The 141248-nt window shown below is 45.5% G+C and overlaps 11 protein-coding genes and 1 pseudogene across 15 annotated transcripts; 8 read left to right on the forward strand and 4 right to left on the reverse strand.

The window, feature by feature from the left end:
- Positions 1 to 584: 584 nt before the first annotated feature.
- LOC6729174 (MAM domain-containing glycosylphosphatidylinositol anchor protein 1) lies at positions 585 to 62814 on the forward strand. Its single transcript, XM_016177314.3, has 11 exons — positions 585 to 934; positions 16219 to 16891; positions 49843 to 49995; positions 54133 to 54333; positions 54477 to 54598; positions 56872 to 57022; positions 57722 to 57819; positions 58409 to 58530; positions 59421 to 59601; positions 60631 to 60804; positions 60985 to 62814. Exons 2-11 carry the CDS (start codon positions 16669 to 16671, stop codon positions 61189 to 61191), a joined length of 1632 nt encoding a protein of 543 aa, XP_016035824.1. The 5' UTR covers positions 585 to 934; positions 16219 to 16668; the 3' UTR covers positions 61192 to 62814.
- Positions 24537 to 25703, forward strand: LOC6729172 (elongation of very long chain fatty acids protein F). The gene is made up of 2 exons (XM_002104457.4): positions 24537 to 25036; positions 25097 to 25703. The coding sequence occupies exons 1-2, from the start codon at positions 24638 to 24640 to the stop codon at positions 25526 to 25528; spliced, it is 831 nt and encodes a 276-aa protein (XP_002104493.2). The 5' UTR covers positions 24537 to 24637; the 3' UTR covers positions 25529 to 25703.
- Positions 62815 to 67320: 4506 nt separating the features above from the next.
- Positions 67321 to 68931, forward strand: LOC6729175. The gene is made up of 2 exons (XM_002104460.2): positions 67321 to 67637; positions 67704 to 68931. The coding sequence occupies exons 1-2, from the start codon at positions 67464 to 67466 to the stop codon at positions 68031 to 68033; spliced, it is 504 nt and encodes a 167-aa protein (XP_002104496.1). The 5' UTR covers positions 67321 to 67463; the 3' UTR covers positions 68034 to 68931.
- Positions 68932 to 78276: 9345 nt separating this feature from the next.
- On the forward strand, positions 78277 to 78929 carry LOC6729176. The gene has a single exon (XM_002104461.4). It carries the CDS (start codon positions 78331 to 78333, stop codon positions 78799 to 78801), a length of 471 nt encoding a protein of 156 aa, XP_002104497.1. The 5' UTR covers positions 78277 to 78330; the 3' UTR covers positions 78802 to 78929.
- Positions 78930 to 82451: 3522 nt separating this feature from the next.
- LOC6729170 (sodium/hydrogen exchanger 9B2) lies at positions 82452 to 99515 on the reverse strand. Of its 2 annotated transcripts, XM_016174908.3 has the most exons (11): positions 99093 to 99515; positions 98428 to 98688; positions 92023 to 92434; positions 87715 to 88002; positions 87474 to 87656; positions 87221 to 87396; positions 87024 to 87130; positions 84843 to 85031; positions 84005 to 84148; positions 83566 to 83667; positions 82452 to 82831 (listed from the first exon to the last, which is right to left on the reverse strand). In XM_016174908.3, exons 1-11 carry the CDS (start codon positions 99106 to 99108, stop codon positions 82577 to 82579), a joined length of 2133 nt encoding a protein of 710 aa, XP_016035825.1. In that variant the 5' UTR covers positions 99109 to 99515; the 3' UTR covers positions 82452 to 82576. The 2 variants fall into 2 exon arrangements, with proteins under 2 accessions (XP_016035825.1, XP_039150841.1); XM_039294907.2 differs by lacking the exons at positions 98428 to 98688; positions 99093 to 99515 and adding an exon at positions 94359 to 94558.
- LOC6729177 (odorant receptor 94a) lies at positions 87999 to 89472 on the forward strand. Its single transcript, XM_002104462.4, has 2 exons — positions 87999 to 88939; positions 88999 to 89472. The coding sequence occupies exons 1-2, from the start codon at positions 88197 to 88199 to the stop codon at positions 89417 to 89419; spliced, it is 1164 nt and encodes a 387-aa protein (XP_002104498.2). The 5' UTR covers positions 87999 to 88196; the 3' UTR covers positions 89420 to 89472.
- On the forward strand, positions 89934 to 91679 carry LOC6729178 (odorant receptor 94b). Its single transcript, XM_002104463.3, has 2 exons — positions 89934 to 91297; positions 91413 to 91679. The coding sequence occupies exons 1-2, from the start codon at positions 90200 to 90202 to the stop codon at positions 91464 to 91466; spliced, it is 1152 nt and encodes a 383-aa protein (XP_002104499.2). The 5' UTR covers positions 89934 to 90199; the 3' UTR covers positions 91467 to 91679.
- On the forward strand, positions 97113 to 97893 carry LOC27207556 (annotated as a pseudogene).
- A 1651-nt stretch (positions 99516 to 101166) lies between the features above and the next one.
- On the reverse strand, positions 101167 to 111431 carry LOC6729181. Of its 4 annotated transcripts, none has more exons than XM_039294946.1 (5): positions 111233 to 111431; positions 108913 to 109232; positions 107493 to 107579; positions 103741 to 103912; positions 101167 to 102502 (listed from the first exon to the last, which is right to left on the reverse strand). In XM_039294946.1, exons 2-5 carry the CDS (start codon positions 109225 to 109227, stop codon positions 101343 to 101345), a joined length of 1734 nt encoding a protein of 577 aa, XP_039150880.1. In that variant the 5' UTR covers positions 109228 to 109232; positions 111233 to 111431; the 3' UTR covers positions 101167 to 101342. The 4 variants fall into 4 exon arrangements, with proteins under 4 accessions (XP_039150880.1, XP_016035827.1, XP_016035828.1 ...); XM_016174906.3 differs by having other exon boundaries at positions 107493 to 107582; positions 111233 to 111429; XM_016174907.3 differs by lacking the exon at positions 111233 to 111431 and adding an exon at positions 110474 to 110527 and having other exon boundaries at positions 107493 to 107582.
- A 1419-nt stretch (positions 111432 to 112850) lies between these two features.
- Positions 112851 to 115993, forward strand: LOC6729182. Its single transcript, XM_016177315.3, has 4 exons — positions 112851 to 113446; positions 113516 to 113584; positions 114697 to 114819; positions 114938 to 115993. The coding sequence occupies exons 1-4, from the start codon at positions 113288 to 113290 to the stop codon at positions 115859 to 115861; spliced, it is 1275 nt and encodes a 424-aa protein (XP_016035829.1). The 5' UTR covers positions 112851 to 113287; the 3' UTR covers positions 115862 to 115993.
- Positions 115994 to 122104: 6111 nt separating this feature from the next.
- LOC6729183 lies at positions 122105 to 127578 on the reverse strand. The gene is made up of 3 exons (XM_016174904.3): positions 125728 to 127578; positions 124577 to 124738; positions 122105 to 123343 (listed from the first exon to the last, which is right to left on the reverse strand). Exons 1-3 carry the CDS (start codon positions 127222 to 127224, stop codon positions 122444 to 122446), a joined length of 2559 nt encoding a protein of 852 aa, XP_016035831.1. The 5' UTR covers positions 127225 to 127578; the 3' UTR covers positions 122105 to 122443.
- A 6429-nt stretch (positions 127579 to 134007) lies between these two features.
- LOC6729184 (estradiol 17-beta-dehydrogenase 11) lies at positions 134008 to 136287 on the reverse strand. Its single transcript, XM_002104469.4, has 5 exons — positions 136048 to 136287; positions 134987 to 135142; positions 134674 to 134850; positions 134526 to 134598; positions 134008 to 134455 (listed from the first exon to the last, which is right to left on the reverse strand). Exons 1-5 carry the CDS (start codon positions 136213 to 136215, stop codon positions 134064 to 134066), a joined length of 966 nt encoding a protein of 321 aa, XP_002104505.1. The 5' UTR covers positions 136216 to 136287; the 3' UTR covers positions 134008 to 134063.
- Between the last annotated feature and the right edge of the window lie 4961 nt (positions 136288 to 141248).

The raw sequence follows: 141248 nt of genomic DNA on the forward strand, positions 1-141248 counted from the left end.
ACTGCTGAGCTCAAATAGCTTCAAGCGACAGGTGAACAACATGATATGACAGCTTTACATGATCAATTTATTATATGTGGCTTGTGCTGAGAAAAGTGGCTAAAAGTTATTTTAAGCCCGAAAGCGAAATATTGGAATATAAAAATGAAAAAGTGCAAGTAAATTATACCTATCGTTCGATTTTTAACGTGCCTTCAAAATAAGATAATATATAAATTAGTTTTTTAAGTGCCAGTTTCAAAGAAAAGAGTGTGAGTGCACGAACTTAAGTACAAAGAAAGAACAATCGAAACAAACGCCATTTGTATTTATTTTGTTATTGTCTTTTGTAAACAAAACTGTTAATTATGTTTTATGGCCAAAGCCAGGGCAGCGCAGCCTAGTGTCTAACAACTTGAGTTGTTGGTAATGCCCAATTCGCCGTGGCACAGTTGTCCTGCGGCGAACTGGGAGAGAGCCAGCCACTTTTCGCTCTCTGAGCAGTGTCCGCTCTCTCCGCCGCTCGGGTGGCCTCGTGAGCGTTGCCGAAGGGAGCCGAAGCTGCCCGAAGTGTTGACCCGAACCCGAATGCAGGGCGCTGAGAAACGACGGCGAACGGCCAGCAGTGTTTCAGTTGAAAGTGAACCCTTCGACGCAGTTGACACGAATCGCGCGCGACTCGCTCTAAGTGTTTTCCAGCAGGAGCAGAAATCCTGAAGCTGAAGCCAAAAGCCCCAGCAGGACATCAGCTGAGCCAGCAAAAAGGATTCTAGCTGCAGTATAGTGGTTATTTGTGCAGTGTGCTAACCTAAAAGCAAGCAGTTCTCAGACTGCAACTAACTAAAACGAGACAAGTGTATAAACTAAGCTAATAAGATATAAGAGTGCAAAACTTGAAGGATAATAAAACCGGAAACGATCGCTCGTCACATGAATTCCAGTGGCGCTGGCCCAGGTAATAATTTGCAGCATATTAGTGAATTCTTGTGGGAGCTGTTCGCACTGAAATATTCAAATTGGCAGCGAATGTCGCTTAGAATATAAACGTGTACGTGCTGCAAGGACTCGACTTGAGCCAGTGTTTACATTTTGGATTTTATGCGATAATACTCAACGCCATCAGCGGCAGAAGTGGGAGCTTCGCTATATGGGTGGCTGGGTTATTCGGTGGCTAGGAGCCCAGGTGGGCGGGTTGGTTGGCTTTGTGGCTGCCTTACCCCCGCCAGCTGCCAAATAAATAAAGCAACAATAACAGGGCGGGCAATAAAAGCCACCGCCAAGGGCTCAAACGCCGAACGGTCTTAGCCAAGAAGAGAGTCTGCGAAAGTAAGCAAAGTAACAAAACCAATTTTCATTGTTTTGCGGTGGCTTCCAAGTCGCACTTTCCTCTTGTTTTTTTTTTCGGCTTCTTGCCTTCAGAAACCAGAAGTATAACAAAATTTCCCTCAGCACACACACACACACGCACACCCAGTGGGAAAAATAAGGAAAATGTGCAAATGCCAACATGAAATGAAGTAGAACTTGGCATGTGGCGTCCTTAGTTGTATATATGTGTGTGTGTGTGGGTGTGCTGGTGGGAAAATGTTTGTGAAAATGAGAAATGAAATAAACACATGCAATGGCGAAAAGCGAAGAAACGCGAGAGCTTCATAAAAATCCGCTGAATTTAAATACTTAAGAGCATTCGCCGAAAGGCATTCCTGCCGACTTCTCTCATTTGGCCAAAAGTTTTTGCGGGCCTGAAAGAAGAGGTAAATACCCAGAAGCTGTGTAAATTAGGATCCAGATCCAGGCAGACTTAATCCCGGAGAAGCAAACGATAATAGGGATATCATACGATGGCGCTGTGGAATAGGGGCTTCGAGTTCTTTGTGGCATAAATAAGTCGTTTGCAGCTGTTCGTCGGCATTTATTTGGCTGCCTGTTCGGGCCAACACAATTGTTTCTGGCATTTGGTTAGCCTGCAAGTATTCCGCATTCGAGACGTGTACACCAATTTCGTATGCTAAAATGTTCGCAAAATCGGAAAGGGAAGCCCGAATCCTAACCACACAGGCATTGGCAGCCCCAAAGGGGCGAAGACACGCGCTGGCTGCCATTTAATGCAATTGATTTGTGTTGCCTAATTCGGTTAGACGCGCTTCTACAATACCAATGTGCGAGCGATTCGAAGCACTGAGAGAAAATATGGCAGTTAGCATGATTCAGGACACCATCGGTGGTCTATCAACACTGTTTTGTCAGGGAAATCCCTATAAAAGCACTAACACTTTGCACAAATTTAAAAGAGATTTAAAAAGCCAGACTTTCTGGGTACTTCTCAATTCTTGGCAATTAGCAGATGAGCAGGAACTCGTTTGAAATATACTTTATGAATGCCAGAGTAATCCGATTATGGTTTTTTCCTGTGCAGCAGCCATAACACTTGCAAGACAAGACAGCCTATCAAGCAATTTGCTCCGAAATTGCCAGTTTTAATTCCATTATGGAAGGGGGCGGGTGGCAGGGGGGCAAGGCCACTTCACTTGGCTCGTGCCCACACACCCACAAACAAATCCACACCCACACCCACTTGAATGGCTCCTTTGTTTCAGCTCCTTTTTTGCCAACGCACACGCACGCCCCAAAAGTTGATTGATATTCAATTGGTAGGCTTTCCCAGTGCTTGCCCGCTTTTCCGCTTTCCCACCGCCAGTTTTCCTCGATTTCCTCCGCCTTTGTTGGCCGCTTGCGGTTTGGATTTGCTGCTACACGATACGCTTTAATCTGCTCAGCAGCCAAGATGGCCAGGGCAATAGGAAAATCGGCGAACATATTGCCGGGATTGGCTTCCCTCGAAGTTCGAAGCCTCGGTCACGCCACAAGTTGTTGGCCCCCAACCCGCCCCCTTTAGACGGGTTTTCTTTTCTCCGGCCTTAAGCGCTTTAAGTAATTTATAAACGCCTTTCGACCAGCCGAAACAAAAGCAATAACAACTTTATTGGATTTGCTTCTCTGCCATGCACTTTGGACTTGGTCTTATTCTTACGAGCGTTTCTCCAGTTCAGCATTGTCTTGCCTTTGGCAAGAAGTTGCGTTCAAGCCCAGTTCTTTTTTTGTCTCGGCTTTCTCTGTGCTGTGTGCTGTGTGTTGTGTGTTAATTGAATGCGATTAGGCGGCCAGAGGAGCTTTGTGCTGAGTGCTGATGGCTGTGGTTGTGGGTCGCCAATTGCAGGAGATAAATTGTAGCTAAGCCGCCTAACGAGCTCTTCCATGGTGGTTGTCAAGGTGACAACGCAGCACCCCGGGCCATCTAAGCCGCCAGAGCCACCCAAAATCGAGCCAACCACCAACCGCGTGGGTCGCCGCTATTCATTGGAAATTCAATGCGGTGGCCATATCATTTACGACATCGCCCATTAAAAGCCAGAAAGCGGAGGCTTCCGAAGATTCCGTGACCACATTTTTAACATTTTAATTATGGCTGAGCGTAACGTGATATCTGTGCGTACTCATATTCCGCGGGCCATCGCGATAAAGCTGAAAAATCAATAGCAATTTCACGAGAGCGATGGCGAACTTTAAGAGGAATATTGCTTAGATATATTCAAAGTTTCCTGATGCCATCGCTGTCACATGGCACATCTCATCCCACATCCTACCTCAATTCACTTGGCATTGCGGTCGAAGGGCACTTTGCACAGTTTTTCCTGCCAATTTGCTCAATTTGTATTTCAAATCATGCCGGCAATTTAAATGCCTCGAGAAAGCTTCAAGCGACTCGAAGTCCCGGAGGGGCGGGTATGTACCATGTACCATCTACACACCCACAATTTCGGAATCGAGGATACCCTACGAAACTATGCCACCTTCTTCCTGTTTTTCCTTGTATTTTTTCCGGCAGGCTCTCAATGTGATATATATTACAAAGACGTGGTTTAAGTTCGGCACAAAGTGGCTGGAATTTCATGAATTTCATTTGAATTCGTAATTGGTTTTCCTTTTGCCGCATCGGAATCGTGAAGAAGCTGCTGCCTTGGCATCGCTATTTTCAGCCATTTTATTTATTTAAATTTCAGCCGCTGCCTGTTTTTTATCTGGCTTAGAATTTTTATTTGGCCCAGCCTTTGCTCAATATTCTGGGCCAATTTAACTAACTCCAAGTTCATAGTTCGTTCGTTGGCATAGAAATCAAGTGGAGTGGTTACAGGGAAAGAAAAATGTTCGCTAATAAATGCGGAAGCAAGTTCACGTAGTGACGAAACGCACCTGAGGGTGGTATTAAAAGCAATAATTTTAGGTAATAATTTAATTCATTTCATCTAAAATCCTTATTGTTTTTTCTTTATGCTGAAGTGCTTATTAGACTGTAGAGTATTTAATCTTTTAAGTATATAAAATATCCTTTTAAGCATTTTTTATTAGGCTCAAACCCAATTTAAATAATAATAGAATATGTTTCCTCATTTTTTCCCGTGCCCATTTGGGACTGCCCCAACTTGCGACTGGCAATTCGGATTGCCGTAGCGCAAGGATACAAAATTCGCCGGCAAGTCAGTCGTCTTTGGGCTGTTTTCCTCACGTTTTCCGCTGGCGCTGCATTATGTTGGTTCATTTTCGAAGGCGGCGCACGCCCCATCGTTGTAGTTGTTGCAAAGTTTTTAATTAAATTTTATGTTGACTTTTGTGTGCTGGTGTGTATGTATGTATGTATGTCTGTATCTGTGTCTGTGTCCCGCTCCAATCCGTAGTTGAAGCTCCCATTCCGTAGGTTCGTGCGCCCCGTTTCCTTTCCCTAATGTATGCCGCCTTGTGCTCCAGTTTACACACACACTCTGCGCCATGGATGCGCCCGCCCCAATCCCTGCCACGCCCACTCGGAGCCTCGACTGTCATTATTGCAATCTTTGTGAATGTTCAACGACTTTACACAAAATATTTAGTAGCCTGGCAGAAATTTGTGTACCAAAATATTTGCGTACAAATTTGTTTATTGAAAGCAGCTGCTTTCTAGGCGGACGTCGATGAATCTTGGATACTTGGATCATGGGATGCCTGAAATGTTTGTCCAGGCTCCCCGACTTCTCTGGGGCGGATTAAGTTTTGGCGAAACTTTGCCTCAATTTCGGGGATCCATTAAAAAGTTGGCGTTTCACAGAGACAAGGCTGAGATTGCCTGAATACACGCCGCCGATAAGTTTCATTAATTTGTCCTTAAAGTTTTCTGCGCTGAATGCATAGCACACATTAAAACTCTAATTATCTGCATTAGTAATGGCTTACGAGTGCCGTGCCAAAAAAAAAAACAAAATTAGAACATGATCTTGATAGAACGCAACGCTAATGAAACCAGGAGTGTTTAATGTGACTTTTGGGCAATTTTCCTAGGCATCAGCCCAGAAAAAGAAGGGGTTAACCCTACAGCTACGTTGGCAGCCATTTTCACGCCCAATTTCCAGCAATTTTTCATTGCCATAGCCAAGGTTTTCACTAATTACTTCAAGCTTCAAGCTCCCCTGGTAACTGGAAAAACTTTGCTTGTAATTTAACAAATCATTGCAAGGGTTACACATTTCACTCATTTCGGATGCGGGGGCAAAAAAGTCCCACGGAAGCATCCTTTTCGCCATCTTGGCTGCGCAAAAAAAGGGTTCTTTCTTCGGGGCGGACTTTCTCCGCCGGCTTTTCAGACTTTTCCCGCTGTTTGCATTTCTAAATGTGCAAATAAATGTATTCAAAATGTGTGCCATTGCTTGCTGTTTATTTTCGCTCTCCTTTCAGTTGCATACTTTTTTTGCGCTCTGAATTTCTTTCCTTTCTGCTCCGTCAGTTGTGTTTCCCCTTTTTTTTTGTTTTGTTTAAGCCATTGTTGTGACATGAAAATAGTTTTATTTGCATTTAGATTATTTGCCGTATTTTCGGGCCTGATCTACGAATGCCCCACCATTAGCACTTGTGCGGGTTGCCAGGTGAAGGTGCCTTTCCTTTGATTTCCGCCATGGCTTTTGTTGGATTTCCACTACCCGGTTGTTTCTTTTTATTTCCTTCGAACAAAAATAAGTTTATCTTGGGCGAAAAAGGGTTGGCCATTGTACTGTGGAAAAAGATCAAGCGCTGATAACAATTTTCACTTTGTGGCAAAACATCTTTTTTCGTCGTCGGTCGCACACAAAGGGAAGCCCAAATTAATCAAAATATTAAAAATAGCCAGTAGGGCAGTTGCAAATTTCATGAATTGTGGCCACAAAGACATTTTGCACCAGCTCCTCTTTAAATGCTCGCCAGGATTCTTTTCCTCGGCCGCAGCTAAGCAGCTGCGAATTGAAGAAAAGGTCTGCCGGAAAACCTCAATCACGCAGAAACAATTTCTCGGGTAGAGAAAAAGGCGAGAGGCAGGCCCCAAGGAGCCCAACGAATGGAAAACAAAGGGCTGTGAAAAGCATTTTCCCCAAACAATGGCTGGCCACCAGGCGGTCGGGTATTTCGGTGGGTCTACCATTTCCCGGGCCTACTCATCTGGAGCGGCAGCGGCGGCTTTTAACGCGCCTTTTGAGCTTCTGGGTGCGGGTGCGCGGGGAGTGCGGAAAACCCGGAAAGGTCCTAGCTGGAGATTTTCTTTTTTTTCTGTATCGGCCCCTGAAAAGTGCTAACTGGTCTGGCTTTCGGTCTGGTGTGAAATTGATTTAATGAGTTTTTTCCATCAGGAGAAACGTCGTGTTGTGCTTAAATTAAAGTTGCAAAGCTCCTCAGCTGGCGAGGCGTTGGTGTGTAATGAATCTGTGGACTGGACAGGGAGAATGCCACAGGCCAAGTTTGACTTTGACATGCTCTTTGATATTTCACATATTCGGGGAGAAAATAGGATAGATTTTACTACTAATGCACTGGAGAAAATTGGAGTATAACTATAACTGAAAGGTAGGCCCATATGGTTATGGAAAGTAACTTAACGTTAGGCTCAAATTGGTATCACCTAAGTAGCTGAAATTTCAAGGACATGTCTGTCATGATATCTTCTTGTCACACACACATGTATTTTGCCAGTGCAGAAGGCAAACACAAGTTGATTTGCGGGCCAAAGCCAAAGTTAATGGGCCGTCGGTAAATGGGTTGTGGCCTGGCTAATTGATAGCGCATAATTGAAAAGCCATCAAAACGTAACAAAATGAGCCGAGAGCCCATAAACTGGAAAACTGAAAACTGAAAACAGTTAAACGGGAAAACAGGAAAACAGGTGACGAGCGGTGCGAAGCTGTCACTTTGTTTGCGTACCTGACACAGCTAGTTAGCTGCCATTTGCATACCGAGCGGTAATTACTGCAGCCTCCGGCGAAAGAGCCTTCATTTCGGATGACTGGATGGCAGGATGGCAGGAGATTCCTGCTGCCGGCGAGCATTTAACCTGCTCCTCTTCCTGTCGCCAGAAGAGTCCTTGCCGCCACTGTATCCATGCTGCTCCTATGTGTTTTGTGCTGCGAAATAATTGATATTATAATTTAGCAGCGCGGCGACTTTTATGTCTGCAACGTGTGCCGTCGAAATAAAATACTCCACCGAGACGAGGTGCCGAGAAATTCTCCAACACCCCGACCCACACATCCATCCGCCGGATTGAGTGGGGCTCTGAATGGGAATGGGGATGTGGTGGAGCGGAGTGGTGGGACATGTGCGAGCTGAATTGAAATTAATTTGAACTACTTAAATGGCTGTGGAGTAGACGACTCCTGCTACTGTTTTATTTATTGCCTTTGTGTGTGCCAGCTGCAGATCGCAGCACATTCCGCTTCAGTTTCAGTTTCGGTGTCAGTTTGCGTCTCAGTTGCAGGACGAGTCGGTGCCTTTCAGCTAGACATCCTTTGTGGCCTTCTCGTCATGGCGTGCACGGTAGTGCCAGTCCTAGTCCTGTAGTTGTAGTCCTGTCTCGGTTATTAATATGCGAAATTAGCGCTTCACGGTTCTTTAATTAAAATTCTGTCAGCGACGCTGACTTTATAAGCATTCATTAGTTTATTGAGTTGCTGTCACACGACAGAGTGTGTTTTTGTGTGTGTGGCGTCAGGCATTTCCCTGATGAAGCCATCGTGGGGTTCAAATTGCACTCGAGCTTAATACGTACAGAGAGAGAAAGGGTTCTAGTATCAGTTCGCCAGGTAAAGCTCTTATCATAATATTACATATATTACCTACAATATTTTTCTCTGTGTACCTATACGCCCCTTGACAAACGAGCAGTGCCATTAGCAACAGTTAATTGCCAGTGGAGCGGGTCAAAAAAGTCAATAAGCGCAATTTATTTCATCGACTCAATTCGATTTGATTCCGACGGGCTAGCCATCACACTTGGGCGTCATACATTAGGACTTCCGTTGTCCAACATTCACGAAACAAAATCAAAAGCAATCTAAACACTAAACACATTTGCTGAAAGAATTTGTAAGCACTTAGACATCATTAAAGCCAGTCGCAGTGGGTCACATAAATTGGCAGCACAAACGCACACACCGAGATGGCCCGAATATCGGCAAAACTTTTCCAATAGTCCACCGCAAACGGCAGAGGACACGCAAGGATATTGTACATGGGGCACAGGGAAAAAACTTATAATTGAATATTAAGACACTTTGTCGTTTAATGTGGTAATTAGAGTTAATAACGCCAAAAGCAGAGCAACGGCTTGGAAGAGGCAAACAAAAAAATGTATCACTAAGTCGGCCCATAAAGGTCCCTCAAAAGGACCCCGAAGGAAACGGGCCGAAGCTATTTCAGTTTCAAAAGGAAAACTTTCTGCCCTTCGGCAAGTCTGGCGGAAAGGCCAGCGTCTAAGCAGAAAAGCTGGAAATCAAGCAACAGCTTTTGTGTCCACTCACACACACTCGCACTCACCCACAAACACACACACACATATATAAACACAAAAAGGCGGCACGCATATTCATAAAGCAAATGAAAACTAGCAGGCGAAAGCAAGCTGGCAAAGCGTTTTGCTGGCCACCAACGAGAGCGACGCCCAGGAAGTCGGCCTAACCGCCAGAAGGAAGCCAACTTAAACCAGTTGGCCAGGACTACACTTAGAAAATATGTTAGTTCTCAGAGTTCGGACCAAAATTCCCGATTTTCTTAGCTCTCGAACTTTGCAAGTTTTTAAGACAATATTGAAGTTTCCTTAAAAGAAATGTATCTTTCAGTTTGCACTTTTAGCATAGTTCATTTTTCACCTATAAAGTTAATTATTTTTCACCGTGTTGCAAGTTTAGAACTGAGAACCTGAACTATATAACTCGCTGCAGGCTAGACGCGCAGGCCGCAGTTGAAATTCCAAGAAAGCAGTTTTTAATTGCCATGGCCGAGTCTTTAGGGTGACTCCCTTGACTTCCACTTTCCGCCCCTGGAAACTCTCGGAATTCTCCAGCCCGCGAAGGTCGTTGTCATTTATGGGACCGACAAAACCATTCACTGCCCCGCCTGTCAGCGTATCTCGAGCGTTTCTGCTGTCCCCTTGGGCAGGGCAAACAATTAAAGAGCACAAACAGTAAATTAGATGTTTACTCTCGGAACCAGCGTGAAATGGATCCCGGCCAGCTGGAGAACTGGAGAGCCGGGAGAATAAGGCGAAACGTGTCACTGAGCCAATATGCCTAAGCTTTTGGCCCCAGCGCCAATTTCTTTGGCCATTTTTTTGTATCTTCCGATCCCAGCTCGCTATGTTCAACCACTTGCACTTCCATTTACATAAACAATTTGTCAAACTGTCAGTATTTTGTGTGCTTTTTTCTCGACTCGAGCTGTCAGCGCAGACAGCTGGCAAAGGTGGTGGCTAAAATGGCGAGGTAGCTTCTTGGCCCGCCAACTTGGTCAATTTGCGTTGTCAACGGTGATGGAGTCGGTCAGTGACCCAACGCCTTCGGCGGGAAATTGCAAACGAAATGAACTTGTTCGCACACACACACACACACCACACCACGTCGCGCAAATTAATGAGCGTGACAAAGGCCTAGAGCCCGGAGGGGTTCCGGGTATCCAGGGGTCAAAGGGCGGCACTGTCCATCAGGCAGTTGGCCAACTCGGCAGCCAGACAGCCAAACAAGCTGAGCAGAAGGAGGACGGGTGGCAGCAGGAGTGTCCTGGGGGCAGCGTCTTCGTCAACATGCGTTGACATTCTAATGACACTTACTTGACATGCTGTTTGTTAATGGTAATCAATAAATTATCTGCCACGTTGTTTAAGGCCATGTTTTTGTGTGTGCTCGGCTATAATTGATTTGGCCCCGTCGTGGGAGTGGATAAGCCGGTGATTTATTGAGTCGCGTCTTCGCTCTTTATTTAGCCGAAGGTATTTCAATTTGTTTATTAATCACAGCTGGTCTTTGGCCTGGGCTTGGCTTGGCTAGGCTTTGGCCTTCCTGTTGACAGAAGCATTGCATGTCATCAGATATCCTGGGGCAGGAGAAACTCCGCTGCCAGTTGAGTGTGCTTTTTCGGGACTGAAAGTGGAATTTCGTGGGGCAGAAATGCGAAAGTCATTTGGGCGTTAAACAAAGAACACCTGCTGCTGGCTTTGGTTTTGGTTTTACCTCCGTTTATCAGTGCGTGCCCGTCATAATGCCGTCATGCGAATTTCCTGGCCAGGGAAACAGGGAAATCCTAGCACGCTTCTGGGATGGAATCTTCCTAAGACGAGCAATCAATATTCCCAATAACGTATTATTATTGCCATTCCTGCCAGCGGCATTTTCTCACTGCTCGGCAGCTCCACTCCACTTGGCATTCTCTCGATTCGGATTGGGATTTTGGCTTTGGCTTTGGCTTCCATCTCGACTACCGACTTGGGCACCATCCTGGCCAGCTGACGCCACAGGAGAAGTGACAGGCGAAGGGAAATATAACTAATACGCCCCGGATTCGTATTCGTATTTGCAATCCTTTTGCTGCGATGTTCTCCCATTTGTTGTCTGTGTGTGTGCAATTTTGTCTGTTTTCGCATGTTGCGTATTATTTTTTATGTCATACGAGGATTTTCATTCAATCTCGTTGTCTTTTACATTACTGTCTTTGTTTCTGCTTCTGTATCTGTAGCTGTTCTGCTGCTCCTGCAACTCTGGCTGTCGCTTTATGGCATAGTCAACAATTTTATTCGTTACTCATCCGCCCCGTTGCCGCTTCCAGCCTCCCAAAAACGCCCTCTGTTAGCAACAAGCGTGTTCTACCAGCTTTCCCTGTTTGCTCACCCAGTTTAGTCCGCCTTTTTTGGTGTTTGTTTTTTTCGTGTTTGGGTGTTTGCTCTGGCGCTGTTTTCAATATTTACTTGGCCATTTATTTATTTGTAGGTGTCGAAAAGGTTAACTTCCATTGCATATCGCTGCCGCTTTTGTTCTTTTATTATTATTATTGCTATTATTATTATTATTGTTGCCTTGGTTGTGTTCTAACTGCTGATTGCCATTCAAAATGCGGTTGCGGATTTCATTCGACTCCGCATTGTTCGTGCTCCGAAAATGGCAAAAATGGCAAAACTGGCAGAACTGGCGACATTTTGCCTCTCTGCTGTCGATTTTTTGACTCCAAAATAATGGTTTGGCCTGCGGTTTTTTGTGTTGGCAATTTTTCATGCTGTCATTTTATTGATTTGATTTATGGATTTCGTGTGCATCGAATTTGTTACAAATGTCGCCGTGTGCCAGAGGCCAGCCATGTCCGGTTCGAACAATGCGTCCCGAGGAATTTGCATTTAAACGGCTTCGGAGCCCTACCATTAAATGCCATTTCAAAGGATTATTTTTGCTTAATTCAATTGCGTACACAGGATGTTTCCCTGCCGGGCGTTTTACCCTTTAAACGGTGCAACAGCCACTGGATTAGATACACGGTGCGATGGTGGGGCACGCAGATGCCCAAGCCGTAGGCCTTGTTGCCACAGAGTTCTTCCATGCAAATATTTTCCATCGGGAGCGACGACGACGACACAAGTGCTTCGGAAAATTTGCAGCACGGATGGTGGGGCAGAAAGAAAAAATGTTGACGGCACAAAATAGCAGCACAAGCAGAAATTGCATCCCCGGGCACTGCAAGGGATAATCCATTTCGGCATAATAAATAAAGCAGTAATTGCCAAGTGAATACAGCGGCAGTCAGGATCTATGAACTCCAGCTGAAAAGCCCCATGCCAAGCCATGTCCTATCCCCACTCCCATCCCCATTGGATCACATGTGTGTGTGCCTGTGTGTGTGTGTGTTCGTCCTGTTCTGTGGCAGCCTGCATAATAGACGAATTATGTTTGCCTCAGCAAAAATGCAAAGTATCAAGGGCCCGGCCCAGGAGCTAGGAGATGCCTCCTTTTGCCGGCTGGCTGCATATTAAAGCAGCCGTCAAATGCCTTAATATATGCGGAGATTACTTTCATATTTCATGTACGGGCATTCATGGTGCTACCTCCGCTGTCCAGTGAGCCCAGAATTTAATTTGCACTGCTTGCGCAGAGATAACGTCGAATTTAAAGCCCCTACAGTTGTGGTCACCTGGTTAGCAGCCAGCTAACACATGTTGTAAACATGGTGGTGCCATAAATGGGTTAAAAACATCTCGAAATTTATAAAATAAAATGTGATTATGTGCCCCCCAATTTGGTGGAGAAACCATTTCCCTGACCCCATCTGTGCATGGGAAATTCGCATGCGAGTCGAGTACTGGATGGGTGCTTGACTTTTGCTTGTGGAAAATGTCTGTCAACTTTGTAGACCCGCGCACACGTGAACTGAGGGGCCGTCAAGTGAGTGAGTTTCCACCGCTTTTCCGAGCGTAAGATTCCCGGCTTGTGTGCGTATGAGTGTGTGTTGCAGATAACCTTTTGAACCTTTGACAAACTGCTGCAGTGAACTTTTGCCATTCGTTTGGAAAATTTTAATAATCTTTTATCGAGCCGGCTGGATCTACATCTTCTTCTCTACTACTTCTAGTCTCCTGTCGTTCGTCTTCTCTATGTAGACATTTTTTCTCCTTTTTTTCATTAAAACTTGTCAACTGCATATTAGGTTGGGGATCTGAATATCCGTGCGTGAGGGGCTATGGCTACCATCTACCATCTACCATCTTGCCACATTGTTGCCGTGTCAATCCGCCGGAGTTTGTGGCAAGTGTTCGGCTTGGACTTTCCACGCAACGGGCTTTTGTGTGTGTGAAGAGCTTTGGGGCTATACCCACTTTTTTTATTTTTTTGCTCCAATACCAACCGCCTTTGTGCTCCAAGTTGGCAACTTTGTGGCCCGCCTTGTTAATCATTCCGATGACAATGTGGCGCCCATGGTCGCTGTCAGCTTCATTCTCGCAGAATTGCAAATAATTCACTGCCACAGGCCGCTGGATGAAAATTCCCAGGGAAAAGGGTTGCCGCATGTGCGTTTCTATTAGATATTTTAGCCATATTCCCCTCTTTGATTACACGCCTCGCAGGCTGCTGCAATATGGAAAGAGTTTTGCCGGCTTTGTTTTCTGCCAAGCTTACTGACTCTTCCAACTGACTAATTATACCCTGCATATCTACTTGTAGATGGGGAGTATTCATGTTATAAAGCAGCATGCTCACACTTTTAAGATACATCTATAGGTATTCTTTTTAAAGCAACAAAAATGGCATTTCCTTGAGGACAGCGACTTTTAATCGCCGTATAACTTTGATGAAACAGATACCAGATGCCAGGTAACTCGATGTCGATGCCCAAGAACTTATCCCGGGCAAACTTGTTTTAATGATGCACTCGTCGGTGGTTGCCAAGCGCAACTTGCAAAGAATGAGAAACTTAGCAGGAGGGTGAAATTGCAGATTTATAAATAAGCCAAAGCTCAAATCGAATCTGCAGTTGCAAGCTGGTTGGCGCTCGTTGGTGTTTTTGCCGCTTGTGCTGTCTTATTGCCCTCTTGTGCCACTTGTTTGCCATTTGTTTGTTTAGTTTACAATGCAATTAACCCATTTTAAAGTTCCGCCAGTCAACCACAGGGTGGAGAGAGAGGGATGGCCGGAGGATGGTGGTGGCTAAAACCCCCGGCTGACAAAAGACGCAGCTATTTCTTTGCCCTCGGATTCAGTTCCTCCAGCCGCCACCCCTTTTTCTGCCGCCCGTCAAGCGAAAATCAGTTTCACAGCAAACCAGCAAAAACTAATTACGACTTGCTCTGGCAAACTTGCAGCTGGAAATTGTACCGCAAAGTGCAATTTAGACGAAAGTCGACTCAAGTTGCCTTGCGACAGCGAAACAGAGCGCGTAAAAATTAAAAACCGTCGGCGTTCGGACGTGGCAATGTTGTTTTTAAATAATTAAATCCGCTTTATTAGAATATTAAACTTTTATGGTCATGGCTCTGGTTTTGGCTAACAGGCGACCGCAGTCACCGCAGCGGCAAAAGGCTCGACAAGAGCCCGATAAAAACATTGTTAAAACATTTAGCCAGAGCTCTCTGACCAACCGAAACACGGAGATCAAATTGCAGGACTTCAGAAATTTGTAGCCTGTGTAGTATCCTGCGATGCTGGGATGGCTGCCTCATAAATAAAGGCAGCGGTGCACAGCATGTGGCACACATATAAAAATCTGTAGGCCAAAGCCCCATAAAACCGATAACCTTGGTCCTCCACCAACAGTGGATGACAACAGGAGATGCACAGGGAAAAAAGGATACTACACTAATAGGCTCAATAGCAATTTCACTAAACTTTCTAGGATATTAATCTAGTAAATCTAAAAACAGACTTAAATACTAATCTACTTACTGCCATAACTTATTGATCTAAATGTGCTTCTGTCGCTCTTAAAACTTGTTTTGGATGTAACTGTTTGAAGTCCCTGGTTTTTCTAAAAGTGCCCATGTCCTCCGGTTAATGCTCCTCCATTGGTGGCGATGACAACGGCGGCGACCTGGGCTCATCCTGGCGCGTCTTTTGTTGCCGTTTTATGCGCCGTCCTGTTTATTTACGGCTATTTACCGCCTACATGATAAAAGCCTTTTGCTGGCATCATCGCGCATAAAAACCGGAGCCATCCCGGCTATCCTACGCGAGGAATCTCCAAGGCCGCCTCCGCATCCCGGCGAGCGAGGTAACTTTTTGAGTAATTATATGCCCGGCGCAGATTTGTAGCTCCGCCACCTACGCGACCTACTTAGAGCCTTGGACCGGGATAGATACAAATATTTTATTGCTCCTCCAGGACATGAGCGGCACATAAGCGCGCCACGTAGCGTATACTTGATATCCGGCGCCACTGGATGCCCAGGGTAATAATGAAAGCGATAGATAATTATGGGATTGGGCACGACTGTGCCCGGCTGGCTTGTGACTTTTAATGGACTTTTCAGGCCCCGTATCCAAAGTGAGAGCGAAAGTGAGTCGCCGCCATCGGCTGCATGGGGTTAATCTAAATTTATAACTTCATTTTTTCACCCAGCCGTCGCGACCCATTCCACTGACCACGACATCCTGCTGCCGGGCCGCAGTTTGTTTTTATGGGTTTTTCGAGCACATTTCCGCTTCTTTGCTGCTCGGCGTTTTTTTTTTCGTAGTTTGCCCTGCACGGAAGCGATAATGAAATAATTTGAACTTTTCAGTTTGCTGATTTTTCTTCGGCTTACCCGAGCTCATGTGGCCAGGATAACGCAGCAAACTCATGAAATTATGCAAAACTTTGTCATTAAATATGGCACAAGGGGGTGGGGTGGTGGCACGACGGTGTGGGCTTGCACCGCCCTAGGAACAATTTGTTATTTGGCTTTGGACTTTGCTCTTGAAGTGTTGTTTACCCGGCCATTCACCATTCACCCTCCTTTTGTCCAAAATTTCCATGTGTGTGTGGGCGAAGGATCAACGCTGAGGGAAAAGGTTAAAAAACGGAACTTTTATAATTTAACTTGTGTGCTAATTGCACTTTGTGGGGTAATTTTGCGTGTCAGTGAAGTTTCGCAGACGCATTTCGGTGCATGTGTGTGGGTTTATGGAGCGCATGTGAGTGCCACACGCACACACACGCATTGAGATATCCTGTGCTTTAATGTGCGCTTTGAGCACCAAAAACATTCCTGAGCACTGCACTTGAGAGTTTTGTGGCCCAAAGTGGGAACGGAGTTTAGCTTAAAGATCGCATAAAGCCAAGTGGAGTTTGCATTTTTTGCTTTTTTGGGGTTTGGCAGCGAAGGAGAAACTTTCACCTCTGCATGTGCCATGTTGCAACCGAAAAATAATAATAATTTATTTGTTTTCCACATTTCCGTTGCAGATATTCGGCAAAAATAAATTTGCACTTGGACAGGCGGCAGACAAACAATGATAATTAGTTTGTTCGGTCCGGCAACAAATAGCTGTGCAATAGAAATTAATTAGAAAATATTTCGCGTTACACAGCCGCAATTTGTCAAGGGAAAGCGCACAAAAGTGCGCTACACATTTGGTGCTTGCGGTCCTTCGCTCGATTTCTAATTAGAGAGCTCGAAAATAAACTGGAAAACTGGAAATTAAACAAAGCGGCAAAGCGACTATGCAAAGTATGTTGGCGCTTAACCAAATGAAAACTTAAACGGGCAAAAGTAAAACAAAAAAACAAACAAAAAACGGAACAGCACTTTGCAACAGCTCTACAGCTCCAGTAAATTTAATAACAAAGCCGGCGAAAATAGAGGAGAACTCCGGAACCTAGAAACTCCACATCATACGCGCCGGGCGCGGAACAATGAAAATAATTTCGCGCAGCATACGTACAGGCGCCTTGGCCCCGCCCACCACTGCCCACGCCCACGCCAACGCCAGCGGGCTCAGGAAAAGCAGCCAGCGACGCAACCGCGCTCCGCTCCAAATGAATTGCCCCATTCTGATTGTAATTAGCCTCGGATGGCTGCTGCACGCGCACGCCGGAAGCGGCGGGTTCGCCGTCGAGGCCGCCATTTCAAATCGAGGTAAGTGATTCGGATACGCAGTTCCTCCCTCCTCCACCTAGTTGCGTTCTATACCTCACATATATATGGAGTACGCTCCCCTGGTTCGAGTCACATCTGAACAATGGCGCCGTGGAATGGGAAAGCTGAGCGCAGCTTTTTCTAGTGCACTGAGAGAAATGTGGAAGTTGGATCTGCAATGCTGCATTAGTAGTACTTTTAAAATCCCTCCTTATAAACTAAGCATTGCTACCTCTTTACTTCGATATACTTCCATTAAAATTGAAAAACAAACCAGGAGTTGCCTCATTTTTGTCCAAATCCCAAGCAACTTGTTTATATTTTGCTGTGCACCTATTTCTGCATCGCTTCGCAGTCATCGCATTTTATTTCGCACAGCACTCAACGCAAGTTGCATTTATGTTTTTACATAATAGAGAGTGCGATGCGGGGGCAATAAGCGCGTGGGGCAAAAAGCGCTGGCGGGCATAGAAAAAAATAATGTAAAAATATAATAAAATACGAAAGCTGGCCCGCAGTGCTCTCTCGTAATCCCTTTTTGCTATTTTAATGCCAATGTAACGCTGCATAAATCCAGGCGCCGAGGTCCTCGAGCACGTTGTGGTGTTTAATGCCGAAGCCGCTGGCGAGGAGCGCGAAAGGACTAGAGTAGAAGCTTACCGCGAGATAGAGAATGCCGGCATACCGAGGTCATTTGCGGAGCGGTCAGCTGAGCCACCCACTAAGCCCCAAAAACCCCAGCCACAATTAATAACTCGTTATGACGGCGGAAACTTAAGCAGTTGCCTCTCTTTTTCCGAATTTAAGCGCCAAACTTTCAATTGCAAAGTTGCTCTGTCCTCCAAAAACAAAAAAGGAAAAAAAAAGGGGTAAAGTGGGTGAAACCGACGAACATTCTGCACAAATAGTTGGCTTATCTCGGCACAAGATTATCTGGGTCTACATAGTCCATTGTCTGGCACTTTGCTTTTCTTCTATTAGGCCATGGAAAACATCATATAAATTGAAAACTCAGGTGCGCCGCCAGCCAACTTTAAGGCTAAGCGAAAATGGCGAACACGGGGCGTATACGCAACGCAGCTCGGCTCAACGAATGAACAAACAAGCGGGCGCGCCCATAAAAACAAATTCGCCATCCAGGGCTATATTTTCCTTTTGGTAACTTTTGCCAACCAATCGATAAATTTAAGAGCACAACATTTGTCTCCATTATCGCAAAAATCCGAAGGCAAACACTGTGCAAAAAATGCGGCGGCAGAGGGTCGCAAAAAAAAAAAATGAGGGAAAATCAACGGAAAACGAAAAACTGCGGAGCACCATAAAAGAGCCATCGATGCGTGGCACTGCTTTCGGACTTTTCCAAGGTGGGCGGGGCTTAGAGCGGGCCCGGGTGCTTTGTCCAGAGATGTTGAGCCACCCAAGGCCACCCACAGAGCCACAAAAGGGCGGGCACAATAAAACAGAACAAACCAAAGACAGACCTGTTCTTATCCCAGCTACATCGGCCATATAGAGTGGAAAAAGGGGCTCAGGCCGTAAAGCTATATCAAAGGTGAGAATGTGCTTTTGTCACTGATCATAAATTTCCTCGTGCGCCAGTTACCTTTGGCGTTAGCCCGTCCTTTATGTATGTGTTTGTACAGGCGCAGAAATATGAGTTCAATCTGCAATAATAGTGTGTAATAAATGTAAGGAATGCAAGGGAAGTTAATCCAAGACAGTAGTTAATAAATACCAAGCATTTCACGGAGGATTCGTATTTAACATAGTTCATTTTTGGCCAAACTCATAATTAAAACCAGAATTAAATAACTAAAATCACATGCCAATCGAATGGAATGTAATTAATTTGAAATTTTTCATATAGGAGCTAGTCAGTTTGAATTTCCCAATTGATTGACCACCCCCGCTTTTTCCCGCCGTGTATTCAATGCAAAGAAAGAGGCAATAAAACGTTACAATTGACACTGGAACGCTGTGAAAAGGGAGCCGAGCTGGCAAAGGAAAAGCGAAAGGAAAATGCGATGCTGCTGGCTCCGATAGCAGCAAATTGGTGGGACATCGGGGTGGGGTGGTGGGCTGGGTGCGAAGGTTGCATCGCCTTGACAAATGTTTATTGAGTAACACGAGCCATAAACTGCAAGCGAAAAGCGATCCACCTCCGTCCGCCGGACAAACTTTCAGCTCTGACCCATTTTCATGAGCCATGGGCCATCCAGACCCCCATTTTCTGGCATCAGTTGCCTGTTTGAGAATCTGGTGCACGTGATGCACTTGAAGGATGCGCACTGGCTCACATCTAGCTACCATTTTATAAACTGACAACAATTTTTCATAAGACTGCAGGAGCGGAAGAAGCGGCACGAGCGGCAGATGAGCATCATCAGCAGACAGCAGCAGCAGTAGCAGCAGGAGCAGCAAACACAAACAACAGCTGTTTTCCGCCTCGAGGGCTTTTCCACCGCCCACCACCCACTGGCACTCCTACTAACGCTGCATTTTTGCATATCTTGCTGTTTTGTTTGGCATTTTTAGTGATTTCACTTAAATTTTCATAACAAAATATGCACAGTGCGTGCTTGCAGCTCACTTTTGGCTCAACACAGCAGCTTTGTTTGGCGGGTGGTGAATGGAGGGGGTGGTTGGATGAGGGTGGGGTAAAGGACGCGGGGCGGTAAAATGCTGGCAACATGTTCTAGCTGTCATATATTTTTTCAACAGATTTTTCGTACCCGCTCCCTTTGCAGATTTCCTCTCAGCGGCTAAAACCGCATTTTGTATGTTTTTGCAGATGCTTTTGGGAAATTGTTCATAGGGTTAGTTTTTCCCGCCCGCCAATTCGCTGGCTCCTCGCCGCAGACTCTGAGCCATGTTAGCTCAACGGTGGGTCGAAGCTGGGAGGGATCAGGCTCGGGGCTGGCAAACGGCCTGACATGGAGTACGTGTTTGTATGTAGTCCTCGCCTCCATTTACTGATCCAGCACTGAGCGAAAAACCGCACTTATAAGTGGAATGCTAAGTTCCCAGTTATTATTTGCTTTTCAAGGTAAAATGCAAAATATTATAAATAATATTCCTTGATATGAAATCCAAATTAATCCAATAGTTTGCCGCATATATCAAGCTAGCTATTTTCTCAGTGGATCGTTGCCACTGCTCCATCGCTCCGACTATAGTATTATATTTGTGAATCCCTTTGGGTATGTTGCCAGCAATAAATTTCCATCAGACGCCGTAGTCGCTGTCGTTTGTGCCAGGCGTCCAGGATTTTTCCAGCCTCTCGCCGACCGCGCCTCCATTTCCATTAACTCACAGTGGTGCCTTTGGCCACCCATCGCCTCCATCCCAACCGGGCCAGCCAGAGCCATCTAGACCCATCCCTTCGGTTACTGGTTACTGGGGAAACAAATCTCTGGCTCAGCTGGCGCATTTGTTGGTTTGTGTTGCGGTTTTTCCGAATTCGTTTTGATTGTTTGTCATATTTCCGTGCATACAATTCATTTTCTATTGCCCAGAAATCGACTCAACTCCGTCGGACTCGTCTCGGCCAGCCGGTTGGACCCCGTGGTGTAGGGCTCAATTACGTGACCAGGACGACCCGTGGCAGCTCTTCTCTCTTCTCGCCGGTTTGACAATATTCCAGCTAGGCCCAGATGTATATCCTGCTGAATATATGTACCCTGTCATGTTTCCGCCACCAGCTCCACTGAAACGGCGTATCAATGAAATATGTTCGGATGGGTCGAGCAGGCGAAAAAAAGTACTGAACGATTCCCCTGGAGAGACTTGGAGAGGGCGCATAACTTAAAACAAATACGAAACTGCAAAATATACGAGCGGGCAAATGGAAATTGAAAATATCCTATTACCAGGGGATTGACGCCGACAGCGCCACACCGACGACTGTAATTGAAGGCTTCACTTAGCGGGGATTTGGCAGGATCATATACATACATAGGAGCTCCCCTATGCAGATTTCCATCCGTACGTCTAACCCATATAAATTCGTATATTAGCATACACAGCAGACACATTTGCACGCCGCGTCCCCTGGGCGATTGCCATGCGATAATTATGGCAGGCGAATCCCGAAAAGCACGCAGCGAGAAATCCCCAAGAAATTTATTAATTAGCACTGGAGCTGAAGAACCGGGGAGTCCATGTTCTGTGGCCCAGGCTCCCTCCGTTTATTTTACCAATTAAAGCCAATTCTGCCATGTTCCTTCAGATGGGCGGTCGCATTCAAATGTGTTTTCCGTCCTCCGGCTGGGATACATGCTGGTTCTTGGCTTTGAATAGGAAGTTGGGGAGCCCGCCCAGGAGCTGGTTGGGTAGTCGTTGGATCGTTGGATCGGAATGGGTCTGTAGCATCCACTAATCGCATTATTAACGCGCCGTTAACATTTTGCGACATTGACTTGAACTTTGGAAGTGACTTTCATGGCTAAAACATGGGGCAAATGTGGCAAAGAGTGGAGTGGCATGCAGTGGAGTGGCGCGCGATGTGGATTTGCTTGGCATTCAAAATATGCTTACAAGACATGGCCAGGGCCAACATTTATATAATACCCTTGAAGTTTTCGGCATTTGCCAAATTCCGCTTGAACGAGCCGCTGCCAAAATAAGAAAGCAAGGCGAAATGGGGAGCATTTCTGTCATGGCAATAACAGCTCCCACGCCAGAGTCGAGTGTCTTCGGACCGGCCATAATCATAATAATTAATACCCATTTACCTACTTTTGCCGAGCTGAAAATCAAGCCATTATCGCCCCCATTCACTTGCCGGGGTGATAATTATAGACGCCCGTGCACAGATTGTCGGCTGTCCCGAAAATTATGCACTATTTACTAATGACAGTTCTCGGAGGTGCAATGTTTTGGCCAGTTGGGCGTACAATAAGTGCACATGAACTTTTATTGCTATTCCCGCGCGGAGTGCAGAGCGTGCCAAACAGGTGAGCCTGTGCCAGGTGCACCGAAAAAAAATGTATACACCCACGTAAGCCTCAATTCGTTTGTAGGTATTTGATATCATTAAAACGAGCTTAATGGCGGAATACTTTTTAAACCTACGTTAGAATATTCATTTACTTAACAATCATTTTTTGTCGTTGAATACCTTTAAAAGGAATGAATTAAAAATGTTATGCCTTTATTTTGCATTTTAAAAAATAGATAGGTATTTTTTAAGATTTTTTTTCTCAAGTACTTTTTCACTAGATGAATATCAACGAAAATTTATACAATTTTTTTCGCAGTGCGAGTGCGTGCCAAGCAACAATGCCATTGACACAGTGCAGGCCAGCAACTGGCGGAAAAAAATCGTAGAAAAGCGTAGAGCAGTTTCCCATCCAATGAAAAGCTCTATATATTTTTCAACGCTTTTAAATAAAATTCCCGAGGAAGTTGGTTGGAAAAAAATATCTGGCCAAATGACTGTAATTTGCATTGGCAACTCACACAAAGAGACGCCGCGCAGTTTAACACCTGCATGAGTGTTGGTCGGCTTGTGTTTGTGTTGGGCCTTTCAATTTAAATACAAACACCCACTCACACACACACACACGCATTAACAGTCGCCGAGTGTGTTTGCACGGACTGTTTGCGGCACGTCACAAAAGTTTCCTGTTGAATTTCCCTTCATTTCCTGGCCAAAGAGATTATTATTTTCATTTCATGCCACGGCCAGCGACGACGGCGCACAATATACTATGTTTTAAGCAGAGACATAAGGGGGCGTGGCCAGGACTCATTTTCATATTTATGCTGTCGCCCCAAAAACTGTTTACTTACTCGCCTTCATTAACGCTTCATTCGCGGCGGACTTTTAATTTTCAGGGCGACCTGTTAAGGCCAGGGTTTTTCCTTTTCCTTTGGCCGGGGCATCGCCAAAGAGCCTTATAGCCGTGAATCCGCACATGCCCGTATATACGGATATACGGATATCCGCACATCCGCACATTCTACGTCTTGGTCCTTCGAGCCGTATATTTGCATACTTCCGGTGCGCGCAAAATGATTATCATTATTATTTCTGTTGTTTGCCGTTGTCGTTACCGCGGCCATTACCGTTATTGCAGCGGCTCCTCGCTCCTGAAGTCCTGGCGTCCTTTCGTCCTGTAGCTCCGAAAATGGCCGCCAATCGGAGGGGAACGTGCGACGGTTATGGCTTATTTGTGCAAATGAGCTGACGTCCATTACATTGTCCGTGGGGAGGTGAAATGCAAATGATTGTTTTGGCGCTGGCTGGCTCAATGTCTGCCGCACAACAAGGTCACCACAGGAGCCCCAAGGACACTCTTACTCACATGTGAGTGTGTGTGAGTGCTGTACACATATCGCATCACTTGCGGCTTAAGGACACGCAAGTGAAAGTAAGTGAAATGGCCTCGCCCAACATAGTTCACATGGCCTTGTTTAATGGCCAATAAGGTAAACTTTTCGTACAGACCCTTGATTGATTCTGCTCTATAAATTGGCACATTTACTTATCGAAATAAACTGAAGCCCCTTAACTGCAAACTTTCGACCACAAAATGCTAGCCAAGTTTGCACGTTGCGCAAACAAATTGCACCTGCTTCAGGTTGATTGGCCACCTGCAGCCCACCTCCTTTGCTCCTTTGCTACTTTGCTCCTTTGCATGGCCCTCGGTTTGCGCTTCAAGCCAGGTCGTAAAACACTTTTGCCTATTTCGCTGAGTTGGCTCGACTGCGATCTCCAGCTCCTCCTCCAGTTCATCCAGCTCCTGCAGCTCCCGCTGCTCCTGCTGTTGTTTTTAAGAGCCATTTGTCCGATGCCCGCGGCTATTTACAGCCATTGTACAGACTTGGCGAATTTATCAAGCATGGCGGAGTCGCTCAGTGGGTCACTGGATGGTGGATGTTGGTGGACTGGATTCGGGATGCCGGATACTAGATGCTGCAGCTGACGTTACCGCCCCTTTTTCCGCTTTTCCTTCGCTTCGCTTTTGGCTTAATTTCAAAACAGTTGCGCTTATATTGGCAGTTATGCTGCAAATTTATTGGCATGCTTTGTAAACTGGGTTAGTTGCATATATCTCGCAGCCGCAAGCTGCGAGCCAAACGATTAACGTTGAGTAACCCAAATTGATGTCACCACCCATCGACCGCAGCGAACAGCCCACCGCCCACCACCCACCATCCACCATCACCCACATTTGCCCGCTGGAGCATCATTTTTTCCCACTCAGCAAAGTTTCCGTAGCGGCTGGTTATAGCCCATAAATTCTCATACATTGTCAAGTAATAGCTAAACCCTGTTTACCCCCTGACAGGCAAAAGTTCATAGAGATAAAGAAAAAATGTTGCACAATTTAGCCACAACTTTTGTAGAAAAGAGATAACCAATTTCTTTTCATTGTAAGATAGCTTATGTTTTTGAAAAAATTTTGACACTGGAAGAGATGATCTGCAGTTGATCTTGAAAGTAGGGGTTTATGCCCCATTTTCCTTCAGTGTCTTTTGAGCGTAAAAGCAAAGCAGTTCCAGGTTTATAACCCATCGACAAAGAACGAGAATCTCTCTGGCAGTGCAACGCCTGACTCGGGTTAATCCGGTGTGCGTGGTGCTTCTCATTTAACGGTCATTAACATAGCCAGCCGGAATGCCCGGATAGCCCGTGGTTTCGAGCAGTTCCGTTCAGAAGACTGAAGACCCTCGTGTCTCGTGGACTGCAAGTCGCTATCCGGCAGTTCGGCAGGGAGTATTATTGAATCAAGATCCAGGATGCGGCACAACATGGTGGCTTACCTGTACTGCCTGGTCAGGGATATGTACGCCGAGCACGGAGATCCCCGAGTGGCGCACTTGCCCCTGCTGGGCAATCTGTGGATCGTGCTGGGCATTGTGGCGCTGTATGTGGCCTTTGTGCTCCACTACGGACCGCGTTGGATGGAGCACCGTGCTCCCTTCGAGCTGAAACGGGTGATGCAGGTGTACAATGTGGTGCAGGTGCTGGCCAATGCCACGATATTCGTCATTGGCCTGAGCAACACGTACCTCCAGCCGGGATACAGTTGGACCTGCCAGCCAGTGGATCACACGGACAGATCGCCGGCCATGATGAAGACATTGTACGCATCGTATGCCTACTATATGCTCAAGTATCTGGATCTGCTCGACACGGTTTGTTGGGGGTTATATACCTATATATAGTTCTATACCAATATACAAATGCATTCCCAGGTATTCATAGTGCTGCGCAAGAAGAACTCGCAGGTGAGCTTCCTGCACGTGTACCACCATGGCGGCATGGTCTTCGGCGTGTCCATCTTCATGACCTTCCTGGGCGGATCGCACTGCACCATGCTGGGGGTAATCAATCTCCTGGTGCACACGGTGATGTATGCCTACTACTATGCCGCCTCATTAGGCGCGGTGAAGAATCTTTTGTGGTGGAAGCAGCGGATTACACAGCTGCAGCTGATGCAGTTTGGCTACCTCACCTTTCATTTCCTGATGGTTATTGTCCGGAATCCGTGCCAGTTTCCCGTGTTCATCGCCTTCATCGGCTTCATCCAGAACATCTTTATGTTCTCGATGTTCTTCGACTTCTACTACAAGACCTACATACGCAAACAGCGCAAATCGGCGGAGCCCAAGCTGAAAGCCAGCTGAGCTGTACTGCCGTTGAAAATGAGGTTCAAGTTCGCGCCGCGTCATTTCCATATTAAATTGTGTAATAAGCTGGTCGGTCGCTTATGCAAATGGGCACCGATCGAACCCAAAATGCCTGGTATAAATAAACATTTCGGATTGTTTCCCAACCCCTCCGTTTCATCGCCACAAAATACATATCGCTCAATTGTTTTGCTTTGGTAATCAATTTCAATTTGCCAGCGGCTAAATTCGGAGGCTCCTTAAACTTTTCTCGAAAACTTCCTAACCGCCTGGGAAAATCGAAGTGGAGCACGAAGAGCGGCAGCGGCGACAAGTTATGAAGTAAGTTAGCCGGGCATATCTTTTATTAAAGGGTTAAATGAAATATCGATGAAGTCGGCACCAGTTATGGCCGCCACGTGTTCCCGACCCACATTTCTCTATATGTTCCGGCCATGTGTCGCATGGGCCCCTGGGCCACCTTTTAACTTTCTGGCCAGCGTTGTTTTTTCTGGCCCTCTTTTCAAAGCCAAAGAGTGGAAAAACCAGCCAGCACACCCACAGTGTTACCCCATGTTGAACACATTTGCCTAGAAGGCTGCCTCATGTACGGCTTATTCATATTTTTTCCCCACTTATTTTTTTTTTTTTTTTTGTTTTTGCCATGGCATTTTTTCTTTGCCAGAAGTTTTACATCTGCTTTCGCCCCAAAAAAAAAATGGAAAACCAAGGGGCGAAATGAGGGAAACCGCTTTAAAAATGCTTGTAAGCAGGCAGCAAGTGGAAAGCCGCAGGGCAGCGTTTGTGCCTCGTTTAGGCCCGCCCGCACAATATTTTTTCAGTTATGTAAATTTTTGGCCCAGTCCGGTGATGACGTCTCTCAGGCGGCGGCATCATCAAACTTTGCTGCTCACTCGGCCGAGAGCCTTCGATGGCAAATTAAAAGCCAACAGTCCGAAGGTCGCCTTACTTTTGCGGCTGGCGCAAATGGAGCTTATTAAGTGGCAACAGCAGATCATTGCCAGTCGTTTGTCAGGCTCATATTTGTGGCTGACCAGGGGAATCTCTGAATAGCCCCAACTCCGGATCACATAATGCCAAAAGCCTTGCAAGGGTGCACTCAAAAAAATGAGATTACAACAAAATCATTACTTTAACAATAAAGGAAACTTAAATCATACCAGATGTTCATGAATGCAAACTATCTTTCTTGTAAACTTACAAAGCTTAAACACCTCTCCTAAAAATCTATCTATTATGATATTATAGAATCCAAGATTCCGCAGTCCCAGATACTTTTCCCCAAACTAAATTGGACTGCCTTATTTTTTAGAGTGTGTCTGTTGTTGTTGTGCGTTTGGGAGCCACATTAAAACTTTTCTAATAACGAACTTCTGCGACTGAAGCCGAGCGTAAACATTCGAGACGGAAGCTGGTCGGCGGATGTTGTGTATGTTCTGCTCGGAACTTATGTCCGGGTTCGAATTCATGTATGCATGGCATACAATGTAGCATCCCGAATCGTCATCATTAACATCAGTACGACGAGCAGCATCAGCGATCATTGCCAAAAAGGGTTCAATGACCGCGCCGCACTTCCTGCAAGGATATCAATTGGGCCAAAAAGATTGCTGGCCAAGCATGGCGTACATGGCATACATGGCGTATGCTCGATATCTGCCCGCCATTTATGACTCGCATGGCATTTAAGTGCTGGCCGTAAAACCGTTATGTAAACTACGAGTGCGAGTGCGATTGCGAATGCGATTCTTTACGGCCACTCGCAGCAATGCTTCTGCAGTGGCCATGGCCATTACTCAGCATAAAACTTGGCCAGGACCAAAGGACGAAACTCCTTGATTGTGGTGTGCCCATGTGTGTGCACTGCACAGAATATCGACTGGGCTGTGACCCACACGCGCCATTCGAGTCCTGCGACAATGTTGTAGCCGAGTGTAAATAATAATAAGCATCGGCACATTCGTTACCATTTACTCATGCTGTACAGTGAGCACCCGCTTGTGCGACACGTGTTCCAATCAATTCCCCTTGGGCTAAACAACTTTCTATGTGTGTTCTTACACTCACGAGTGAAGGAGCAAGTAACTCGGCCCCTGGCAATTATCCACAAATGTAGGCTAATCCTGTTTACCTTTTCGAATTATCAAGCGCAAATCAATTTTCTATTGATGTCGGGGCCCTGGAACATTTAGCCCCGGGACCAAAAGCTCTTTATAATCCAATGAAAATGAACCCGAATATTAAGCGACCCAAATCTGGAATCTCTTTCATGTGTGCAGGTAATCAAGCCGGCATAAAAGGCCACATTTTGATGCTCCTTTCACCTGTTGCCGTAATGAAGAAATCTAAATTCCATTAAGTTTATGTCCGCATTCTTCCGCAGTTCACTGCTCAATGAAGAGCACTTACATTGACCTTTTCCACCCGCCCAAATCCCACGTACTTTCCACGCACCACGCCCCCAGATAAGAGGAGCAACAACAATAACACCGGACCCAGAAATGGGTCACAACATTTTCGGTGAGCTCAACGTATTTGCCTAATGGAGATTAGCCGGCATTTGGCTTTATTTGAATTCTGGTTGGCAATTTATTGCCGATGCTTATCGATCCTTATCGATGTCCCATGTCTATGCTCCTCGGGCAGTTACTTCTTCCTTGGCGAACGACGTCGCACTTAAGCACTTTGTAGCACTTTTTATCGCTGTAATTTTTGGTCTAACAAAACAATAAATTTAGTGCTTTGGTCTCGAGTGGCAGGTGAATTGCTCACTGAAATTTGTAATAAATTTTAGGCCGAGTGGGTGGACCTACTTATCTGGGCGCTGGGCAATTTTGTTAATTTGTAAGTACACGGCGCCGTAATTAAGCGCGATTTGAAATATGTGACAGGCGAACCACGCACCTACATATGTACATAAATATGTGTGACTCTCGAATAAATCAAAGTAATTAACTGTACGAGCGTACATGCAACAGGTCACGGGGTCACGCGGCACTCTCATAGTTAATGTGAAAAGTTATCAATATCTGGGTTAACAGCGGTGTGAGTCAGCACTTGAGAAAACAAATATCCTTTTGGGGTGAAATCACAGTGGTATTAAAGTTATTAAGCCTTAAAAGAGTTTTCTATTTCTCAAAGCTTAGCAAGTGGCAATGGTTTTTTAGGCATAAAAACTTATTGACATTTCTCTGAGTGCAAGTGCCATTCGATTGCGGACCGGAAAGCCTTTTCGTGTTCATCCGTTCAATCAACTCAATTAATATTGATGGAGCGGTAAGCGAAAAACAAAAGAGGTGGAAAATGTGTGGCTGTCGGAGGAGCAAGTGTAAAAATCAATGCCCAGCTGGTCATTAATAATGCACTGGCCACTAATGCACTGCTAATATCTGAGCCATTGGCATTTTCCCCGGCCAGCGGGAAACTTTGTGTGTTTGACTTTGACAAACTTTGTGACGCAACTTGGGCGCACTTGTGTGGCGGCGAGCAACTTATGACTTATCAATGACCGAACTCCAGCCACAGCCAACACAGTTCACTTGATTGAACTTCTCGAGCTGGCCACAGTCCTTACAGTCCTACACTCAGTCGCATGATTCAGGACCAACTTTCCGAAGGCAGGAGTGGTGGAGGCACTGCCTCCACCTTGGGCTGTCCTTTCCATCGCTCAGTTGCAGCCATAAATCAATACATTTCGATTCCTCTCAGCCGGATGCATTCGACTCGAACTCAAGTCGAGTGCTCCTGCAGAGTAAATAACCGACAAGGACTTTGCCAAGGACTCGAGCAATCCCGGGCATAAATAAGCATTTGTGTTGCGAAGAGACACTACACTCACTTCCCCTTCCAGGAATTATCTCGTAATGGTAATGGAGAAGGAGTCGCGCAGGCAGCGAACTCTAATGAGCTGGAAACAAACGCCCTTTCAGATGCATCCACAGTCAATGGGTAGCTGGAAGATGGGGATCCATCGGGATGCTGAGGAGTGACAAAGATCCTGGTATCCGAGCAAATCACGTAGCACTTGCACTCATTAGCCGGCGGAGTGGTGCCAACATTCCGATGCCGAGTGGGAAAGCACTTTGGCACTGCCAAATGGCTGCCAAGATGGAACCGGCGAAATAAATGTCGAAATAATATGCTTTATTGTATCGCCAGGCGTTGCCATGAATTTTGTTTCGCTTTTATATGGCTATTTATTTTTATTAGGCCCCGTCAGGTGGCTGGCTGGCTGGCTGAGGCATCGGCTGGTGGGCATGACCAGGTGGTGCTGGCGTGCCAGGACACGGCTCTGCCAAAATGTGCCTCCAACTCCGGGGCCCAACTCTCGGATTCACCCCCCAGCAGGTCGAGTGTGTTTACAGAGGCGCCGACAAAGGCAATATCTATCGACTACCAACATGGGAAATTGCCCGAAACGAGCTGTGGACAAACAGATACACAATTGGGTAAACTTGGCCAAAATAAATACGGAAGAACATTAGTGCAAATAAAATAAAATGCTAATACTCGTACAACCAGCAACCGCAAATATTTTGCCACAAAGTGCAACAATAATAAATTCTACGCAGGCGGCCGGAAGTGGAGCTGCAAGAAAAATAAGTTATCAGAAGTTTATGTTTGAATACAACATATTAGAAAAGTACAATATTTGTGGGAAAAATACAGTGACCCACTAAAACGAAAATATTGCTTTTCATACACGATGTGTACGAAAACATGAAATGCAATTAGATACAAAGCACTGAAATCATAGATACATTTTTATTAGTTGCAAATACTAATCTTATAAGATAGTTGTGTTGGCTTTTTCCAGCCGTATTAGTTATATAAAGTGGAGTAGTGCCCAGATCTATTTCTCTATCCGTCCAATCTGCTTACCAAATTGTCATCCAAACATGGATCGCGCTGGAGAATGACAACAATGGACGAGATGGTGGCCCAAAAAATAGTTGCCGCACGCTTGCACTCCAAGTGCAGTAAACATGGAGAACAAGTGCAGATGCCACGCCCACAACAACAGCAACAGAACGCCCATCGACCGAGCACAGTTGGTGCTAATAACTTAGTTTTCTCCTCGGTTTTCCCCACTTTTGCTTTGTTTTCCCTGCTTATTTTTTGCCTTTTGTATTATTGCAGCCCTGGCAGCGACGGGGGGCCAAGTTCAAAACTTTGTGTGCCCCAAAATCCGTCGCACTTTTCGCCCCATGAGTCGTGCACTGTGCTCTGTTTATTTGCCCCCACCCCGTGTTGGCCATTCATCGGCCATGCGGCTCACGTAGCCACGAATATAAACCAAAACCCAAAACCAAAAACTAAAACTAAATAACAACAAAACCAAGCCGAACCGAAACAAACCAAACCAAAAACGAAGCGAACCAAGAAGTTTTTCTCGAAGGATGAAAGGTGCCCGGCGGCAGTGGCAAGCAATTGTACTATTTAATTAAAACTACATTTCGGGTCTCGAGGAGCAGAAGACCCCCACTTGATGCGCTCGAATTTGGGAGGAGAAATCATTCGGGCCGGATGGCTGTGTTATAGTCGTAAAAATCATGGAACGTGGGAGGTAACCCCCTGGCAAAGCTGTTTAATTTGCCCTTTTCACATAATTTACTCCTTCAATAATTCACACGCCACCAACGCGGCAGCACGCGTAAATTGCGGCCAAAACATGGCCAAGAAATTAAAAATACAACACGGTTTGGCCGAAAGGAGAAAGCGGCGAAAGGATTGCTCTGACAGCTTTACTAATTGGTTTGTTTTACTCGTGACTCTAATTAAAAAATTTACTTTACGACTCTGGAACGCCGCGGCAAAAGGAGCGGACGTAATGACGGTACAACGCCAGCGTGCTGAATTATTTTTTGGTGGGCCAGGCCAAAACAAACAGAGCGGCGAAAAAAAGCAGGAAAATAAATAAAAAATTAAATGAAGAAGGACGCGGGACGCAGGACGAAGGACCGGAAAAGGAAAAGACAAGATGCTGCAGTGGCCGGAAGTGGTCAGCGAAATGTATGAAAAACTTCAATAATGGCGGCGCAAATTGGCAGCTGAAAGCGTTGGCCAACCTTCTGACCCCTGACCACTGACCCCCGGCCCCTAGCCTTCATCTTAGCCCCATGGCATTGACATCATCTGTTCGGCGGGAACATGTTCCATTTGGCCATATCGCTGGCCACAAATCTGTGGCCAGAAGATGGGCTTGGTTCCAAAATGCGCCACCTAATGCCACACATTTAATTAGGAAGAAACTGGGAAATCGGGGAGAAAGAACCCAAACCACAATTTTCGAGCATAATTTTTTGCCATCATTTAGATGGAGATTATCTGGGCGCGAAAAAATCGCTGGGAGAAAGAAGTGGCCAAGAAAAAAGGGATAATTGCGAGAGAATCGCTGTTTGTATTTTAATTAAACGCCGGACCCAAAGAAAATGTATATAGATGTGGCAACTGTCATCATGGAACTTTCTGCCCGGAATTAAAATATCCATCTTCGGGGCAAAAAGTACTTGCTGCACCGCAACAACCGTAGTCGCATTAAATCGAATTAAATGCAATCAAAGCAAAGACTAACCACCAACCAATCCTTCGGGCCATGGAACTCTAAAGAGCTAATTTATCGGGAATAGTTGAGTCCTCTTTTTTCTTTTTTTTTTGCTGCCCCCGACAAGTTGAAGTTTCCGGATCGGAGGTTGGCTGGAAAATAACATGGCAAAGAGAAAGGAAGGATAATTCTGTTCAATGATTGCAATTTCAAGCTGCGCGTACTCTCGAGAAATCAGGCAAACATTTCGAGTATTTCGGTTCGATTAGTTTTTTCCGGCTTTTCCACGAGGCCGCCGAGGTCGGAGCTTGGAGGTCAGCGGAGGTGGTGTGGATGTCTGGCCAGGTGCACTGTCCATGTTTTCCCATGTCTGGACTCCAACTGGAGGTAGAGATAGAGTTAGAGCTAATGTCCGTGTCTGCGTCTCTGTTTATCTATCCTTTTTCGGTGCACAAATTGGAAAAGTTCCGCGCGGCACTCACAAAACAAATCCGTCGGAGCGGAAGAAAAAAACTAACTCCATTTTCCATTTCCCCATCTATATTAATTTTCAGCTCGATTCGCTTGTGCTTAAATTCCGAACGGTCTGAAAGGTTCTTTAATTTCTCCTAAATTAGTGGCCAATTTGTCAGAGAAGCGAGTGGAAAGCGGCTTTTTGAATCGATAATTGTGTGTGCGCTGGGAAAACTCACTTTTCTTCTGCAGCATGTGCTCCTGTTTGGGACATAATGTGCGCCATAATCATCTCAAAGGACACACAGGATTTGCATATTAAATACATTTTCCAGGAACATCGCATTTTGGGTTTTTCTTTATTTTGTTGTTGTTTTTTTTTTTTAGCTCCCCAAGGAGACAATTTCACTTTGTTTCCTTTAAACAGACAGTTTTGTTAAAATCAAGTACAAAGTGGTGTTCGTGGCGCGTCGCATGTGTACGCCTCCCGGAAAATGTCGTCATCAAAACGACAAATAAACAACCCACATGTGTGCGAGTATATTTTTCAGCTGTATGAATAAGTGAGAAGGCTGAAGGAAATGAGAATCCTGCGAGATTCCCCCCACCCACAGCTGATATTAAAATCTGAATTTAGCCGAAATTCATTTACCTATTGACATAATTTAGCATTGCATGCTCCTGGGGGCGACACTTGCCGCTGCCGATAAGACATTCGTGTCCTGGCAGGGGACAAAAGGACGAGGAAAACAAGGAGAAATCAAAGCTGGAAGTTGTCACACCCCTGGGACCTTGGCGGTGGTATTTTTATTATCGGCCCACAGATAGCAACAGAGCCACCCGACCAAAACCGAATTGAGATGCTAAGCACTGCGCCGAGATTTTCCATTTGCTGGAGCAGGGCGCTCCGAATTGTGCCCCAGGAATGTCGCCAAAGACCACAGGACCAGAAACCAGAACGCAGAATCCAGAACCCAGAAAACGGGTGACATTGAGACGCCGGCGGTAGACAAAAGCTGTAGATAAATTACGAGCAGCAACAATGGTGGACCTCTTCGCCGGGGTAAATGAATGACTGCAGGAGGATGAGGTTTCCCCGGTGTCGTTCTACTTCCATTTGGAATCCACCCTCATCCCACCTTCTACCTTCACCGCAAAAACCAAGAAACGGTTGCGTGAAAAGAAATAATGAAGACCACCCCAACGGAGCTCAATCACCCAACCACCCGGTTATCAGTGAAGAGAAGGGTACTCTTTCAGCACAAGTATCTAGTATCTACTTAGAATAGCATAGAATTATGAAGATGTTTCGAGAGGAGAAACTTTAAATACAAGTCCAAGATATCCTTCCTATTTACCAACATTTGCAATTGTACCTTCAGTCGTGAGTGTACCCAAGTACAACCAGCAGAATCCTTCACATCTCTAACAGCCATATTTTCCCATCGAGCGGAATGGAAGTGCCAGGTGAGATGGGAGCGACTGCCGCTGCTGCCAAGATTGAGATAAGGCGCGAATTTGTCGCGCTGGCAGATTTGAAGCAGCGACATTGATAAGCCGGCGAACCAAACGGGCGCCAAAGTTGCCATTGTGATATGACGCTGATGCCAGAAGTCCCGGGATGCCAATCACAATATCGCAACAAGGCCACTGGGACAGTTTCGCGCCCGTCGGCAATCGGTTACAGAAAATGCCAGGCGATAAGTCAGGAAGATGCCGCCAAGGAGGATGACGGATCCATTAGCCTGTGCCGTCAGTGCTTTGCATACTAAGAGCCAACACGTTTTTTAATTAATTTTTAATTTATTTGTGCTTTATCCCTTATATATATATGTACATTTCATTAAAGCTAATGGTATAATTAGGTATTTACAGTGTTTAGCTAAGGCTCTCATCTGAAATATTTATTAATTATGTCTAGTTGACCTGTTTTTAGTTTTTTGTATAACAATATTTATTATTTATTAAGGAAAACAAGGGAGAAGAAAAACCTTAATTGAAAAGCCAACACGTTTTGGCCAAATGAGAAATGGAACGTCAACTGTGTGGGCTTATTGATTTAAGCGCTTTTAATTGCAGACAACAGACAACCATAGTCATTCCATCTGAGCAGACAGGCCACTCGAATGGATGGATGGTGGATGGATTGGATGGAGGTCCTGGCTACGTGATCGTGCCTCTTAATATGCAGGCGCATAAATTAGAATATTTAAATTGAGTTCTTTGACACCGCGTGGCTGGGCGAACGCAACGAAATTATAGAAGCTTATGCTTTCAATTAAGCAGTTTTTGCACATCAGGTGCGTTTTATGCCACTCAGACGGTCAAACGGGGCTGGCTGCGTTGTTATCCTGTCGGATTTGGGCGGCTGGGGGCAGGAGGCAAGGACCTAATGACAAGGACAACTGAGCGCGCGCCGTCGTTAAGCTTTTTAATGTACAATTTCTGCCGCCAGACGGCGAGAATACCAGCTGCTGTCAGCGGAGACAATGAGAAAAGCTGGCGAGGCACTGGGAATCGAGAGCAGTGAGCATTTTCCACAGAACAGGGATATATATTAAAACGGACAAGCCAGAAGTGCCAAAATTGAAATGAGAAATCGAGACCCGTTTCCCAAGATGGCGCTAAGCATTTTCGCCTCACAGGACGAACACAGTGCGAAAAGCCATAGAAGAAATTGTAAAAATAATCCTTGAACTTGACATGTTGTATCTTTAAAATACACTCAACCTACAGCCACTTAAAGATACATTTATGAATGTTTCAAGTCGAAAAGAAAGTGACTGAACATATCAAACGATAATATATTGATTATTTTTGAAAAGGTTATGATTCTATCCCTACTTAAAGCTGTATATATATTTTAATATAACTAGCCTGCAAGGAAATAGTTTTTTTTTAAATGACATACTCCATTAGGTAATAAGCTGCCCTTTAGTTTCAGCGAAACTGTTACCTTCCTACTTTATTGACTTGCGAAGCAATTTCCCCAAGTGCAATGACTCCCACTCAGCAGCAGGTGCTGTCGGAGATGCCCGGCAATATGGCCATAAATGTCTGCAGCTCGATGGAGCAGCAATGGGTCGGGGGCGGGGGCGTTGGCATCCACGTGGGCGTGGCTGTCAACCCGGCATCATCAAGTGCAAACAATGAGCGCTTCAAGTGGCTGCCGGAGGGGAAAAGTCGGGGGCATGAGGGGGCTTGTTTAATGAAAGGACACAGAGTGGCAGCAGGCGAAAGGAAAACATATGAGCAAAGGACTGTTTAATGAATAGCCCCGGGTTAATATTTGTCTTGCCTTCTTTCTAGCTCGCTTTTTGTTTGGTGCCTGGGCAGAAGGGACAATATTGAAGTTTCTCGTTAGGAAGAAATAAAAAACGCCACCCAAACAGCTCAGCCCAAGGTTGGCAAACGGCAAACAAAGCGGCTTTTGTTTTCAGCACAGTCTGAGATGCCGCAGGTGTAAACTTCAAACGGAGCTGAGGGCAGAGGCCGAAAGGAGCCACAGGGGGGATGATGGCGATAATGAGACAGACGACGGATCGGGGAGGGCAATCTTAATACGATTTATGTCCATAACAATGGGCACATAATGCATAAATCACTTATCCGGCGATCTCTTCCTCCAGCCCGGAGTTGTAGTCATTTAGCCGCAGAAGAAGGCTTATCAAATGCCAGCCAAAGTCCATTTCGATGCCCCGACTCTGCCCCCCTGGAATCTCTATCTGAATCTAATGCTGATTCTCTGCCAAGCAGCAGACATGCCACCCCGTCCAAGTGAAAAGAAAAACAAATATCTGGCGAGGAATAGCAAGTTAATAGCAAAATGCTGTCAAAATACATCCGAGACACACACGCTCATTGGCAGCATCATTCATCTCTGCATGCGGATTGTAAATACGTACGATATGCCAGAGGAAAATATGGATGGCAGTGGGTTGGCACTGGGATAGATGGATATCCAGGACACGCAGGACAGAAAGGAGACACTTGTTTTTGCCTTATCTGGCTGGCAGCTTGTTGATTTGCATCTGTTTTTCTACCGCTCACAAAATAAAGAAGAGCAATAACCGAGAGCAGCAAGAATCCAGCACACTCATTTCCATACGGGCCACAGAATGGGGCGGGTGAAAAGAAAAGGAATGCGTAGCCACAGGACCTCCAACTCACCCACCCGCAGATGGAAATTGAATGGATTTTGATTTCATATTTTTGCTTTTGGCATGTTTTAAAATTTGATTTACTTGCCACACGCTCAAACGAAAGCGAAATGCAAACTCCTTTGGGTCGCTGGGCGAAATAATCTGTAATACTGTCACACTTTAAGAATTATGTAAATTCGCATATTGGCTCAGACGTGGCATGTTTATGAACTTGCTGTCGTAATAAATACAATTTAAGAGTTTATACGCTTGAATCAGATTGTTTCTCAATCGCTTGCTTTCCATTTGCTGGGCACATCAAGAAATCGTTAAGATTCATAGACAAGACAGTACTACAAAATGATGATCCTTGTCCAAAAAGGTTAAGTTATTCGGCGGGGGTCATCTTGGCTTCTTGGGCAGCTATTAGCGCCGCCCTGGAACTACATAGCTAAACGTCCCCAAAGGACTCACGCAATTGCAGGGGGGAAGTCCTTCGCAGGGTCTTAGGCTTATCCTAGATCGGTTGGCTGGCTGCTTTGCATAATCGTTGACTGTGACATGGCCTTTTAATGTACAACACACGCAGTGGCATTCCGTCCACTCCCGCCTCCGTTGCCACGCCCCCCAAAACTCACCCAACCCCCTCAGGGTGGGCGGCAGCCTTGTACGCCCCGTACAGTTTTATTAATCGACGCGTGTCACTTATTAGCCGCAGGATTTTTCATGTGCTGTACACGCACATGGCAGGGGGTAAGTGGGTGGTGGGGCAGAAGGACGTTCCTCAACCCTTTGACGGCAAACAAGAGCGGCATTTTGCGCTTTGATAAATGAGGCACACACATTAACCCAGCTGCAGCGAAAAAAAACACTGAGCAATCGCATAGTGGAATCAGCGAAAAGCGGCTACGACAACAATATATTATAATTTTTCCTTTCTCCAAATTAGATGTGCATGTTCAGCACTCATATTTTATCAGATAAGTCGCAGACTAAAATTACCAGTCACTGGCACGTTGTAAGTTCCTGGAAAATGGAAAAGCCCCCAACGAAGAGTGTGCACTTTAAATACCGCAGAATATTTGTACGGTTTACTTATCTTGTTAGTGCTGCAACAGCGCACAATATTTAATTAATTACTTATTTAAAAACAATGCCGAACCCTTTCTGATTCATTTTGTATTTTATTTATTTGCAGGTGAGTTCCAACTGCACTGAATACTGGACGCATTCATGAAAGAAAAAAAGAAAACAATGGGTAAACATAAATTGCAGAAAAAGAGCAAAACAAATAGTGCCAGTTGTTGTTATTTATTAATGGGGCGTTTATTGTTTAACCTTGTGTTGTGTAAGCTGCATTTAAAAACACGGAATAAAATGGGACACGCCCTCTCGATGGCAACCAACCAACCGACCAAACCAAAAACGAACCAAACCAAGCCGACTGATTAAAAATGCAATAAATTCAAACAGGGCTACACTCGCATGTCTGTTCGAGATCAGTGTGTGTGACAGGCTATGCATGAAAAATGCAGTACTACCATGCCGCCGGGGTGAAAACTCGTTTTCCAACTATTTCCAAGCAAATTGCTGAGGACAATCCGCCCGGCAAACTAATCACAAATGCATCCCCCACATGGGCACACAGACATATCCACAGATTTCCATCCAAATCCACTCAATGCAGCGGCACAAACTCAGATTGGCATTTCTAATTCAATTATAATTGCTATCTCATCGCCCCGAAAATTCCACAACCAGTTTCAGTCCCAGCCCGACCGCAAAATTAAAGTCTTAAAAATGCATTAAAGCCGCAACTCGGAGCGCCTGCAGCCTCCAGTCCAAAAGTGAAAATCAATAAAATTTATTACATGTCACTTCTGCAGAGAGGCATCCTCGGCTTTGGTTTCCAGCTGCATCGTCAGACGTGCACCGGAAAATATAAAAGCGGATTAAAAGTAGATGGAACAGAAGTATAAAAAAATATAAAACTAAATTGGAGGAATTGCATAGGATAGAAGAATACTTTGTGGTTACTAACAAATATAATTAAGTATATAATACAATTCCTCCTTTGAACTTTAAGCTGCAAAAATGAAAGTTATGCATTCTTTAAAGCCATATTTTATTCGCAGTGCCACGAAGTAAGTTTGTCGATTTGAGCACGCCAAAGTGTTGGCTTGTGTCTGTGCTGTGTGCACACATTTGGCACAGTTTTCAATTTCATTTTCCATGCTGAATTAAAAGCAAACTACACTCGAATGCATGGCACATGTAAGTTGCTGAAGTAGGAGAAGGAGGAGCAAAGGAGCCCAAGTCCTTCCGCGCCGGCGAAACGAAATATCGAGTCAACTAAGCAGCATTCCGTCTGCTGCCGCAGGATTATTCCTTGCTGGCTTTTTTCCTTCTGTTCGCCCCATTTGCTGCAACGACTTGCTGACTAACTGTGCCACACAGCCAACGACAATCTCTGGCTCCCAGGATCTGTGTGGCTGAAAAGCTGCCTTGCCTTGCCTGGCCTGGCCTGGCTGGCTTACTTCCTTTTGGCCGCCTCCACTCGTGTGCACTGCTTGTTTCCGTTTCCGGTGCAGACAACATTTGCTTGGCCCCCACTTGGCCGCCGATAACTTTCAAGTTGGCAAACTCGCAGCTGTTCGACCCAGTTGCAATGACTTTGATTCGGCATTCCCATTGAATTGCAGCCCATTATCGAGCGCACTCGTCCTGTGGCTCTAAATTAAAGTAATTAGTAGACAGCAGCCCTGCTGCCCATGTCACTTAGTGGGGGAATCTCTCAAGAAATACAGTGGCACATATCAAAATCCAATGGGGCTCCATCCATAATTGATTGGCAAATATGCAGGCTGGAGATTGGACAAAGATCCCAGACAAAGCAAAAGGCACTGGGATATAAATTCATGCATACATAAGCAGAGATTTGACTGGCCTCGTCTCACTCGTGCTGTCCAGTCGACTTGGACATGGCCATTAAATTTGGCTTAAATATGAAATAACTTCGGGTCAAAGAGACGCACAAGTCTGGCGAGTGTTTATCTTTAAAATTGTAGACGACCTAAGCGCTCTGCGGGGGTGACAGATTGTCCGGTGGAGGAGCAGGAGGGTCCTGCTGCAATTTCTGCTTGATTTATGCCCAGCAAATGAAACCACAAGCAACCAGGACAGCCCAGGACGACCCTTTACTCCTTCACTCCGCCGGGAAAAGTCAAGGGATCTGAACTGAAAAACTGTTGCCCAATTTGTCTGGCTGCGTGCGGATGTGTGTAGATGTGGATGTGAATGTGGATATGCATTTTCATTTTGCCTTCGAGTACGACGACTCCAGCCTCACGTTTGCTGGTATTTAAACAATCTAAATGATGCTCTTGGTCCTGCCAGCAAATTGAAATTTACTGCCCCTCTTGCTTGACATTGCTAAATGCTTGTTCGGTTCTCCGGGCTTTATCTTTTGCAGTGTCACCATGTCGGTCAGTTCGGTGGAGGGTTGGTCGAATGGAAATCACCTTTATGAGGGAATACTCGGAGCGGGGCAAGACCCACAACCGACCTCATTAACATTTTGCTAACAAACGCACCACAAATTATCCCGTTTAATTTATTTTCAAACTCCACCCTACCCGCCGCCTCCACCCGCAACTCTAAAAAGAAAATCTCGGAAAAGCGGAAAAACACTCGACCACTCGGCAAACAAGGGACGGGAAACAGCAATCACAGACAGAGGAAACACTTTTAAATAAATGAGCAGAAATAAGCGCAATGCAAAGTAACAGACAAACATTAGTTAGCTGAAAATTGGCCAATGGCACACAAACTCACATGCGGAAAATGGCGCAAATGGGGAAAATGGGGAAAAATTGGCATGGGGCTTTGGTTTTTCTAAGCCGCATTCCCGTTGTGATTAAATGCACGTAATTATACCGACTAATAGTGAAAATGCGGCCACGCCAAAAGCTCTTTAAAGGGATGCTGTCGGCTTATCAACTTCAATCCGATTAGGCGCCTTAAATTATACAACAATTCGGCATCATGATTTTCCGTGGAGGGGGGAAATGTATTTATTATATGACTGGCGAAAGTTATCCGAAGATATCAGAATGTTTACGGCCACAAAGGCCGCCATGCGAACAATTTTTGGGTGGAAAAAGGAAAGGAGGCGGCGACGGCCTTTGTTTGCTCTTCATATTAACAATATTGCGCCCGACGACACTCGGCTGACCCTCATAATAAAATAATAGGATTTGCGAGGCGGCCAAACATTTGCATTTTGGCCTCAAAGAACACACTCGCATAGCCAAACAGTTAACGCAAATATGAGGCGGGCCAAAAGACAAAGGTCGTTCGCCCACATGGCCAGCTCCTTCTCCCTTGGCCACGTTTATGCGGAGATAAAAACATGAAAATTTTGAACCCTTTCCAACAATACTTGGAAGTACAATTCAATAAAGAATTGATGGCATTTCATACATTTTAAACAGAGACTGAGAAAATATTTGGTTCAGCTCTAGTAGAGAGATGATTTTTAAACCATTTAGATTATTTTTTTAAGTCAGCACTTCATAAACACACCTTGCATAAACCCAGCAAATGAAGTTAGTGGGTGTGTTTCTATGTGTGCCGAATGAATTTTCCCAACTTCTTGCACCCTGGGCTATTTGCTGAATAAAACTTTCCACAGCCAGCTGACTGGAAATAAAACTGTAGGGCGGGCGGGAAGGTAGCATCGATTTGATTCCCCACTTAAAGGCACTCACCTTTTGCTCGGTGGTGAGGTGACTAGAGCTAAGCTAACTACCGCTTTTCTGAAGCGGTAATTAAAAGCAATTTGTAAGTTAAGCCCGAGCAGAGAACACACAGAAGAAGAAGGACGGATTTTCGGCGAATAATAACCAGAGTCCTGCGGCTATTTAGTCCTTCTTTAAGGACCGCTCATAACGGCGCATTAAATTTATCAGTTCGTTTAGCAGCGAAAAGCGGCAGCTTAAATGCTCAACTTTCGATGGCGGCGGAAGCGAGCGAAGTCAATTTTTATTGGGCGCCGCTTGTAAAAGGAGCAAATCTGATACACGAAATTGCAGATATCTGCAGGAGGAAATAAAACAAAACGATCGTGGGAGCTGAATCAAATTGAAATTTCTCGGCCCTGCTCCAGACGTCGAAAAAGAAAAAAATAAGGAAAGGAGCGGCCAGGAAGCGAGGCAGCCAGGAAGCAGCAAGGCGATGGCTGGGAAAAATCAAGCCAAAAAGAAATCGAGCGAGCTGTAAAACGGCGGCCAGCGGGTATCTACCAACTACCAAAAGCTTCTGGACAGGAACTGGACATGCGGCGCGGAAATGTCTTGGGCAAAAAAAGTACAACTACAAATGCTGCGCGACAGCCAAAAAAACGAGAAATGTGAAAAGTTCAAAGACGACGGGGCCAAAGAAAAAATGAAAATTGAATGGCCACGCTCGGTTGGTTTTTTCCATCGTGGATTCTGGAGCGAGTAGGTTCTCCTCCACCCTCTGCTGCTCCAGCTCTGCTCCTCCTCCTCCTCCATTCCCCCTTTATTGTGACAGCGTTGTCGTCCTTTGCTAGGACCAGGAAGATGGCCATTATACTTTATGCAAATCTTGTGGCAGCTTTAACAAACCTCCGTCCCAGGCTCCGTGGCAACCGCACAGGAACAGTACGGGGAAAAGCTGCTCGGCACGGTGTGCCGGCTCGCTACTCTCGTCGGATGCGGGGTGGTAGGTTGGCTGGTTGGTTGGCCAAAAGCCGCAGCAGCAGCAACCGAAAGCGCCACGCATTTTAATTTAATTAATTTAAATTCTTAATGTGATATCTTACGCCACCCACTTGCGTCGCCTCTAACTCGTGGGGCAACTATGTTGTATATTTAATGCCATTTTTTCGCTGGCACTGCAATTGCTTAATGTTTCGTAAACAATTTTGAGGCGTTGCAAATTAATGGCCACCGCAGCGACTGCGAGTGTCGAAGTCGTGGCTGCGGCAAGTTTCCGAGCAATTGAAATTGGAGTGTTGCTTGCAAATGGCCTTAAAATTCAAATTAGCTCGGTGCACGAGAGCCGTAAGTCGGCATCATTACTCATACGCCGTGTGGGCGATGGTTCGTTTTTATTCCGGCTCCAAACGCCTTCCGCCTTTCTACACAGCCCATAGAACTTCTCGATGTGTGGGTGTGCCTAAAATATTAGTGAAAATTCCTGTCAATATATAACCGCAAACATTTCTGTCTATTGAGAAGTTTGATTTACGGCAAAGGATGTGCATGTGTCCTTGCGGTAGATATATGGCTTCCTTCTTCCCACTTTCTCCGCTTATTAGGCGAACATGTGCGTGCGGTTGAGAGCGTGTTTCTGGGGCAATTGCCAGAATATCCCGAAAAATATAAATGCCATAACTACCAAGTCAAGTCCACACGTTTGTGCGGCTTTAATATTTATACATCGCCGAGTTGCGAGGACCCTTTTCTCTGCCTTATGCGCTTAACGCATACGTATAAATATCGTTTGTGCGAAAGGATTTTTTCAGCTCCTTTGCTATTCTGCTCTCTTCCCTTTGCTGGCTCAGCGAATTGTGGGCTTTTTTCCGCTCGAGTATTGTTTTTATTATTTAATTTAAGGGGTTCGCCAATGTGGATGAAATATAAATTGCCAAATAAATAACAGGAATTCATAATAAGTTTATGACCGAGCAACATAAGAAGCTGTATGGATGTTCGGGCATGACAGGGCAATAAAACAATTTACGACGCCTTTCTCGAAACACCTCACCCCATTTCCTCTCAGAACTCGAAGGGGTTGATGGAATTGGAGGCGAGTCAGTAGTCACACGCTTATTACGCATACGCCAAGTGCAGCGTCAACAAGCGTAAATCAAACGTGGCTCAACTCGAACTCAAACTCAAAATGGAACTGCAACTGGAAATGCAAATTGAGAAAACTGTCAGCGCCAGCAGAGGAGAATTCGCAGGAATCGCAGAAATCAGAGGAGTCGCAGGACTCGCAGGACCAGCAGGATGCAGGATGCTGAGTGCAGAGTGCAGCTCGGCAGTGCATGCTAAGTGCAAACGTAAACGAAAATAGCTCGAAAAAATAGCATTTCGCTTGCGGATTTATTTGGCATTTCAGAATTTAATGCGAACTCTGCTCAAATAATGTTATGCAAATGATATGTGCATAAAAGTCAAGCTCGATCCTGACAGCGGCCACGCCCCCAACAACGAGAGCCAAAGCCCGATGGGCGGGGATGAGCTGGAAAATGTGTGGCAGCTTGGCAGCCTGGCAGCTCTGGCAGCACATGTGAAACCAGTTAGAAAGATGAATAGATTGACTATCGACAAGCGCGAAAGCTTGACGAGTTCACGCCCACCGCCGCTGCATCATCATCCGTTGGGTGGAAAACTGAATCTGGGTGGAATAGCGGAAGTAAGCAGGGAAGCAGCAACGGCGGCGAGCTGACAGCATTTGCATATTTCGGGTGTCAAATGGCAGGACTTCTCTCCACCTGGCTGATGGAAGCCGGTGGGTTTTTGGTCGGGCTTTGGGAGATCGGGGTGGAGGATTGGGGGAATGGGGATTGGGGTTTCGGGTAAATGGCATTCGCTGCTTGAATGACATTTCACTCGTACGCTTTTTGTCATTTTTTCTGCGAAATTGCTGGGAAATTGCTGTGCCGACGTAGCACGTTCACCACGCCTCTGCCGTTGACGTGCACTTTTCTATGGCAAGAGGATTTTGATAAATGCACTTACGACTCCGAAGTCAGTCAAGTCAGTGGGGCTTACTAGGTGGTGCCTCTTTTTTTTTTTTTTTTTTTGGGAGGGGACTCGCAGAGGATTGTGTGGGTGGACCAGCATCACCTAATGGCCAACAGGGCGGGCGGAAAATGGCAGGCAATAAAAATGAATTGGCCGCAGCTAGCTGCGCTTTAAAAACAACATTGTGCCGCGGGCTAAGAGTCGACACCGTAAATAATTTGCATGCATTAAATATGCAGCGAGGTAAAACAACGGAAAATGCAATATGCTGGGGGTGGGGGTGTGGATTTTCCAGGTTGCCAGGTGTGGCTACGTATCCCGCGGCTCTCCGCGCTCCATATGCATGGAAATCTCGGCTAACAAGCCAACTCCTCGACGAAGAAGCTGCCAAAAATTGGGCAAAGAAAAAACAAGCGAAATGTAATGAACATTCCACCCAGTAAACTAAAATATTTGTTTCTCGCTTCGTTTTTGGTTAGTTTTTCTTGGTTTTCCCATCCACCGCCCGCAATGCATATTTTAAAATGCATTGAAATGCAGATAGCGCGCCAGGTGGGCGGGTGAGCTGCTGGGCGTGGCAGGTGGCAGGTGGCGAGTAAACACTAAACAAATGGCAAAACAAGCAAAGATGCTGATCATATACAAACACACACGAACACTAACAGCAAACCGAACACACACACGTGTACCCACGACACGTGGCAAAAGTTTTAATGAAACAAAGTGTGGCTGCTGTTGCAAGTATTGCTTTTGCTGTCGGTGCTGCTGATGCAACTACTACTTTCAACAGGGGCGGAGTACGGTGAGAACTTAAATTACTTAAATTAATAGTATAAATACCACTTTATTTCTGCAATTCACAAATTGGAGAGTGTACACAAAAAGCCATATATTAATAGTTTCAAAAAAGCTTAAATTTTCGTTTATTTCTCTGGTTAAAATGAGGCTGTTCTTCACTTGATTTTACAATGTTTTTCATTGCTTAGAACTACTGAATCCGCCCCTGTTTTCCCAGCAGAAGCGTGGGAAAATGATTTGGCTTGTAAACGGAACCGCGGAACCGAAAGCGGAGTTGCCAAGTTGCAAGTGGCCATAGGAGCTGCAACCACGCAACGGAAATGAGAAAACGCTGCAAGTACATGCATGTGCGGGCTCTGTGTCCGCCGAAAATAATGCAACAAATTTAGTGCGCTGCTTGGGAAATGAAAAATGGTGAATGGAGTGCATGCATACATATATCAATCGCCGGTGACAGCATTTTCCAGCGTTTTCCCACTGCTGGCTGCTGGCTGCTCCTCATTGTCAACCACAATGTCGCTTGCCGGCAGAAAACAATTCGTGTCGCAATTCGAATCGCTCGAAAGTGCATCTGAAACTAAAACTATTGCCGCAGCCGCAGACGAGCGCAGATGCAGCTCCAGATTTTAGCAAAACAATTTCAAATGCCTCGCGTTTGAATCGATTCAACAATTCAGCCGCGTAGCAAGCTTTTCCACTTGCCTCCAGCTCCCAGCGGCCACAGAACGCCGAAACTGAACCTGAAACTGCGACCGAAACTGCATCTGAATCTGTATCTGTATCTGCATCTGCATCTGTATCTGAATCCGAACGGGAACAAAGGCCCCCTAGCGAAAGTATGCCAATGCGCTTCGTTTACAAAAGCAGGCGCAAATGCCACAGTCACCGCTGCTCGCGAGGCTCAACCGCCATTACCTGGTTAAGGGGGCCAAAACAGCCTGCCAACGGAAGATATGGTACACAGGAAGAAAAGTTTGTTAAATCGCTTAATTTGTATTAATAGTTAAATTTACAAATGCAGTGGCTTAAATTAAAAGTACACATACCAAAGAATACTACTTCCATATTACTTAGCACATTTTAGAGCTTTGGCTGATATTTCTCTCAGTGCATTTCGCTGCAACTGCCATTACTGTTTATGCAACAATGTGCACGCCCCCTTTGCTCGCCGCCCACCGACCCATTGTCGTCAGCTGCTAAAAACGCTTGCCACGTAAATTGTGTGTTTGTGCACGAGATAAATTATTTAAGCAACAAACTGTGCTTTTCGCACCACTTTAGCTGCAACATGCTGAGCATATTGCCGCTTTAGCGCCGCCAGGTGGAAATCAATCGGTTTGCCAGGGTATTGCATATCCACCTGTTTTGTTGTGAGTGTCTCGAAAAACAATGGATATCACACGGTCGAGTTGGAGGACTGTTTCCAAATCGAGTTTATTGTGCGGTGCAGCTGCAGTGTTGTATGCATTTTTGATGTAAGTGCTCCGCGTGCGTGCGAATTTACAGGGACACGGCGAGGAGGGGTAGGGGTGTTCCTCATTGCGAGTGCGCACTGTACGGTGGACTCATGTGACACAGTTTCCGCGACAGCGAGGACAAAACACATTCGAGCTCATTTTTCAGCACGGACAGAGAGAAAGTGTTCGGCGCGGAAGTGGCGAAAGTTTCTGCGTTTTGTGCAACGCACGCGACTTGCTACGTGTGGCAAGTCAGTGAAGGGGATAAATTTAAGGGCTCTTGAATTTGAGCTCGAATTTAAGTAGCACACAGACAGAAATCAAATGCTGATTTTCTGCTTTCTAACGTCCAACTATGGCCATTATTTTGATGGATTAAAAGCTTAGCAAAAGGGGAAAGCTTCTGCTTTTTATGTTTTTGAGGTCTTGTGGGATTTTTTAGCACGCAGAACAAACTGGGGAAAATTAGAATTTCAAATTCAATATTTGTATCAAAGATTTCTATTAGTTAATGAAATCATATATGCAACATTGGGATTGTTGTGGTGGCAAATATTGAACTTTTGAGTAGTTCTATTCGTCAACCAACTTGTTAACCATTTCGTTAAGTTAAAAGTTTACTTGATAAAGAAAATAATTGTATTCTTTTATGCTTAACGTTCCCCATTTTCGCACAGTGCACAATTACAGATTTTCTGGTCGAGAGACAGCAATAAAGTTTGCCGTTCCATCGGAACTCCTCTGCTGCTCCCCCAGCTTTACCCACTTTTAATGAAATTTTGTGCATAGTTGAAAACCACTTTAAAATTGTTTAATGCGCCTACGCCCTGCACAAATTTTTGGCTTTGCACCCGCCCCTAGAAAAATAAGGGCTACGCACACCCAAAAACTCACACAAATCACCTTGCTGCCATTGGGCTTTCTCGGTGCGAAGTGGTTTGCATGTTTAATGCATTTCATGCATGCAATTTAAGGCCAACTGCATTTTTGGTCATTTGAAAAATATGTGCTGTTGCCTCGACATGTGCCACTTGGGTCGTTTTGGCCCAAATGACCGCCGGCCAACGGAGGTGACTGCCCGAAGAAGAGAGAGAAAGAGTGGAATTCATATGCAGAACTCTAATTTCGGCATTTGCCTCAAAGGATACGAGGTGCATATCGCGTCCAGTGCAACAGCCAGACATATTTATGCATGCCGAGATATTAACGCAGAGGTCAGCTCGTATTTCGACAGGCGCTGGAGAAACTCGAAGTGTCCTGGGCATAGGAGAGATTTAAAGTGCACCTCCGGGCTCCCTTGGACACTCACACTTGGACTTGGGGCCTGTGGGTAGGTAGATGGCAGATTGGGTTTGTGGTGACTTGTGTAGTTTAGGAGAAATATAAGATATGTGTTCGTGTGGATTACTAGAATGAAAGATCCAGACTTCTATATAAATAGTACACCGAACAGAAGAAACCTTTTAGTTTAGTTTAGTTTCTTTCGCTCTAAACACCTTTGAGTTTAAGAATCTCGTAACTACTGAGTATCTCGCATTCGGTTTTACTACTCCCCTATCATCTCACTCCTGCTGCGTGAGTCGCTGCGTCTTAAAGTTCATTTGACTGCAAAATTTGTGCAATTTCACACAAGCGTGCGTCTTTGTCCCGAGACAATATAAAATCGGAGGGTCGACAAATTCGCACGGGCCATGTCCAGCATTAAAGCCTGACCAATTTTCGCCCCTCGTCAAAGGGGCTGGCTGGGGATGGTCGGATGGTTGGATGGCCGTGTCCAGGGGTGTCGTAAAAGATAAAACGAGGGGGCACGAGCTCACACAAAGCGGAAAAGTGCAGTCGGCTGAAGGAGTGGGCGGGCCGAAAGTAAAGACTTTTGGCCTGTTTGCTGATGTTGCCGTTTAGCTCTCCTTTCCAAACGCTCCTGGCGACTCCTTGGGGCGTCTTTTCAACTGGAGAGGAGGCGCCCTCCTACGCGACTGCAAGTCTGCTCCTCCGCACTTCCTGTAATCAAATTTGTTACGCTGCGTTGGTGTCCTGTTTGCAGGACCGCACAGGACCTGCTCTTGAACTGCATTTAGCCGGGCCGAACATTAGTTTCGCTCCGCTGCGCTCATTTGTCGCCCAAAAGCCGGCAATACTGATGCTGCGTGCCAGGGTCAGACTGTTCTCCGTTCTGTGTTCCCCGATTTCTCGACGCCATAGAAATTGGCTTTAAGCTGCTGCTTCTGCTGGGCGACAGCAATTTTCACGTTGGCCATGTTGGCAGGACAGCACAGGACACGGAAACGATGCCCCCGAGGGTCCAGCGAGTGTGTTAACACACTCTGACGGGTCACACGCACATCGCGCAGTGTCAGTGGGTTCGGGTCGCAGGACAACTGCCCGCCGTCCTGTGTAGGTATAGCCATCCTGCCATATAGTCCTTCCCCGCCCCTCCTCGCATAACGCGCTAACGTTCCGGTATGCGCGTACTGCGCGTTTATTGCCATCCTGGGAGTCCTGGGGTCTCGGCGTAAAAGCGAAGGACTCGCTGCTACATTTTTATGCTAATTGAAACCCATTCGACTGGCAACAAATTGCCATCGATAGACGGGCCCGCCAAACAGGAGTGAGAGTTCACTCGAAGAAATATTAGTTACCAAAAGAAAAAAAGTTATATGACCAAGGTATTCATCCCGCTTTAACAACATTTCCATAAGCATCAATTTTTACGTACATTAACAACATTAAACATGTTGTGGCTGCATTTCATTATATGTTTATTTGATTTATAAGACAATTAATTACAGAAATACGGCTGACTACTAATTATAAATAATATTTTTGGTTACGCCTGGCAGAATCGGAAAAAATAATATCCAATTAAATATTCAAATTTGGCTAAAAAAAAAAAGCATTACACTTTTATATTGTTTAATTTTAGTAATTAAAATGTATCAATTTATGAGTAGAGCTTATTGTGATGTGCCGCAGTGGCGCATTTCTTTGTGCTATCGATATGGTGTGGGTGCTAATTGGTTTTTGTGAAATATATTTCGTAATGCCTGCCATATTGAATCCCCGATATGGTTCTGCTTGTTAGCCGTGTACGACCGCAACCTAACCCGCTTTACCGCTTTTCCGCTTTTCCATTTTCCAGGCAGCAACAGCCGCTCGATGAGCAACGTGCAACAGTCGGCGGTGGCCCCCTCCACGCTGACCGCCACCCTGCCCCGCTTCCTGTCCAGAGGACACACCTACCGCGCCGTCGTCGGGGACACGCTGGTCCTGCCCTGCCAGGTGGAGAATCTGGGTGAGTTTGGTATAATTAATCCGGCGTTATTAGTATTTCGATGTGAAAATGCGATCATAAAAATAAATGCAGATGCCTGCGTACAACAACAGCAATAATAATAATACTCGTAATGATATTTTCGACGGCAGGCAGAAGGCAGTTGGTGCGAATTATGCAAAATATATGCAAATATGTTTAGGCAAAATGTCACTTCACATAAATTTAATATTCCAGAGCAACAACATGGGCGACAACACATTTGGCCAACCAACAGCTGTCAACAGCCTGTCGTTCGGTTTTGGCCAGAAGCATCGACACATTTTTCCCTTCGCATTTATAAATCGGCTGGCCAAATATGCAACCTCACACATATTGGCAGCAAATAAATTTGGCTGATTAACGTTGCCAGCCGCACGAAGGGCGGGGCAGGGGAGGGCATGCCATGGCCGTTTGTCATGGCCAAATGGAGTTTAGTTTAGCCTTGATTCGCCAGTTGATAGATTTTCCCTGTTAGCAGCAGGCAGTCAAATGGCAAACGGCATGGAAATGCAATCCAAGCGTGAATGCAGCTGGGCTGCAAATAAAATGACATTTGATTGCCCATGGATGCATGAATGGCTGCCGTTTTATATCGAGTGAGAGATATTAAAATATGCATCAAGGCCGGAAATGTCTTATTCGACTTCAATTAGACAGGACTAATGCAAAAATTCGATTGCAAAAGGCATTGCAATTCATTCGCTTTGATTGCCCGTATTTCTCATATGAATATCTTAATTAATGAAATTCCAGAGTTCACTCGAGTGTGTGGCCCAAAGATATCCCATTCTCAGATCAAAGTGAAAAGCACCTCCAAATGTGGGTCAACTTGGTTTCGCTTAGTCCATTATATTTCGCTAAATGACGCAAAACTTTTAGCCATCATCAAAGTGGTCAACATGCTGGGCGTTGTTGGCAAACAAGGCAAACTTGTCAGGAAGTTACTCAATGAAGTTACATTGAAAATCGACTCGAATTTTAATCAATTAAAGGCGAGCGGTATGGTATATTTGCACCGACTAAACACTTTCAACTAATATTGACCGAGCTGATGGCTTTCCTTCGCGCCAGTCATTATCGGCGGGAAGCGCTTTAATTTTCTGACCCAGTTGAACGAAAAACAAGGGGGAAAAGTTTAAATTGCGACTGCTGTTGACATGCCAATAAATAAAATGCAATTAACCGTTCGCAGCAAATGAAAATAAATTGCACATTGATGGCAGCGACGACAGTCCGCGCAGCATGCACTCCATGGCTCCACAGATTGACATCAGTCAAAGTTTTCCACTCCGTGATTGTGGAGAAGGCAATGCAGTTCAAACGGAAGGTACACGGCGAAAAACGTGGAAATTTCCGAAAAAAAGTCAGTTTAATTCAATCAGCAGGGCGTCTTGTTTGTATCACACTTTTTACTGGGCGAAGCGAGCGAATATGATTAAGTATCTGATGAGCTGCATTATTATATATTTAGAAGCGTAAATAAATATCTAGGGTAATTACCAATTTCGCCGAGTGTACTTCCAACAAATGCCGTGTGCGTATTTCCGGTTGTACCAGCTTGTTTGTGCGTAGCTTTTTTCTTTGGCAAAATATTTTCATTTAATTCGATTGCCTAGGCGAGGCATTAAAGTGCAATGATTTCCCATTAACGCCTGATGTTTCGACTTTTTGTGAGGCCATTTCAGCTGTTCAAATGTCCAGCTGGCCAACACAGATTTTCAATCTGCGCCTTAAGCTGTCATTTGAGCTCAGCTGGGGATTATAGCTCCGTCGACTTTATAATTCTCTATATGCATCAGATGGCAGGTGATGTGAACTGCTCGATGATTCGTTTGACAATCGAAAGCCTCAGCATCCTGGTGGTAATTAAGCTAGAACCCATCTTCAAGCTTGTTGCTAAATAATCATGATAATGGCTGCAGCGGCAGGGAGTAGTAATTGGATATGTGGACAATGCTCTGGCTTCCTCTATTTGTTGCCGGAAATCTGCCCCGATGCACTGCATCCCCACTGCGGTTCTGGCCATGTCACTGGTCATGTTTTCTGGCGCTGTGTGTACTTTTTCCACTGCACTGTCATCAATCCGCTTCAGCTTTTAACGACGGGTGACATGGCGAGGGTTTGATTGCAGCTTTCATGCCCCAAAGAGCCAGCGGCGAGGTCAAGCAGAAAGAGAGCGACGTGGCAAGCCTTTAATCCAATAAAAGAAATTAAGTATCAAATGGTCTATGAAGCCGTTCATTGATTGCCTTTCGCCGTGGTACGAGATGTTGGGGTACATATGTACATACGTACATATGTACTCTGGTCGCATATGTGCGAATCAAATACGTATACGTCATGTTGTCACCCGGTGAATGGCAGACAAAAACGCTGATCAATAAATATTGAGCGCGGTTATAAATTGGATTTTCATTGGTCTCGAGGCAAGCCAGCGTATTGACTTACCAAATTGCTTTCACCCAAAATCTATTGAAAGTGGTGCCCCGTGCAAAGTGGGTTACTCATTTCGGAATTTAGTAATCGAACCCATCTTGTAGGCCAATGAAAAATATGAGCCACAAAGTGCTCAGGAAAAAGGCAAAAGGGCAGCGCCTAAAGTCGCCTGCGAATTCACATGTCGATATTGACGAGCTATAAAATGAAATTTTTATGGCATTCCTCTCCCATTCCAATAATATCAATATACAGCCATTAGACTCTAATAAAATGCAGGACCGGAAACCGGCAAGAACTAATATAAAATCAAAATAAAACCCTCCACCACCTGCTCACCATCCGCAAATTGCCAGGCAATTGCTGCGGAGTTCTGGAGTCGATTCAATAATAATCGAGCCCCAATAAAATGATGATTGCTTGGGTTTAAGCCGCCGGTTTCAACGAGGGCTTATGAGAGGGGTCCTGTGCCCCAACTTTCTGTACAACTTGAGCGAATATTCTGCGAGTACTGTGAGTACCCCTTAATGACCGGAAGGAAGGAAGGAAGGCAAATGCTCAACTGAGCACACTCATTACAGACGCGAATGCATTTTAAAAGCGGTATTAATAATGCATTACTTTAAGCTGTGATTATTTAATGGCGGCTTAAGGTCGGGAAAATGTCAGCTGCCGTGGGTTCGCACACACACACACACCCACACACGGACGCACACGCGCATATATGGACAAATAAAAGTTCGGAGGTCGAGAAAATAAAAACATTTCATTAAAATTTCATATTTCGAATGCTGAAAATCATATGCCAACAAACCGTTGACCAGTGGACTGAGTCGGCAAAGGACGAACCACCACCCACTTTTACATTGGATAAACGCTGGCGACGTCGTGTTTACACAACTCTGATTTCGGTTTTACAGCACGTATACGTAATATGAGCGTGCGGCGCTTTTTCACGTTTGCTTTTTTAATATTTCCATAATAAATACAAGTTCATAAATTGTTCGAGGCCGACGGAGTTGAATGCGGGTCTCTCATTCAGGGACTTAAGCACACAAAATAAATAAACATATTATACGCCACTTAATCTCATTTAACAAATTCTCGTTTGCCTTTTTGTGGCGACGACGACAATAAAAGCGATCCGACTGGTATGCATATTTTACAAAGAATAAAAAAAAAAAAAAAAAAAACAGGCTAAGAATTATGCCAACAACATCTGCAAAATTATGTCATTTATATGGGCAAACATACTAAAAAATAGATGAAAACAGAAGCCCACACATATCCAGCTTCTGCTACTCTGGCTCCTGGCAGGAGGACCTCCGCTCCGGATAGACAAACAGAAAAGAATCTGCAGAATTTTCACAGCTGCGAGATGGAAAGACGGAGGGATAGATATGTATCAGCTAGGACGAAAACTATTTTCACTCGCCTGCCGCACTCCACAACGAACTTTGCCAGCCACAGTGACAGCTGAAAGTATATGTCTACGCTGGCAGCAAAATGTTTCATGTTTATATTGCGGCATTTTACAATAAATTTCGTAGCCAACGAGAGGACACACATTTCGCTCTATATATTTTTCATCTGCTTATGGGACCACACTCCGCATTTCCCCCGCTTTTTCCACATTTCCACAGTTCTACATCTCTATCGTTCTATCTCTATCTCTTGCAGGCAATTTCGTCCTTCTGTGGCGACGGGGAACAAATGTGCTCACTGCCTCCAACATTATGGTTACAAGGGATGAGCGCGTAAGACTGATAGATGGTTATAATTTAGAGATATCCGATTTGGAGCCTCAAGACGCCGGGGATTATGTTTGTCAAATCAGTGACAAAATAAATCGTGATCAAGTGCACACAGTTGAGATATTGGGTGAGTACACGTCGACATGTTTGCACAGCATTAGCTCACAGATTTGCATTTGACAAGTGCTCCTTAAGGCGCACACATCAATTAGCCACTGATTTACTGAACTGCTCCCCCACACCCCCTTTCCGCCTGCTTTCCACCCGCAGTTCCGCCCAGTGTACGGGCCATCCCAACATCCGGACAACTGCAGGCCCGCAAAGGAGGACCCATTACGCTGGAGTGCAAGGGATCTGGTAATCCGGTGCCATCCATTTACTGGACCAAGAAGGTTCGTTACACATCGCTTTGTGTGCTCCGGAGAATTCGAAGCCGTTTTAAGTGAATTTCATTTAGTTTAATTGAATTTAATTCAACTGTTTCGCAACTGTTTCGCATCGTTATGTAAATTTAAATTTAAATTGCGTTCCCTTCTCCCAACGGACAACCTCGTGGGGTCAGTTGCTGAGCACTTTCCCTTTCAAATTTCACTTTCACTCGCATTTAAGCTCTTAAGAGCCCGCCAACTTTTCGCCATCAGTGGGAGGCAATGAGTTGGGAGTGAGTGGCCGTGAGTGGGGCCAAAAGTTTTCCAGCCATTTGGGATGGCCAAACGTTGGGCGTTATTAATTAAAAACGATTCGCCCACATTAAAGCCAGGTCTAGATAGGAATGTGCTGTGCTGCTGTTTGTATTATAAATCAACAACATATCGCATCACTCACAGTTTTCAACACATTGCCGCCGAAATCTCAGCTCGGCAGCAGCAGCTAGCTAGCAAACAAAAAGTGAGATGATAAATCGCAAGGCACAACCATCTACGATTGCGGCATGTGGCAGTAATGGGAGGCAATTAAGAATTCAACAAACACATAATTTTACGCATGAGCCAACAAAGGGATAACATATTTGCCACTGGGCCGTATAAAGTGGGCCGAAACGAGCCGCCCAAAACCAGGCGAAACGGGAGCGGGACAAATGAATTTATGCCGACTTATATGACTTGCAAATGCGTATGCGAGTTGGCAATTAGTTTTCGCTGCTAATTTCGAGAAGTTTATCAACTTGTGCCAACTAGAGCATGCAGACACTACACAAAAGGGAGCCACACTTCCATTACACATTTCCCATTATACCAGTTAGGGCTATATATTCGGGATCCGAATCTGGCATTGATTCGATGCCAGGGAATTTACACTAAATCACTGTCAGCGACAGTCACTTGCAAATGCCGGGAAGGTGAGACTCGGAGACTGCAGGTTGCCAGGGAGAAATCCTGGCTCGTACTCAAAGCGTAATTAATGCGATTTACAGACCCTCAAAAGTATGCTATATTCTACGGCTACCAAGCAGGCAGCAAGGCAAAAGCCGAACATGGGACCCAAGAAATTGCCGCTTGGCAACCAGTCTAGTGGCCCAGTCACTGTCAGTGTCACTCGACCAGTTAGCACATAGTCAGTGGCATACACCTGGAAAATGGAAAAGCAATTAGGCAATAAAACATCTCAAGCAAAAACAGTCTAGTGACAAAGGCAGTTCAACTGACAGAAGTACTGGATATCATCCATCTATGATAATTAAAATACATATTAATAAACGACCTACTTTTATAGGCAATTTTTATAACATTTAAGTCCACAGACATGCCAGTTGCGCTTCGTTTCTCTGAGTGTACCCACTTGTACTCACTCACAAACTTTCAATAAAGCAAGTGTCGGAGTCGTAAGCACTCCACGAATGTGTGTGCCATATATGTCCATGTCAGAGCATCTACATTTGGGTAAAAGTCTCGTTTGCATTGCTGCACTTTGGCGCATTTGACATTTCCGTTCGATTTGTTTGCTTCTACGTAGGTACTATGAGTTGCCTCGACTCCACCTTTATGGAGGGGTCCTTCTCGTCCTGCCGATATAGCTCCCTCCACCCGCTTGCCTGGAGACACAGCCTGGCTGGGTGTCATTCCACAGAGCTGCGTTCCATTTCAATCTGCCCCAGCATTTCCGTCGTGTTTTCGGCTGTCTGTGGAGCATACGTTGACACGTGTTCCCCCCGGGAGAAGTGACTTCTCCCGCCCCAAAAGCCAGCCATACCAAAGCCAAGCGAAGCCAAGTCGAGCCGAGCCAAAAGCCGGTTGCCAAAGAAAAGACGCTCGCAGCCAGAAAGCCAAAAAGCTGACTTGCTACAACGCCCTTTTTGGCCCTTTGAGACCCGCTCCGATGTCTGTGTTTACATCCAGTTTGCATGCTCCACATCCAATATTTGTGCAACTTGCCCTTTGACCTCCTATTCTGCCCCCCCGTGCAGCAGGAGCAAGTTTTTCGCTTCTCGTTCGGGGAGATGTCTTCATTTGGGTTTTGTTTCGTTTCATTTCGTTTCCCTTACTTTTTCGCTTGCCAACAGCATTTGTCTTTTGACATTTGCTACTTGCACTCTCGCCGACTTCATTTTAGCCGGGGCCAAAAGATGTCGGCGATTGATTCAATTTGTTGCCACTCTGTTTACAAAGCGTTACAAAATATTCCGACCTTTATGTACTATTCTCTTCCACTTGGCATATCCTTGCAGAGCGGCGCAAACAAGTCGACGGCCAGGATCGGAGACGGACCCATTTTGACCCTGGAGAAGCTGGAGCGCCAGCAGGCGGGAGTCTACCAATGCACCGCTGACAACGGAGTGGGTGACCCGGTCACAGTGGATATGCGGCTGGATGTGTTGTGTAAGTGCACTTTGATCAGCTCTGATAAAAACTATATTAAAATAAAAATTCTAGCATAAGATAGTAATTTTAGCCAGGAAAGTATCTTTTTTGGGGTATATGTATATGCCTTGTAGCGAAGTGTATCTGCAAGTACTAAGTATCTGTGCCGCAACGTCTGTCATTAATCATTGCGTGAATAAAGCAGCCACTTGAAATCCATTTGGGGTATATCAGAACTTTTGAATGGCAACTGCAGATGTAAAAAAACCTTGTAACCGGAGGCGGAGAAAAGTGTTTTGGGCAAAAGTGCATCGCGGGACTCGTAAATCAGTGCCTTAAAGCTGCTGACTGCAGCGGGAAACCAAATCCGGATCAGAGTCGAGAAACCGCTGTGCGGATACACGACTCCAGATACCAGGATACTGGATGCATGCAACAATGCGGCACCACCGATTCGATATAGACAAATGCCGGGCAGAAAACAATTTGAACGGGAAAAGAAAGCCGAGACCAAACGGAATCTTAGCAACTGTATATAAATTGATTTTTGACTGTAATCAGATTGCTGCTTCGTGTGCTAAATTCTTTCCACCGCCTCTCTCTTTCTTTCATTCTTTCTCTGTGTGTCCTTGCCGGCCATCCTGCCATCCTACCATCCTGCAATCCTGCTATTCTGCCATCCTGCAACCTGACGGATGCCTGGGTATCTGGGTGCAGATCCCCCGGATATACAAGTGGAGAAATCCTGGATACACTCGGGCGAAGGATTCGAGGCGAAGCTCGTTTGCATTGTTTTCGCTGATCCAGTCGCAACGGTTTGTTGGCTCTTTGAATGCACCGTTTCATTCGTTCCATTGTGCCCATGCAGTTTTTGTTATTTTTCGTGGATTTTTAGATTATTACGATTACGGGGCCATGGGCAGAAAATGGGAATGGGGCCAGGCAGGATAGCGAGCATGCAGTGCTCCCACCGAGCGAGTCATCCTGCCACCTCCATTGCCATTGGTTTATGCAAGAACTTTGTTTTCCAGGTCACTTTTCCTGTTTTTCCGTTTTTTTTTTCTTTCAGTTATTCAGCTTTTCGTTTCAGTTGAGTCCTGTTTCTGTTGTATTGTGTCCTGTTCTTGTTCTCACAGGCTTTGTGCCACACTGGCTTGCAATTTCTTTTTCCGATTTCTTGCTGTGGCAAATTAATGCCATTTTTATTTGCCCAACTTTCGTTTCATTTCGTTTCGAATTGCGGACAGTCGGCTGAAGTTACTGCAAGTGGGTCAAATTTTGAGTTGAATTTATTTGTTGCTTATCGTAGTTGCAGTCAATCGACATGTGCTTCATCTTCATCTCAGTCTCCATCTCCATCGTGATCATCGTCAGCTAGCTAATCCAAGACACTTCTCGCTGCAGGTGTCCTGGTACCAAAACTCATTTCCGATCCAATCGACGGACAGGCGCATCATGGCCACCAGAGCCAACCGGCACATGCTCACCATCCGCCACATCCAGCAGGAGGACTTTGGCAACTACAGGTGAGTCCTGCTGTCCTAATACGAGTTCAATGGAATCCTCGAATCGACGAGGACAACTTGTGGCTTACTATGAACTTTGCCGGCCAGCGTTGATTTAGTCAATTTGGCAACTTTGACTACAACTTATTTCACTTTTTGTCAGCCAGTTAGCAGTAGCAAGTTGTAAGTTCCCACTTGTCTGGGATCGAGGCTTAGTCCGCTGCTGCTGCCGTATTTGCCACACTCGAACATTCGTGTTGCCACGTCCGGCTTCTGGGGAATAGTCTGTGCGGGGCGTGCACCACCCATTTTGCGGACAAACAAGTTTTCCACATCAATGTCAATCTGTCTGAAACATATTAAAGAAGCGGAAGTTTCGCCATGTTGACACAACATTTCATGCACAAAGTTTTAGCCATCTTCCGAATGGGGGCGATGTGGGTGGGTGTTGGTGATGTTCATGCTGATGGTGATGGTGCTAGTGGTGCCCATCGAACCACCATGCCACCATGCCACCGAACCACCTGTCCACCACCCACAGTGAGTGGCTTTTGTGCACACGACGTGTCGACGTGTTTGGATTAGTTGAGTCGAGTTCCCCAGTCGGTTGCCAGCCACTTGCCGACTGCCAGATCGATGCGGGCACTGGCCCACGGTGCGGATGGTTGTTCGCCCACATGGCGTATGAGTAATGCTGACAGAGTGTAATGCAAAATTAAAAGGAAATTACATTTTTGGCCGTGTGCTAAAGTGATTGCAGGCAAACATGACGCACCCAGAAATTAACAAGTCAAAAACACACACACATAAACAACGGGAAAAAAATGAAAGAGCGCAGAAAATTCGAAAACCAAAAGCCAATTAAGTCAATTAACCACTTAAGCCATATGCTAATTAGAAATCCCTTTCAGCTGCGTGGCGGACAATTCGCTGGGACGCTCCCGCAAATACATGGAGCTCTCCGGACGCCCCGGAGCCGCCGAGTTCTATTCGCCCAAGTGGGGTCGTTCGCCGGACAGCTACAATCTGACCTGGAAAATCGATAGCTACCCGCCGCTGGAGGAGGTCCGCCTACTTTACCGTCGAGTGCAGGTGAGTGGAAGCGGGGCTGGCGGGGCTGGATAATGGGCGGAAAGCCACTGGCAATCCGATATGAAAGGAGTATATTCAATTAATTAATGGTGAAACATGCACAAAGCCCGATCCCGCCAGACTGACATCTTGACAATCTGCTGCGAGATGCTCCACGCTCCACGCTCCAAGCAATCCGATACCTTGACATCTTGTCTGGAAAGGGGCTTTTATTTTTGGCGAGCACTGTGCTCACTAATGAAGCACGTGATTAAAATTATACTCACTGTGATGTCTTGAGAATCGACATCCAAAACGCTGATAAAAGGGAATGAAACTCATGTAAGAACTTTGAGGAAATAGATAAAAAACCAGTGGGAAAATTATGTGGGTACAGAAAGAAATATAAATATATTCCTAATTGGACTTTAGTGGTGCAGAAAGTTCAATTAAAAGAAATACTAATTTTCATAAAATTTATAGTCTGGAAAGGTTATTTTTGAGGGATTGTAATCTGCAATCCAAAAGGTCAGTTGCACATAGCATGTAAAATTCTTTTCAATGAAGCAAAGGTATACATAAAAAAAAAGTGTTTTTTAATACTCATATCACTGTACCCACACAAAAATGTCGCTTAATTGCGACTCTGGTCTGTACAAACAGGCAAATCGGGCGAGTTGGACCTCGAAATTTAATGAGATTTCAACCCACGGACACTTGGCGCTGAATGTCGAACTGCAGTGGGCTGCCACGCTCCGTTGATTGGGCGCAGATAATTTTTTCTCTGCATTCATGCGCCATTGAAGTGCAATTATTGGAGGACTTTCTGCCGGGGCGGCATATCAAGTGGCAGGAAGGAGACGGTGTGGAGGAGGCTTAATTGATGTGATAGCTGTCATAACTTGATCGGGCGCTCGCAGCGGAAATCATTTGGTTTCCTCGCGCAGGACATAAAATTAATTAAGGAATCAAAGGAAAACTGTCAATGGTAGAATCCGGCACTTAATTTGGCTCTTCGTCTCTCTCTCTCTCTCTTTCTCCGCCGTACAGATGAATGAGACGTACCAGCAGCCGGGCAGGTGGCACGACTTCATCCTCACCCCGGAGCACCGACCGGCCTCGGAGCCCCTTACACACATCATGTCCTATACCATAAAGAATCTGCATCCGGGCGGTTACTACGAGGCGATTGTGCAGGCCAAGAATCGCTACGGCTGGAATGAGGTGAGTTCTCTACTCAAACCCCCCCTATATAGCTCAATGCCAAAAGCACCGGCATAAATCTAGGCGAGTGTCCTGCTCAGTTCGGTGCGACAGGGCGGCTACTTAATCTTGATATTGTGCCACTTTTCTTTGCTCAACCCCCACGTCTGCTTTTCTCGCCTCTCGCCCTCAACCCCTCAGGTCAGCGATATATTTCAATTTGTCGTCGCCACCAACAGCCAGGACATTGGCCCCGAGGACGCCGAGGTGGTGGCCAGCTCCAAGTCGCGCAGCAATAGTGCCTCCATAGGCAGCCTGCCGGGATCCACAGTTCTTCACACGGCGCTTCTGCTGGCCCTGGCCTTGAGTAATTGTCAGTTCGACAGACGTCGACTGGGTCTGGGATAAGCAGTTGATGCGGCAGACGATCGGGATCAGGATCAAAATCAGGAGCAGCACAAGACAAGGGGAATCACTCGCACTTGGAGGAAGAAGTTGCCGGGAAAGGGCGGTGGCATAAAGTGTATAGAAATCCGGAAGTTAAATAGAAGATTTTATTGTACACCTACCCTGTCAACCGAAAGAGCAAGTGAATCCAGCCCAAAACTTAGCAACAAAGACGAATGGAGATTGCAAACCAAAAAGCTGAACGAATAACCCATGTAAATAATTTTTCAAGAGTTTTGTCCACGATTAAATTAGCACACACCCACTCACACATACAGCCGGAAAATGGTTAATGGAAATTGCAATTGGAGGAGGCAAATCCGAATCCAAATCCAACATCCACCATCCAAAGCCCACCCCCGTTCCATTCCCATGGTAGAATAAGCAAGTCGAACTAGGTCATGTAAATAAGCATTAGATATCTGAATGTGAACTGCATTTTACTTCATAAATGTTGGGCTGATGCGGCCCGATGTGCAGGATGCGCAGGATGTGTATGTAAATTAAGCAAACATTATATAGTGATATTATTTAGTTTCGAGCGAAACCATAAATAACAAAATATTCGAGATGAAATAAAGCAGAGGGGGAAAGAGAACACACACACCGCAAAAATGTTAGTATGTAAAGTATTTGCCACGTTTCCGTTTCATATTCGAGTTCATTTCATTTCTATTGCCACACTTTTTCGATTGCAGTTGTAGTCTTATTTTAGCCAGTAAGCGCACCCATAACCAAAAAGGATAACAACGTAACAGCAATTCAATGTAATGTTTTTCGATGTAAATTAGAATTTAAGCAAACGTGTTGTACCACCAAAAAGGAAGGCGAAAGGTCGAAACATGAGCGACGCAAATAAGCTAATCCCCCACTCAAAATCAGAATCGAAAGCGAAATCGGAATATTATTCGGAGTATTTGAATGTGAATCTTTGCATACATATTAGCGGCACGTGGATGTCACGCGTGTCAACCTGTAAATATACATAAATACGTGAATAATATTGAGTGTTACGAACCCAGCAGGCATTTTATCAGCTTTTGCACCTTTCCAATTGTACGATTCCGAATCCGTACTGTTTCATTTAGGGCACACAATAGAGGTCAAGGGTCACTTGTATATTTGATAGGCCGCGGCCAACAACTCGAACTCGTACACAACTCCTGTACTTAGCATGTCGATCGAACGAGAGGCCAAAACCGGAAACGAATTCAAAAATGGGAAGTGTCGAGTCGCATTGAAAACCAAGTAAAAGCGTTACAATTTATCTACATAAATGTGTATGTGTGTGTACCTTACATAGCCAGTTGAATGCAGGATGCAGGACGAATCGGAGGCATAACTAACTTACATAGATGAGGAGGATGAGGGGATGAGGAGGGGTCCGAAAAGGATCCAGCCTGAACCTAAATACCAGTATAATTCAGATTAAACAGATATAGCTAAGCACGTGACCGGTACGTGTTCATAAAAAGTGAATTCATTAATTACTAACTACATAGTACGATGCTAATTGTATGATTAATGCGCATAAGAAACCCTAAAATATTCAAAAATAAAATAAAGCATTAGATGTAAACTAAACTATGCAAATTGGTTTCATTCGCCCATGTTTTCCGATTTTCTGGAGTTTCAGCTTGTTATTATTAAACCTATTTCCGGCAAAAGCAATATTTATGTTTGCAAATCATCAGCATTCACAAAGGAGATGGGGGAATACTTTTAATAATTCTCTTCAAATATTGAATCCAACTGCAGCTTAGCAATGGAAATGGTTTAATATAGTTGTACGATAATGCATATCATATATCGTTTCCAATTTTTGTACAATTTGAAGAGGCCCTCAAGTGTTTGCCTGCCATAATGCAAGACCTAAGTATGAAGTATGAAATTTAAATGTGTCACATCCTTTGTGCCAGTCAGCAGACTCGCAAACTTTCTGCAAATTTATATGAAAGTACATAATCATCGATGGAACTGCCAGGTTTTTCTCTTCTTTGTCGATTTTCTCCCAAGGACTTCGCCTCAAGCACTTCTAAGCTCTTTCAAACATCCAAACCAAATGCTGACCAGGGGACAAGAGTGAGCCAGGAACGTGGACATACGTGCACGGTTTAAATTATTAAAAGTTTTGCATTTGGCAAAAGTTTATGCATGAAATTTCATAGGGCGCCCAAACTACTTGAGCTGCGTTTTTATACAGGCGGATACTACCGTTGCCAGTTGCATTTCGAACGGAACGCAGAGGATGTCCGGATGCCAGTTACTGGTTTCCAGTTACCAGTTACCAGCTACCAACTACCCAGTTACCAGTTGCCTGGATGTTCCTGGCCACGTCGGTGTATTTGCATGTTGGCGGGCCCACTTGATGCCACCCTCCAAGTTTGCAAGCCGGGTGCAAACTTAGTGACCATTATGCATGCAAGTCTCAATATATTGCACATGAATTTTAATGAAAATTGTGTCGTTGAACTGGCCCCGGAAAATGGGGACATTTCGCAGAAATATGCTGCGCCGAGTGTGGAGTGTGGGGCTAACTTTTGCAAATCATATCGCATAATTGGCGGGCCACAAGCGACTCTTTGCAGCCATTTGCATTGGATTCAGTTGGCCCAGGGACAAGTTTTGGCGCATATTAATTAGCTCGTTTATCATTTGAACACTTTTCCGACAGCCAGCCAGCGAGCAGTGCACTCGAAGCAATGTAAAATTAATTAAGTTGCGCCACAAGGAAACTCTTTCACTTACCCCATTCATTTCCATTGGTATTCATTTCAAAGGAGCGTGGAAGCAATAAAGAATCGCTGCGAAAAAACTGTTAACTAACGAAAATGAAATCATAATTAATATTGGTGAAATTGGCAAACTGCAGCGCACGAAGCTGGTGCGGATGTGCACTAATACCCCCACTTTGGTCCTTCCACCAGCAGCCACAATCCGCAGACAGGAGTGCCAAAAGGAGCAGGACGAGCCATCCAGTCAGTCAAGTCAGTCAGCCAGTCAGCCAGTTTTGTTTGGCTGGAAAGGAGGCGTCAAGGCGAGCAAGATCCAAACTTTTATAATTAAAATTTTGCAGCTCGGTATTTTCGCTTTTTTCGCGCTGCCTGGTGGAGAATAAAACGCAAGCAAATCATAAAGCTACATGGCAGCCAAACTTTGCCGTTCAAGTGCGAATTAAATTAATTTTCAGCTGATTTGATTTCGGCGAACAGTTATTGCTAAAAATGCAAGTTTCAATTCAACAATTGCCGATGGAAAAGTTACACTTTCTGCGAGTTCTCCATCGAGGGGAATGTCCGGCAAATTAAACTAAATTGTGTAGAGAATGCCAATAAATTAAATTAGCCAGTGCAAACAACGGAGTGGAAACTTAAGAATTTCTCATATAGTACAGACCATTGGCCGGGTCAAAGGCAACCGCACAGTGCCAACTAACACTATGGCAACGGGGGAATGTGTCGAAAAGGCAAGTCCTGCCTTCATCCAGGGACCATCAGTTGTCCTGGGCAACGCACAATAATTCAATGAAATGCGAATGGGCTGGGGCTGCTGGGATGTGGGTGGTGTGGTGCAGCAGTCGCAGGACCAACCGAATTTACATAATTCTTCTCGTGCAGACTTGGGAACGGGGCAGCCTGATATTTATGGGGGCAACTTAATGGCGGTTTAAAACGTTGCAGGCGGAGAAGAGAAAAGAAATCGCTGTAGGATCCTTGTTTCCGCTCCAACTTCCTCCGCCCAGCAAACACACACACACACGCACACAAGCCCAGGCATTATGCTAAAACAAATCTACATAATTTAGGAGTAGGCTGCCAGGACAAGACAACATTTCCACTCAGGCAGCCCCCATTCCCCCCTGCCGCCTGTCATTGACGCACAAATCAAAAGGCGGGCTCCATCTCGATGGGAGAAAATTGTTTGCGGATGCTAAGAAAAATTTGTACATCAATCGATTTTGTTTGATTTTTTCCCAGCTCGACCGCCTCTGCGTTGAGTTGGCCGCAAGAGATTTGCATAATTCATGGCGCTGATGGCTGGTGAGGATTCCGGTATGGGCTGCTCCCCGGCTCCCCAGCTCCTCGGCCGGAAACTGGAGGACGAAGTGGGGCCGGGGCTGGCTGAGTGATTGGGTGGGGCCAGAGATGTGTCTGCCTGATTGCTTTGAGTGGCTCATTTCGCACAGTCCGCTCCAGCGATGGTGGGGGTAAATTGGAAAAGTATGTCTATGGCCTGGCACCCGGTGCCCCCGCTGGATTGCCAGGATTGCCGGCATTTCTGCTGCCTTCCACAGAAGTCACCGCATCCGAGATGCGGATAATTTTCGCCTCGACCTGCGTGCGGCACGTGAGTGGTGAGTGGTGGAAAAACACTCTCGTATAGTTTTTTAATCAACCTGCAACATGCAAAACCAATGACAGTTACCCTGTCTGCGTGCCGCAAAAAGAAATGCCGACGAAAGGCAAACAAGTTGGCCCGTCAATTTCAATTTATATTCTAATGACATATTGTTCTTGGCATTTTCAATTCCGCCGCCTCGCGCGTGTGACACAAAACCAGAGCCCGACGAGATGGAGCGAGAATTAGGGGCCTCCTGGTGAAATTTAAAAACAATTTCCCAAACTCGCCCCAGAGATTTGTATTATGTTTAACTCATTTTCATAAAGCGCGGACAAAGAGACGGGAATTGTGCGAAAGCGAGCTGAAATTATAATGCGAGAACAGCCACGGCCAAACGCGGCAGCTGCAGAAGCCCCGAACTCGAAGCCGCGACAAAGTTCAGGCAGAACAAAAGTTTATCTCGTACTTTGTTTGCATACACAAAGCCAAAGGAGAGGCGGAGCCTCTGAATCCTCCTGCACCGCATCCTCCTCCCCGCCAGGACTCGCTGCACAGGAATAAGCGGCGGAAACGCTGCTTTGCGTTGGCCACGCCGTCCTCCGCCAGTTTGCCACCAGCTCTGGGCTAAGACAAAGAATCCCCGCCGACCGCCGACCGGCGTTGAGCGATTTCTTTTCACAGAGATAAATGCCAGAAAGTTGGGACAGGCGTGGTGAAACACGTGGACTTACACTGCGAACAAGTTAACGCCAAGTGTATTTGCTGTATCAAGAAATAATAGTTATTTTATGACTCAGAATAAATTAGAAATGGAAACCCATCACAAAAGCTTAAACAGTGCTATAATGTTATACCAAGGGTTCCCAACTTTCTTCCAGTGTACTTAAACTGCAATCTGCTGCAGCTCCACCTGGCGGTGATTCGGGAAAGTGCGGCTCAACCTGCTTGAATTTCTGCCTCGGGTTTGGGTTTTTAAAGCCCCAGCCCCCTCACTCCATTCATTTTTTGGCCTTAAGTCGGCCATGTAAAATAATTTACAGAGCTGCATTGCAAATGACATTGACTTTTCGCCCCTGCAGTTTTTCATATTTCGTGCGGCGGGCTGGCTTGCGTTTTGCGTACCGCGTCACGCTCGCTTCCTCCGGATTGCCTGTGTGGTGCACATTTGGAGGCGGACGACTGCCCTACTCCCTCCACTGGCCAATTGACCAATGGCTGCTTATCAGGCGAGAACATGTTTCCATGGAATTTCATTAGGCTTCACCTCGTCGTGGCCCGAGTCCTTCTCCCGATCCCTTGCCTCCCGCCACTTGACCGAAAGCCTAATGGTCGGTTGTTGCCCTTTTTTTATTACGTAGCCACTGGTTGTCGCACCGGCCGCGTTGGCTAATGGCGTTAGTTCGTTAGCCAAGCGATAAGATTGGCAAGAAGAAGGAGTTGTGGGGGACGACTGCTCGCAATCACCAATGTTTGTAGCAGGAAGCTCTTTAATTATGAAAAGTGTACCGTGCTCATGTTCTGGCTTAAGTCTACTCAACAAAGTCGTCAGAATCGGCCAGACAGTATTGTTTTTCTTATTTATTTATCAAAGCAAATTTTGTATCACATTGGTTGCTCCTAGATGATTGAATAATTTTCTCACTTTGCCATATTTCAAATCATCTGCACAATAAATCAAAAGAACTCATGAATCACATTTCCTATTCTAGATTATACAAGCAAACGAGAATATTGAGGTTGTTATTTGTAGAAAGCATGGCATTTTGTGTCAAACTGATCTAAACTCCATTTTATACAAAATAAACTAGTGCATCCACACACAAGCAGTTTTTTATGTGATAAAGAATTATACTTTTACATTTATAATACGACCAAATCTCAAGTTTCCTGCAATGGGTTTCGTTTTAAGTAGATCAGTTCAGCCTAGAGATTCTGTCGCCTACAAAAACTACCTGACAGTCTACAGGAATCAGCACACGCAAATGAGTTCCAATGATGCGTACTTAAGTGCGGCACGTGTTTGGGGAACTCTATCGCAGACTAAGCGGAATCAATATGCTAACATGGTAAGTGGAGTTGAATCAGCTGAATGCCCATGAATCCGTATTCATATAGCATATCATACTTTATAGAAGGATTACTCACCCAAAATGATTACGAAGCAACCCAAGCGGGTGAGGAATGCGGCTGCTCCTAAAAGGATTGTTAAAACGATTTCCAGGCCGAAGAGAATTTCTCAGCGGCGGATACGCGATAAGCCGTCTGTTTACAAGCCGCTAACCATCAACAGATCTCACGTAATACGGAAGAGTTTGGTCCCCTCGAATGGCTTTCTAAACTTAGTGCAGTGTCTCCAAGAGATCCATTGCGAAATGCCAAGATCCTTGGCCGTGAAAGAGGCTGTTAGTTCCTGGTGCGCTATGAATGCGGATCAGCGTGGCATTTTCACATCGGACTTATAGTCATCATGTCACCCACTTCACTCAATCAATGCCCCACGCATGGCCGCCTGTCACGAGAGAATCCAATTCGGAATCAAGCTTAGCCAAGCGGTTACACAATCGCCGTAAGTTCCGCGCCCAAACACATGTACTCCATCACGCAACCAGCGGCACGAAAGTCCAGAGCAACAGTATTAAAATTATAAGCAGGAGGAGCAGGAGGAGCAGGAATAGAAACAGAAACAGAGCCACAATCATTCACATTTAAATTAACATTTCCCGCCGACGATTATCCTAATTGCGAGCTGGCCTTAGCCTAGTCGCTCGTCCTGGCCAAAGATGTGGAATATGCGCCGCTTTCCATTCACTATTTACATTCACGTCGGTGACACGCGGCACGCGAGATTCAGCTAAAAAATGGATTCAATGTAACGCAAAACAAGCGAGGCCTCATAAAAATGAAATGCGGATAAATCAAATTAGCATTTTGTACAAATAGCAAAGCATTAGCTCGCGTACGGCGGCAATTTGTAATGCCAGAAGGCCGAAAGGAGTCTTGAGGAGAGGGTCCTGGGAACAGGACATGCAAGCAGTTCGTTTTGGAGGTCATGCCAAAAAGTGCTTGCATAATTACTTGGGAAGCATTTCGGCGAGGCTTCTTCAGATGTTGCAAGACCACAGGCCCGAAATGGGAATTAAAACTAATGACACGAGCCGCAGCCAGACATCCCGATTCAATTAGGCTCCTCCTGTGGCCAGGATAACCAGGATAACTAGGGCTACAGTAGTAACAGGTCAAACTCACTGCTCCGACTAGCAAATGTTCGTGTTTTACTACGGCGACTTTATTGCAACACAATGGTATTTTAAGTGGCAGCAATAAAAATGATTTATTACCCCACAGAGGCGTCCATCGAAAGCCTTGAGCTTGTGATTCTGCTGGGTATTTTGTTTTCCAATTCGGGGGTAATTAGAATGAAAAATGCATGCGATTTCAGCTGGATAAAATGAAAGATATTCCGGGCGGCGCGTAAAGTACATTCATCAATATTTACTTAGCCCAAATTATTTACCTGCCTGCACTCACTTACTTTTCAGAGTGAAAGCTTCGATATTCATTACGAACGCTGGCCCTGAAAACCCTTTTTCTCGGCTGACAACTTCCAGGGAAATTTTTAAGTGCAGCAAGCGCAAGAAAGGAAGCTGCACACAAAGTTGAGTGGAAGGCGAAACTATGCCAAATGTGCAAAATGAAAACTTTTAGGCAAACAATGCGAGTGGAAAGCGGAGGACGGGCGGAATGGGTAATGTCAAATGTGGGTTAATATGATTTATGGAAATTTGCCAGCCTCGCATTGGGGAAAAGCACTCGACCTGCTGCCAGCGCCTTTGTGTGTTTGCCGGTTTCCCAGGTGACTGCTTCACCTGGCTTCATATTTAACCCCCTCACACCACAAGAAAAATCCCTCGTTTTCCCCCCTTTTTCGAACCACATTTGTCTGCCGGATGGGAGATTTTTACTTTTTGCTCTAATTTGTCAACAGAAACAGTTGACGTTAGACTCAATGCAGCCACCAGCCCGCATAATGCCAGGCATTTTGGTGTCATTGTTAAGAAGCAGTCACACACTCACACTCATACACATGCACTGACTAATACACACACAAAGAGAGAGAGAAAGCCATTTGCCAGCCTCTCTGCAATGTCAGTGTCATTTTGGCCAGGAGCTGGTGAAAGGTTTTTCATTTGACAAATGCTGATTAAGCGGCCGACTGGGCCAAAAAATATTTTCTCATGAGTGCGCTCCTTCCAAGTTGGCGAACTGGGTTTTGGGTTTTGGGTCTGGTTTTTGCGTTCTGGGGGGATTGGTTGCAATCCGAGCGAGCAAGTCATGTGTGTGCACTTTAGATGTCTGGAACTGGTCTAGGCCCATTCAATCAAGTCAAGCCACGGGGATCCGGCAGATGTTCCCAATATGTTTTCAACATTATCCAGATTGCCAAGGCTAACGCCGCCGTCGAGTGTTCGGCGAGATTGAAAAGTCAACATGGCCGAAGGTGACAACAAAGCCAAATAAATGGACATGACACGCATATTTAATACCAGAGCCAGCCTAGCTGCACTGAGAAAAAGTTTGAATCTAATTTAATGCAAGAGAATCCAGTTCATGATGTAAGAGAATCCAGTTCGCGATGTATAAATGGATAACCTCGTTTCATTATTGGTGTTAACCATCAAGTATTAGCTTATTGAGCCAGCTTTTCTCTCAGTGTACCACCCCCTATTTCAGTCGCCCTAACGCGCGTGGCCTATGTCACATTTCGACTGATAGGATCGGCTGAAAAGCCAGGGGTGGCGAACTGAGGGCCAGACTGCTTGTTATGATATTTGTGTTGCCTTTTTCTTGATTTTATTGTGTGAATATGTGGCACATTATTCATGATTAGGTTGAGGCCGTTTGCTCGTCGTTTTGTGTGCCCACGATTGTGCGTGTGAGTGTGTGGTGTTTACCCACTTTGATTGGCTGACAAGGTGGCGGTGAGCGGGTGAGGCGGGGAGCAGTCCTGAAAGTCCTGCCGCAGGATGCCTGGCAAGGTGCCCTACCCATTCATCAGAGTGGTAATTAGTCGAACCAGATCCGCTGTCGGGCTGCATCCCGGAGCAGAAAGCCGGCGCTAATGAGGCCAATAACTCAATTGCGGCCAAATAAAGTGCCCGAAACGAAGGCCACACAAATCTCGGAAGTTTAAAAGCGTTTACACACCATTTAAATCAAAATTAATGCCACCTGAACCAGGAAGTTCCCCTTTCGAGAAGCCATGGCATCGCATCCACTAGTTGTATTAGCCAGCATCATTTCCTTTTAATGACGGCGCGCTTCGTATAAACTTTTTAATTACAAACTTCAATTACAATTAACGAGCGCAAAGGCTGGGCCAAAAAACAAAACGAAAACAAACAAAAAATAGAGGAAAATCTCTACTTATCTTGGTATTGTTTTGTTTTGTCCGAGCCAGCGTTTGCATAATTGGCCCGCCAAGGAGCGAATTCTATGGAACTTCCTTGGCCATCCGTGGATAATTAAGAATAATAATTACCTACCAGGCTGCAGTTTCTCCCCGTCTGTCTTGGCCATCATTTATGCGCTGCCAACTCGAACATCTTTGGGCCAGGGATAATGGTAATGCAAATGCAGTGCACAACTAATTGCCAATCGATATCTCACAATTATGTGGTAATCCACTCAAGAGAAGGCATTAAATTTAAATTGAAGCGAAAAGAGAGCGGAGCCTGGCTCTAACTTTATGTGTGCCCCCAAGTTTTCGCCGCTATTTGTTCTGCTCGAGTTGGAAACACAACTCGGCAATTGGACTGCGTTGCCAACTTTGTTTCACTTTCCCACTCGCGGCTTCTAATTTCGCTTTTTTTTTGCCCCATCTCCACCCATCAGCTGTTGACAAAATAAAAACTTTTCAATTTGACTTCTTGTTTGTCGAAATGCGAAAGTTGGGCATGAATAAGAAAGGACCTGGCCAACGAGAACGGGCAAGGAAGGTGGATTGGTCATGTGATGGTTCAAGGCAAATTTATATTTGCGCAACTCAGATTCAGAAATCATTAAACAAGTGAGAGCAGTTGCGCCGAAGGTGGGTGCAATGTGTCCTAATGGCAGGCAATTCAATTATACTATTGTTGCAGAGGTCCTTTCAGGGCTTTTTGCCTGCCACTCCATTTGCTGCAAACAATTTTCAATTTCCAATTTCCATCTGCAGCGTACTCGCTGCGATGTGTCGGCCAGCAACAATATCCAACGGCGGGGCTATTCAATTTCGTCAAACACCAGGCAATAAATTGTCATAACACACACAGGAGCCCAGGTCCTTTTGTCTTTTAGTCCGTTAGTCCTTTGGTGTGGCACGGCGCCCCTACGGCAGCATTCTGTGATTCAAAAGGATATGCGGCGCATATGTGTATGCGAAAGTCAATCAATGCGAGGTCCCCCAAATATAATGGAGCCCTGCATTATCCTTTCCGGCAACCGCTATCGAACAGGCCGCAATGTGTGACAGTATCTTTGCATGTCTTACTGACATTTAACATTTGCGTTTCGTGTTTCGTACTCGCTTCGCGGTGAGTCCTGTTTGCAGTTGCAAAATACACCCAAACGCTAGATACTCCAATTTTATTCGTCCTTTTTTGTTCGGTCCTGGCAAATAGACAATCAGCGCGACGGGCGGGCCAAATTGAAACACAAGCAATGGCTGCAGCTCACTACTCAGTGCAGTGTGTCGTTGTCATACAAGTTTTAGATTGCGTGCACATGTCCCTGGCAACCCATCCGGATAGCAAATTGAAATTTTTTCCACCGATCACAAAACAAAACAGCTCAATAAAAAGTGTCAAATTGGGCAGCCAACCGCCCAACCCTGCCCATTGGCCCCTCAAAGTCAAACTTCAGCAATTGGCTCTTGGCCCTCGAATGGCCTCAATGGGCACAAAGCAAATCCATCAATCAGTCCAAAGAGTGTGGCAATCTTTTAACTACTCATTTATGCGCCTTAAGTGCACTCGAGTCCTGGCTTTTTATCGGCTGCACTGTTGTGAGCGGCGATTAATTGGCTGCGTTTATACGAGGGCCGAGTTTCGCTTCTCGACGGTGAATGCAGTAACAATGAGAGTTGCGATACACTGTTACAATCAGGCAGTACTATCTGAAAAGGATTAATTAATGTTATAATATAAAACTGGTAAATTAATGTATCTAATGTCTTGTCTATAGTATATAATGCAATAGCTCTTATCTGATATGTGATTATTGGAATTAATTGCATTGACATGAACTGAAAATCACCCACTGAAATTAATCAAAGGATTAAAGCCATACTTATTATATTCTCAAAGTAATAAGAGTGTGTTAAGTACTATATTAGGTGAATAGAAAAATCTAATAAATCAACATTTGACTACCACAACCATAAAAATAATTATGCTTTAGTAATTAATCGTTTAGTCGCTGATAGTTTAGACATTATCGAAATTAGTGGTGATTTATTGTGTTTAATGTTGTGGGAATAATGTGATGAATGCAAAATGCTGCGAGTACATTAAAGACACTGTCTAATAGTATACAAAATATGCATTAAATATTATTACCAATAATATTTCTGTTTGAAATATGAAAACTGTACCAACTGCACTAGCAGTAATAAAACCCACCAACATTTTCCATATGCGTAAGCCCCTTTAAAGAAAATAGGTGGGGCATATAGCCTGGTGTTCTGCGGATCGAGAACAACAATAACTTTGGCAAATACGCAGGCCAGCAGGCAACTTCAGTTGGACCTCCATTGTGCGAGTGTGTGTGTGTGATTGTTTGCTGGCCAATGGACCGACGTGACGTATACGTAATATTTCATTTCATTTGTACAACGCACATACACACAGCGGGCAGTGCGTGTGTGTGTGTGTTTGCACTGCGCTCACCGTTGGCCTGGCAATGAAGGACACACATACCCATACGCAGAGGGATCCTGCACACTACACTATATGGTTTATACATATACATGTGGGGAGAAGGATGTATAGGGGCTGGAGGAGCGACTTCGGCGACGCGTACACGTGCCTACATCGTTTGCACAAAGGTTCAACACCGTTATTTATTTAATTGCATTCAATTTGCGGTTAATTGTTAAACAATGGCCAACAATGACTGCGCTCAGCCTTTGACTGAGTTCGTTCGTTTTGCATTATGGGCGGCCGAGCGGGCCAGAATGAGGGGGCGTGGCGCCATGGTGGCTTGGCCAGTTGGCCGAGTGTGTCGAGTGTGCGCTGAGTGTGTTTGTTATGCAAACAAGTACAAGTGCGGTTTTAATTGAACTCAAGTGAGGCTGAGCTCTGAATGGCCGCTCGATTTTTACATGAATGCGGGCAAGTGTGAAGTAGAGAGAAAGCGGAGAGAAAGTGGGCTGAAAACTTGCGTGGCGCGGACTAATGAGTGGGGGCCAAATATTTGCACAAATAAAATGTAATTAGCTTTTAAGCCAGCCAACAGGCAGTTTAAACAGTACGGGCGGCCATAAAACACACCAATTTGTTTGCGCCAATCCAAATAGCTATGTACCTACATATATCTGATTTTATGGCCCAGCTGCAGTGACAAATTGCAGGACAAACTGCCTTTGGAAAAAACTAAAATAAATAACAATCAGCTGCCGGTTCACGGCCATCCTGCCACTGCGAAAGTGTGCTTATTACCATTTACCGCATGGCAGCGAAATTAGCGGGCATAAACCGAAACCATTGTTATCGCTCCGCCGCCGCCGCCCAGCAACATTTGCATGGGAATTGGAAATAGAGTAACTGCGGACTCCATTGGGCCCTAATCGGCCAAGTGTGGGCGGCGCCGGCAGTGGCAGTGGCAGTTAGCATCCAATTAAAATGCGGCTAAAGTGCATCAATGTAAATACTGCAGATCCTGCGTCCTGCCCACTACCGTGTGCACATTCAAAATTCAAACAAAAACTATAATCGCTTTGGCAGGGATTACAACACACAGGAACATGCTATGGATCCAGCTTTCGATTGCGATTCCCATTCCGATTGCGATGCTGCACCATGCTCCTGGCCAAAAGCGACCTACTGGCTGAGATTTCCGTAGGGCCGACCGACTACTGACCATCCAAATCCGTATCGATTCACCCCGCCGCCTCCTGCGGTCGTGTGCAACATGCGAATTATTTTTACGTTTATCGCAAATTCAATTCAATTGCGATAATAATAAAATTTATTCGCAGCAATTTGTTTCTCTGTTTGCTAAGCGAGAATTCAGCAATTTAGTGGCTGGCCGACAGCGAATTATAATCATGTGCCTGACTGGCTCGGCTTGGCTAAAATTGAAATTATATAATCACATACACCAGTGGCCATACAAGTATGCCCACCGATCCCATCACAAGTATGACTGCCATTTTAATGGCCAACAAAGAGGCTCTTTATCAAGGGTATAGACAATAAAAAGCGTCTAGTCTGTGGGCCAAAGCCACTAGCACCCAAATATTAAGGGCACCTCAACACGTGTTCTTCTTTTTCAATGGGAGCAACCTTGAAGAGGTCCACTTATTGTCATCAAAAGGACAAAATGCCAAGTTTCGGGGGGACATACTATTTATTCGAGGACACACACAGATTTTATTACAACCAAAAAGTCGAATCGACGTATACAAACGACTTTCTAGAATTTCGACATAAGAATTGACGTTAAATTATTGTGATTATGGTTAAATTAAGTTGAATTTACATTAATTTATTCTATGTTTAAATGAACTGTAACTATTAATCATAGGATATCGGTAAGTCTACCCCTTCATTGTGCGCCACCTACACACTGTGTGTTTATCGTTTTGTGTACCTTTAAGCATCTTTTGTTATGTTTTATGCCGCCCGCTGGCTATTTGTGCGCCAAATGCATTTGTATCGATATGCCGCACATATATAATAAATTTAATAGATACTTGCGCCAGCTTGAAGCGAATGGCCAGTGCAAAGTTGCAGCACAGTGGAATGCCGCCGCTAAAACAAACATCCGAGTCATCAGCCGGAAATGGGATACACGCTCGGTCCTTGTCTGGCCTTCCTTCCGTATTTTCCAGCGCCTCTGACCCCTCAACCCTGAATCCGGAATCCTGATCCCCAATACCAACAGATTCGCTATGGCAATAAATCCCCCAAGGAAGTGGGTGGCACAAGAGCAGAAAAACTCATGAAGTGGCAAAGAGTTGCGATTGTGTAAACAAATATATTAGGGAGAAGTCAGAGGTGTAGGTTGAAAGGGGCTCTGAAATTGAAAGCATTAGATGAAAATATAATAGTAATAGCTTTAAGTATTTCCCAGAAGGAGCTTATGTTTTACTTGTTTTAAAGCAAAACTTTAATTGGGTTTCCTTTTGGCCATGCTGTATGCCACGTAGAGAAGCGAATGTTTATAGCACTAATTTTATTTGTTAAACTAACAAAAGCAGCAGCAACGACGACGAGCTGGGCAAATAAATGTGTCTCAGAAACGATTGAGCGCACAGAGACAGTCATATAAACAGAGGGACATAAAACTCATACGACATGTGGGCCGGCAGGCACTTGGCAAATGCGTGAGCGTGAGAACATGGCACTTCATTCACGCCCCGGAAGTGCCCCACCCACTAGCTACGTACCACCCAGCCCTTGCTCCAGTGGAAAACTCCGTCCGGACAGCAGTTGAACCGAAAGCCAAAGACAAAGAGGAGCTGAAACAAAAAGAGGAGCCCGGGCTACAGTTGCGCCTGCCGAACAATTTATACGACTATTTGAAGTTGGAGGACTGAGTAAATGCTGCCTAAGTGTGCGTAAATCTATGAGGACACCCAATCGTCCCAGTCGTCAGGACCTCCGGAGCAGCTCGAGAACCCATCGAAGGATTTCGGCTGTCTCCATTGTCACCCGGCCACCACTCGTTCGTCCTCCCAACCTCCGAAGTGTTAACACATCGTTGCCGTCGTCCCGTTCTCCAGTTTGTTTTTATGTTGTAAAGCATTTTCATTTGTTTTTTGTCGCTTTCCACTCCTTTTGCGTCTTGGGCGATTGAGATATTCCCTTCTGTTTGACTTCAAAATTGATAGTTTTAGCCAGATTATGATCTGTTTATTGTGCAAAGTGCTGTGAACCGGGGATTGGGCGGCAATTAAGTCGCCTTGTGCGACGAATGTGAATCTAAAATGTGTTTCCATTGATAGCTGAGATGGAGGCGCCGTTTAGGCGTTGTCCTTCGTGTTTGATCGACTGATAGATAGAGTGGCAACGACCTTAACTTAATTTACTCCTGAGAAGGAAGGCAGGAGGATAAGGAGTCACCTCAAGCAGCGTGAACAACAAGAACTGAACTTATTTCCGGCGGAAGTATCAGTATTCGGCAATTTCCGGCCTGCCCTTGGCTTTCTTTATTTGCTCCCTCGCTCCGAAACTTTCGCCGGCAATAAATGTTAATACATATTAAGCGATTTCCCATCCAGTCAATGGGTGGACCAAGTTCGAACTTCGGCACGTCCATGCCGAATCAATTTATCGAGTCAAAGTGTAATTAATGCCACTGCGGCAGGACAATCGGCCAGAACTAGACGCAACTACTCGGCGCATCTGTCGAAGTGCCGGAATGGCTCAATTGTCAGACTCCGGAGCACTTCCATTAGCCGCTGCCTTCATTAGGGCCTGGCCATAATCATCATCATCAATAATCTGGCTCTGAAAACACATCACTAATTAATTTTGACAGCTCTTGCCAGCTATTAATATCAATTATTCAAATAGTTCGGCAACCAGCTGACGAACTTCAAGGCAATGCCACCCACATCCACAATAAGCTGCTTCATTACTGCCCAGTGGTTAAGTCACCAGAGTGCTCCTTTTGTTACCTTTTCGCCTATCGAAGATGCAGACGCTTTGTTTCCAATAATGAGCGACATCTGATGCGTTCAAAGTGTTGGCCATGTTCTTTGGTCGCCTAGGTTTGCTTTCAAGGACTCGTGGCTCTAGGGCGCAGACGATTGCAACACAATGTTCACCATAGTATAACATTGCACCCGAAGGCTCTTTGTATAGCTTTTTCCCTCTACATATAAAATATAGCATAAAGGATGCAAAGAAACTAAATGATTTAGAACAGAAAGCAAAGCCATACTTGTTGTGGTTTGGGTTTCCTATATGTGTCAAAGAGCATTTCAAACAAACTCTTATCAATTGAATCCACTTAAAGCACAATTTACAAATCACTCGCTCATCGACATTATCATTGAAAATTCGTTTCGATTTTCAAGCGTGTTTCCTGCCTCGTTCATTTTCCATGATACCAAAATAGCAGATTGGTTGACCCTCCGCTTTTCACATGGCAGCTCGAAATTATGCGTGCACATGTATGAAATACCGAATTGACTAATATTTATTTATACAATTTTGCGGTTCACAGAATGCAGATAATTCAATTCCAGTGTCAAATTTGCCAAAATGTGCGTGTGGCTGGCTCAGCCCACCGCTCACCTCAAATGCAATTCAATTTGGCGATAAACCAATTTAAAGCCGACCAAAAATGAGCGAAAAACTGTATGGAATTAAATGTACACTTACTCACACACTCGCATATTCCAGTGTGTGTGTGTGGATGCGGGTAGTCTGGTTATCTCGCAGTCGCGGCTCCGGGGTCAGAGGTTATCGAGTGGCGACCGGCGACCGAAGCTCTGGAAACCGTGCAAACTGTTGGTAGTCGAACGACTGTCGCAGTGCCAACAAGTCGGCGATGAAGCGGTTTCTTGTTGCCCTACTGGCCGCTCTGCTGGTAGCCGCCGTCCAGGGCGGAATTCTGGGAAGGATTTTCCACAAGGAGTCCACCTCCACAACAACTACGACGACCACTGAGGAGCCCCACCGGCCCTTCTTCATCAACAACAATATTCCTGAAATCCCGAAGGACTGTGTGGCGCAGTTCAAGTGCAAAAAGAAGCTGGCGAATGTTCCGGCTCCAAAACCGTGTGTGAAATACTGCCTGCACCGGATCACGTGTCCCAATGACCAGAACACCGCTGTCCAGCCCAACCAGTGCGTCGATCTCGACGAGCAACAGGTCCAGGCTGCCCACGAGGCAAGCACGGAGCCCACGGTCGCCGGCCAAACCACCACCGAGAAGCCCATGATGGTGGCCATGATCGACTTCCCCTGCCAGCCGGGCTATCTGCCCGACCATCGTGGTCGTTGTCGGGAAATCTGGTGATTCGACGATGGCTTCGTGACACGTGTTTACTGCATAATTATACCTGTGGAATTTTCGTTTTTATATACATGCCTGCTCCCAATAATCACAATAAAACCCAAACGAACGGCTTTTGTCCAAAGATCGAACACAGTGAACAATTTGATAAGTGTTTCGGGTGTAAACACCACTAATCTGCCAGTCTCAACAAATGGCAGCGGTTTGTGACTAGTGATTGTGTTATCAGTGAGCTGAAAACATTTCAAATTAAACTTGTATTTTCATATATACTAGTGGGAAAAGTGTAGACCCAAAACAATGCATTAGCTGTTGGCTGGAATAAAAATTATAATATAATAAATAGATAAAAAATTATTCATTTACATGCATTAATTCTTTTTAGTTTGCTTTTTGGACCTGTTGATTATAACCTCTATAAAGTCTTAATTTGATAGTTGAACCTATTTTCGCAAGTGCATTCTCCCCCGTGAGTGGTCACTGTTCGGGAATAATACTTCTGCTGTCCCGCCGACACGCCAAGTGTCAAACACACCTCCAGTGGCGGATGGAGCCCTCCCTTGGTTGGGGCAATCCGTGGACTCAGACATGAGTGGCGGAATTAAGGACTGAATGAAAAAGGGGGGGGGGGGGTCTACCTCCAAGTGGGCGGGGCACTGGGCGGAGTCGTGGCAGTCAACAATTTTGTCTAATTACAACGGGAGAAACGAGAGAAGCCAGCGACAAGCCATAAAAAATATGCCATTTGCACGAAAATAACTGTGATATGCTGTGACCTGTAGCCCCCGCCATTGATAGCCACCAGCAAGCAGGACGAGGCGGAGGAGGTCCTGGATTGAAGGAGGAGTTGCCGAAAAAGCCAAAGCCACAGATATAGCTAACAAATGGCTTAATTTCAGCCAGCAGCTTGACTGCGGAATGCCGAGCGATAAAAAGTACATGTATTAAAATTAACAAAACAACAAGACGCAGACAAGAGACGCCTTCTTTTTGGCCCATTTGGGTGGGTGAAGGTGGTGGATTTGTGGAGGTTTTGCAGCCTAGTTCCATCACGTGATTGACGCACATTTCGAGCCAGCGAATACAACTGCTAATTCGACGCACCCAACTATGAGGATTGGAGGAGGAGGAGGAGGAGGAGTTGGAATGGGTCTGGTGGAAATTTTATGTGTCTTCGTCATGTTAATTGTTTTCCTTTGTTCGGCATTGTTGGCTGCTTTTTGCCGCCACAACCAATGCTTTAGCTTTAGCATTTGCTTTGTTGTAAGCCATAATTTGCGCGCTTATAACTCAAAAGTTTCGCCGTCAAGCCAAACGCAACTAACTTTATTAACTGAAGGAGCGCGCCGCCTTAGCCAGGTTTTGACTTCATTTGGGCCCCATTCTTTTTGTTTTCTTGATTTCCGTTTTCGAGCGTCGGTTTAGCAGGAGGACGCAACTTTCTTTGGCTTGTTTTTATGGTAATCGGCGCATAACAAAAACCACACTACCACCACAACGCACCACCCCGCACCACCCAACCCACCTGTGTGTCTTGGCGAGAAGGGTGGAGTGGTGCGGTTGGTGGTGGCATGGCATTTGGAAATTAAACTGCGCATAGTCCTTAAAATTTTATAACTTAATTTCTCTTGGTCTGGCATTTTTGTGAACTTTTTGATTTGATTTCGTTTGGCACTCGCACAACTCCTTTTTCGCCATATCGGTTGGCTGTCTGTGGGTGGTTGGGCTTGGATTGGGTTGGATTTGGGTGGCTTTTCAGGTGGCTTTCTGGGTGGGCAAGGCAGTGACGTGCCTGGCGTTCTTTTCCAGCCCGGAATTCGGCATGCGAATTAGAATAATAAACTGCTGGAATTTATTTGGCGCAGGAAAATGCTTTGGCTGCGCTGATAAGGTTGATCTATGGCCGGTGGCATTTCAATGGCCGCGATAAGAGCAATGAGTTTTGAAGGATTATGCCGGTGGCAGCATAATTGATGTGATGCGAACATAACTCAATTGTGGCGTAATTGCGGTCCTCGAATCTGGCTTTTCCGCCTCTTACGCACTCCATTATTTATTCGTACAGCCCTTAGCCGGCCAACCGATGCTCTATCCCACTGGCATTTTACCCTAGTTACCAACGTAAAAATGCCAGCGTTTGCAGCTGCTTTCATTATGCTAATTGCACGGACATCAACTGCGGAAACAATGCAACTAATAACAGAAAGCAGGGGGCAATCGGTGCAGGAAAATGAGCGGAAAAGCGCACAGGTATATACATAGGTAGGTACACCGGTTCGCTGGTACGGAGGTAAACTAGGGAAGAAACCAAAGAATTTTCATTAAAATTTTCATTTAGTTGCGCAATTATTTTTGTGCAGCCATTTTAATAACACTAATTTACCTTCAATTCCCAACTCTTTTTCGAGTCACACAAAGGCCACCGATGATGAAAGAGACGGCGAATGCGAATGCGAAAGAGACGGGGACATACGGTTGGTTATAAATATGCGCAGCTGCAGGATAATAAAAATGATAAGTTTTTCTCTCTCTCCCTCTCTCTCTGTCGTTTTTGCCGTCTTTTAATTTCATTCCTTTCAGCATTCACTCAACCGGCCACAGCTGAAGCTCAGCTATTACACTGGGAAAAATGTAGATACTTTTCAATTTTTATATAATTTATACCACTAGGACTAGAGATACAACTACAATTGAGTTATGGAATATGCTATCCATGAATCTTAGCCTTATCCTTTGAGAGAATATTTGTTTGATCGGTTTTAGAGGCATAGTTGGTTCGATAAATTCCGAAATATTCCACATTTCCCTCACTGCTTCGATTCGAAATTGGTCACAATTTGGCAAGAAATATTCTCTTTTTTCCCGGTACCATCGGTTGTCATGCGACCGCAGCGGCAGCAACAAGAACCAAAAGCTTCAAAGGCGGCCAGAACATCAAGTTCATTCTAAGCCGTTTGCATTGCAAATTCTGCATCGCCTGGCGAAAAAAGGGTGTCGATGCTGGTTGGCCCCACAATCACTTTTCAATTAAATGGCATTCTTTCCTCTTTGCCATTATTTTGTGTTTTTTGCTCTAGCTTTTACCATCAGCTCGGAGCCAAATGATTCTGCCACAAGAGCAGAAGGCGTTAAAATGCGTTGAGGGGTGAAGAGGAAAAGGGGACAACTCTGCTTTGAAAATAACGATATTATTTTGGCTCTATTTATTTGCTTGACCAACTCGAACGCCTTAATTGGGATCTATTTGCATTAACAGCCTGTTCAATTGTCAATCATTAATACGGATTGTCATCGACATGTCACAAAAACTCGCGCCAGTTTGACACGAAGTACCATTTAAATCCCCCAAAATTAATTATAAAACCAATTAGCAAGGGCTCGCAGTCCGGGATTAACACAGATCCTGTCATAATTAGGTGCCGAAAAGCTTTTCTTATTGGCAGCGACAGGAAAAACAATAAAATCCCAGTCGGCCAAGTTGCCCATTTGGGGGCATTAGTCCTGCGGGATTAGGGCCAAACTTTGTTAATTCGCCGAAATTTAAGGATAAGTAAGCAAATAACTGGGAATTTCCGAACCATAAAAAAACGGTGCTTCGCATCGAATTGGGAATGAATTGAAAAAAATTGAAACCTTCGAGCAAAATATGTTGCTAACTTTTCGCATTTACTTTTATTTGAACAGCGTAATACCTAAGTACACGTAAGTATAAGTACAACTGAAATGGCTACATAAGTACGGCATGGATTAAAAGTTTCGGCTCCAGATCAACCCGAAGCTATGTCCCCTTCGAGGAATTGGTGCTGCCCAGCGTGGGGGCGATGGGCGTGGTTGGGGAGTCGACCGCCTCCACTGCATCTCCATGTTTGAGCCAATATGGCGCCAGCCGCAGCATGAGAATGGCGCCCAGCGGGGCGGTGAATATAATCGCCAGCACCGAGATGATGAGCACATTCCCGGCCAGAGCAAGCTGTTCCGGACTGGCCACGCTGGCAGCACGTGCCATGTCCAAAGCCACTGGACCCAAGGCGGCCTAAGGGGAAAGAGAGACAGAGAGAGAGAGTGGGTTAGCTGGGGCTCATATTAAGCAGCGGCCACCGCTGCGTATGAGTGATATGTGATTTGCAGCGGGGCCAGATTAAATGCAGTTTGCTGTGCAATTTTAATTAAATCAGTACGAAAAAGGTGGACAGTGAAATATGCACCGCATATTAGGGCAAAGTTAGACGGACGCACACATGTGACCGCCGTCCTGGTTTTTTGGCTGTCTTCCTCTGGATTTTTTGGGGGAAGTAAGTAAGCCAGCGTAACATTTAAATTTCTGTAAGCCACAGACGCACACTCGCCTGCTCAGGCGACATAAACAAAATGTCCGCTTGCGGTTAAACTGCAAACAAAAGGCTGGCATGCCAACTGCAGCCGCAGGAGCAGGAGCAGGTCCTGCGATGACTCTGACTCTGTCTCTGGCCAAGAGAACATGACCTGCAAATACGTGTATAACTTAAGCATGGGGAAAACACCAGGCCAGGGCAACCAGAGCAGCCAGGACAACCAGGACAAGCAGGACAACCAGGACGATGGTCAGTCTGCTCGTGGCAAGCGAGTGAAATGGCCGGCAATGAAATAAAAAGCGCCACCAGGCCGGGAGACAACGGATGGGAAATGGAAAATGGGAAATGGAAAAGAACTGGGAGGGGGAAAGGGGACTCGGATTGGGAATGGGGAATGGGAACCGCAGCAACATGACACGCGGAACGGGAAACTTACTTGGACAGTTGCTTTGGGAAAACCGGAAATTGTAATGTAGGCACGTTCCTTTCTCGACAGATTTCCGCCATATGTGGATAAATATGCAAAAGCCAGGCGAAACTGAAAACAAGAACAAGAAAGTGGTCATCTCTAGATGGTTTTTTCCGCCCCGTTTTCATTTTTTTTTTTGCATTTTCTGTGTGCTTGCAGGTAACATTTGCATTGCGGTGCCGGAACATTTTCATTTCGGTTCACCCACCACACCCAACCGGAATCTCCACTTGGTCTCCGTTCCGACCAGAATGGATGAATGGCTGGGGGAGTCCAGCACCGCGGGGACCGTGCAGCATGCCCCGCACCAACTGGTCGGAGGGCCAGAAAGAAAGAAATTAAATAAGTGGCCGGGGCGAGCATTTGTTGCACCACCGGCCACGCCTCCGGCGACCATTTTAATTACCAAACTTCCGACGAGCACCAACAATGCGCCATAACCGATTACATGGCCCTGCAGCACGTTGAAATTAATTTCCTTGCCAATGAGCGCAAACGAGACGGGCTTGAGGAACTTCCACATGAGGTCCAGTCGCTTGGGCACACTCGCCTGCAAGGGGAATCAATAGGTTGTTATTAGATCGTGGCCCGATTCATCATGTTTCCCAGTTAAAAGACGTGCATCCCGACTTCCCGGAAAAGCAAGCCAATCGGCTTACCAGGCGCTTTTCTGGAACTCAAGACTCAAGTGCGAGGGCGGAGTGCAGAAGGACCTTCCTGGACAGCAACTGGGTTAAAAGTTTAAGGCAAAGGTAAATGAAAGGAGGACGTTAAAAACAAGGATACAAAAAAACACATGCTCAAAACAAATCGAGAGCCGGCAGTCAACTCTGACATGGGACAAGGACGTGATGTCACAAATTACCTAGCAGAAATCCCGCACATACAGGCGCTTTTTACAGCTGCAGCGGCACAGACATAAAAAATGGCACTATTGCCAGGGAACATTTTTCTTGACCCGAAAGCAAGGAAAGCAGCAAAAGAGCGACTGTAGCTCCAATACCCCAAAAAGCACTCAGAAACGCAAAGTCAAAGTCTTCAGCTCATAGAGTTAGCCGACTGGACTTGGTTTCGATTCTGGACAGAGAAAGAAATTATGAGTGAGTTATAGTATTAACTTGGGAAATTGTATGAAAACCCTTATTCAAACTTATATTAATCTGCATTAAATCAGCATCATTTGTCATTATACCATTGGCGTCCAAGAAGGCCCACAAATAATTCCCAGTGCAAAGGATACTCACAATTTGCTGGGCCTGCAGCTGCTGGGCCGTCAGCCTGGCCTCCTCCCGCCGCCAGCCAATCCTCGCAATAAAGGCGGTCGTTACACAACCCAGGGCTCCGGCCGACGTATAACCGATGACGCGGCTGCCCATCACGGCGATGGTTCCGCCCAAGATGATGAGGACGAAGCGGAGGCCATTTGCGTACGTCTGCAAGGATGTGGGATGTGCGGAAACAAGGACAGATATGAAGGGAGTGAATGGCAAAACAGGTAGGTAAGTTAGGCGGGCTGAGTGGGGAAAAAATGGCGAAATCACTTTACAAAACTCTGATGGAAACTGCTTTTTTATACCCCCAACCCCCGGACTTCGCCGGCATTGTTTGTGTTTTGCGTGTGCGGTCAGCTGCGTATACGCAACGTGTGCTGCAGCGAGGAAAAAAGGATAGTGTCCTGTGTCCTCTCGCCTTGTTTTCGTTTGCATATATACCGGGTTTTTCCGGGCTCTAAAATTGCACTAAAATGACTTCTACAAGGGTTTAGATCTGATAAATCTCGCCTGCAACAATGTTTTCTCAGCCGGCAGTTTTTGGATATTTTGTAATATCTGCAGTGTCAAGTTGTCAGTTTGCCTGACTGGTGCTGAGAGTGATTGGAATCTTTTTTTTAATTTACCCGGTGATTTTCCAACTATGCCGCAAATTGCTGCAATTCAATTTACACCCTCACCCTTGTCGAGCTATTTGTATTCAACTTTAAGCTGCTCGTTCGAGTAAAATGACATGAAATTGACTTTGCCAGCACATCGTTAGGTTACCAGTCTTTATTATAAGGTGGAAAACTCAAGTTTTCTTTCACGCCGGCACATTTAATTTTCCAACTTGAGTTGCCGCCACCTCGTTGAATTACAAACTTTTGCGCGAATATCTTATTGAAAAATACTGTCAACTGGCTTTGGCAAAAAAAGCAAGTGGCAAAAGGTGACGTTGAATGCAAAATTACAGAGCACTGCGTAATAATAATAAAATAAAGGCGGTAGCAATGACATGCGAAAAGATGCTGAGACCAAAAACCGAGGCCTGATGACAGCCACCCACCGCCCCGTTTTTACCCCTTTGGGAGATGACAGTGAATAGCCCGCGGATGTATATACATATATACTGTGTATATATGTACACGGTGTGAGTGCGCTTGATGGGCGGTACGGGGTGAGTGGGTGTGTAAAATATGCAAGGATGCAACTTCAACGGCGCTCAGCGTGAAATTTTTGTACAAACTGCAGCACTGCGTGGATGCGGATGTGGATGCCACTTGACGATGGCAAAGGCGAGCGCGACTTGCAGAAAACAAAAGTTATGAGAACTCGACGGGAGTGTGTGTATACGGGGAGGCTTGGGTGGGTTTGATGGCTTGGGTGGTTGGTGGGTGGGTGGTTGGTGCAGCGCATGCAGTGCAGCATGCACCACCCATGGCGTTTGATTATGCGCGCCATTAGCGGTGTAAGTTGCGGCAATGAGTTTTGTGGCTCTGGCTGCGGCTGCCTCGATGTCCCCGGCATAACTTCACATAGATGCTGGCAGTAACTGTCGTCGCAAATGTCGCCAGCTTCGCCGTTGTCGTTGTCGTTGCCGCTATGCATGTAAGTGTCTTTTTATGCAAAATGCACCCACACAAACAACCGTGAAGGGGGGGGGTGGGGGCACTGAACGGAAGCTAACACTGCGCGAAAAAAAGGGGTCTAAGTAGGTGATAACTCTCTAGCTTTTAGGAAAATTCCATAGTCTGCTAGAGTAGGTAATCTGATTGATTCTAATGGGAATGATAAATAGTTACTGCTAGAAATTGGTATAAAAATAAGTGTACCAATACTTTATGCCCATGCCATATTTTCCTATCTATAAACTAGTTCATGCGAAATTCCCCTTGTGAAGTCACTTCTCAGCTTGCACCAGCCATTTGCCCCAGTGCAGTCGTCTGCAGCCCCACGTACATATGGCACAGCCCCACATTCCCCACCCAGCTCCGCGCCTCTAGAGACTGGCGCGCGTTTTGCATCATTAAATGCGCTGATTGAGTGTCTAAGTGTTCACTGAATGTGCATTTTAAGTGCAGCCCGCTCGAGGACGAGATGTAGCGGCAGGAAGGAGAGCACGACGCGAAGGACGAACTGCGTCTAGGTCCGCGCCTTTGTCTGGCAGCTTACCGCGTTCCGGGACGGCAAGTACTGGAGCATCGAGCCGTAGAGATAGCCAAAAACGAGTCCAATCCCGATGCCAATGGGACCCTGCAGCACTTGCTGGGTGAGCGAGGCTGCAAATGGAAGTGGAAGCGAAGTGGGGGTTTATTTAACTCTGGCTGGGATTGTGATTCCGATTCCCGGTCACGACGGGTGGCACGCACTCGTTGAGAATATTACGCTGATTATCACGCCAAACATGAAGATGGCTACCACATCGTTGCATGTGGTCATGGCGTAGATGAGCGTGTGGATGCCGCTGTTCAGGCCGAGTCGATCCTCCTTCAGCTTCAACATCACGGTGACGACCACATTCGGTGATACGGCGGTGATGACCAGGCTGCAACATAACCCCAAGTAATCAGTACCCATTATGGCATTCGATAATCCAAGTATTCCATTAGCTCATTAACTTACCCCAAGGCAATGCCCCACAGCCAGGGCATGGAGAGTGTAAGGTTGGCCAGTCCGGCAATGGCTGCCACCTCCACAATTGTGGGCAGCAGGGTCAACCGGAGTATCATGAACCACAACCGCTTGAAGGCATCTCCATCCAGCCCGAGGCCAGCCAGCAGCATGATGTTGATCAGGGCCATTTCCCTTCGGAGGGGGAAACAAACCCACATTAAATGTAACACGGATTTAAATGAAATCTTACCTGAGAAACAGCTCAAACTTCTGATAGCCCTCGAAATTGGCCAGGCCCAGGTTGGCATACAGTACGCCAAAGAACAGCATGCCCAGCATGTCGGGCAGGTGGACAAAGGTGACCAGGATGCCGGAGATCTGGGCGCCCACAAAGAGGAATGCAATGCGCATGATGACGGTCGGAGGTTGGGAGTACTCCGGCAGCAGAACCCAGCCCATGGCCCAAAGGCCCAGGAAAATGGCCAGCAGGGCCACCAGCTCGGAAGTGTTCACCCAATGCGAACGGATATATAGCCACCTGTAGGGAGTTCAAGAAAAGAGTTAAACCAACGGCCAGAAAGGTTTCGAGTGTACTGAGGTACTTCTTCCCTTCAAAATAGTATCATGTGTTCCTTTCTCCAACTATATACACATAATTGCCGCTAATTATCGAGCCCACTTAGAGCTATAAAAGCTGTCAGCCCAGGGAAAATAGAGTCAGGACTAAGCCCAATGGATAAACACAAGGATCGCATTGAATCCATGCGCCTGATTCTTCGGGTCATGCAACTATTTGGCCTCTGGCCTTGGTCACTGAAATCGGAAGAGGAGTGGACTTTCACCGGTTTTGTGAAGCGCAACTATCGCTTCTTGCTGCACCTGCCCATATCCTTCACCTTTATTGGACTCATGTGGCTGGAGGCCTTCATCTCGAGCAATCTGGAGCAGGCTGGCCAGGTTCTGTACATGTCCATCACCGAGATGGCTTTGGTGGTGAAAATCCTGAGCATTTGGCACTATCGCACCGACGCCTGGCGGCTGATGTACGAGCTCCAACACGCTCCGGACTACCAACTCCACAGCCAGGAGGAGGTGGACTTTTGGTGCCGGGAGCAACGATTCTTCAAGTGGTTCTTCTACATCTACATCCTGATTAGCTTGGGCGTGGTGTACAGTGGCTGCACTGGAGTACTATTTCTGGAGGACTACGAACTGCCCTTCGCCTACTACGTGCCCTTCGAATGGCGGAATGAGAGAAGGTACTGGTTCGCCTATGGTTACGATATGGCCGGCATGACGCTGACCTGCATCTCAAACATTACCCTAGATACCCTGGGTTGCTATTTCCTATTCCATATCTCTCTTTTGTACCGACTGCTCGGTCTGCGATTGAGGGAACTCAAGAATATGCAGGATGATACCATTTTTGGCCAGCAGTTGCGTGCCATCTTCATCATGCATCAGAGGATTAGAAGGTTTAGTATCTCTCACAATTACATTCTTTCCCTTGCTCATATATTGTTCTATTTTACAGATTAACCCTGACCTGCCAGAAAATTGTATCTCCCTATATCCTATCTCAGATCATTTTGAGTGCACTTATCATCTGCTTTAGTGGTTACCGCTTGCAGCATGTAGGGATTCGCGATAATCCCGGCCAGTTTATATCCATGCTGCAGTTTGTCAGTGTGATGATCCTGCAGATTTACTTGCCCTGCTACTATGGAAACGAGATAACCGTGTATGCCAACCAGCTGACCAACGAGGTATACCACACCAATTGGCTGGAATGTCGGCCACCGATCCGGAAGTTACTCAATGCTTACATGGAGCACCTGAAGAAACCGGTGACCATCCGGGCTGGGAACTTCTTCGCCGTGGGATTGCCCATTTTTGTTAAGACCATCAACAACGCCTACAGTTTCTTGGCTTTATTACTGAATGTATCAAATTAACATGTCAAAATTTTATTAAATATTGCTGAATAAATCTGAAATCATAAAACCTGTTTTCTGAAATTTAAGAATGCGACACCATTATTCAAAGCATATACCATGTTATAAAGGGATATCAAAGTTTGTTAGATTACATAATGGAAGTCATATAAAAAGCCTTACCATCAAATGTATTCAAATTCAAGAGTTTTGAAAAATATGGAACATATTCAAACTTATTCCAAGAAAAATTCATATGTAAACATGTTCACCGCTGCACAGGCTTCATTGCACTGATGATAAATCGTCGAAATTTGGTAATAAAAAGGGTTTTTGAATGATGAGTTCTTCCTCTAAGACTCCTGCTGCCAATTGCGTGTCTTACCCATTTAGTATCGGCCAACAATTAACGTATGGTAATGTCGGCAAGCTAATTATTGTAATTGCCCTGCTCATTAGTTGTATAAATATTTTGACTGGTTACCTAAACAAATCAGGGACGGAACGTATTGAGAACTAAGCTCACAAAATGAACCGGTTCCTTAAAATGTAATATAATCACAAATGAATATATATTGTTTTATAGGATGTCAGTAGTAATTTTAAGGAACTAGGAGTGAACTAGGATGTAGAAAGTAAGTTCAAGCTGGACTTAGTAAAATGATACCACCCTAGTTCACCTTGAATCAAAAAAAAAATTCCACAAGGCTGCCCATTAAGGCTATTAAAACTCAAGGGTTATAAAAGCCCTAAAAATCTTCCGAACCTTTCATTTAGCAAATTAAAACTAAGCTGCTGGAAATGGAGTCTACAAATCGCCTGAGTGCCATCCAAACACTTTTAGTAATCCAACGTTGGATAGGACATCTTAAATGGGAGAACGAGGAGGATGATGGAGTATTAAACTGGCTAAAACGAATATATCCTTTTGTGCTGCACCTTCCACTGACCTTCACGTATATTGCTCTCATGTGGTATGAAGCTATTACCTCGTCGGATTTTGAGGAAGCTGGTCAAGTTCTGTACATGTCCATCACCGAACTGGCATTGGTCACTAAACTCCTGAATATTTGGTATCGTCGCCATGAAGCTGCTAATCTAATCCACGAATTGCAACACGATCCCGCATTTAATCTGCGCAATTCGGAGGAAATCAAATTCTGGCAGCAGAATCAGAGGGACTTCAAGAGAATATTTTACTGGTACATCGGAGGCAGCCTTTTCGTGGCTGCGATGGGTTATATAAGCGTGTTTTTCCAGGAGGATTACGAGCTGCCCTTCGGCTACTACGTGCCATTCGAGTGGCGCACCAGGGAGCGATACTTCTACGCCTGGGGCTATAATGTGGTGGCCATGACCCTGTGCTGTCTATCGAACATCCTGCTGGACACATTAGGCTGCTATTTCATGTTCCACATCGCCTCACTTTTCAGACTGCTGGGAATGCGACTGGAGGCCTTGAAAAATGCAGCCGAGGAGAAAGCCAGACCGGAGTTGCGCCGCATTTTCCAACTGCACTCAAAAGTCCGCCGATTGACGAGGGAATGCGAAGTGTTAGTTTCGCCCTATGTCCTATCCCAAGTGGTCTTCAGTGCCTTCATCATCTGCTTCAGTGCCTATCGACTGGTGCACATGGGCTTCAAGCAGCGACCTGGACTCTTCGTGACCACCGTGCAATTCGTGGCCGTCATGATCGTCCAGATTTTCCTGCCCTGCTACTACGGCAATGAGTTGACCTTTCACGCCAATGCACTCACTAATAGTGTCTTCGGTACCAATTGGCTGGAGTACTCCGTGGGCACTCGCAAGCTGCTCAACTGCTACATGGAGTTCCTCAAGCGACCGGTTAAAGTGCGAGCCGGAGTGTTCTTTGAAATAGGACTGCCCATCTTCGTGAAGGTAAGATTTACGCAAAAGTTGAAGTAAGATATCAGATAACTTTAAATTTATAAATAACATCCCCATCCTAATTTTCTTAATATATTTCTGTTCTCTCGCCCCCAACTTTTGGCAGACCATCAACAATGCCTACAGTTTCTTCGCCCTGCTGCTAAAGATATCCAAGTAGAGTGAAACAGGAGCAGGGATCCGCCGACTGCTGCGGCGCCACAATGGAAACGCACCCACGGGTCGGATACGTAACACTGTAACTCATACGCCCCGTTGTTGTGAACATGAAGAATAAACGCCTGCAGCCAACAAGGCATTTCGCCAGCTATTAAACTAAGTGTCGCAGCCAAAAAGGGAACAAGAAATCGGGCTAGCCTGCGACTAGACGTCGTTGGATATGAGAATGAGATATGCTTGCTAACAGGATACAAACAGGACCCCCAAATCCCGCTACCCTTCCCCTTTTAAGACCAGCGGAAGCACGCGCCGCTGCCTAGTGCAGCGGCAACTTCCACGGAGACATTGTTGGCGCACAAAAGAAATACAAAATACAAAATACGAGAAGTAAAGAAAGGCAGCCAGCCAACGGATATGCGAAAAACGCGTGCAATGCAAGTGTGAATGGCGGCGCTGCTGTCCCGCCGGAAGTGCATTCAAAGGGTTAAGCGCAAATCCGCACAATGGCAGCCCCAACCTCCAACCCGGAGTGCTGGCCACATGAGCTTTTCACTTACCATTTGGGCCCTTTGTACTCGTCGCCACGGACTCCGCCCGGAGTTGCGTTCGGAGTTGGGTAGCCGGAGACGGATCCTGGGCCGTAGTTGGAGTTGCTGCTGGAGTTGCCCGCATTGTTGGCGGCAACATTTTGTGCTGTTGTATTTGTTAAATTTAATGATGTCGGCGTTAAAATTATTGTTGCCGCGTTTTGTGTGGCGTCAGCGCCCGCCTCATCCTCTGGGATTTTCTGTATGTCTAATTTGGTATGCAGCGGGCGGGTGGGCAGGATGTCGCCCTGTGAGTCCTGCGGCGCTGCTCCTTGTGTCATGTTGTCACCTGGCGCCAGTGCCCTTTTGGTGTTGTTGTTGCTCGACTGCTGCTGTTGCTGCTGCAGCTGCCACTGATTTGGCTGCTGTCTGCTGCGCTTTGCTGTAAGTGGCATACAGATTTAAACGCCTTAATAGATGTGTCTTTCACTTGGGGGTAATCGTTTGGGAGTTTATGTTTTAAGGGGTACGTATTGCAGTTTGGAACAATTTTAAAGTTATGCAGTTTATTTGCAGCAAAAAACAATATATATTCCAACCTACTTATTTTATAAATCCTTACTATACATTTGCTTCTATGCACTTTGAATGGCTTTCTTGAATATCGACCGGCTTATAAGCGCCAAACTGGTGCATTTAGCCCATTTGGCATTCATTCCCGCTGCTCATGCATAACGAAAGCCCAACAGCAGTCGGATCGTTTAAATTGCAAAGTGCAGCCGACACACAAGCCACTCCCACCACTCGAGGCGATGGCGAAATGAAGATTGCAACAAAGATTGACAACCGTTGATTGTGCCGCCGAGGAGGCACGTCGGCGAACAAGACGATGGCTGGGGGCGGAGGAGAGCACCGCTGCCGGCAGGAAGCTGTCTTCACCTGGCCCAGGACGAGCACAAGGACGCAGGCTGCAGGATGAGGACGAACCAAGCCAGCCAGACGACAGTAGACAGGTGCCTCCATAATTGGCTTCATTGTTGCCGCGACAATTTCACAGGTTGCGAAAGGCGGAAAAGGCGCTAGGTGGCGGTAGGAAATACATAAATATTTCCATTTATAATTAGCGCACTTAATGCCGGCTAGCTGCGAGTGCTTTCCGAGCAATTGACGCCTCCGCCACAGCGGGCTAATTGGAGTGTAGACTGATATTTGCATTTGAAGCGCCGTTCTAATAACGAGAATTTACAATCCACTTCACATCTCAATTATTATGCAGAGTTCACACTGTCTGTGTGTTGCTGCCACATAGGCTGTGCAATCAGCAGTTGATTTGATTTGATTCCAGATGCCAGATTCTTTGCCCTTTTTATCCCTGTTTGTATTTGATTTGAAAAGACAATCTGCTTGACATTTGCCACCACTCGAATGGCTACGTGTTAATTGTGCGCAAATATTTAGCGCCAATTCTCGCCGGTGCGAACTCTCGACGTTTCAGTGCTTAGATTCTATATGCCATACTATACTATATTTGCGTATTGGTCCATCGATCACGTGTCGCTTGTGATTCAGTGCGTCATGCGACTCTTTGACACACACGCCCAAATTGATTGCCAATGCTAATTGGGTGTCATAATGCAGCAGCACAAATATTGGAATTGTGCCCCGTAAAGTGGCGACTAATGGAGCTGGGATTATTACAGCCGCAAATGAAATAAGAGCTTTACTTAATTTGACTTCATTTCGATTTATATCTCGATTTATTGGGATTTAGCAGCTAGACAAAATGTTCGCAAAAAGCCGTTCTTTTCGGATTGCAATTTACTAACTGAGTTATTACCAACAAGTATTATTAAGAAAATCAAGAAAATGCTATATGACTATTTCTCAAAGTTTAGTAAGTAAATCGAATCATATTGAAGGTGAATCAAAGCTATCCCCAATTGATTCCTCTTAAATGTTTCAAGGTCGATCTACTATCATTTGTTGTGCTTCTCAGACTGAACAAATAGATTAAATAAATAGAATAAACAGCTGATGAGCACGGATTCCCCGTCTGAAAGAGATAACGCACCGTAAAACACCGGCAATCGAAATAGGGAAAAACACTGATTCTCATCGCCGTGTAACAACCGAAACAGAAAATAATTTTATTTTAATTATAGTTGCGCTTGAAATAATAAAGTAATCTGCTTTGGAATACATTAAATACACAAAGTTTTTGAAACAATAACGAACATGTTAGCAATTTATGTGCGCGGTGAAATGCTGTAAAGCTCAACGCGCTCATAGAAATTCTGAACTGCAACAATAAACACAATGATGGGAGTTGGAAATTATGGTTTTTTCCGACGTTGTGAGGGGCTTACCTGTTTGGCGGATAATTAAATTAGATTGCGTTAGCCACAGCACTCATAAAACTAACAATATTCAAATTCATCACGCATTCCGATTCAGTGGAAAATGCGATTTTATTCGAAGCGTTTCACAACCGAACCGCACAATTTTAATGCCGAGCACCGACTAATCGCGTTCAATGGCAGCGGACAACTGAGATGTCAGCTCTCTTAGGCGGACAGCTCCACAGCCTCGATACGGAATATGTTTGTATTTTTTATCTTATGCTAATAAAAAACATATATCTGGAAGTTCGAGGTGCTCTCGTGGGCACGCGAGCGAGCCAGGCAAAATATTTGTTTAATAACTTAAAATTAGCGAGCAAACTGAGAGAGATATAGATTGTGTGATAACGAGAACATATGGGATTATTAGATGGAACCCTGGGATCGGATCGGAGGTGCTAATTATGATAAACCGATCGAGATTATGATGTTTCCCACATACATCACATTGAGTTGCAGTGGCTGGGGAATTTCTAATCCCAACCCGCCTTGCAACATAAACACTTATTTGGCCCCAAGCATTTGCTTATCAATTAATTAGCCATAACCAATGGGAAACTTATGTACGCCCTGCAAATATTTGCCATTTCAGAGGGGCTAAACTCTCGGTTCAGTTGGATTTCGGTTGAGTTCATTATGGCTGCGAGCTTATTGAATATTTACCAGTTCAATGCGAAGTTCGCGTTTGAACTACAACAAATATTTAAGTTCGGCTAATTAATTTAAAATATCTCCCCGCCTCAACAAACTGAAACGGGCGAGGGGAATGGGGGAGGGAATGAAATGATAACAGAGGCAAGATTTCTGCTCCATCTTTTTGAATTATGTGACTCATTTAAAAGTTTTTGCGGCACTTACTTTTACTATTTTTTCCATAGCTGCCTGGCTATGGCGAAAAAAATGGTGCATAAATTGTGCAAAGGTGTCGGCGAAGATAGCGTTCAGGTATTGTAAGGCAGCACTTTCGGAGGTCCTGCCGCTGCTGTGATATTTCATATTTCACATTCATGCGCTGCACTCAAGAAAAAGGGGCAGCCGTTGAGCCAACTTCAACTGCAAGTTGGGCAGGTCATTAAGGCTTCTTTGGCCGCCGCCCCATTGATTATTACCTTTGGCAGTTTCCGGGGCCACGACCACGCCCCCCTATCACTGCACCCATCCCATTCGCCCATTTGCCCCGGGGCACTTTTTTGGCATTTTATCTTGTCATATTTTCTGCAACTTTCAAGTGACCAGGCACGAAAATAATGCAAAAGTTATTTTAAGCCAAGGCACTGCGATGCCTTTCGCATTTCGCTTTTCAATTGCCCAAGAAGTTTCCACACAAATTATGCCACTGGTCACAAGGAGCGCAGCAGGAGGACTCCTTCGCAGGATGTGCTGATGGAAAAAAGTAATGGCCATATCCATGGAGCTCCACTTGCAGCAGCATCTGCAAAGTTTTTGTCATCCGCTTGTCATGTGCGGACTATTGCGTACGAGTGCGAATCTGAGGTGTTAATTGGAAGCGAGGCAAACACTTTTCCAGACGACGTCGGCCCGAAAACTAAACAACTTTGAAAAAGTTCGCTTAGGTCTAAGGATGGAGAATTCATAGTTCTGCTCAAAGTTGAGCGAAGTTTTTTGCTGTCACTTAACATTTAGATTGTTATTTCAGCAAAAAGTGCCATAAATTGCTTGGCAAGGGGATCTACTGAATGTGTATCTCCAAGTGATTTATATCAGTTATTCAACTATTCATTATTTACAGGCGAACGTTAAGGTGCTTTTTCAATATGTTTAAACGGAAAATTGCGCTCGCTGATGACTTCTGTAACTCCTTATTCCGTGCTCTTCCACGCCAAGGAGCCCAGAGTTCCTGCCGTCTGAAGTCTGAAACTCTTTCTGCGTCTGGGGCGTACTTATATATCAAATCACTTTGCCCGTACTCAGCACACATTTATTTTATTTATGTTTACTTAAGCGTACCACCTTTTAACTATGCCAGCCGGCATCCTTGCCGCGTCCTGAATCCTGATGCCGACTTGCAACTCCGCATGCAGCGCGCATTCGGAAAATAATTTCTTTGCGTGGAAGAAGATTGCATTCCGTTGTCACGCACTTCCTGCCAAGAGATGAACTCACGCCCCAGCGATTCGCATCTAATTTAGTGCTCATACATCGCAAATCAGTGGAAACTGGCACTTTCTTGGCTCGGGGCTGGTAAACTATATAAAAATGGTAGAAAAACGAGGTCACAAAGCGCCATTCAGCGCCGTGCTGGTAAATAAAAGAGCCAGAGACAAATTGAAAAAGAAACCCCGTTGCAGCTCGGCAAATAAGCAGCCAAAGTGTGACAGGTGGTCAAAGGTTAAGCGGGGGTGGGGCGCCTAAGTGCAGTTTTAGTAATTAGCTGTGGTGCAAGTGCAAGTGCCTGCAGATCCTTCAGATTTAGCCAAAGTATTCAAGCCTCCAAAGTGGGCCAACAGCTGCCAAACGCACCAGCGCCAATTGAAATGGCGTCGAAAGGATTTTCGTGACGGTTAACATTCTACCATTCATTTGGCAATCATTATGCTGAGTCACAGTCTTGCTGGCATTTATAAATGTCGCACACTGCGTATACGTAATGAACTGACTTGCACACACACAGGCGCAGGAATGCGCAATGCACTGCATTTATCAATAGACGAGTGAATGTTTGTGTGCCAAGCGTATATCATGTTGGCTTTAGTTAACAGAAATGTCGCCGTTTCACTCACAAGCAGAAGCGACAGGTGAAAAGTGGATGGGGCAGGTGGCTGGTAGGGCTGCGCCATTCAAGGTTGAGCTTGAGGAATTGCCCCAAACGCTGCATTTAAATGGAATTTATTTAATATAAACGAGTGCCTTCACATGCGAGCATTAGTGCTGCCTGCAGCGGTGCGCAAACTTATTTAAATATGACTTCCACAGTCAAATCAGAGTCAGACGCGAAATGGAAACGGGCATCGGAATCGGAATCGGAATCAGAATCTGAATCAGAATCAGTGGTGCACTCCGAGTGCGAAAGCGAATAGCAAATGCGAAATGAATGCGCAGGAAATGAGCCCCGGTTAATGCATATTCATGGGAACATACTTTGCCGAGAGCCGCGGGCTCTTGCCACCCGTGTTAGTTGTATGATTGTGGGCATTTGGGCGCAACTAAAACGGCTCATTATTCGTGTGAAAATGCCACAATGGCGATGGCCCAAAGGGAAATCCTCCACAATTCTCCCCAAAAAGTTGGGCAATGCGCTAGTGCGAAAACCCGTATTTGAACACATGCAAAACAATTGCAGCTCCGGGAGTTTTGAAAAATACTAGCTGCTATGGTTGTGGGCGAAAAACCAGCAAGGGCCACCTGCCAAAACAGAGGAGGAGCGTAAACAAAAACCTCGGCCAACGAAAGTGGTCCACACATCACCCAGGCCAGCACAGCATGGTGCAGCCTTGCATATTTCCAGAAATCAGAAGGAATGTAAGGAAATGCCTGCCTTTGAGTTTGAGCCGGGACAGTGGATGCACTGCACTGCCAATCGCAGACACTCTGGCGTCAATATGCGGAAATATTACGTATACGCCCCAGCATCCCCCAGCCCGCCTTCGCCGTCTTGTGCAAGATGTGATTGTGCGGTTCACTTAAAATCGAAATGCCTCAATCAGCTCCTGCCAGCTGAGAGAAAGAGCTGTGATTCTGCCAGGATATCTCGTCGGCGAAACAAAAACTTTGCATAAACAAACTATGAATACTCGTGTGTATATGTGCTGAAGTGCATATGCGCATATCTGAGCACGCATTGTGCACTTGGCTGTCGGAGCCACTTCGCTTGGCTGGCCAACAAAGCGTTGGCATGGAGCTGTTCCTCTGGATGTCTCTGTCTTCAGCATCCATTTTGCCGTCCTGTCTGCGGGTTGTGTGCAAACTGATCCGGGAGCCGGTTGCATAAAGGCAAGAATTTCCGCAACAAATACTTTCGTTCCGCATTTTTCGAGTTTCCCCATGACGACACGTTGCAATTAAACATATTACTCACCTTCGGTGGCGGTGGTTCCATGGGCACGAGGGGGCGCCTGTGGCTTGTCGCCAAGGAGGTGCTCCTTTTCCGGCTCCAGGATGCTGGCGGTCACCGTTTCGCTGGCCCGCCGCAGCATGTGCAATGGAGTCAAATTCGCATCCCGATCCCGCTCGAAATTTTGCTGGCAGGAGGACTTTTGATACGAGTCCTCGAAGGGATTGCTGCTGCGAAAGGCTTGCAAGGGTGGACCCTCACTGCCTGCCACTACATCCAATATATCTTAAATATATAAATTAATTTGTATATTAAAATTAAGTATGCTGAATAATTTATCGGTCTTTATATTCATACTTTTTTCCCACAAGTAAAATTGCCTCAAGCTATTTGGTAACATTTTTAATTAAGCATGATAGATAAAAGCCTAAAGCTGGCTAATCAAACAAAAAATAACAAAAAAAAATATTGATAATTTCATTCTACCATTTATTTTCCAGTCGCAAGTATATAAATAAACGAGTTAATTTCCCAACATTTTGACTTGTGGATTTGCACACGATTTATTTATTGGCACTTGGGCAAAAAGTGGCATTTAATTGATTAACCATAAACTCGTAAATTAACGCCGAAGTGAGTATCGAAAGCTGGCAGTGCTAAATGGCCATAGACACAAATATTGGGCTTACCGGAATCGCTGCTCATGTCGAATGTCGGCGAAATCCGGAGAACAAAACAAAACTGAGTGATTGAGTGAAAAAAACGCGGAAAAATAATGCCAAAGAGCGACAACTGCTGACGCAATCAGTACGATGACGTAGTCCAAATGGCTGTTCTTGGCTCAAAATTGACGTGTGGCAAAGAGAAACGCCGCGGTTCGAAGAGATTGAGTAGTACTTGATCGACCCCGCGAATCGAGTGGATATATAGTATATAGTAGGGAACACGCGCGACACGACCGACGGAAGTGCGGAATGGAATAGTGTAGTAGCCCAGGAACTTGAGCACTTGGAGCTTCTGTTTTTTATTACAGCTCATGCACTGGCAAATATTTGCCAAACGCATTAATTAGAAAAGCAAAAGCCATTTAAACAAGCGATTGCCGATTCGCGCAGCTACAGCGAACGCTCTTCGATTAAAACTAATTGGCAAACAAACAAGCTTCTTCTGTTTTCTTTGCTGTCGAGCGAAGAGAGCGGAATGAGTTGGTTTTTGGAGGGTGAAATGGAATGGGGGTTCAGTTTGGAAGCACTTACATATTTATAAGGGGTTCGTTTATCTGCGATTCAATATGCCCATAGTTTTCTAAGGCGCAGCCAATTAGCTGATAAATAATTGTCATGTAATCATAATTTATCTGAACGAGATAAGACGCCAAATAGCCGCGTTATTAATAGAGCTCTAATCATAGCGCATTTCCCATGTGTGTGGGTCGAATGATTAAACGCTTTCACTTTTTCAGGGAAATGTGCGCGACCTGCCCTATTTGAGCTCTATTTATGGAGAGGCAATCCTGTGACATAGATGGCGCTTTAGTTAGCTGCGTGCATATATGTACCTTATATTGCTGTTATTATTAATTATTAATTTCTGTGAGCTTGAAAAGCAATTATATTTCCTTGAAGTAAAAAGAGTTTCGCTTGTCTTGCAAATTGTTTTTCTGACAATTTGCATTTTGACGTTGCTCATCACATTGGGCTTATGGCCACGCCCACGCTGCGGCGGTAATTTAATTGCTTCGCTGGAATATTTTTAATTTACCTGATGGACAACCAGCCCCGATGACAAAGATAACCAATCGCCGTGACGTCACCGCCATTATCCGTGCTCCAGTCAGATCATCTCCTCATCAGCCGCCACACGTTGTTGCGCAAAAAAAGTGTCGTTTGCGAAAATATTTAATTTATTTTAACTATGCACACACACTTTTTTTTGCGCTGTGCGGAGTTGCAGTTGCACTCTCACTCCATAAGATGACGATGATGATGATGATGACGATGATGGCTCATCAAAAACAAGCAGGACATTGTGTGGTGCGAGTCGCTGGAAAAAGGATAATACAACTTGCTCGCTCTATTTGCCACGCGCACACATGTTGTTACAGTGCCGTGATTTTTGTTGCATCAAATTGGAATTTTTTCCTTAAATATGGTAAACATCGATGGGGCAGAGATTTATGTATAGTGCAGCGGCGCGTTGATGAAAATGACTCGCCGCTGCATTGACCGTGTTTACTGTTTGTCAGACAGGGCAGCAATTTACGCCCACGCGCAAAAAAACATTAATTTGCATGCAAGTCAATTATCAGGAGGCAGCAAACAGACAGGCGCTAGTTACCAGTTTTCAGTTATCAGTATTCAGTATTCAGTTTTCTGTTTTGAGTTTTCAGTTTTCAATTTTTGCGATTTCTTTTGCACAAACATCGGAGTTATTATTCCGCCACAAGCATGCAAAGCCTAATGGAGATACTCTTGAAATGGGTCATGATATTTCAAAAAAGTTGTATATGGCGCAGAAAGATTTATTTATTTTTTCATAAAAGTATCTATACAAGCCATTATTTTAGCTCGCTACTTTTATAGAGCATCTGCAGGTTGTTGAGCCCAACTTGGACACTCAACGGCGAGGACTTTCAAACTGCCAGACCAGCACATTTCTAAATGTTTTTATTAATTAAAAATATTGCAAATTAAACACATTTCCAAATTGCGTTTTGCATTTTTCGTATAAATACGCGGCCGATGGAAAAAAATGCAAATATAATTTACAAAGCATACATTTCACATTTTATTCTTATTTTATGTTCATTGCATTTTGGTTTGCTCTATCGCCGCTTGCGCAGCCATCAGTTCTTAAACTTGCCTTAAAGCTCTTAAACACATTAACTACCTACTAATTAGCCTTAGTACCTATGTTTTGGGACCAGTCTTGTGTGGGATCTACCTGCTTCTGATGGTCACCTCGCACTTGGCAGCCAGATTGCGGAGGGTGAGGAACTGGCCGGATGCCCTAATCTCCGGCCAGCTGCGCCGGAGCGAGTGAGCAGGTCCCAGGAATCGGTGGCCTGGTGTCTCGATGACAGTCTCGAAAGTGGGTCCATGTGGCAGGTGGTCCAGGTGCCACAGGAAGACGGCGTGCTCATTGCCGCCGCCGATCGCAATGACAGCCAAGAAAAATGTGTGCACACTGACGTGGCCAAAAGTGGAGGACTCCTCGCTCAGCCGCAGGCAGGCCACGCCCTCCAGGGGCAGCTGGGGGCGGACGTGCAAGCGTTCGCCGAACGTGCCGTAGATTTGCAATACTGCCAGCCGGTGGTCGCCGGTCAAATGTCGCAGCAACTGCCACTCCCGCCGACCTATTGACCCCGCCTCCAGTGGCAGCACCTGATTTACTCCGGCTGCCGGCGCCTGTTTATGGCTCCCCGCTGATAAGGATGCACCTCCCGAGTCCTCAACCGCCGCAACCGCCTGCATCGCGACTGTTGACAATTTGTTGGCCACTGGCTGGCCAAGTTGGTAACTGTGGCTGCTGCATGATTTCCCAGTTGGGCAATGATAATTTTGATACTCGCTCTCGCCGCTGGCTGACTTCTCATGCCCCAGTTGCTCCTGCCCCAACTGCTGCCGCTCCTGCTGCTGCTGCAGCTTCTGCTGCTGTTGCTCCTGCACCTGGACGCCATTATTTATGGTGGCAACTTCATCGCAGCGCAATCCGTCTTGATCTGGCCCAGTAATCCGCCAACTTTTCTTACTCAACTTTAACTTTGGTTTAACGAGCATATTGTTGTGACCTTCCTCCGAAAAGTGCTCGACAGCGGCCTCCTGATGCTGCACTTTTATCAGCGTGCAACGTGGCAGGACAGCCTCCTCCGCCGCCTGCTCCTGCTCCTGCCCGTGCTGACTCTTCCTTCTGATTTCCCGAGGACTTTGGTCCACCAAAACTGCCTCGAGTTGCCTGGAGATTTGCTTGCCGCACTTGGACTTGCCGGAACTCGTCTTGGCCAGCGCCATTTTCGGTTGATTATGATATTCATTTGTGCACTTGTTGACGCTGCTCAGCTTCCCATGGCCCTGGGCGGCAGCCACCTTGTTGGCTTTCCCTGGAAAGAGGCACCGAAACGGAGGACCATTACAAAAAGTACGAAATGTAAATATAATAAATACAACTAGGACAACTGGAGGGAGATCCACGCAAGTTGTCCATTTGCGCTCGTTTGTGTTTTGCCCCCAAATCTCTTGACACAAACTCCCTTGAACTTCTTCGAGTGGCAAATGAAAATAGAGCAGAAAGTAAGTAAATCTCCACGTACCTGCATCTGTATAAAAATGGGTGAACTATGGCTGAACTATGGGTGAATCCGGGCGAATCATAAAGAATGCACACTTAATGTAGAAGCAATAAAAACGCACTAAGCACGGCATAATCTGGGAAAAACAAAGCGAAGGACCCTGAAGTGGGGAAAAGTGGCAAAAAAATGAAGACCAGCAGGGAAAAACAAATGCAGACAACGGCGGAAAATTCTGTTGCTGCTTGTTACCTACGCTGTAAACTTCACTCCAAGTTAACTTGGCCGACACAGATTGAAAATGGCAACAAGGGCGGCTAAACTTTAAACGAAGCCGCCCAGTGGCAAAGCAAGAAAAGCAGCACCAACAACAATCTCCCGGCAAGATGGCAACGCAGCTAAGCGCGAAAAACTTTAGCAATTTATGTTACATAATTATGCCATAAAAAGAACAACAAGCGAAGATGAGCCATTGCGCTCAATTTCAAGCACTCTTGACTCGGCTCCGCTTTCTCGTCACATTTTTCTTTCATTTGCGCCGCATCTCGGTCGAGATTTAAGTGAAACATTGACACTTGCCGCTGTCGAAAAGTTTTGGCCCACACAAATGAGGATTCCCAGTTCTCAGCCAGGATGTTGCCATTGCCACAGGATGTATTAGAGCACTCCGGGCACAAAGGTTATTTCCACAGGGTTTTGCATTACATGAAATTGAATACCTTTTCGCACAAAAGTTCAATCGAATGGAAAGTAATTACAACAAATTGGATCTAAATAATCAAAGTAGTTAAGGCCGTGCTTTAAAGGTACATAATTCGTATTAATTTCACCTTCGTTATGTATTAATATTATATAAAATCCGCAGACTTTGCATGCTATTGCCACCACTCCCATTATGATTTGCCATTTAAGGAAGTCCCAAGAAACCCTGAGAATGCTGGAAGAACCCAACATCTGTTGCCTAATGACAGGACCGATTGGGGTATCGCTCCTCGCGGCTTAAATAGATAGGAGTCGCGAATGTGTGTCCTTAAAGACCGACCAGCACTTACCGCCATCGCAGGGGAAGCTCTCCGCCAGCAGGGTGAACAGTTTGTCCGACAGCAGACAGCGGCCCCTCGGCCCCAAAGGAACTCGGCACACAGGACACTTTACGGAGCGACTGCGGCAATTATTGCAGAGCACGTGTCCATTGCAGCACTGCCAGCCAGGTGGTTTGATGACCTGATTTCCGTTCCGGCCAGGTTAACAGGTTCCGCCACAAGGAAAAAGGAGAAATGAAAAATGAGAGCAGTGTGTGTGTAATTATTCAGAGGGGGAATTATTTCAATTAATTATAAATATCAGGAACATCGAACTTGGAGTACCCCATGAGCCGATATTGAGCTCAGCAGCCTGATTGCTGCATTATTATTTTCCTCAAATTGCATTTAAACAAAAAGCAATTCTAGTCTGTCGTTCGTAATGCACAAACGGCAACTAAATTTGATTATTGCCCACATTTGCTTCTTGTTTGCCACCGGGTTCGCTTGGCATCCTCAAGTCCAGATGCAGTGCAGCCAGGATTGCTCTCCTCGAATCGACATGAAATATGTATTATGCTGCGCAGCAAGCTTTCCATTTAAATTGAAAATCAAATTGAAAATATTGCAAGCGGATTTAAAATAATACAACTGTGTTTGATGCGCACCCAAATACTTTTGCGCATTTCAAGTCGGTCGGTCCCTCGCAAAAACACAAATGCGGAAATATGAAAAACAAAATAAAAATGCCAAAAATACGAACACGAAAAATAGACTAAAAGGACTAAAGGGCTATATGCACACATACATATGTACATTTGTATATCGATGTTACATATTTGGCCAAAGCTTTTTGTCTCTGGCTGTATGTGCGTGTATTCGGTCAAAAACTGATGTAAATATGCAGGCGAACATAAATTTTGCAACGAGCTGAATAAAGAAACAATTTCTGTGCTACGGCTTTCATACTTTTTGCTGCGATTTGCCAAAACTGCAATCGAAGTATTACAAATGTAAAACGATTCGATTGCAATCTGACCAGATAAAAACCAAAAGATAAGGAACCAAGTGCACTGCAAAGTAAATTGGTTGCACATTAACGTTAATAATAACTTTTTAAGATGTAGTAAAGCATAATTGATAATATTTCTTGAGTGTATTTAAACTTTAAGGCTTAGAAACTTTGCCCGTTTTCGAACATTTCTGACAAACAGAATAATAGGGATTTAAGGAACATGCACGTGTGGCAGATATTTTTAATGCCATTCGTCTTTTATTGTTTTTAATTGGCTTAAATGGCATGAGCAAATGCTTTTAATTTTAATACCCCAGCATGCATAAACAAAGACTCCAATTAGTGATAGAAATCAATTAAATGCAGCTGAGCGAAAACAAAATGGGGGAAGCGGAAGTGGCAGTGGGAGTGAGAATGGGAATGACACTGGAAACTGCAACTGGAACCGAAAGTGGCGGCGGAAGTGGCCAGAACCGAGTGGGTTTAGTTTTGGCCCACTTTTCGGCATCTGCCGTCGAGTAATCGAAATTGGCGTAGCATGCTTTTAGGCATATTGTAAAACCATCAGTTTGGTATCACCACCAGTATTGATTCTACTCCGAGTTGGCCAGTTTATATTGCCTAAATTAACTAAAACGCCGCAGGGCTGATCGAAAATGAATTAATCATAATGCCATCAGGAGAGCCAGAGTCGAGCTGTTTGTTTGCAAAATTTATGAAAATTAAATGGCCTGCAAATTTATGCATATTTAAATGAAACAAAAACAATTTCATGCCCGATTAAATGTCAAACAAGGAGGAGCTTCAAGGAAAGGAGAGCAAAGGAAGGACATGGAAAGGACCTTATCCAACTGGATGCAGGCTAATGCAGGCGATTAGCATTCGAGGGAATCGAGGATGCACAACTATTGAAAATCCAGCAAAACAAAATCCCTTAATAACTTAATGGACTTGTGTGCGTGTTTGCATACGCCGCCTACGCTCACACACACACACACACATACACGGACGTGGCAAAGGACATGGCATGTGCTCATAATACAATATAATGCCGGCTCCGTGCCAGAGTAATAATGGCCAAATCCGAAGGACTCTTAGTGCCTCTCTTTCGCTCTAGAAACTCAGCCGCAGGACGGAGCAGGATAAACTGATTTCGGGTTAATAAACAAATTATTCAGTGCAGCTGCAAGTGGAGTTCAAGCTGCTCTGTGGCCAACTGCGAGGCTTCGAAGCTCCGACGAAGGCGTTGCAGCGTGGCCGTGTCCAGGATATCTGCTCCGGGATGTCCTTGCCCGTCCTGACCCGCCCAGCACATGCTTAATTTATGGTTACACACTGACACTCAACGCCACTCCACTCCACTCCAACGAGATGTGCTGCTGCAGGCGAGAATTTCATTTGAAAATAACTCTGCATTTTAAATGGGCAGAAATGGGGGGTAGCTGGTGCTCTGCTCTCACCGGTCTGCTCACTCTTTATCTTGTCTAATTAATTAAATTTATGTTTTTGCTGACAAGCTGGGCATACATACATATAATGCATAAATATAAATTTAAAGTCCGGCCCTCGGCAGCAGCTTTAATTTAAATGCAAAACGAGCTCTGCGCTCCGAAGCATCAAAAACGGCAAAATCTGAATCAGAATCAGAATCAGAAGCTGGCCCGCAGGCGATTGACACGATTATTCACACTGACTTCCGCTGCCACACACCCACACACACCCCTCGCACACACACACAGTCAACCGCTCACTCGACACACACTAATCGTCAATATTTGATTTTTAAACGACATAATCAATCACTTGGGCCGTGTATATAGATGTGTATATATTGTGCAAAACTAATCAAATCACATGGCAGGGCAAACATTTATCAAAAAACCTACTCGAATATGGGCCAAAATAAAACAGCCAAGCAGTGGGCCGTATAAAAAACTTGGCCAGGCAACATAACCGACGGCTATTAACTGGCAACATGGATCTGGCCATGTGCGTCGTTTGAGTAATTGAGTCAACAAAGCTGGCACACCTGCGGGGCAGGGAGGAGCATCCCAGTATCCCAGCATCCATGGACTCCATGGACGTGGGCAACTGGCAAGCGGGGGCACGGGGCATGGGGCACGCAATCACCGGCAGCCCGTCGTTGCAAACTTTATATACAGTCAAGTGATTAGCAACAAACTTGCGCAGCCAAATCAACGCAGCCCCGGAAGAGGATGGCACTGGGATTGCCAATGGAACTAGCACTGCACAGACAAAAAATCTAAGTTACATGTTGGAAAACAGCATATACTAATATATGTACTAATATATGAATTGGTTACAATAGAATAGGTCTAAAAATGCTTTGAAATGTAGTAAAAGTACCAAGAGCCTATCTGACTTAAACCCTATGGTACATAATTAAAGCTTATATAGATGCATATGACCCAGATGTAATAATTATATAATAGATCCTTTTCTCAAAGTGGTATTGACAGCAGCGGCTCACAAAGGCAAACAAGAGGGCAACTGGCCAACTAAGTTTCGGGCGAGTTGGGCCGAGAGTTTGAGCCCAGCTGAGTTGGATAATGACGAACTGGAACTAGAACCAGAACTAAAACTAAAGCCAACCAGCCTCATCGATATGCAATGCACATGCAGGCAGCGGAATGTCCTTATGGCCCGGCCATACCAACATCTGTCCGATCCGCCGCCCCCTTTTGAAACAGCCCATCCAATCCCGCATCCCGCATCCCGCATCCCGCTGCGACCATGTTGCACTTACCTCAAGGCACACAGGACACTCCAGTAATTGGGAAATATGTTGCAGGCATGTTGCAAACTTTTGCAGCGATTGTTGATTAATGCCGTGCTGCTGCAAATATAAAGAGAAGCACTGGTCAAATTAAGGATGCCACTTCAAGGTTAAGCGACACTTCGGGAAATTCAATCAAATTGATCCGACGCCTGCACTTAATTATATATACATTTTTGGGGTGGCCCACATGGGGGCGTTAATAATTCACGGTCCGGTGCGAATGAAAGGCTTTTGATTTAAGCCGATTTCCATTCAGTTTTGCATTCGATTATCAAAATCGTGAGGACGGCGCCTGCATTCGAAGGACCCATAATGTCCTATGGCCTAGTGCGGTTGCAAGTTTAATCTGTTTAACGGGTCAATCTGGCACACATTCTGTGATTCAATGCCTTCGGCATTGATTGAAATGGACTTTCCATGCCAACCACCTGTGTAGCTACACGTGTGTGTGTGTGTGCATGTGTTCTATGTTATGTGTGTGCGAATGTCCTGGCTGGCCTTAAATTTGGACTGTCCTCGGCAAGGACATTTAGGTCAATTGAATTGTAATAAAGTACACATAATGTGTCAAGAACAAAATTGCGTTATTTCGATTCAATTGCATTTAATAAAGTAAACAGCTTCTCGGTTGGCAGATAAACAATTTACAACTACACCGATGCCGCCAGGATATCTGCACGGCTGAACACCTCAAGGATAACCTCGGGTTTTCAGTTTACCTATACATTCGAGCTGCGAATAAAAGACCAGGTCATTCGTTGACTTTTTAATTGAGAAACTTTTGATAAATCGAAGGTCCTGCGGTGTGACTTTAAGGCTTGATATTGTTATTGACAATCATTATGTGAATGCATGAGATGCACATACAATGCAATGTTTGAATTGATTTTAAAACAATAAATGCCGCACAAGAAGACCTTCTAGAATAGAAACACTTTAAAATACAGGAAAACAAACTTAATAATTAGATTTAGCTTATGTAAAGGCTCATCTTAACGCATAAGCAGTGCAACAAAGCTGCTCTTTACGCAATTAGGCTTAGGTAAATATCATTTGATGACCAGTGAATTACAATTACGTGTGGTTATGCCAGAATTATTAGTTGCCAACTAATCTGCTGTTTTTTTCTCTGTGCACAGTAACCTTGGAATGGGGCTCTATTATTTCGCCCGCCAAACTGCAGCAGGCCCACAAAGCAAGCGGACCAAGCTGCAGATACTAATTACTAATTAGCAGTAGCAGTAGCAGTCATTAAGTCAATCAGAATTACGTAACGCTCAGCGGCGCACTGATGCAAGACAATGGCCCATATAAGCAGCACACTCCTCCTCCACACATCTCGGCCCAATTAGGCCAACAATATGGAGCACAAGTGGCGACTACTTACCACAGCATGTGATGCCTCGGCAGGATCCTCATTGGGGTCGATGCTGGCCTGCTGGCGCCACATCATCAGGGTCACGACCCCCGCGCCGCTCTGCCAGTGATCCTGCAACCGATTGGCCAGCTCACTGATACGCAGCCCCAGGACATCGGCTCCATTCAGCTCCAGCAGGGTGTCGCCCAAGCGAACTCCGCCCCTTTCCGCACTCGACTTGGCCTGCACCCCGCTGACCCAAGGATACGGATCCCAGGGGGCACGGCTCAAATTCAGGCCCAAAGTGCCGTTCGCGCAGGCGTAGATGGTGCACAACTGAAGCATATTGGCTGTAACAGAAAGAGGGTTCAAATCAAAACAGACACTCAAGCCACAAGGTCGCACATAAATTTGGCCAATTTTCAACACCGGAGACGCACACACTCACCCCCTCGCCGCGTTCATCTAATTACCTGGGCTAACACACATATATAAACAACAACTGGGCGAGGGGAGCTTTGAAAAATGTTGCCAAACTGTTTTACTTCGTTTGTCAGTGGGCCAAGATGCCCCAACACTAGTTGACATGCCCATCACGTACACACTCGCATTTATTATGCCCCCGAGTGTGTGTGATTGGGGCAACCGGAGGCCGGAGACCGGAGTCCTCTGATTTCCAGTTCCAGCACTTGACTCATTTGCACCTTTCGACGGGCGATTCCTTCACCTTTCGGCAGCTTCGAGGCGATGCCCAATTAATTAGCCAGAAAGTTTCGGTGCCAAGTGGTCGTAATTACGCATACGCCACGTTTGCCAGGCGTAAAATTTGCGCACATAAATCAAAAGTTTTGCGGAGCCCAGCCAAATAAAAAAAAAAAACAGAATAGAAAGGGTTTCTTTCTTTCAAAACTTTTTAGCACCAAGGAAAATCAATTAAGCAACAAAGCCCAGCCGGAACTCATATATAAACATATATACTGTATATGTATGGTATTAGCTGTTCTACCAACTGGAATTCTTTGGCTTAGTCACAAATCGATATCGAAGTCATCAGATTCGCTTGGCTGTCAGTTTGAAAAGATTCTCACTGCGAAAATGATTATGTTTCTTGCACTCGAGAACTTTGAGTAGACTGAGAATTTATAGCTTCCTCCTCGGCTGTCTACGCACGCGGATACAGATGTGAGTTCGAGTGCGAGTATGGCAAACTTGTTCAAATCACTTCACTTCACTTCTACTGACATTGGCCATGAAATCGCTATGACGTCGGCTTATTGAAGTGGGCACAGCAATAGCTAAGGTAATCATTGAACAATAAGCTGGCCATCAGCCAACGCTGTGCTGCTATCCCTTGTAAGCGCAATCAAGACATCGATTTAATTATTTGCCAAAACCGCACCAATTAGTTAAAGCTGCACCCACAAAAAAGATAGAAAAGAATCTCCAACTAAGCCATTGTTTTTGCTGCCAGCCAATGAAGCGCATCGCTTGGCTGGCAAACAATTACGCAAACCCCAAAATGCAGGATGACTGCCACTGGTAACGCTCCAATTAAGGTTCAAAATTGAATTGCCCACAGCCATGTTTATACCGTAAAGTTAACACTATGTAGCTTTAGCTTAGTAGGAAGCGAACTTGGCTTAAACGCGTGTGAATTGCAACTGAATCGACCGAAGGCGGTGCAGTGCACATAGCACACCAGTTGCAAGTCGACTTGAGTCACACGTCTTGGTGGCCGCTTTCGTTTTCAGTGTATTGAGTCAGTGGCAAAACTGGCGAGGCGAGACTAAAACAAACTCGCACGAAAATTGCGTCACAATTACACGAAAGAAACCGCAAGCGAAAAAAAAACCGAAATAAACACAAGTAAAAAAATCAGAGAGACAGAGACCCAGAAACCCCAAAGCGGGCTAAAAAACGTTGCGCATGCGCCATTGGCGCTGCAGCAGCTCTACAATTAGCGAACTGTGGGATTGCCGTGTAAATTTCGATTTGAAATATCTTCTTTCTGAAGCCCCCCTTTTTCGCACAGTGTTTGCGCAAGCATTGCGTATGATTTATGCGCTGTTTCTAATTCAATTTAGACCCGTTTGTTTGCTTTGGAGGTAGGAAATGGAAGCAAACTTGTTTGCCGCTCTTAATTATGCGAGTAACCAGCAAATGCGTTTATAATTGTGCGTTACACTTCCGCGTTTTTATTCTCGTTTTCAGTGTTGGTCATCTGGGCTCTTAGCCGGACCTTGACCTAAGCCAACCGCTTACTAACTTGGCTTGGAAGTCGGTGCGGTGGTGAGCGGCGTAAGGTCATTTGGGCCATTAGCCCTTCCATGCTTTGTTAGCAATTACACACCGTTTCTGTTAGCCAGCTGGTTAATCAATTTTCACAACTCTCGGCCACGCTAGATGATTTTCAATATCTTTGTGATCGTATCGTAATCACTTTATTTCGGCGCCGGCGCTTCGCACTTCGCGTTTTCCAGCGGAACTTGCGGCGCATGCGCACTTAACCGAATGCGAGTTGCGAAGAAACTGAGGCTCGACTTCTTCACAGCTGACCAGCAGACCTACTAACTTGGCTTAAAGCGAGCTCCACCTGTGGGCAGAGCTTTGCACTTAGCTTCAGCGAGCTTTTGAATGTTTTATTTTGTTTTTTCGTTTTTTGGAAACCGCATCTACTGGCCACAAACAAGTCGAGAGTCAATAGTGTGAAGAGGCGGAATTACACTTGAATTTGGCCATTTGCCTTTGGGCCCGGCCTAATTGCCGGCCGATTAATAAAAGTCAATTACCTTTCAGGTGGATGGCTAGCTGTTCGAGAAACATGAACTTTGATGTTATTGCCTGGGTAAGTATTCTCTAATTTTGACACTGCTGACGGCTTTTGGCTGCCGAACGCTTCTGTGTGCCACATAAATTTGGCCAAATCTAATTGAACTGGCAAATTGAAAAGCCAAAAACGAATCACACACACACCGCACACCACAATGCCGCCCAGGGTCAGTTTTGCTGGGCGCAAATTTTAATGAAATTACCAATTTCAATGCTATTTGGCCAATGTTTCAGACGACCAGAGCAGCGCCAAACTCAAATTACCGCCTCAATGGCAGTTAAACCGGCGATAACAAAACAACAAAAAAGCGAAAGTCAAATGGATGGCGATGGTTTGGCCATGCCAAACCAAATCCATTTGTCAGCTGCCAATTTCCATCAGTTATCATTGTTAGGGTTAATCGACGAGCCGGTTTTAGGCCCGATTATTTATTTAGGGCCCCATTGTTTATGTTTATCGCCGTTTGACACCCTCGTGCGTTGCCAACACACTCGTCGTTGTTGTTTTAATTTCTTTTGGCATTTCGAATAATAATATTTTGGTTTACTTGCTGGCCACTCAATCGCAAATGCACTGGCCATTTGGCACTGCCAACACGCAATTAAGCCGAAAAATAGTGCTGTTTATTTTCAAATTTAATTACAAAGTCGGAAAACTTTTAAAGTCAACAAATGGGAATTAAACTGATTAAGTTTCGTGTGCATTACTGCTAATAGCGATTTTATCTGATTACGATTTGTGCTGGCCGTAACCAAACTGTATAAATATACAATTTAACACTTAATTTGCAGGTCTTGTTCAGTTTATTTTGGCTATTTATATTTGTTTGGGCTGTTTTGCTATATTAAACTTAATAGTTTTAATCTCTTGTGATAAGCGCAGCTTTATTGTTTTCAATTTAAGAGAAATAGCAGAAGGTTTCCACGAAAAGCGAAGAGAAATAGCCGAAGTTTTCTATGAAAACTATTGTATTTGCCCATGTTCTCGATTTCACTTCCGCACAATTGTAGCAGCCTTTAATTCGAACCAACTCACTTACCAGCTTATCAAATGACTTAATCGCTAAAGAATTTATTTATTTATTTGGTATATTTGAAGGTGTCACAATATGTAGACATGCAACTTTATAGCGCACCCAAAAACCGCTGCCAGCCGAAAGTTCATATATTTACTTAGCTCCACAAGTCTAATTTCCATGATCTCAGCTGGGTGTCAGCTTTGAATCTCGGAACTCAGATCTCCAATTCCGAATCTCGGATCTTGAAGCACTTACAACACCGCGTCAGATGGCCCAAAGTCATTAAGTTGTGGAAGGGGTTAAATGTGTGATGCTGGGGAGCTTGGCCAAAATGTTTGTCGTAGCCGATTGCGTCGGCCCAAAGCGCTCCATGTTCACTGCTCGCCGCTCGGCAACTTTTCAGCCAGCCAGCCAGCTGGCTCGAAAAAAATCAACAACAGACACACGAAAAACAGTTTGCCAACTGAGAGCGCACGTTGAACACGTCTCTCGCTAGCCGCTTTTTATTTTGTGGCCCACAACGATCCGAGCACCTGTGCGAGTTTTCTAGCCCGAAAATGAGGAAATCAGCGGGAGGATTTCAGGCCCCAACCAGTGAGGAAGGGCACCATGGCGATGGCTCCTCCGTGCGTCTACTGAGGATTCCCAGAGCCGCACCTGCGATGGAAAACTACGGATTCCAGCTGACCCGCAGCAAATGGGATCCCTATCCCTGGGTAATAAAAGTGGCCATCATGTGGAGATCCCGACCCCTCCTAATTACCATATACCCATTACACCGACAGGTTTGCGAAGTGGCAGCCGGTACACCTGCCGCTCTCTGCGGCCTGAAACCCGGCGATTGCGTTCTGGAGGTGAGTAGAAGTTAGTGCCACGGGTTGGTGCCACCGTTGTCAGTTCTTTCAGCGCCCAGCCAGCATTGGCCTGGCGGATTATGCATAAGCAGACCAACTGCATTGGTAACTCAACTGCATTGGTAACTCAACTGCATTGGTAACTCAATCTGCGCCAGAACTCCAGTTACAAAACTAAGAATGCAATAGATCGACTCGGGAATTTACTTTGTAAGCCTATTAAGAGCTTATTGAGAATGCCCCTCTTATTGAAAGTATGTGCATGCAACCTAGGATAGGAGAAAAAAGAGATTTAGGAACCCATTTAAATTATAATATATTTATATTCAGAAAAAAGTTATTTTTGTCAGCTAACAGTTCTAAAAATGATGTAGTTTTTTCTCTAAAGCTAATTATGTATACTTGCGAGTTTTAAAGTCAATAACTTCTAAAATTTGTATGAATCGTGACTTAAGATAAAAAGTACTATTCAGGAAAGCATTCCAATATGATGATTTGCACTTCTAGAAACAAATTCAAATCGCTATGGTCATTTAAATTACGAATAGCTTAAGCTGTGGAAGTTGGACCGTACATATGTATATCCAAGTCTGGACTTTGCAGTCGCTATTGTAGCCGCATTTGTTGTTCTTTGTGGATATTGTTTACTTAAAATAGCAATGCAGTAAAACTTAATTGCTTGGCATCGACTTTATTCAGCAACTTTATTGGAGCTGGAATGGGGCACTAGAAACAGCTGGCGAATGCACAGGCCGCCCTAAAACTAATGGCACAACTCGAACGTAGTAAAACGACTAGTTGATGACAAAGATTAATTAGCACGAAGTAAATATGCAAAGCAAATATCAGTTATCAGATAACAGATAACAGCCAATTGAGTTAACAGCGCTAGCTAGGGTTAACATCCGCAAGCAGTGCGTGCGATACAGCCGCAAGCAGTGCTTTCGAATTTGGAAATGTGTTGTGGTATTCATTTGTTTTCTTTGGTAGCTCGTGGAAATCCAAATATTTAGATACTTGGTACTTGCTTTCTGCATGGAAAATATTTCCTAAAATAAATAAACAACATTGCCAGACATTTTCTTTAAAATTCTATAATATTTAATTTCCAGGTAAATGGCAACGATGTTTTGGGACTGAGAGTGTCTGAAATCGCCAAAATGGTTAAGAGTCAAAAGGACTGCGTCACAATTCTCTGTTGGAACAGTGAGTGTGATAAGGACTGTGATACTAATGTGAGTACTTTCATTGCAGTCTGATATTCTTCTTTCAACCATCAAACACACTCAGTCGTCAGTTATCCGTTCGCCATCAAAATCCCGCTAACCCAATATTTTTCTCAAAAATCCATAGAGCATCTGCTGCGCCCCCATGCCCACCAGTTTGCGCCGCCTGTCCCTCGTCCTGGAGAGCATCCTGCGCCTTGTCGAGTGTCCTGTCTGCGGGGTGACCATCTCACCGCCGGCGATGCAGTGCCAAAACGGACACCTGCTCTGCGTGGACTGTCGCATCCGCTCGGAGCGATGTCCTGTCTGCCGGGACTTCTACACACCCCGCCGGGCGCTGTTGGCGGAGCAGATTTTCCTGACCATTGCCAACGCCTTCGAGATGTGCCGCTCGGAGAACAAGCTGCGGCAGAAGCTCTTTGCCGGGATAACACGGCCAGTTGTGGCCCGACAGGACAGGATAACCGGACAGGACACCTGGCGAAAGCGCAGGCCAGTGCTGCCAACGAACAAGTTCCTAACCAAGTTGCTCGAGGGCTGCGCCTACTCGACGGATAACCTTAGTCCCTCGAATGCCGCTACCCTGCTGCGGACTAGTACCACGGATGTCGCTGGCGACTCCAGTGAAATCCCAGCCAGGACATCGCCAGTGACAGCCACGCCCCCCGAAAGGACAACAATGCATGCCACGCTTGACGCGAGTGCGGCGCATCCTTCACTCTCGACGAATGATTTACAGCAGGAAGGAGTTAAGCCGAATGCCGAGGGCGATGACGAGGAATCCGGAACGGACAGCAGCCACAACTCCGCCACATCCTTGCATGGCCCTCCGCTACCATCCTCCGTTAGCCCGGGCATCAATGAATCTTCCGGATTGCAACCCGTTCGCATACCTCCTGTCACTCCGAGCCAAGATTTGCCCCAGCAGGTTGTCCAAACTAAGCCGGCCTCGCTGCTGTACCGCTGTCCCTGCGAGCTGCAGGATCCACAGGATCCTGCAAAGGACCTACACCAGAACTGCTGCTACAAATCCGCTTTCCGTCTGCTTTGAGCTCGGGCATCTCAATCAACAGCATCCTCTTATCAGGCGCGTCCCCAGTTCCCCCGCCCCTCTCGCTGTTTTCCTTTCTAATTAAATTAAATGCCAGTTGCTTGGCCAAAGTTGCTTATCGCGCAAAGAAACGAACCCGGCCAAAGGAATTGTATGGGTGTCAGGCCGGGACAAAGGCCCAGGCTGGAGATGCAAAGAAGTTGGTCCAGCTAACTGCAGCGAAGAGTTCAACTTGGCCAAGTTGAGTTCTAATTGAATCACTCCTGAACGCTCCAATGACTTTGTGTCATTTGGCGTCCGAGTTGGCCAGCTCGATAATGAAGTCCGGGCGGACTGCATCCAGGGGGCTTCGCCTGATAGTTGCCAGTCTTGAAAGGAATTAAAATATTTGAAGTCAATTGGACTTGGATATCTTGCAAATGATCAATGGGGTCTAGGAATATGCAACATTATTTGAGTACTTGTTCATTCTAAAAGCTGGAATTGCATTTTCCCACTGCATACTCCTGGGCATAAAATATATGCATTTCTCGCAGTGCAGTGCAACTTATGACTGCTGATGGCGACGCCACGCGCAGATGCAGGTCAATCAGTAGCAAAGTGAAGGATACCGGACAAGCGCGTAATGAGCTTTATTTGTCATCGGGAGCAGGCATGGAACCTGTCCCTGGTTCCTTGGTGGTTCCTGATGGCCCCATAATGACAGCCGCAGTTGGACAGCCATTATGCCGGCCGTTTACCATTTAATATTGATGCCGGACGAACCGCACCAATGGAGGAGCGAGCAACGCCAGCAACAGGCTCCAGTTGCTCCAAACCGCATTCTTTCTATCGCTGCAGAATGGCCTCCCGCTGCTTCTTCGCCGGAGCAAGGCTGCCATGAAAATGTCATCAAAACAGGAAGTGGCAGTTTAATTTAAGCGCGTTAATTGAATTTTATTTTCTGCTTTGTTGATGTGCCGGACAAAAGCCAGGGTGCCGACCAAGTCCAAGCCGGAGTCCATAGTCCATAGACGGTAGTCCAGATCCGCGTCCAGTAGCGAGTGCGATGCAGAAATTGATTTGCTGCTGCTCCTGCTGTTGCTGCCACTTCTGATGGCGGTGCAGCATTGTGGGTGCGGATTAGTCGGAATGGCCGGAATAAGCGGCCGTATCCCGTGGTGTCGCCACCTGGCAGAGTCGGCAAACTTTAATTACAAACTTCTATGCGCCATTATGCACTCTGATGCGCGTCCGCCCGGGGAAAACCTGTTTAAATTGCTGTTATTGTTGCATTCTGCCGCCAGTCTTGTGGCCCACAGGCTCAGCCCCCCACACATTTTCTAATTGCATTTCATTATCTATTGGAAATTACAGCGATTTCGAGGGTCGATGATGATGGCACCGCTAATGGCAACCGTAACAAGTGCTCCTCCACGTGAATCTCGCAGCGCAGCAATGCAATTAATTTCGCTGTCGCGGGTAAAAGAAATCGCTGCGAAAACCGCGACAAGTGCGCTTGTGCTTCCAATTTTCCCCCACTACCCATTTCCCATCCCCATTTTCCCACCCTCCCGGCATAATTTGCAATGGGAAACCCAGACCGATCTATTGGTTATTTAATTAATGTGAAGCACTCATTATCGAGTGCAATTTACCTTGGGTAAACACGGGGTATTCAGCTCTTAAAGCATCGCTCCTCCATCGCCTTTCAATTTGCATCCTTGGCTGTTTAAGTTCTGGTTTTGCATCAAAATAAACGGCTCTTTGGGCAAGTTTCGGGCCCGGCTAAGTGGTAATGGTAAAAACAATAAATTCACTTTGGAGCGCAAATTTGCGCTGCCACGCCCACTCGAGCACTTGCCGCACAAGTGGAGGTCACGTCAGTGCACCACACGGCGTATGAGTATGGGTATCCAAAGTGCACTTGAAAAAAAAAACTTAAATTAACTTAAACTCAAATAAAGTTATTGTATTGAATTTTGTTTTAAGTATCAGGATTTAAAGCGCGGAGGATTTTTAGATGTAAGTAAAACTCAGAACTATCACCTTGCAATGAGATGTGCTCATTTTCTGCCAGTGTAGCTTATCAGCCGGCAACAGAGACCGTCGGTAGAAAGTGTGTGTATAGCTTAGCAACAATGTGACCGCCCCAAAGCGAAGGAAAGCGTGCAACAATTTGGAGAATCCTTCTTCCCTTTTGGCGGCGCAGCTGTTTCGTGTGCGGCCGCAACCTTAGAAACTTTCTAACGAGCATTCTGCACCGCCCGCCTCAGCGATCTGCCCCTTTGGCCACCTTTTCCAGCCCCTCCCCCTTTGGCCTTTGTTGTTGCACGCCTCTGGGCGGACTGTTATTGTTATTGTTTCTAGCTGGCAAACAACATGTGCGGTTGTCATAAATTTAACGCCAAAAGAGCATTTTAAGCAGTCAGCCAAAGACCGCCTGGCAGGGGGACTAAGTCTTCTAATTACTCCGAGGGAAAACTTTTTGGGCAAAAGAGCCCCCATGCCCCGCCATGCTGCATGTGTGTGTGTGCATCTCGGGCAGAAAAGTTTGACGAGTCGCCCACCGGAAATGCAGCGAAATGCAAAATGGGAAATGGTAAATGGGAAATGCAAGCGGCTGCGTGCAAAGTATTTCCATATTTAAATTCGTGCGTTCGAATATTTGAAACGGCAACTGGCAAACGGCAAATGGGAATTATTTATTTAATTAAATATTAAAAAACGTGCTGCGGCCATCTTTTATTGCATTAGTCGCCGTTTCGGGGGCTCTGTAAAGTACGGTTCGCATATCTATTTGATTTATTCAATTTTTCCCCCCATTATAGTGGCATTTTTTTTATTTTTCACACGCTGGCGAAGCTTGTGGCGCCGGCAGAAGAAACTTAATTACGGTTGAGCGACGTCGCAAGAGCCTGATTAAATTAAAATGAATATGAATATGAATTGCATTCACATTCGCATTCACGGCGCCTGTAAATAGGCAACAAAGCGACTCAATGGGCGACATGTGAGTGACACATTTCACACTGCGATTGAATTAATTGAAACATCCGGTTCGGCTCCCTTAAATCGAAAAACGCAGCCCCTGCAAAGGCAGCAAATGAAACAATTTGCGTGGCAAATAATAATAACCAAAAAGCAAAAAAAAAAGAAGATACATCGCCCGCGGCGGGCAGCCTTGGAAATTAAAATTATAATTCCATTGATTAGAAAATTGTAAATGCATGGAATTTTAGGATATCGCTGTGTGGCGATCTTTCGATTTGCATAATTGCGAACCAAAGCGTCGCAACGCACCGAAAATCTGCAAAATCTCAGCCACAACAGCTGCAGTGGGCGGTGGTTTTTGGGGCACCTTCCGGCTCCCCTTGATGCCCCTTCATGCCCCTTGGTGCCCCTTGGTGCCGCCGGGTGGTGCAGATGCTTATCGGGGTGTAACTTTGCACCGACCAGTGGCCACTGCCCATAAATATCAAAAATTCTAACACATGGAATGGGTGGCTTACACTTTTTTTTTGGTTTGGCCTGCAGGTGTGGGAACCCGCGAACCTGTTCGCTTTTTGCATCCTGGCGGGGGACTTTTTAATTAAAATAAAAACGAACAGCAAGGGGCAGCAGTGGAAATGCCACATAATTGTCGAATTGTTGCCACTTGCCACGCGTGCTGCGCGTTGGGCGGGGTGGGTGGTGGGCGTGGCCGCCTGAAATGGGCGTTTGCTGATTAACAAAAATAAATTGTGAGCGGGACTTTGGCATAACAATTACTCCGCCACCATGTGGTTATGTGCAACATACATATGTACATATGTATGTATGCGTACATGGGATGGCCATTTTCACAAAACTCCTGTGTCTGCGTGTCTGCGCTTTTTGTTTGCGGATGTGTTCTCGTTGAGCTTGTAAATATTTAGCTGCCATCCGCTCGTGTTCGCCGACGCCTAGCCTAGCTGCACAGATTCCGCCCTTTAACCTCAAAAGCAAAAAATTCATTTCGGATCCAACTAAAATCCGCACTCGAACAGAGCGCCAGGAGCCAGCCAATGACCACTTGTAGCCCTCAGCGGGCAGTCCAGCAGTCATTTCGATGACCAGGCATCGAGGGTATTAGCGGGGTGTATTGGCACTGCGGATAAGTATGAACTATGCATTGTTGGGACTTGAAATACCAGCTAGAAAATTAAACATAAAACTAAAAGCCTTGTACTTAAATTATGTATTGTTAGTTTTATGAGCTCAATCTCTTTGGCCACATAGTTAGCAAGTCAGATAGCTCACTTCTAGCATCTTTTTGTGAAATCAAGTATACGTACTTAACTCAATTTTTGTATAATCCCTTTAAAAATGCGGCATATCCTTCTCCACAGAGTGTATGAGTATATGTGTATGTGAATACTTTGGGAGTCGGGGAAGGAGTAATAGAAAGTAAGCAAGCAAAAAAGTCAAAATCATGCCTTTGCTCATGTTTTATGTGGGATATTCCGTTGTGTTCTGCTGGGCTGCTTTTAATTGCTTTGCATTTTTGTTTATTTTGTTGACGCTGTCCCTGCAGTTCTGTGTGCATGTGTGTGTGTGTGTCTGGTGTGTCTGTATGTGTTTATGTCCTTGTCTGTGTTTGCGGGCTGTAATGAAGACCCGTGTCGGTCTGCATATTAACTGGAACACACTTGCAGCATTTTTAAATGCATAGTGCAACACCCGCCGCCCCACCAACCCACCACGCGCTGAACCACCCACTGAACCACCAGAAAAACCCACCAGAAACACCAGCCCTAAGCATTTTAGGGCCGTAGTTGGACAGCGAAAACAGAAACGAGCCATGGGGATGGCCAAGAGTTGAGGGGTTTTTGGCGGGGGAATGGAGGGAGGGAGTGGGGCTTGCGGCTGCGGCAAGTAAATTTGCGCACGGCTTTCATTGTCTGTCATAAGCATAAATGGTTATTAATATTAAAGTTCATAACGGGCAATGTTAACTGCTCATTTAACGGGGCCATGCTTCTGGCCACTTTATTTTTGCCTGACTGCTCCGCCCGCCAGCCAGCCAGCCACGCCCCCCCTGGCAGCATCCGCCCCCCGTTTGCTCATTGATATGTCGGCAGTTGTTTACACATTAACAGCCCGCTGTGCACCACAACCATGGCCATTTGCAACCAGTTAACGAAAGAGGCCATTCGAGCCTTATTAAGTCACTAAAATTGCATCGACAGTGCAACATTTCCACTGGCCACTAGCATCAAGTCAAGGCTTAAGGCTTAACTCGATCATTTTTAATGAGACACAGAATATTACATGATGCGGGGTATATTTTAAATCAAATTAGGCGAATGTGGCACTGATTTAACCCATTTCTCTATGCGCCGAACTTAACGTTCCAGTGACCCCGAATGAACTGCAATCCGTGCGCGAGCTGAACCCAAATTAATTTAAGACTTAAGCCGATTTTTATGAATTGTATATGGATGCAATGCAAATTAATTCGATATATGTAAACAAATAAATGAAAAACTGAGAATGTGTTAAAGGCGAATAATAAATTAACTATGTGCACACACGCACACACATGCGCCGCACTGGCGTTGTAAATTATTTTTTGAATGCACAGCAATTAAGTAAAGTCAGACGGGCAAACATGAAACGGAAATCCCAGCATGTTGTGCATGTCTCTGTGTCCGATTTTCCGCAGAAATGGCCAGGTGTGAGATATATAATCGGAATCGAATGGATAGGCGTAATCACGGAGCGTTAACAGGAATTATGTATACCGGCGGGGACTTAAAACTGGTTTTTATCGTCATTCAATGGGTTAATGGGCATGGGCATAGGGCATCCTGAAGGTATTCCAAATTGAATTACATTCTAAAATTACTGCACAGTACTCATCGCCTAATCCAAACTTCAGCCAAAAAAACAAGAGAGAATACTATAATCGAGTTCCACGACTATCAGTTACCCCTTACTTAGCTAGTGTGAATGGCCATACTTACGTTACAACGAATCTAGTATACCCTCTTACTCTACGAGTAACGCGTATACAAAGCCATCAAGTTAATCTTATTTTGAAACACCGATCTCCAATAAAAAAACACTCGTTAAACTTACACTTTTATGAAGCACCGCTTTAATTTGCTTTAATCCAATTCATTAACATTGCCCACAATCTATCATTGACTTTTTTGTGATCCATACATTAGCATGTTTTGCCAAGTAATTAAAATGAATATTTAAATAAAATTAAATATTCAAATGCAGTTGGTAAGAAAAAAGTATGCAAATTAAATTATTTATTGTGGCCAATAAGTTTGTTGACAAACTTTAACAATCCAATTACAAGTAGTACTTAGCCGAGACTATTCTAGTTAAATATATACGATTGGGAAGAGTTTGGGAAGACGCGACTAATCACTGGATTGTGTTTTCAAATTCAGGAACGTTTCTTTTGGCGAGGCTTAATCCACTACTTAACTTTAGTATATATACAGGCATGTAGACTTACTTAATGGTAGGCATTCTTATAAGGGCTCAGGCACTGAGATCTTTGGGCATTGAATCGCTGACTTTTCCAGTTGGGCATCTTTAATTTGGTCTAAGGACTAAGCTAACCTAAATGAACTGCGGGAAGTCCAGCATGTCGAAGCTGTTGTCAAACTCGGGCTGCAAATGGAAATTAGCCGGGGGCTGTGGGCTTTTGCATGGCGGCTCGTAGACATCCGTCAGATACTTTGTCACGTACTCGAACGACACAAACTCGCTCAAGTGGCATTTGCTGTCGCCATTGGCGCGGCCATTATTGTTGGCCAGGCTAATTCCATTAGCAGATGTGGCTGGCGTACCTGTGGGCTTCGCCGTCGTCAGCAATTGCTCGAGTTCGCTTAATTGATTAATATTCGCATTGTAACGGTTATTGTTGCTGTTACTGTTACTGCTGCCGCCACCGCTGCAAACGCTCAGCACTTCCGTTTCCGGTGCGGGCGCCATGTTGCCATTGCCATATGTTACTGTTGCCGTTGTTGTTGCTGTTGTACCCGTTGCGGTTGGCAGTGTTGCAGGTCCTGCAGGACCTCCGCTCTGATTGTGCTCGATGATGACAATGCAATTTGACAACTCATTAAAGTTCATTGAATTGTTATTAGCTGCAACACCGGTGCCGCAATTGCTGCGGTCTGTCGTCCTGTCGTTTTCGGGCTGATGCTGCTGCTGCTGCTGCAGCAGCAATGCCTCGCTGCAACTATTGCTGCGGTGTTGTCGCTGATCCCCCGGAGCACTTGGCACGGCCACGCCCACGCTCGCACCCACGCCCCTTTGCACCAGTGCCGACTCGGAGTGACGGCGAGTTTTGGCCGCCTTCTTTGGACCGGAGGGCGGTACGGAGGCGCCGCCGGCAGATTTGCGGCGCAGCTGTCCGTTGGCGTTGCGCAGCGCGTGGTTCTTGACATGTTTGCGGAGGCTGGAGGGATCCGTGTAGCGCTTGGTGCATCCTGGCAGCTGGCAGGCATACGGTTTCTGTACCAAATAGAGCGAGAATCGGTAGAGCGTTGCGTTAGTACTGTAGTATTTGCCTCAGATGCGAGTTCGCATCAAACCGCAGCGGCTCAGTGCCGATGCCGAAAACTATGCAATTGATTTCTCCCATTCGCCCTGCAGGCGCTCCTAACTCACTCACACTCACGCACACCCGCACATGGCACTCACACACCCACACAAACGTTCACCAGCTAACAGATGGGCCAGCGTATTTGCCAAGTCAAATCGTTTTGAAATGTCATGCTGCATTTTGTTTATTCTGGCCAGGCAGCAGCCGCTGGCCGAAAGCGACAACAGCAAGGGGCAGTGCACTCGAAAAAGGAACTTTATTAACTTGGAAAGTGGCATTTGTCTTGGAGCTCACAAATTAATCAATTGTTTTAGGTTTATAGAAAAAAGTATACCTACTGCATCAATTTATGCACTGCAATAACTATGAAAACTATCTTAAGCGTGAAGAATTTCTATTTGGAACACCCATTTCTCTGAGTGTGCCGCAAGCATTGGCAGTCGCGCCAGGCCAACACACATTGTATCCTTTTGTGATCCTGATTGGCTGCCCTGCCCCTTCAGCTAGGCAACGAAAGTAACTCGTTTAGTTTATTCGATTTGCCTGCCGCGGTTGTTGCTGTTCTGGCCATTGCTGCTGGCTGAATCGCTGGCCTTTTCAGCTGGTTTTGAACTTTTTTCCGGTTGTCGTACGCGCTGACGCGGCTGCTGTTAGTCCCTGCCCCTGTTCCTGCCCCACCGCCGTACGCCCTTCTGTATTCCGATTGCGATTCCTATTCGGATTCGTAGTCCTATTCCAGCTGCTGTTACTTTGGCCATCGGCCACCGCTCGCTCTCACAGATACAGCACACACGCAAAACTATAAATCACTCAGGCAGCGAAATGCGAAATGTGCACATGTCATGCTGGCAGCAGCAACAGTGGCTCCTCCTTCGACCATTTTCTTTCTCCCGTTTTTTTTTGTTTTGCAGAGTGGCTCCTGGTTGGGCCGCTAAGCGCCTTGGAGTCCATTAAATCTTAAAGCCGCTCCACGCTCGTCGGGCGAAGCCCCAGCTGCATCTTTTGCAGCCGCGAGCTCTTCAATTTCCTTTTGACACGCACTGCAAATTGCTGGGACCCCAGAGAAAAGGCCAACCCAACCCATCCCGGCACCGCCCACTCATTCAGCCGCACTCATATGCATAGCATATAGGGATACTCACCGTATCGTAGTGGGTCCTTTGATGTTTCGCCCGATCCGAGCTATTGCTGAACGCTTTGAGGCAACCTTTATACTGGCAGCCATAAGGCCGCTCGCCCGTGTGCGAGCGTTGATGAATTTTCAAATTTTCCAAACGCGAGAATGCTTTATTGCAGCCGGGAAACTGTAATGGAAAAACAAAAAGGTGCAAAGGTGTCATCGAAAATTGCAATTACCAAGGGTGGGAGGGCAGGTGATTTTTGCAAGGAATGGCGAAAGGGATAACGCAAGAGGATGAGGCACTGGAAGGACGCATAAAATTGTGACCTCGCAGCAGATGCTGTTACTGTTGCCGCTGACGCCCGCAGGTGTTGCACGTAGTAGCCCCGCCCACTCGCAACACTCGACCACTCCACCTGAAAAGGGGCAAATTACGTTTTTGCAACAGAAACAGTAAGAGAAACCGAAACAGACACAGAAACATGTGTAATGGCAAATGGCAGCTGGAGCAGCATCAGTGGGCCAAGTTGATGATGTCCGAGCCAATTTAATCGAAAAAAAAACCGGCAAGAATCCATCAATTACTCAAAAATCAAAACGAAAGAGCATGGCAAAGGGCAGGGATAGAAGCTGTAGGCGAGTGTTGGCCCTAATAACATTACCAGCAACTCCATTTCAAGTGGACTCCGGATTCCGTCCGGATCCCGCCTCGCAGCTCTCGCCTCGCCCTGTCAATTTCTGTGATTGCCCTGCGCCGCACAATTCATCATCCCAGCGATGGCGCATCAAATGTCAACACGTGCATGATACCATACTAGACCATCCACGATGCCACACAAACAAAAAGGAAAGCGAAACGCACAAAATGGGATCCTCCGGCGGAAAAGTCGTGTTTGGACGCATAAACAAATGCGCCAGCTGCGGCCAGGGGAAAAAAATGGATAAAATCCAAATCTATTGTTTGATGTTTGAAAAATGATATTCTATGAGGGATTGAAAAGGTTGGTAAACAGAGAGAAAGTATACACATGTATCTCAATCGATGGATTCCCCCGAACAGAGTTGCCATTTTTCTTCTAAACAAAAAAAATATTCTACAAGGAAATCTCCTAGCTAGTCATTGGGTTCAGATGGGTTTTGGTCCTGCATATAGAGTCATCATTTCATCCTTACCGGACATTTGTTGGGCTTCTCGCCGCTGTGGACTCGCATGTGGATGAGCAGCTTGTAGCGGGCATTGAAGGGCTTGTAGCGCCTGGGGCAGTCCAGCCAGAAGCAGGAGAAGTCCTCGCCCTTGCGCACGTCCACATGGCACTTTTCGATGTGCTCGACGAAGGCCTGTTGGTGCGGGAACTCCTCGTCGCATCCCGTCCAGCGGCAGATGAGTGGGATGGCCTCGTTCTCTGGCTCCGCCTCGGGATCGCAGCAGGTTGAATCTGGCTTTGGATCACTTTCCGCCGGCGGGGCAAACACTTCGTTGTCCAGGTCATCCTCCTCCTCGTTGTAGTTCTCGTCATCGTCACTGTCCAGGTTCCGGAACTCCTCGGCCTTTATGAACTCATCCGATAGATAGTTGACCAGATCGTCCTTGCAGCTCTGTGTTTGCTGTTCCTGCCCATGTGGCTGCTGCAGTTGCTCCTGCTGCTGTTGCAACTGTTGCTGCTGCAGATGATGCTGAAGGAACTGCTGCTGCTCACCTAGCATAAGTTCATCCAGTTCATCGATGGTCCAGATGGCCTTGTGCTCGCGATTGGGCTTCTCGACGACCTGTGCCATGTTGTTGTGGTAGTTCTCCGTGGAATACCCCGATCCCTGCTGGTAGAGATTCGCGTAATCCTCGTAGTTGCTGGCGCACATGGGAATGCATTTGGGGGTGCCGAAGGTGGAGTTCATCGATGGTAGTTTCGCCGGCGATGCCTCCTCCTTGACCTGCTCCTCGAACACGTTGCCCAACTTCGGGGATGCGGCACTCGATGATGCGGCCGCTGAAATCTCGCCGAGATTGAAGTTCAGCCAGGCGTCGAGGTGCGGTGATGAGCACGGTGATTGGTTTTTCGATTGGCAATTAATCTCGTCGTAATTAAAATAATCGATATCCAGATTAATGGAGTCATTCGCCGGCTGCACGGCATACTGACTGCTCTGTGCACTGCACGGTGTGTATGGTGTGTACGGGGTATATGGGGTATATGGCGTCTGTGGATGTTGCAGCATTCCGGGCACTTCGGACTCGCCAGTCAGACGCGCTATGTCCTCCGGCTCGAAGCGGAAGATGTCCTCGCGATTCAGCTGCGTGTACTGTCCCTGCTGATAGGGCATGCCCGTGTTTTCCGCCGCAGCGCAGACAATGTCATCCTGATCCGAATCCTGCTGTTGATCCTGGCCAGCATAGTTGTGGCAGTCGCTGAACACGGAGTTCGGTGTCTCGGCTGCGAAGCAGAGGTGTGAGAAGTCCGGAAACTGCAGCTCGCCGCAGGCGTAACTTTCATTCATTTCCACCTTGGCTCCCGGCACTCGGAACATTTCCCGCTCCCCATTATTGGCCGTTATATTGGCACTCAGCGGGGGCGACATGAAGCCGCCGTAGCAACTGGCCGACTCCTTGCCAGAAATCGACGACGTCTTGACGTACATGCCGCCACTTTGGCTGGTCTTCAGCGAGGATGACATAGTATATTTTGGTGGCTCTGTCTCTGGTGATTTGCTGTCGTCCGTTCTTCTGGGCCGGCCGCTTTCACTTTCGCATTTCCGGCAGTTGTCTGGGAAGATTGCCAATATTTTGTAGGTTCGGGTCTCTTATTTTTTTTGTATTCTACGGCCACCGAACGCGGGAAATCCCAAGAAAATCAAACACTCAAACACACACACGTAAGTCCGAGGATTTCCTAGGTATCTATATAGTTCAACACTAGCGATGTTCACGCCACCGCGATCTGGCTGACAATAAACCGGAGAGCTGCTGCCGCACGATATTTAAACGCCCGGAACGGGATGTTCCATGAGGGAAGGGGAACGGGATCGGGAACGTGGAGCGTTGGATCCTGCCTCTGCCGCTGCCGCAGTTGACGCAGTTCTGGGCGATCTCTGCCCGCTTTTCCTTCGCCTTTGGCACGCACATGTGCTACCGCCGCTGCCGCAGTCAGCGTCGACGTTCCCCACCTCACCCCTTGCACCCATCACTTTGGACCCCCTTCCACCATAGGTTTTTCCTCTTGTTTTAGTCGCAGTGCTGCCGTTGTGGTTGTTGTTCTTGTTAATACTGTTATTTTAGGCTTATGTTTGCGTATAGAAATTATGCGTAAACTACAACGAGTGCCCTGTGGAAAATGGGAGCATTGCGTAGAATGAAAGTTAAATGTAATATAAAAATATTACATAAATTTTATAGAGATTCTTCTACAGTAATTTACTTTCTATATTTTCAATAAATGCATTTATTAACACTAAAATTATACATGAGTAATCAAATTTCATGTTAAAAGAAGTAAGAACTTTTGAGCCGAGGAGTACAGATGATCCTAAATTCCTTTTCTAAGTTTCCTTTTACTAAGACAGCCTATATATTTACTTCTAAATCGTATGAATATTTTTTATATATTTTTTAAATATATTTCAAGTGCTTAAAACCGACCTATTTGGAGCATTCTACTTTGACATCCCATCGTCGCATTTTCCACAGTGCACTTGACCGTGGCAGTGTCGCTGTGCTGCGTTTTCGTGATCTGCTGGATCCTCAGCCCATTTCCCCGATCCAGCAGATTTCCCCGCCCATTTTCCGTTCGCAGCCGTGCTGCACTGTGCGATCTTGTTGTTGCACACATGGTGTGCAAGTGTGCGCTGCCCTTCTTCTTGTTTGTGTTGCAGTTGCAGCTAGGCTGTCGAATGTTTTAGCACTATTTTTTATTGCCACATAATTCTCGTTCTTCTCTCCGTTTTTGCTGCACCGAGAGTGGCGGATTCGGAATCACCAGGCGGGCGTAAGTACTGTACTACATACATGGGCTATATTTATTGTGGCAACTCATTTGCCAGTGCGACAAATAGCGCATGCACATCGCATGCACTCGCTTCTCCAGTGCATCATCATCTTGCAGAATGTATCTCAAAGATCGCGCTCTCTGGGCGCTATTTTTAGCGCATTTAGCTCGTCCGCTAATGCCTGGCAATATGTTTTTAATTTACGCCACAAAAATGCAATTGCAAAACTATTTGTTGTTCCCCTCTCCAATGGCAGCACTGTATTGTCCTAGGTCCTCGACTGCATTGCCCATTGTGGCTGCAATTGCGATAGTGACGTTTCCGGAGCATGAGTCAGTTTCCTTTCATCCATTTCCATGTCCCATAACCCATGCCCTATCCCTTTTCTTTTTTTTTTTTTGTGGCCAACGCGGCACTTCATCATTAAATGATGCCATCTCCCTATAATCGCCATATATTTTTTATGATTTTTGGCAAGCGTCGCGATTTGGCGCACGTTCACCCGAATGCGATGATTGTGGGGTCTCTTCTCTTTTTTGCTGTTTTGGGGCGTTTGGGGCTGCCGAATGGTTTGGATCGGCTGGGCTGGTGTGGTCTGGACTGGTCTGAGGTTGGCATAGGTTGGCAGCTGCCCCTGCCAGGGGGCTTCTGTTCTCGGCCCGAAACGCGTCAAGTCAATTCAGAAACGTTTAACACACAATTCCTGCCACTTGCGCTCTCGTCATTTGCGAATCGGTCGGCGGAGGGCTGGCCAAAAGATTGGGCTTCTGGCCAAAACTGTGCGGCCACCGCCTTTGTTGTCGCACGATTGCGACAACTTACATCATTCTTAAAATTAGGCGATTTTGGCAGCACTTTTTCGCGTCGAGTGCACTGTGAGAAAAGTATTAAGTAGAATGAGAAAAAAAATAGATGCTAAGGGAAGATTTAAGGCAAAACACAAACTATACAGACTTCAATCCAAGTAACATAATATCAGAGTGAAATGTTAAAATTTCTCTTTAGATATTTAGAAATTCTTTCAAGTGCATCCTAGTCGCCTTTTTGGCCAAGACCTATAGACCTGATGCCAATGCGAGTTGATGTTTTTATGAGTGGCGATGACGCGCGGCGACGTTTCTTGGGAAAACACTCGCCCATTTCCGCTGGTGATTATCAATTTTCCCAGATTTAAGGTAATTTTTCTTGTGCGTGGGCAGCGCTGCGCTGTCGTCCAATTTATGATTTGTCTGGCCCAAGATTCGATTTCAATTAAATGTGCGAGTGAATCACTATCGCCTGAGCCAGCGGAAAATGTTTGATTGGAAAAACGCAGGCAATTAATTAGCTGCAGCAGCTTGAATGACCCTTGGTCCTGACCTGCGATGACCGACGTTGCATGTGTAAACATTATTTCGATCAGATTGTAATATTCCTTTGGCGCAGTGCAACAAATAAGCCGCAACATTAATGGATACACTCGAATGCCGAATGTTTGGTTTGGTCAACTTCGGCGGGTGGAAATTATGCGGCATGCCGGCAAATGGCTTTAATGAAAAATCGTAAATAAAAGGGGGAAAAAAGCGTACTTAATAAAATTTATTTGTTGCCAAGTAATGAGACGGCGCGGTGTCGATTTGTTAATGAAATTTTTAACTTTATGCTTTCCGCTCTCCGGTTGCGAGGATAAATAAATGTGCATATACATACGTAAACATATACACTCGTGTATTTGTTCTCGTTGAGGGTACTATATGTCGGCTGGGTTCATAAATTTGTCAATGATTTTCCACTTGACAATGCTGCAAATGGTCGCGTTTATTTACTCCACATTCTCCATCAAGTGAGCCGCTGATGTGGCAATGGGTCGCCCTTTTGGGATGCCACTACCACAGTCTACTACAGACCATATCTGGGGTAATTCTGGTTGTGGCAACTATACGGAATGGTTATTGCTTTTGTTTATTTCCAATCACAGACATCATGTGTGCGCTTTGGATTCGGGACTGTCTTTAAATAAATAAATAAAGAAAACGGAGGAAGGGGTTGAGGTTGTGCTGTGATTACGAGTATCTGTCAAAATAGAATCATTATCTTTTCGAGGAAATTTTGAGTTAACTTCAACTCGAAAAGCTATACAAACATAATTTCCCTAGTAATTAACTAAATTTAAGTGAAAAGTGACTAAAAAACAATAGAAGCAGATAAAAATATCATTATAGCAAATGTAATTTTCACTTGGCAAGCAGTCAAAAGATCTTTACACTCACCAAAGAAAAGCGGAAAAACAGCGATTTTCCTGCGTTGAAGGTGTTTTTTGCTCCATCGCTCACACTCATCGCATTCAACAAGTAAATTTGTCAGGCGGTAATTTGATTTTGTTTAGCCATGAAAAATGGAAAACCCCCACCATTGTGGCTGTTTAATTTGTAATTTGAGCCGCGCAGGCGTGACATTCAACTTGAACTATCCTCAGGCTCCCTGATCCACGAACTCCGATCCGAAAAACACAAAATTTGAAATTCAAAATCCCAAAACCCCACACTCATTCCACAACGATGTCCTGTCAAAATGTCAAATGATTGCGTTGACATGCATGCCGCAGTGAGTAGTCGCTATCGCGGCGATATGTGTGTGTTTTAGCATAATTCGATTCGAAAGCGATTTGTGGACCCTGAATGGATGGAGTGAGTGTCACTCACTCTATTCGAGTTAGTCGTTTGCATTATAATGAGCCGTTGCCGTTGACCCCTTGACATTTTACAGCTCGAAAACCGAAGCCGAACACATGTGGCAAGTTCAAAAGTTGACAGCAAATTGACTGTATTTATAAACATTTTAAAGGCGTCGCATAATAAAAAGTAAAATCCAAGAAGTATAGTAAACGGAAAACTGAAGCGTGTGCACGCCCCCCGAATGAATTTTAATATGCAATTTTTATGATTACTTCGCAGGGGGGAGGGGGGGATTGGTGTTCCAATGTGGCATCTCTGCAGGATTGGGGCGTTTTTACGATCGCCGCTCTCGTGGGCGTTTCAAGTTCGCATTTACGGTGGCATTTTGTCTACTCATTAAATCCCCTGACTGGCCATAGACCGTTATTTACTGTTTCGTTTAATTAGTTAAACATGTGATTTATGCACCCGAAACTCAGCGTATCGTATTGCATTTGGCGGCAGGAGCAGGACTGTGAAATTCCCGTAAACAAGGAGGCTAGTTTGTCCTTTCCAAGCACTGAGAAAAACTACAAGGAAGTTTAAAAGATATAGAATATATATAATAACTTTGAAGTGATTTCAATGCAAATATGAAAGTAAATTAAGCAGGTAAATATTTCTTGAGTATAACTTATATGTTACAATGATTTTTTCTCTGTGCACCCAAAATCAATGTACCATCAAAATTAGTTACCTTCGCATTAGCCATGGCAATGGCCATGGAACGTGGAACGTGGCCTGGTCAGCTTTTTAATTAGTTTTGGACGCCTGACAGTCAAAAGTCGTCATTTTGCGGAGCAAGGTTACCGAAAATGGGAAATCCGGATGTGTGAAATGGAAATGCAAATGCAAATGTGCATGCAACGGCAAATGAAATTTTGTGAGCAACCTGACACGGGCATACTACAACTCTTCATTAAATTCATTTGGCGAATACGCAGCTGATGGACCAACCTGACTGCTGCTCGATTACCCAAGTCAGAAATGTCCAACGGATTACGGGTGCATGTAAATCGGAATGTGAATGGGGAAAACAAGGAGCGGGGGGCACAGGTGGCACATAACCACTGCTCCGCCGGGAACTCTTTCCGATTTCCCACGCACTTCACTCACAGCTCATAATTAAGCGCAAGACGGCAGCCGAGTTCCCAGATCCATCTGTATGGGGATATGTAGATATGTATATCCCCATGGATCCCGATAATCACACGCGGAAATGCCTCGTTTGTCCGCCGACGGCAACCCATCGAAATTAAAAAGTGCTCGTCAGTGGCGAAGACAAACAATAAACCAGAATCCCAATCCCAATCCGAATCCGAATCGGAATATCGGGGGCGGATCCGTGTGGCAGTGGCACAGTGGAGTTTTCAATCAGGATGCCATTGAGGCGTTACATGCGACACGTCTGTGCCTCTTGGGGTTGCAACATGTAATGTTGCGATGGGCTCACGCATCATTAACGGCTTTTTAATTGGGAATTACGGGTAGGAAGTCTGGCGAGGATTGGGCGCCCTTTTGCTTTCCCACACAATCGATTTGATTTGCTGACATAATATTTTCTCTAGTTACTTGCCGGAAAAGCCAAGTGGCAGGTCTCAGGGGCTTTTACTCATTTTCCGATGTTATTTTTGCATTTGGCTGCATTATTTTTTCATTTTCCTAAAGCGTTTCTTGCTACTCCTACTGCTACTCCTGCTGCCGGAATGTCTTTTTATATTTTTCTTAATTTCACTAAAGTTGCCATGCACATGTCCTGGGCCCAGAAAGAAAAGCCAGATGCAGCTGGAAAGAAATTCCACATAAATGCAGTATCCTGTAGTGCGTATGTGTGCGGCTAAAGCATTTCAGGTTGCAGTGATAGCATAAATAAAATAAAAGCGCCAGGACGAAAGATGAGGGAAAACGTGGAAATATGCAAGAAATTCATGCTGTATATTTATGCTTCCGTGTGTGTGTGTGTGAAAAGCTCGCGCTGAGGAAAATAGGAAAAATGGAAAATTCCTCGTCTGCCGCCGCGCCACTGTTGCAATATTTCTCTTAATGTGTTGCATTAATTTCACCAGCATAAAGATAAAGGAACAAAGCACAACTGTGAACTGCAAACAAAAAGACGACGGTTTTCTTAGCCAGCTTCTCTCGTTTTTTGTCTGCAAAAGGAATCACTTTAACCAAAACACAATCTGTCAGCCACTCTCTCTCCTAATGGATCTCACTCGACCCTATTAGGCAACAATTTCGTTTCGTTTGAAGTGGCAAAAACGCCAGTGCATATGATGCACTACTTTCACCCGATTGCTCTAAAAACCCTGAATATTTTCGTGGAAAGCGCCTAAAGCCTTATACTTTTTCTATGCAATATCCCCAGCTGGATTTTTTCACCACCTTTCACGCGCTGTTTTTCTTTTTTTAATTTTGCAAATATATATAAATCACACAGCCTCAATGACCCCATAAAAGTTGCATAATGAGATTCAGCACAGGGGCGGAAAGTGGGTGTGCTGAAAAGTTGATTCCACCCGGCCATGCCAACTGACAAATGCAGGCGGAGCATCCAGACGGAGCTGGAAAATTAAAGCAATCCCGGCTGCTGGCTGAAATTAAATGAAATACACATGACTGGATCCCGTGGAGCCCGTGGAGCACGTGGAGCTGGCGAGGCCTGTGGCCAGTTGTCCGTGACCAGTCGGCCGCAGAAAGTATCTTTAATCGGATTTTAATGGAACGCTATTAAGCAGCGCCGCCACCTGTAAGCCCCCGGGCAGTAAAGACCATGTATTCCTTATTTTTCCGTAACCGGACCAATGTTTTTATTCACCTCCACCCGTCGGATGCTGCTCAGGAATGCTCTTCTCGAAGCTTCTTAAATTTATTCCTGCTGAACAAGAGAATAAGTCGATCTTGCCATTCGGCGGGAAAAATGAGAATCAGTCGGTAGAGTATGGCTGCCATTCTTGGCAAGCTGATCTCGGCCTCACCCCTAACCATTCCGGTCACTATTCGCTGGGCCACCTCCTCACCGGTGAGCAGTGGATATAGGTCGCCAAATCCTATGGTATGCGTTAGCTGCGTAACGTCAGTGTTGGTGCGCAGAAAGCTGGGCAGCACGGTGGTCACATGGATGTCCTTCTGGTTCTCCAGAGCCAACTCCATGCGCAGGGCCCTCATGTGCGTCAAGGCGCCCGACTTGGTGGTGCTGTAAGTCGCACTGTAGGGCAATGGGAAAACACCTGGAACGAGTTCGTACTCTCATTTAGATACATACTATAGAATGTAAATACTTTGTGGTAAGTTTCGCACCTGCCAATGAACTGATTGTAACAATAAAACCTTTGCGCAATTCCTTCATTTTGGGTAGGAAAACCAGCTTGGTCTAAGTGAAATTAATTAAAGTAAATAAATATTTAGATAGAGTATTTATATTACCTAAGTAAAAATCAAAACTCACCCAGAAATGCGACGAAAGATTAACATTGATCATTAGCTGCACATCGACTGGGTCCGGATTAAACATATTGCGATGCATCATGACACCTGCATTATTAACCAGGACGGTTACTGGACCCAGATCCTCGACCACTTTGGAGTTCAGCTCGACTAGATCGTCGTAATTGGTTACATTGGCCTAGGAAATGGGAATTTGCAAAAGATTGTAATTAATCGTAGTTATTTTAATTATTGTTTCGAACTATTACTTTCGAGTAATTAAAAACCCGTATTACAAGATATATATATATATAAATATATATAAGTTAATGTACCTTGTACGCCTTTGCGCGAACCTTATAGATATCTTGGATTTGCTTGACGGTGTCTTCCGCTCCGGAGACATTGATGTCCACCACGGCGATGTGACAGCCTTTTCTGGCCAGTTCCAAGGATATGGCACGACCTAGTCCATGACCAGCTCCAGTGACCTAGATCGCAACGAGATAAACACACTGATTATATAAGTTGTGAGTCATTGACTGCAATAAGCACGCAATCAGGCTTATCGCTCAATTTCAAAGTTATGACAAGCTAATGAAACACTGACACTGCAATTCATTTTTCAAAGATTGTTCAAATTGTTTAAATTGTGATTTAAAATAAATTAAAATCAAATTAATAAGTATAAAAGTAATAAAAAAATTTTACATAATATGCGAAAGTTACTTCAAAAAAATTACTTAATAAGCTAAATTGAGGATATACTTACGACATTTCCTGATTGAAATAAAAATAAAATTGAATTTAAAAACGCTTTTCAATAAATTAAAGCAAAATCATTTGTTGGTTGTTACCCCCGCTCTAAATTTACCTCAATAATTAAATCAATTAATTTTTTCAAGTCGATTCAAATTGTGCCGGTTATTCCAGTTTATTACGTTTTTTAATAAATCTGAGTGAAGGGCCACATACTTTGGTTGCACAATGGCCCTTGGCATTTGTAAGTGGAATACAAATTAAAATGATCATTTAGAATTGCGTCAATATGTGCGCAAATGGCAATTTAAATGTATGAATAAACTGTCAAATTAGCAGAAAAATAAATTAAAAACTGCAATTGCACGAATTTAGGAGCAGATTAATGTCTTTGACCAATAACCCTTCTATGAAAATCCATTAGGTTTCCGCCAACCGGGCTAAAGTTGGCTAATTCGTTCTGCAGATACTTTTGGTAAGCACAAAACATTGCTGTTATTACAAAATATCCATACATTGTCTGAAATTTATACGATTCACTGACTTCTCCAACCGCCATGTAACTAACACACTTTCGACAGCCAAGCTTATATAATAGTTTGTTTTTGTTTATCTCGAGTATTTGGCCCAAACTCACCACGGCCACTTCTCCCGCGATACTTTTCGGTGCCGAACAGCAGCAGATTTTAGCGATCAGTCGGCCGAGTAGTGCTACCAAAATGAGTAGTGGCGTTATGGCCGCCAAACCGATCAGTGCGATTATGGCCTGCAGTTTGACCAGAGTGCTTCGTACTACTTCCGACATTTTCTTAAGTCACAACCGTGCCGAGAGAATGGCGAAAACGCATTGAATCGCAAGTCTCCAAGTCGCGAATCTCGAGCGGATCGATCGGCAAAACTGGCTTGCCGTCGCGATGGCAATTCGAGTGTATCCACAATTGACCCGGTTCGCGGGGTTCGGCAATTAGCCGCGACTTTCAGCGAAACTCCCAAATGAATGCGAGCGTGTGGCAAGTGTGTCCATTTGCCATATGCTGCTGCTCTCTCACCTATTAACCAGCGCGGCCCCAACTCCCGGGCCATGATTTCGGTGGCTCTGGAGTTGGGGGTATGGGTTATTGTCAGCAAATAAACACAAAAGTCACCTCCTGCACAGATGAGACAGTCGCGGCAGCGAACCAGCAGCCCCATTAGTAATAAATAAAAGCCATTTTTTGTGACTACAACTACAACAAGTGTGGAGCAGCTACACATATCCAAACAAACATACTTGTGTATATGTATGTATGTACTTACACCAGCGTTCAATAAATGTGGAAAAAAAAAAGAAAAGTGGAGAGATGCCAACGAAAAAATGATTTTCTGACAATAAAGTGGATATCCATAAACGAATCGGAGCACCAGAACATATAGAAACGTATATAGACAGGGAAAGGATAATTTTATATTGCTAGTGGGGGAGGGGGGGATTGCAGTGGAAGGGGGTTGGGGGCGAGTGCCGGCTGTGGTTTTAGTTAAAAATAACAAAGAGCGAGCGACAAAAACGAGATTCGTGAAAAACGTATATTTCATATTCAGTTTTTCTTTTGTTTTTGCAGGGTGCTTTAGCTGCTCCATAAAGCTTGCCATTCATTTTCCGGGTAATGAGGGTATAACCGATGCAGTAATGTGCAAAAACGATTTATTATATATATACCACTGAGATTGAGCGATAAAATAATTAAGGTGTGTATTATAGATGGGAAATAGATTCAAAAAAAAGGAATTTATATTTATATCACACAAATTATTGTGTAGCTAATATTTGTTAAAGAAATATATAGTTATTTGTTATTAGTATTGAGACTGTCATAGTACATTTGAACTTTTTTGATACTGCACACATTTTTTTTTTCTAATTTAAAGGGTATCCATTAGTCGCTGTCGCATGGCATTAGTACAATATTACCCACACACACAACCCTTTCTTCTCCCACTCCCGCTGGCAATGGCATTTTAATAGAGTTTTAGCCGGGCCAAGGTGCTGCAGCAATCGGGCAGGTTAACCCCACAACCCAACCACCCCCTTCCCCCTCTAGTTTTCTTCCACCACCCCCTCCCCCTGAACCGGCACTTGTGACACTTTTGGTTTTGTATCAATTTATTGCACTTGGCGCACTCGAGGGCATGTGTCGATCGCTGGCGGAATAGCTTTGGTTCACTGCAAATGAAAACGAACCCAAAAACCGGCACCCCATCCTCCTGGCCACACACACACACACATACACACATATGTATGTGGCCTGGAATGCCTCCTTGGCTTCATTTCCATGCGCATTTTGGCGCAATTACGAATCCTACTTCTTGGCTGTGGACTTGCTTCTTATTTTTTTACTTTACTCCGCTGCACGTGATGCAATTTTGTATTTATTTAAGCGCAGCACTCGCCCTCGGATGGATGTTGCCAAAATCGGGTCACACTTTGTGCACGTGGTGCCGCCGCGCTTTGCATGCGACTTTTTTGCGGCTATTGGACTGCGATGATTTATGGGCGAGGCGTCTGCGTATTTGGTGGAGCCGGAGCAGGAGCAGCAGCAGCAGCAGGAGCTGGAGGAGCACATGGCACTGGCTGCCTCCTCCTTTCCATTTGCCATCCCTATCTGCGGTGGCAAGCTATAAAGATAGCGATACTTGAGCGTCCCGCTGCGAGCCCCTTAATTGTCAAAACTCCGTGCCACTCAACGCTGTCCCGCCAACAACACTTCAGCTCCAGCTCAAAGGGTACTCAGAAAACACCGGCGGTGGAGCGAAGGATCGGTTAGTGCTGCCCAACTTGGTGATCCAAAAAAAAAATAGACAAGTTTGACATTATATTGAAAATATTGCAGTTCAATATGCTTAAAACTTATATGTTCTATTTTTGCATTGGTACTATATATATGTTATTACTATAATCTATGTTTAAGCAATCCTTAAATGCTTGTACTTTATATTACACCTTAAATATACTACATATTTTATATTTTTTTTTTTAATAAATAAAAATATTCAATTAGTTCAGTTGATTACCTTGAAAAATAGCTAAATTCGAGAAGAAATCATCTCAATTGACTGCTCGGTGGAGCGAGATGTAGCACAAAAAATGAAGCAAAGTGCTTAAGGTAAAGGATTAGTGGTGGTTAAACCTGTGCACCGAAGTTTCCCACGGCAAAGGATGAGCCGCTGGCAGGATGGAAACGCAATGAGATGCCCGGAATGAGGGAATGAGAGGCGGCCGCAGCTGGCGGAGGAAAGTGAAAAGTGTCGAGAGGATTTTGAGTACTCAAACGCGTTAATCTCGATGGCATGGCTCTCCGTTTTTTCCATTAGTTTTGTAATATTTCACATTAGCATGTCGGCCACTCAGAGCTTAGGACTCTTGTAAGGAACCAAAAAAAATTAAAAACCAAAAAAAAAAACACAAAAAGGGTGGAAAGGGAGCAGGGCGAGGCAATTTCTCAGCGCGGCTGTCAACACCAATCTGAAGTGCTACTGCGAGAGCTGAAACAGCAGCAAGTGCAGGACATAATGAGACACGGATAACAGGCCATTTCGATTATGATCCTTGCAACATGTGTTCTAGTTTAGTACAGCAATGCAACAAGTGCACCGCGGGCCGTAAAGTAAATAAATTAGCCGGTCGTGTAATGCGCAAGAATCCGTAGGATCGAAAACATTCTGCAACATGACACCTCGGCCAGGATTCGAGGAGCTACCGCATCAGGATGCTGCCTCGAGAATGTGTTTGTTTAGGTGCAAGGATAACGCATTCTCACGCCTGCCAGGAGCAGCCAAGCAACATGGTTGCCTTCCAACCCAAATCCACTTGAACCCACCACTGACAGTCGAATGTCATAATTCAGCGGCGGGTAGAATGCGCGGCAGGTTGCCAGGATAATCAAGTTGCAGCTCCCGCTGCCGCAGCCGCTGTTTGTTTAGCTGAGGTTTTCCTTTGCCCCATTTTGATTTTCCATTCTTTTTTTATAGCTCCCGAAGATTTTATTGCCGCCCTGGATGGGATAATCCCTATTGACATATTTATGCACGGTTCAAGCAACGAAATGGAAATTTTTGGCGTCGCATGGCTCGCTGGCATTTGCCTTTCGCCCTTCACGGGGGCGTGGCAGTCGGCTAATGGGCACCACATGTAAGTGTCTCTAGGTGAATGAATTAATGTCCCGCCTCCAGAAGTCCTCGGGTTTTCACACGGAAAAAATGGATGTTATGAAGCTAAAATGGTATCTAGGATTGTAGTAGTTCTCCCATCTTTGACTTGCTTCGAGTACTTTGAATTTTCCGCCGTGCAGCAGCCTTTCCCCTAGTCTAAGTTCGAGTTCAAGGTGCAGCACATGGCTGTCGAGCTGTGTGGGAATTATCTAAGGAAAATACGTTACGGCGGGCGGCCAAAACACCTGTGTCAATGCCGGCAGATCGGGCGTTGCGCTGCTTAATTCTCGTAATTAATTTTGCGTGCCACAGACAGAGGCAGCAGCAGATAAATACGACGCAGACGGTGGGAATGGTGGCATAGGGACAATAGAGGATGTCCTGATGCACGGCATTAACTGAGCATGCAAACGATGCGTCAACGATGGTCCTCGGCCCGGGCAGCTAACGCTATTATTTACACAACAAGCACTTGTAATTACACAAAGGGCGGCGGCGGTGGCAGGAGGATCCTGCAGGAGCAGGAGCAGGAGCAGGACGGAGCCGCAATTAAAAGCGAAAGGATAAACACAAATAAATGAGCGACACAAAAGGGGCAGACACGGCAAAGACAACTCGGCTGCAGCTGACTTGGCCCACTGCCACTAGCAGTACCAGTACCACTGGTACCACCACTACTGTTCGGGCCAAGACAAAGGCAACACTCTGGGCCCCAAAGACAACAATGACAAGCGGACGGCATTAAATAATTGCTCATACACGAGTGTTACGCACAAAAGCATTTAGAATGGCACAGGAAGTGAAACAGGACGAGCCGAGCAAAAAACTGGCCAGCACGTGTTGCAGCTCGTCTCGGAAAACCCAGCCATGTAATCCCATCCCATCCCAACCCAATCCGATGCGATTCCAAGCGCCCGCCGCCACCTTTTCGGCTTCGGTGTGTGAAAACTAGTTAACAGCTTTTATTTACTTGGCAAACAGACTGAAACGTTGTAAAACAACAAATGCTTAAGCCGCAGGATATAAGCATAACAGCACTCACCAGCACACACGTCCTTCCACTGTGGAAAAAAAGTAGGCATTACTATGATGAATTGCATGCACGTCAAGATTTGTGCTTAAGAAAATATTGAGTTAAAAGGATTTAAACTTTGCAATTTATGTTCTGTTATTTGTTATAATATATGTATCTTGTAGATAGATTGCTAGAATAAGTAAGGCTTCATTCACTTGTTCCAGTTTGCTTTCTTCTATAATCATTTTTTGAATCTTGCCCTATAGTTTCTTGCCGTGCATGCCACTCGGGGCACGAACACGACCAGCTTGGCCAAAAAGTCCACGTTGTCCACTGTGGTCAGCGGCATGGAGAATGGAGACGACGCTGATGGAGGCGAGCGTGCAACTGACTGCGGCGCTCGGACATCTCATAACCAAAGTGAAAAGTTGGAAAACAATAACGGGCAGCGATGCGGGGCACACATGTCCTGCCTGAGCAATCGCCTCCAAAGCAGTGTCCTTCGGCCAGGATGGCCACAACCAGTGGCGGCAGCCAGGGAACCGGCTACACACACCGTGACAAAGTTCATGGACCACAATGGAGCTGCAGCTCACTTAGTATTCTCCGCTCGGATATAAGCTCGGTAAGGACATTCA

Source organism: Drosophila simulans, chromosome 3R (assembly GCF_016746395.2).
Source record: "Drosophila simulans strain w501 chromosome 3R, Prin_Dsim_3.1, whole genome shotgun sequence".
Lineage (NCBI taxonomy): Eukaryota > Metazoa > Arthropoda > Insecta > Diptera > Drosophilidae > Drosophila > Drosophila simulans.

Bases quoted from the DNA above. Each gene is read 5' to 3' on its own strand.
- LOC6729174 (XM_016177314.3), top strand. From the start codon at position 16,669: ATGAAAATAATTTCGCGCAGCATACGTACAGGCGCCTTGGCCCCGCCC. The intron at 16,892-49,842 runs GTAAGTGATTCG...TCCATTTTCCAG, and splicing joins GGCCGCCATTTCAAATCGAG to GCAGCAACAGCCGCTCGATG. The intron at 58,531-59,420 runs GTGAGTCCTGCT...AATCCCTTTCAG, and splicing joins GAGGACTTTGGCAACTACAG to CTGCGTGGCGGACAATTCGC.
- LOC6729172 (XM_002104457.4), top strand. From the start codon at position 24,638: ATGCGGCACAACATGGTGGCTTACCTGTACTGCCTGGTCAGGGATATG. The intron at 25,037-25,096 runs GTTTGTTGGGGG...ATGCATTCCCAG, and splicing joins ATCTGGATCTGCTCGACACG to GTATTCATAGTGCTGCGCAA.
- LOC6729175 (XM_002104460.2), top strand. From the start codon at position 67,464: ATGGGTTTCGTTTTAAGTAGATCAGTTCAGCCTAGAGATTCTGTCGCC. The intron at 67,638-67,703 runs GTAAGTGGAGTT...CATACTTTATAG, and splicing joins GGAATCAATATGCTAACATG to AAGGATTACTCACCCAAAAT.
- LOC6729176 (XM_002104461.4), top strand. From the start codon at position 78,331: ATGAAGCGGTTTCTTGTTGCCCTACTGGCCGCTCTGCTGGTAGCCGCC.
- LOC6729177 (XM_002104462.4), top strand. From the start codon at position 88,197: ATGGATAAACACAAGGATCGCATTGAATCCATGCGCCTGATTCTTCGG. The intron at 88,940-88,998 runs GTTTAGTATCTC...TCTATTTTACAG, and splicing joins ATGCATCAGAGGATTAGAAG to ATTAACCCTGACCTGCCAGA.
- LOC6729178 (XM_002104463.3), top strand. From the start codon at position 90,200: ATGGAGTCTACAAATCGCCTGAGTGCCATCCAAACACTTTTAGTAATC. The intron at 91,298-91,412 runs GTAAGATTTACG...AACTTTTGGCAG, and splicing joins GACTGCCCATCTTCGTGAAG to ACCATCAACAATGCCTACAG.
- LOC6729170 (XM_016174908.3), bottom strand. The intron at 87,657-87,714 runs GTAAGATTTCAT...CCCCCTCCGAAG, and splicing joins AAGTTTGAGCTGTTTCTCAG to GGAAATGGCCCTGATCAACA. The intron at 83,668-84,004 runs GTAATTAAAATG...TCTTGTTTTCAG, and splicing joins TGGTGCTCGTCGGAAGTTTG to TTTCGCCTGGCTTTTGCATA.
- LOC6729181 (XM_016174906.3), bottom strand. From the start codon at position 109,227: ATGCTTCAGTTGTGCACCATCTACGCCTGCGCGAACGGCACTTTGGGC. The intron at 107,583-108,912 runs GTAAGTAGTCGC...TTATATTTGCAG, and splicing joins CCGAGGCATCACATGCTGTG to CAGCACGGCATTAATCAACA. The intron at 103,913-107,492 runs GTAAGTGCAACA...AACGGAAATCAG, and splicing joins AGTGTCCTGTGTGCCTTGAG to GTCATCAAACCACCTGGCTG.
- LOC6729182 (XM_016177315.3), top strand. From the start codon at position 113,288: ATGAGGAAATCAGCGGGAGGATTTCAGGCCCCAACCAGTGAGGAAGGG. The intron at 113,447-113,515 runs GTAATAAAAGTG...TTACACCGACAG, and splicing joins AATGGGATCCCTATCCCTGG to GTTTGCGAAGTGGCAGCCGG. The intron at 114,820-114,937 runs GTGAGTACTTTC...AAAAATCCATAG, and splicing joins ATAAGGACTGTGATACTAAT to AGCATCTGCTGCGCCCCCAT.
- LOC6729183 (XM_016174904.3), bottom strand. From the start codon at position 127,224: ATGTCATCCTCGCTGAAGACCAGCCAAAGTGGCGGCATGTACGTCAAG. The intron at 124,739-125,727 runs GTAAGGATGAAA...TTTCCATTACAG, and splicing joins AGAAGCCCAACAAATGTCCG to TTTCCCGGCTGCAATAAAGC. The intron at 123,344-124,576 runs GTGAGTATCCCT...TATTTGGTACAG, and splicing joins AAAGGACCCACTACGATACG to AAACCGTATGCCTGCCAGCT.
- LOC6729184 (XM_002104469.4), bottom strand. From the start codon at position 136,215: ATGTCGGAAGTAGTACGAAGCACTCTGGTCAAACTGCAGGCCATAATC. The intron at 134,851-134,986 runs GTACATTAACTT...CCCATTTCCTAG, and splicing joins TTCGCGCAAAGGCGTACAAG to GCCAATGTAACCAATTACGA. The intron at 134,599-134,673 runs GTGAGTTTTGAT...AATTTCACTTAG, and splicing joins ATCTTTCGTCGCATTTCTGG to ACCAAGCTGGTTTTCCTACC.